At 37.0% G+C, this 142,135-nt stretch overlaps 3 protein-coding genes across 4 annotated transcripts; all 3 read left to right on the top strand.

The window, feature by feature from the left end:
- Positions 1–11,109: 11,109 nt before the first annotated feature.
- RNF7 (ring finger protein 7) lies at positions 11,110–15,213 on the top strand. Of its 2 annotated transcripts, none has more exons than XM_070945191.1 (3): positions 11,110–11,344; positions 13,426–13,473; positions 14,522–15,213. In XM_070945191.1, exons 1-3 carry the CDS (start codon positions 11,174–11,176, stop codon positions 14,576–14,578), a joined length of 276 nt encoding a protein of 91 aa, XP_070801292.1. In that variant the 5' UTR covers positions 11,110–11,173; the 3' UTR covers positions 14,579–15,213. The 2 variants fall into 2 exon arrangements, with proteins under 2 accessions (XP_070801292.1, XP_070801291.1); XM_070945190.1 differs by having other exon boundaries at positions 11,119–11,351.
- A 16,675-nt stretch (positions 15,214–31,888) lies between these two features.
- On the top strand, positions 31,889–59,809 carry GRK7 (G protein-coupled receptor kinase 7). Its single transcript, XM_070945240.1, has 4 exons — positions 31,889–32,491; positions 33,049–33,486; positions 51,203–51,474; positions 59,485–59,809. The coding sequence occupies exons 1-4, from the start codon at positions 31,889–31,891 to the stop codon at positions 59,807–59,809; spliced, it is 1,638 nt and encodes a 545-aa protein (XP_070801341.1).
- Positions 59,810–92,193: 32,384 nt separating this feature from the next.
- ATP1B3 (ATPase Na+/K+ transporting subunit beta 3) lies at positions 92,194–115,141 on the top strand. The gene is made up of 7 exons (XM_070945019.1): positions 92,194–92,470; positions 101,598–101,726; positions 104,146–104,259; positions 108,015–108,199; positions 109,387–109,437; positions 112,724–112,810; positions 114,085–115,141. The coding sequence occupies exons 1-7, from the start codon at positions 92,362–92,364 to the stop codon at positions 114,253–114,255; spliced, it is 846 nt and encodes a 281-aa protein (XP_070801120.1). The 5' UTR covers positions 92,194–92,361; the 3' UTR covers positions 114,256–115,141.
- Positions 115,142–142,135: the final 26,994 nt, after the last annotated feature.

Raw genomic sequence — 142,135 nt, 5'->3', positions numbered from 1 at the left:
AAATTTCATTCTGCAAATAGTATTAAAAGATGGTACATTTATAATAGTTATCATTAAAGAAAATAGAACTACGTTAGTTTAGGTATTGTTCCCTACACCTATCTATCAACTTTATGAAGTAATTGTTGAGGGCAATCATTGGGAAGGATTTCTAGAGAGACAGAGATGAAGAGAAAGGACCATGAAGATACTCTCAAGACATCCTTTGACTGGACTCTGCTCTATCACCTACCAAAGGTCTAGTTCCACCAACCAACTGCCCTGTAGGAAGGATACAAGGATCTTTTTTTACAATTTTTTATTTGCTTTTTTTATTTATGGTTTTTAATAACTGCTTGCAAACTGCCTTGTAAAATATTTATCTTGGAAGTCAGATTATAAATAATTGTCATGAGAAAGTTTTATCCTACCAAAATCGTGATTGATTTTTGGGCTTTGTGCAGGCTTCATTCTTGTAGATTGGTTCATATATTAACTTTGTGCTGAATCAGCCTTATCGTTAATATTTTCCCCTTGCAAATGATCTCGTGTTTTCTATCTTCTCAAACTTGAGGATTTATTTTGTGTTTATTTTCCTAGTCTTTTTTTCCTAGCTTTCAGATTATAGTTGGCCAAACGTGTTTTCTATTTTACATCTCAGCATTACAATTAATCCTCCCTGTTTGTCCATAAATTCCAATCTCTTAGTAAGCTGCAAAATGCTGGAGAGATCCTTATACAGTGAAAGATAGGACATTCACAGATACCCTGTGACCATCATGACTAAAACAACACTCTGCCCAAGTGAATTTCACCAAAATTCTCTCCTCTGAAATAAAATTTGAAAGCAAATTATTTTAAATTGAATTGGAACAGAAAGGGAAACATCAGAATTTTCAACATGGTTTTAATATAGTGCTAAATGAAATTTTTATTTTGTAATTGGATTGCAATGGGTTGCCCACTATTCACAGAATCTAGCACACATCTCATACAATTATTTTTTCTTTTTTTTATCAGAATTCCTGATTTCAAATTCATTAGGTTATTGAGCAAATAATGTACACTATCCTTATTTTTGTGTGATACCTTTTTTATATTAAAGGACTTCCATGGCTATCTGCTTGTTCTCTCAGGGATGGGTGCACAGCAGTAACATCTGAAGCATACTGTCCTTAAAGTCTTCATTCCAATTTTAACTACGGGTTTACATTGCTCTTTTACAAATATCAATTTGACCTTACTGGCCCAGAAAATCTTAAATCACATTCAATAATTATTTTCATTTGACAATTATGTTCATCTGACAATCTAGATTTATAATTATTACAGGAATAAAAGCACTTTAAAAACAGAAGGTACCATATTGTGCCAATAAAATTTTGAGGCAGTGAAAATCAACACAGCAGCACTGAATTAGTTTAAATTTCCATATACCATATCAGTGTTGATAGAAACATAACCAAGTGCCAGAGATAATTTCAGATCTGCCCATGCAATTCTTTTTGTCAATTGTATATTTCCTATGCAGTAGAAAGTCCTACATTACATTTTGTACAAATAGGTGAGAACTATTGAAAGGAGTTTCTATTTGAAGTAGTCGTAAGTAGTGTCTGTTCACTACTTAGCTTTGATTGACAATGTAAATTTAACAGTATTTTAATGATGGTATATTGAATATTAATGATGGTATATATATTATTTAAAGTTTATTTTCTTAAAGTATTAAAGTATAATAGAATTGTTTGAAATTTGTCTATTGCACTTTATTTTAGTAGTTCATTTCTTAAGTATATAAAATATAAATGAAATTTCTTTGCAGAGATGTTTAAAATCAATAGTTTTACCACTGAAATCAAATTACATAAATATATTCACTAAACTGTTAAATGATAAAGTGTTTTGCCAAAACATAACTTTATGCAATTTAAATGGAGTAGGCAAAATAAGATAAATTGGGATTTTATTCATTGTAACCATCAAGTTTACTTTAAAACAGGTATTATTTTGTACAAGTAATAATTTTACAAAATGCAATTAACAGGTGCAAAGTAAACATTTATTTCCTTAACAAAATACGTATCTTCAAGAATATAGTTTTAAAACTTATATTCCTACTAATACAAAGGAAGAGATAAGAGAAATACTTGAGATTTGCAGTGCTCGTATACCACTGTGATACAAACACAATTTTACCACATTTACAAACATCAATTTAATAAACACTATTTAAATTTGGGCTCAGAAGATTACATCTCGTTATTGAAGATATTCAGCAATATTGAAGATGATTTGTGATTTAAAGTGTTCCTGTTGCAGTAAATAGTACTTATTTAATTAGACAAGGATCTCATTAGGTACAACAACATATCAAGTTCAGGGGTGTAGTTGTTGCCCTCCGCGCACATAGTCCCATGCCCATAATTACCTTGTCAATTACTTTCAAGTACAGAATTCTGTTCTAATGTTACTGAAGCAGCATGAGATGTCACCATGTGAGGCCAATTGCCATTTGCTTCAACAACAGCATCAAATATCACCATTTAACCTTTACTCTGTTCACAAACTATTTGCTCAGTGATTTATTAAATTTGGTTCAATTAGTTAATTAACATTCACATACTGGAATACTTGGCTTTTTAATTGTAATATTTTCAGTGATCTAAAACATCTTCCAGTCACTGCAAATACTTGTATGTAACAGATTGTTCTAGCTGGATGGATAATGGGATCTGAAGATAACATGAGGCTTCAAGTATACTTGGATAACTTGTCATAATAAGCAAGAATTTTGTTGTTTTATTGCTTCCATTCTCTACATCATAGTTTCCCAAAGAGTCAATATAGACCATCTCAAGGGTCGATGGGACTATCCCATTGGTGGTGTTATTCATGAAACTTCATGAAGGGGTCAATGAACTGAATAGTTTGGGGAATTCTATGTATTTTATCTAACCATCTGTAATTGCTCTTTGGAATTATTGAAGGCTAAATATTCCAACTGAATTCCGGGTTGTTTGTGGTCATTCAAAAAGTTGTGAGGGAAAGATACCAAAGATACTAAAGCTTTAAAATATTTGGAGGGAATTGTACAGATGGAAAATATAAAATTGTTAGGTTACAGGAAAAAGCTATTCATAATAACTTAAAGGACTTATTCAGGGGAAAACTGGATGGGAAATTGTAGCCAGGAATATTTTATTTTGCCAAAACTGAGTCTACAACAGCAACAAATCTCTTTAAGGTCTTTAGCTTCCTGGTACCTTAAATATTGAAATAAGTGATGGGAACTTTAAGAAATAGTTTTCAAAGGTCCCTGTGTTTATTCCATGTCAATGAATTTTGTATTTGAGATGTTCTTACAAACGTTAGGTCATTTGTTCCAACAGAGCCTGTTATAAATCTGACTAATGAGAATTCATTAGTTTTAGATAGGATGGGAGAAAATCTAATGCATTTTGCTATTTGCATTAGTGAAGCACTATTTTAGTACCACTTTAAACAGATTTCTTGTAGAAATAAGCTTCAAAGATATGTGATCAGACCGGATTTTGAATTAAGGGGGAACTTTTTAACTCCTGCATTATTGGGATGCAACTAGTCTAAACTGTTTTGATTGGGACTTGCTGGTGAATTAATATTAGTGGCACATATAATTCAAATTGGCATTTAGGAAGTTTTAAGAATGTGGAACTGATGTTCCATTGAACAGATATGGAACTAAAGTCAAACCATGGATATGTTTTTAGTAAAGCTATATTGTTAAGAAAATCAGCAGTAGCAAATAGACCATAAATATCTATCTTTCTTTCCTCCAACATGACCATTAGAAGATAGAACGAATCTGTTTCTGGGTTATATAATGAAAAACCACACATTTTTCATTATATTTTAACAGGTAAGTATGATTAGTTTAGCTGTGATTTGTAGAAGCATACCCAAATCATAAACAACAGTTTGACTTGTCCAAATATAACAAAGTAACCTGAACAGGCAACTATTTTCAGCCAAGAGCCATACTGTCTAAGGAGGATGAGATTAAGTTGGTTTAAGATGGTCCTGTGAGATTTTCTATGGCTTATAGCTTAGTATACAAATAGCTTTGGATAAGAAAAGAAAGCAAATCATTTGATGTACATCAATTGTTCAGTTTACCTCATCCTTGAAACTAATAATTCACTCATGTAAATCATTTTTGAATTAAAAAATTAGATTACTTACTATGCACTTTATAATCTGCTACACTTTAGATTTCAAGTAAAATTCCACTGAATGGAGAACACTAGAATCCGATGCTAAATCCATTAAATATTCAACAATTTCATTAATAATCATTAATTTAAGAATTAAAGTATATGAAATCAATTCTTTGTAAATTTTGAATCTTTGGCAAGAATTCTGTCTAGTAGTGAAGCTCTGTTCTTATCTGTATGATAGCCATGGCAACTAATGCATACATTTCAGCTCTAGTTTTGCATAGCAGTGAATAATATACAGTAAATCTTACAGCAAGCTCAGGCCATATATACTTCAAGAAAAAAAAAATCAGAATACTGAAGATACTGATCCCCATGTCACCAGATGACTTCTCTCAGTAAGCTTTATAGATATGTTAAATAGGAAGGGAGTGAGACCTATGTTTTCATTGCAGTTGTGAAGGATGTGTGTTTGTGTTTTATTTTTATAATTATAATGTACACTGAAGATGGCATTTAATTTCGTTGTACGAGGTGCAATGACAATAAAGTAAACTAAACTAAACAGTTCCCTCCCAGCCTTTCTGGCGGGAAGTGTTTAGATACAGAAGACTTTAAAAGTATAGATCAAGCTAGATTCAGATTTTCACAATGCTTTTCTCTGCTTAGGTGAGGAAGAGACAACCACGTGGTATGGATCATTTTCACTTTCAAGCATTTGGGGGAATGGGTAAAGGGTAGAACTTTCAATTATCTCCAAAACCAGATAATGAAATGGACTCCGTAAGAAGCCAGCTATCTCAAGAAAATGTTGATGAAAAAAAAAAGCATATTGATTTGACCTCTCTACAATCAAGCCACATCAGTGTACTTCTTTCTTATTGGTTGCTCGCTTTTGTATTCAGTCTACATTTCTTCTTCATGCCTTCATTCTTAATCCTCTTTTCTTATATTCCCACACTTAAGTAACCCATTCCCAATGCATTTCACCGGTTGTTTTCATGACATTCCAAATTCTCGCTTCCAAACAATAACATGGACACAGGAAGGTCTCTTCAAGGCTTTTGGCAAACGTTCATTTTGCATAACAGAACAGATTAAACTCACTGCCTTTTCATTACCATTTTCATATATTAAAATTATTTTCTCATCTTTAGTAAATATTGTACAAGTTTTTTTCTACTTCATTTTTATAAATTGCAACTGGTCTTTGGTGCATTAACGTTCAGGTCCACACATTTCGTTATACCACACAACCTAATATTTATTGCTTATCATTCAGGTTCTCAGTCAACAACACAGTATCATCTGCACACTGCACATTCTTGCTCTTAGCAACACACCTCTAATTTAACCAGCAGCACTGCTTATACATTTGTCCATAAATATGTTAAATAATCAAGGGAACAATACATATTCTTGTCTTACTCTCCACATGCTAAACCATTTACTAGGCATTTACTTTTTAACAGGCTTTACTTCAATTATATCACATTGAGTAAACGCTGCACTTCTATTTGTGCAAAACACTCCAAATGAAAATTATTAGCTTTATCATATTTCACATTTTGACACACAGAATTACTGTTAGCGGCCATTCAATCTGAAGCAAAGTTCATTCCATCTGGTTTGGTTTAAAGTAGGTGTAATGATAATCTAGTTGTTACCCTTCTATATCTGTAATGCCTGACCCACTGAGTAATAATGGCCTTTGTTTTCTTTGCCTTCAAGTTAGACTTGACTCCTGGCAACTGCATAGACAATTTTGCAGGCAAACTTCTTCCTCAAGGAAAAAAACAGTCCAGATTCCTTTGGAAGAAAAAGGCATCTTTGAGACAACTATGACCTGGATGACTGAGAATCTCCACAGACATTTGTAGGCAACAGTTTCTGAAGTGATTTGCCATTGTCTTCTTCCTAAGGCTGAGAAAAAACATTTAGCCCAAATCACTCATGCAAAGATTAGCTTCCCTACTTTTAGGCTAATGCTTAACCACTAGATCAAACTACTTTTTAACAAGATAACTTCTAATATATCATTTTCTTTTAGCTTTTCCCCCCTGTACTTATATTTTATAGTATTTTAAATCATAAACCACTTTATCTCAGAAATGAGGTATACATTAAATTATTACAAGTATAATTTGATTTGAGGTGGCTGACAGTTTAAGATAAAATTCAGTTAAAGAAATAATACTCTCAGACTAACAAGAGGAACAGCATTTGTATGAACGGGTGTGGCATATATTTTATCCAGGTACTAAATTTGAAATAGGCTGAAGATGGAAGAAGAGACTAGCTTGATTCAATCAGTCTTCCCTTAAAAATGAATATTAGTGTTAGAAATATCAGTCTTTAGTGCAGGAATGTCAAACTCAAGGCCCAAGGGCTGAATCGGCCCACGAGGTGCTTAGATCTAGCCCACGGAGCCACCCTGGAAACAGCAAAGGACCGGCTGCGGTGCCTCTGCCAGTGAAAACAGAGCTTGGGAGGGCCACATGCAGCCCTCCCTAGCTCCCTTTTTGCTGGCAGAGGGTTGCAGAAGGCTGTCATGGCCAAAAACGGAGTTTGGGAGCCCATTTTCACTGGAAGAGCACTTGTGCCCCAAAACAAGTGATTTTGACATGGCCACACCCACCCTGGCCATGCCCACCCGGCCCCACAAGTTCAAACACAACTCTGATATGGCCCTCAATGAAATCAAGTTTGACACCCCTGCTTTAGTGCATTGAATACGCAACTTAACCGCTGGAATAGAATTTTTATAAGAATAAAAGCATAGCAATAATAACCTATGTGTATGATTTTATACACATACTGGGTTTTTTTTTTAATTTGATTTATATGCCACCCTTCTCTGGAGACTCAGGGACTCAGGCGTTAAGCAATAGCCTTCATACTTTTGTATATTTATACAAAGTCAGCTTATTGCCCCCACAAACTGGGTCCTCATTTTACCTACCTTAGAAAGGATGGAAGGCTGAGTCAACCTTGAGCCTGGTGAGATTCAAACTTACAGTAATTGCAGGCAGCTGGTGCTAATCACAATGCTTTTAGTCTGCTGAGCCACCAGGCCCTTTATTTAATCTTCAGCAGCTCATTAGAATCTGCATATATATTATTTGTTTTATGAGCAGTCAAATATTATAAAGTCTACATGCACTTTCTGAAGAAATTAGATTGAAATGAATACCCTCATGATGTACAGTATATATTAAGAAACATGTCCTGTTATAAAATGTTTTCAGTAAGATTTACCTTATAGTTTTTTTAATAGTTTCATAGATATGTAATACTTTTGCAGGCTATATTTAACAGATTAAGAATACATATATAATTGCCTGGGGGAAAATGCATTGCATTTCAAGTTATGCTTTTCCAAATTTTTCTGTGTTTCTTGCTCATATTGTTTATATATGAATAAACAATATACTGAAAAATTATCATACCTCTATGAGCCCTATTTTCTTTTTTCATTCGAAGCTAGGCTCTTTTATTGCCAGGAATGCAATCAGGACAATTAAAAATGCTTTGATGAAATGATTCTTTTCTGGTATAAAGACCACATCACATTTTAAAAGTCTCACTGGCATCTTAACTTTTTTACTGTTCAATTGTGTCTGATTCTTGGAGACTGCTTGGACAAGTCGCTGCCCTTTCTTGACAAGGTTTTTCAGAAGTGGCTTGCCATTGCCTCTTTTCTAGGTGGCTTTGTGCCTAAGGCAGAACTATAACTCTCAATCTTGGAGTTTCTAGTCTGATGACTTAGCCACTGCATCAATCTGGCTTTCACAGTTTTAATTTACTTTAGTTGGAATTAATATGCATCTAAATATCAGTACGTTTGCAGGATATTATGAAACTATCTACCACACATTTGAATACATTCCTGATGGCATTTGGATGCTTGTGTCCATTACCCAGTATATAAAGAAGGAATTTCATCCAAATAAAGTTTTTAACATGATTCTTAGTAATGTTTATGTGAATTATGATAATTATGTACCTGGGGATGAAAACATGCTAAAGATTTAGTAGATCTGTTCCGTCTTTTCTATTCATCTCTATCACTTTTGTAATGGTTTGGCAAGATCACAGTGGACAAAAGTAATTTCTTCAGATGGTGGTTTTAAAATTTCTACCTACACATATTAGATGTGTGAAATTCTTGTATGTTCTTAAGATTAGAAGTATCCATGCATGAGTCTTTTGCACTCTTTTTGTTTCTGTATAAATATGATTATGGGAGTTCTCATTATTATCTTGAGAAGCATAATCTGGATGGACAGAAAATTTTACAAAAAACATCAATGCAAATGGTTGGAACTCAAGTACCTCTTCTTCTCCAACACAACCATAAAGGAGACCTCATGTACTCCTCTGAATAGGTTAGGAATGACAGCTGATGAGTCTGGGATTTTTGCTGCTGGGTACAAGGAAAAGAAAATCATTGCAGAATCATTTCTTATTCAGAACTGTCTGTTATCCATAAAGTATAAAAGGACATAGAATTCCACACACAAAAAATTTAAAAAGGAATTTCGGTGTGTACTATGAGGACTTTCTCCTGAGCCCAGTTCCCTGCAGTACTCTAAAAGCCACTGAAAATCTACCAGACAGAGGAAAAAAGCTTCATAATGATTCATTAAGATATAGGCATGATCATAATTCTGGTCTAGCAGCCCTGGTGTCTAGTAGTCATTCTGGTCTAGGAGCCTTGGTGGCACAGTAGTTAGAATGCAGTATTGCAGGCTAATTCTTCCCCCAGTCTGGAGTTTGATCCTGACTCGTTCAAAGTTGACTCAACCTTCCATCTTTCTGAGGTTGGTAAAATGAGGGCCCAAATTGTTGGGGACAATATGCTGACATTGTAAACCATTCAGAGAATGCTGGAAAATACTGTGGAGCGGTATATAAGTCTAAGTGCTATTGTTAGCATGTTTCACCAAATAACAGTATTTTGGCAATGGAGCAATATATGTATTCCCATAAGATCCCTTATATGTATTGGTCAAGGTAATGCTGCATTGTTGCAAGAATTGCATCTGCTGAAGAACAGTTATCATAGGAGTGTCCAATTCTCATAAACAGTTAAATTGATGACAAAGTACAATATTGAACAAGAGATGTGCACTCAGGCTGCTACTTCAGAAAAATGTCTGATTGAAGCTACTATCACTACTACTACTACCGTGTTTCCCTGAAAATAAGACCCTGTCTTATATTTTTTTGAACCCTGAAATAAGCGCTTGGCCTTATTGCCATGCGCTCAAAAGCCCGATTGGGCTTCTTATCAGAGAATGTTTTATTTTGGGAGAAACAGGGTACTATTCTTCATGAGATGCCACTGCTGGCTTTTGGGAACTGGAATTTGGGTCCTGCTTTCAAGTTTATTATTTATTTATTTATTTATCGGACTTATATGCCGCCCTTTCTCCACAAGGACTCAGGGCGGCTGACAGCAATAAGCAGCAAGTCCAAATTAAAATTCAAACAATAAAAGAATCTAAAATTCCCATTAAAACCCCTTCAGTCCAGGCCAGCCTGGCGAAACAACCATGTTTTAAGGTCACGGCGAAAAAAGCGAAGGTCGGGGGCCACCCAGAGCTCCAAGGGGAGCTGATTCCAGAGGGTAGGTGCGCCTACAGAGAAGGCTCGCTCTCTAGGGGCTGTCAGCCGACATTGCTTGGCTGACGGAACCCCAAGTAGGCCCTCTCTGTGTGAGTGCACTGGGTGATGGGGAGCTGTTGCTGGCTGCAGGTGATCCGCCAGATACCCCCGGGCCTAAGCCTTGTAGGGCTTTATAGGTAATCACCAACACCTTGAACCTTACCCGGAGGGCAACCGGTAGCCAGTGCAGGTCACGCAGGGGTGTGACATGGGAGCATCGGGACACTCCTATCACTATCCGCGCGGTCGCATTCTGCACCAGCTGAAGCCTCCGAGTGGTTTTCAAGGGCAGCTCCATGTAGAGAGCGTTGCAATAGTCGATCTGGGAGGTGACGAATGCATGGGTGACCATGCGTAAGGCATCTTGGTCCAGGTAGGGGTGCAACTGGCACACCAGACGAATCTGGGCAAATGCCCCCCTGGTCACGGTCGTGACATGGTCTTCTAAGGTCAACCGTGCATCCAGGAGGATGCCTAAGTTGCGCGCCCTATCCACAGGGGGCAACACCTCTCCCCCTATGACCAAAGATGGAATATTCCCTTGGAACCGAGACGCCACAGCCACTCTGTCTTGGCAGGGTTGAGTCGGAGCTGTTCCTCCCCATCCAGAGCCGCACCACCTCCAGGCATCAGGACATCACGTCAAGGGCATCACTGGGCTGATTCGGGGTGGATATAAAAAGTTGGGTATCATCAGCATACTGATGATACCCCACTCCAAAACCACAGATGATCTTCCCCAGCGGCTTCATATAGATGTTAAACAGCAGTTTAATGACAAAGACATTCATTTTCTTCTCCTCCATGTCTGGTGATTAAAAGTTTGTGAACTGTTTTGTATGGCCAATATTTCTGCATAAAACTACCCTAAAATTTAAACTGTTCTCTACACAATTGCTAAAACTAGACAAAGGGAACCTATTTTGAACAACGGAATCCAAAGCTTTACTTATTCATTTATTTATTGAGGAAGATGATCCAACGCTACCTATGTGTATGGGCAAAGCACAGTGTATGACCCTCAAATGGATCTTAAAACGACTACGTTCAATTGAACAGTCCCGCGGTAGCGCCGCAAATCCACATCGGTATCACCATAGTTTAGGAATGCTAACTTAATCCCGTACAGGCCCCACGCTGCCACGTTTAAGGCGCCTTTAAACCCCTGCCTTTTTAAGGCAAATGACCGTCCTGTCGCCGGGCTCTATGTCGCCCGCTCGGTGGTCTGGGACTCCTCCGGCTGCCGCTGGGGGGGGCCGGAGCTGCGCCGGAGGAGCCGGGCGGGGCAGCCAAGCCGCCTTCGCCACCGCCTCCTCCCGCCCACAGCCATGGCCGACGTGGAGGACGGAGACGAGCCCGGCATTTCTACTTCTCACTCGGGTTCTTCCGGTGCCAAAGCTGGCGGCGCCGACAAAATGTTCTCGCTGAAGAAGTGGAACGCCGTGGCCATGTGGAGCTGGGACGTCGAGTGCGACACCTGCGCCATCTGCCGGGTGCAGGTCATGGGTAAGCGGAGTGGCGGCAGGCAGGCTCGGTCGGAAAACAAGGCCTCGTCTCCGCTACCTCCCGTCCCGCTCTTTCTCCTGGGACGGGAATGGGCCGCGCCGGGCCAAGACCTCCTCCTCCACCTTCCCCGGTAGTCTTCCGTGGTTTTGGAGTCGACGAAAGAGCGGCCCTTCGCGGATGCCGAGTGGCATTAACGAAGGAGGCCCTCGGACCCGCAGCCTTAGTTCAAAGGAGTCGGTGGGGGAATCTCTCCTTCCCGGATTGTCTTCTTTAGGGAGCGCTTCTTTTTGCTGTACTCCCTGGTCCTTTCCCCCGCTCTCCTCGATTTAGTGCAACTGGGAGAAAGGCTACGTTAAGGTTAAGGTTACGTCATGCCTTCTTAAATCATTTTGTGGGTTGTATAAAATGAGATAGTTCGGGGTGGGAAGTCTTTATTTCCTATCCAACATAACAGAAGGTTCCTGCGTTCAAGGGGTACCTAAGAAACATTGTAACTCAAATGATACCAATCCCCACCTCTTTTAAAAAATATATCGAAGTACTGAGGTATCCTTCATAGGTACTGTATTTAGATGGATGTTTAGTAAGCCCCTGATAGAGGCATTTTCAGGAAGTCCACATTCATGTAATTAACTCATGTAACAAAACGCTTTTAGAGGTGTTCTACAGCGTATATAATCCGCAGTAAATCTGCGTATAAAATGAACAAGTGTTGTGATTAAGGTGGTATGTAAAAATAATGAAGGTAGGCATCAAATACATTTTTAACACACAGCAGCTGAAATTGTAGAATTCATAGCTGCAGTGCTCAATTCATGTAGACCAAACTGGATCTGACTTGCTGCATGTATTTTCATGTATTCCTCATGTGGATGTGTAAACTTTTTCTATTCCCATAAAAGTATAAGAAGATGGTAGTAATATGATTTGAGCACATAGCTATGTTTGCACCACACTTCAAACTATGCTGTAAGGATCCAATTTGTATGATTAGTTTATGGCTCAAACATTGATTAATTCAGTAAATTGCAAATCAGTTAAATATTGGTAGGGGTGTTGTGTGAATTTATGTGTACTGAGTAATTCAAACAGCTAGGTCTTTGGTCAGAGTACAATGTGAGAGGTAGTTATTTGTTTTCACTAATATGCTGATCTTTCAGTAATGTCAAAAAATATTCAAATTATATACCTGATTGACACTGTTCAGTTTCATTGTAGGAGAAAAGCTGTGTTAATCTATAGTAACCCTTTTCCAAGTCTTATTAAAAACCACACACTTTTGTATCCTGGAAGTGACTGCAGCTCACAAAATATATGCCTTTTAATAGAATTTAGAGAAGGCTTATTGCTTGGATCATACAAATCAATACTCCAGTGTCAAAAGTCACATTTTGTGTCTTTAGGATGAATTTAGGTAATCCAAAATGTATGGTTTCCCTGCATAATTAATCTTGTTATGTATTTGTGTGCACCACAGGTGTATGTATTGCTCCAATATATTTAATGAATGGCACTTTGGGAAGTAATACCAAATATCACTTCATATATACCAAAAATTTGTATAAAATATTAGTAGGCACATAGTATATTTCTCTTTATTTTTACTTACAGGATTATAAAGAAAGGAAGGCCACATACGTTAGCTTTAATTTTATATTATCTTGTAAGTGCCCTAACTTGATCATTCATAAATCTTTAGTAACACAGCACATCCTATTAAAAAGAGAATTATGCTATGTCATTTTTGAGGCATAAAGGACATGCAGCTTATCAAATATCCATTTTTTTCTTTGTACAAATTATACTAGTTTGTAATATGTTATTCTAAATTATGATATACTAATTATTATATAATTTATATACTAGTTTATATATAATTATGCTAGTTTTTAAAAGCTATCTGCAATTTAGTTGAACGAAGTAAACATAGATAATATAACATACATGAAGCTGAATGATTAGAAGGGCATGATTTAGAGTGAATTAGGTTACTTCATAATATGGTCTGCATATTCTGTAAACATTACTAATATTGCATTGAAAACATAACAGTCTTGCTCTTGTTTACATCTAGATGCCTGTCTTAGATGCCAAGCTGAAAACAAACAAGAAGATTGTGTCGGTATGTTTTTGGGTACTTTCTGTTGTTATTCACTAAAAGGCTCTATCTTAGTGGTAAGGGGTTTAAAACTTCAACGTCTTATTTAGTAAAGTGTCTCTTGAATATATTGTATAAAACACTTAGAATTATTAGGTTAATCTATATTGATACAAAGCTAGTTGTATTGGTATTTAATTAGGAAAATAACAGTTGCTACTTCTTTCCCTATATCTCTTTCTGGTTTTTAAAACGTTTTGATGAAACAGTTAAGCATCATTTTAAATTAAAGAGAATCATTTGACTTTATAACTTATTTTCTATGTCTGAAGGAAGTTTCAGAATTTGGAGAGGATGTTTATATTGAAAGATAACTTCAAAATCATTTACCGTATGTGAGGAAGACCAAAAAATGCATGGTGCTCTTGCCCTTTCTCCCACACTTCCTGTGTTAATGGAGAAATTATTTACCAATGCTACAATCTTATCCAGAAGTGGAAACCCTAATTGTGATTGTAACTGTTGTCCATACATATTTTTCTAATAACTAAAGCATCAGGTTTTGATGCTTCCATTTTATCCTTTCCAAATGATACCTGACACCTTCACTATTAAGAAGAAAAGTCATGATTTAAAATAAAATCTAGAGTTAATAATCAAGATGTGTTTAAACAATGAATGACTTATTTAATTAGTTAGAATTTTCTTTAAACAAACCATTGATACTTTATAAGAAGCCAAGAATCTGAAAAAAAAGAAAAGAATGTAATCATGGTTTGTTCTTTGTTCTAATCATAGAGAAAGGAGCAAAAAAGGTGAATGCTGAAGTCCATGAAGGTTTAGGGGCACTATGTATGCAGTTCATAATAACTGCTGAAATACATTAATTGTATTTTACTGTAGGATATGCAGGAATAGGAAAAGTACTGCTTGACAGCTCTACTCTTAAAAATGTACACTATTTTTTTTTTAATTTAGGAATGTATAATGTTAACTTCAGGGTTTACACTTTGAATTACATATTGTCATAAATGATTTCTGCTGTCTCAAGTTGCTTTTCTTTTTCTTTTAGTGGTCTGGGGAGAGTGTAATCATTCGTTCCACAATTGCTGCATGTCACTGTGGGTGAAACAGAACAACCGTTGTCCCCTCTGCCAGCAGGACTGGGTAGTCCAAAGAATAGGCAAATAACATGGTTTTCAGCTATTGCACCAAAATTGTTTGAAATGATATACAACTAGTGGTATACTTTCTCTATGAAGGAAGTCACAGTGCGGCGAATTCCATCATATTTATTTATGTCTACACAGGGACTTGGGTTTGAATTTTTTGTATAAGTTTACTGGTTTTTTGGTCTTTAAAAATCTTCCATCAGGAACTTAGCTGCAGTATTTAAGAAAATATGTAAATATTTAATATGAACACTTCATTTATTTGGGAATTATTTAGGGCTTAAAAGTCTATGGTTAGTAATATGAGTAACTTCAGCCTGAAATGTTGCTATTGTTTTCAAAATGAAGTTATTAGTTAATAAATAATTGAGGTGCATTTTTTTATTTTTGGTTTTATCATTATTTAGGTATTGATAAATGCTTGTTATTATAGTGCTTTAAGTTGAAATTGAATTAGCTGCCTTTTCAAATATGTACTTTCTTCACACTCAATTAAACCTTTTATCCTTGTGATATGTGTAAGTTGTTTGTCCATATAAGATAATGTATTTAAAATATTAATAGTTCATATTAAAAAGTTTGAACTTGGAAACGTAAACTAGTAACTAGGAAATTATACATTTATCTGTTTCATTTAATGTTGGGGTTGTTTCTCTGGTAGATGTTGGCAGAATTTGTCAAAAGACAACATGCTTGGATTGAAGCATCTAGGGTTAGGCTGTACATTTGAAAATTGTGCTTTCACAGCAGCTATAAGATCAATAAAAAATATAGTTATTGCTTTCAGACAAATCTCATCTCCATACAACAACAGAAGAAAAAGGAAAACAAGAAACTAAAATTAAGAAACAAGTTCTTAATACAAATTCTTAATATTTGTTTTGTATGATTAATTGAAATGCTTCAGACATTTTATACTTATTTAATCCTGTTTGGAAAGTAGGCATGATGTGGAATTGCTTTCACTCTTCAAATTTTCATTAACCTCAAATGTGATCAGTCTAAAATTGAAGATAAGGTTACATTAAAATATAATTTACTTTGTTGTTAGAGGTAAAAACCTCTAAGCTTGTTGCTGCAACAAATTGATTGTTTGTGAACTGTTTGAATGGACCAATCAGAGCACAGTTTCCTGGCTCTGAGTTTCCCGCACTTTCCAAAGGTCAGAGAGGTGTATATAAGTAGCAGCAGGAGCAGAGCCACAGCAGAGCTGATGAGCCAAGCAGAGCTGCTACTTATATACTGGCCGAGCAGTTGGAAAGCACAGGAAACTCAGAGCCAGGAAGCTGTGCTCTGATTGGTTGATTCAAAACATGCAAACTTAACAATCAATTAGTTGCAGCAAAATGCTCATAGGCTTTTCCTCTGACATTTGTGTATTAAAATAAGATGTGAGACTCCAGTCTTCTTGCATCAGAAGTAATGTTCATACTTGACCATTTATAACCACAACATTTTGTTCCTTTTCTACAACAAGCCTTCATAAAAGCTGCTACTCTTTTCTGAACAATTGAGGGATAAATGCTTTCTACTGCTGCATACTTATTAAACTGTACCACAGAACATACTTCCCAAGCAAAAATAGTTTGATGATTGAAACTTGTACATATTGTAATATGCACTTCACTCCATAACTTTATTTGAATAGAAATTTAATTTCTAGGTTTCTTTTCTTTTACATAAGATGTGGGTGACAGATGATTTTTTTCTAAAAACACATCTCTGCTGTTGTCAGAACTTTAAAATATGCCAAAGAAAATGTTCAAATTATTTTCTGAGTCTCCAAAAACTAAAGATGAGGCTAGAACCGAAATCTGATAACTGAATAGTTTCATATCAGCTTGACATTCCAGATTCTGAATCCATTGTTTGTCTCTTTAGTTTTAGTAAACTTTGGCGGCTCTAAATAAACTATGAGAGAGGCCTTTCTCACCATAGTAAGACACTATGATTTGGAAGTTTGGGAAGAGTTGAGCAAAGAAAGTGCAGTTGTGCTTCCTTAAATATTGAACAGAGAGTGATAAAACTGGTCTGGTTCTTGTAGCATCCCACAATACAGGTAAGTCCTTAACTTACAACCATTTGTTTGGTGATGAATTACAACAGCACTGAAAAAGTGACTTGATTTTTCACACTTGCAAGCATTGCAACATCCCCATGGTCACATGATCAAAATTCAGATGCTTGGCAACTGGCTCATGACAATTTCAGGGTATCGTGATCACTTTTTGCAACCTTCTGACAAGCAAAGCCAATGGGGAAGCCAGATTCACTTAACCATATTCTAACAACAATTGCAGTGACTCACTTAACACCTGTGACAAGAAATGTAATAAAATGGGGCAAAATTTAACTTAGCAACGGAAATTTTGAACTCAGTTGTGATCAAAAGTCGACTAGCTGTACACCTCTCTAATATAGGAGCCACTAATAGTACTGAATATAATTTTGGGGCCAACCATGTCCCTAATTGTCATACCATGAAGCCCATACTTAATTAGCCTGCTAATTAATGTGTCATGGAGCACTTTATTAAATATTTTGTTTCAATCAAGGTATATCTAAGTTTCTTGCAAGCTAGCAAAGAATCTAGCCAATCAAAAAATGAATTTAGATTATGCTGGCAAGATTTGATCTTGACAAATCCACATTGACTTCTGGTAATAGCTGCATTGTTTTAAAAGAGCCTATTGATGGATCTCTTTATCCACTCTGGGATCTTCCTAGGTATCAATGGCAGGTTGACAATTGCATAATTTGCTTTTCCTTCTTTGAAGATAGGGGCCATATATGTTCTCATAAAGGTAAGATATCCCACTGTGTTGTTAATTCAATTGCGATATATCTACCTTGAGTATCAGCCTCAATTAAATTGGCCACTAAGCCTCTTTTAACATATATTACTAGGCCGTTTTTCTTTTCTGATGCTGATGCCACAAAATGTGTACCTAATTTCGAATTTATCAAGTACTTTTGATCTGAAGATTTAATATGCGTTTCTTGCAAACAAATAACATCGTTCTGAAATTGCTTCAAATAATGAAATATTTTCTTTCTTTTTTGTGGAGAATTTAAACCGTTAACATTCCAAGATAGAAATTTATTTGCCATCTCTGGGCGTTCCAAGCTTTGAGAGCATCAGCTGAACCTCCTCCGCCATTTTAGACTTCGGCCTAGCTCCTCCCACTGCTTGCGTTTTTTGGGCTTGTTGAGTTGGATCTTGAGGCTGTTGTGCCATATGTTGTTTATAGGTAGCCCTTGTCAGTCGTTGATCTTTTGGCAGCTGAATCATCGTTAATGACTCCAAGGTTGGTGGTGGACCCCCAGTCAGTAATGGATCTTCTTCCAGAATAGCTCCTCCAGCTAATACTTGAGCATAGGTTTGCGGTTGCCCCCCATCTTTCTCTTGTTGAGTAATTTCCAATTGCTTTCTAGCACCCCCTGGTGAGGGTGGCCTTCCAGCCTTTAAAACATTGGCATAAAAATCTTTTGCTTTTCCAACTGTGTTTAAACGATGTCTTTGCCCAGCGTATGGCACTATTATCCCAAATGGGACATCCCATCTGTACTGAATTTGCTGGTTTCTTAGTTCATTCACCAAAAAGCCAAACTGCTTTCTATCTCTTAACATTTTAGGAGGAAGCTCTTTCAGGACCACCAGCTCTTGTCCTTCCACTTTAATCTTATTTCTATAAGACGCTTGCAAAATGTCATTTCTAACTCTCCTTGTTGTAAAATAGATCACCACATCTCTTGGTAACTGCTTTTGTTTTGCCAGCCAGGAATTGACCCTGTAAATTTTGTCCATTTGAATTGCCACATCTTCTGGCCTTTCTGGAATCAGCTCTGCTAAAGCATTGGAGCAAACATCTTTTAAGTTTTCACCACTCTTTTCTTTCAAACCTCTCAGCCTCAGGGCAAATTCCATTGACCTGTACTGTAACATAACCATCTAGTCATCCACTTTCTCTGTCTGTATCATAACCTCTCCCAGTTTAGTTGCAATCTCCAAGTTAGCATCATCAATTTCCCGCACTCTCTCCTCAATCTTTAACATGTGAGTAGCCAATCCTGAAACTGCATAAACAATGTCATCTCTTATTTCATCATGTTTTTCCTCCACCACACTTGTAAGTTTCTTTAACTCCTCTGAAAATCCTTTCATCATTTCTGTCTGATTATTCAGGGCACCCATTATAAATTCTTTAAGGTCTTGTGACTGTGTATCAGCCGGAAGTTGTTTTTGAGTCACTACAGGGGAACCTCCTCCCCCTTTAGAAGTTGGTGGCTTTAGTTGTTTAGCAGCCATTTTATTTAAAGAAAAGTTTTCCTTTTACAGCCAGAAAATCTTGTAAACAGTCTTAAAAAGTATATTCCAAAGTTTTTCCAAAATAAACAATCCTCTCTTCAAACTATACTCAAAACCCAGTAGTTTTCTCTTCAGGCAGAGGGCTATTAACAAGCAGTTTCCTTTTAACTTTCACTTTCCCTTCCGCCCATAACAAAGGCTTCCTCCCAGCCTCCAGCTCCAGAGAGCTCCGTTTGCAACAATGTATTCACGGAGTTAAGTTCTGTTTCTCTTAAAAAGCTTGCACTCTTGCTTCCGCTCTGTCTGCCTTGTTGAAAATCATTAAAACTCACTGTTTGCCGGCAGAATTGGACGCAGACGTCTTGCTCTGAAGACAGAGGCACCAGCGATCCGGAGCGATGGGAGGGGTGAACTGGGGAGCTCTCACCCTCCGAGTCCCTGGAATTAATCCAGTGACTTTCGGGGAGCTCTACCCACCCCCTCCGGCTCTCCTCTCCTTCTTTGCCCGAAGGAGAGTTTTTTCAAACCGCCGGACAGCTGTTTAGCGCTGTCAGGGCGGTTTTAACAGATCGGGTGGCTGGCGGTCTATGGAGACCGTCCTCGACGTCTGCGGAGCCACCGGAAGTCGTAATCGGAGTATATGCACCTAATCAACAACAAGATAAATTTTACAAACTTTTACATACCAAAATACTACAATGGGACTATAGATCCTTATTTTTAATGGGTGATTGGAATGGGGTATTAGATACCCAGAAAGATAAAAAAAGTCTTTCCAAGATCTCCATGCGTGCTAAGTTGCCTAAATCTTTTTTTGATATTTTGGAGGATATGGAGCTTAGAGACATTTGGAGAGAAAGGAACGTATTGGAGAGCGATTTTACTTTTTTCTCAGATAGGCACCAATCTTTTTCGAGGATTGATTTTATATTAACTACAAATGATCTTTTTTCTAGGGTGAAGAGTACGAAGATATGTCCAAGAACTTTAACTGATCATAGCCCGGTTTGGGTGGAACTAGAGCAGGAGAGAGGGGAAAGGAGGTCTTGGAGGCTAAATGAGAATTTATTCAGATATGAAGACAATTTGTGTGAGCTTAAAAAACAAATGAAAGAATTTTTTATTAATAATATGAACAAAGGAACTTCGATGGAGATGGTATGGGATGCGTGTAAGGCTTATATGAGAGGAACATTAATCTTTTTGAATAATAAACATAGATTAAAACAACAAAATAGACGGAAAGAGATAGAGGAGGAAATTAAAAAGAAAGAACAATTGCTTATAATTAATCCGGGAGATAAAAAGGCAAAAGATATGATTAATATTTTAAGAGAGCAATTTAATATGTTAATGGCGGGGCAAGTAGCAACTAGCATACAATATGCCAGACATAACACATTTTGTAATGCTAATAAACCTGGGAGATGGTTGGCTTACACGATGAGGAAAAAACAGAAATCACGTATTATAGATAAAATAGAATTTAGAGGTAAAGAGATTTATCAACAGAATTTAATAAAAAAGGCTTTTTTGGAGTTTTATACAAAATTATATGCTAAAGATGCAATTCAAGATGTTGATATTGATAGATATCTAAAGATGGAGATTCCTGAATTAACGTTGGAACAGAGAGATAGATTGAATCAGCCAATAACTTCTGAGGAAATTGTTGGAGCAATTAAACAATTAAAAATAGGTAAGGCTCCGGGAACAGATGGACTAACAGCTGTCTATTATAAACAGTTACAATCCGAAATGTTAGAACCACTAAAAATTTTATTTAATAAAATACAATTAGGAGGAGGAGTACCACCTTCTTGGAAAACAGCCTTTGTTTCACTAATTCCAAAGGAGGACCGAAATTCCATTAAACCGGAGAATTTCAGGCCAATTTCACTTTTGAATACTGATTATAAGATTTTTGCTAAAATATTAGCTAATAGACTAATGCCAGTTATGCAACAAATAATTCACAATGATCAATCAGGGTTTATAAAAGGTAGACAAATGAGATATAATGTTAGACAAGTTGTAAACTTATTGGAATATTTGGAAAAAAATAATCAAGTCCCTGCAGCGTTTATATTCTTGGATGCAGAGAAGGCATTTGATCGTTTGAACTGGCAATTTTTGTTTAAAATAATAGAGAAAATGCACTTTGGGGAATATTTTATACAATCAATTAGAGCGATATACCAGCAGCAATCAGCACAAATCATAGTTAATGGAGGTTTAACAGAGGCTTTTAAAATTGAGAAAGGAACAAGACAGGGGTGTCCTCTGTCCCCACTATTATTTATTTTGACTTTGGAGGTATTACTGAATAAGATACGTGATTCACAAAAATTGAAGGGTATTGTAATTAGACAACAAGACTATAGATTAAGAGCCTTTGCAGATGATTTGGTTATTACCTTATCTCAACCTATAGAGTCGGCTCCATACATATTGGATATAATTAATCAATATGGGAAAGTATCAGGATTTAAAGTTAATTCACATAAGACAAAGATGATAGTTAAAAACATGACTACATTTGAAAGAGACAAATTAGCAAGATTAACAGATTTTGAAATAGTTAAAAGGGTTAAATATCTAGGGGTATATATAGCAGCTTCAAATACAAAATTATACAAAAACAATTATGAGGTACTTTGGCAGAAGGTACAGAAGGATATGGAAAATTGGAAAAAATTACAGTTATCTTTATTGGGAAGAATTGCAGCAATTAAAATGAATGTTTTACCTAGATTTTTATTTCTGTTCCAAATGATACCTGTGCTTAAGAAAGATGAAAATCTGAGAGAATGGCAGAAAGGTGTTAATACTTTTATTTGGGCTGGGAAAAAACCCAGAATAAAAATGAAAATTATACAAGATATACGTGAAAGAGGGGGTCTTAAAATACCTAATTTAAGATTATATTATGAAGCAGCGGTTTTATCACAAATCAGTGATTGGTTTAATCTAACTGAGGGGAGAATTTTGAATTTAGAAGGTTATGATTTGCTATATGGATGGCATGCCTATTTGCTATATGACAAAAAAGTGGATAAAGTATTTAAGGTTCATATATTAAGAAATGCTTTGTTAAGGGTTTGGAAAAAATATCAATATAAGTTAAATTATAAGATACCTTTATGGGCAAATCCTAGACATGCAATAGAAAATATAAGTATAGAACAAAAACAGGAGGTGATTACTTATAAAGAGCTTCTTATTATGGAAAGGGGGGTAATGTATTTGAAATCTTTAGATATACTGAGAGAAGAAGGTATAACTTATACATGGTTTCAGTATGGTCAACTTCAAGCTAGATGGAAGGAAGATCAAAAAATTGGCTTTGTGCAAAATGAGGAGAATTTGGTAAAACAAATTAGAGATCAAAAACAAATGCATATTAAAAGGTTGTATAATGCTTTATTGGAAATAGATTCTGAGACGGATTTGGTTAAAGACTGTATGATTAAATGGGCACAAAATTTTCAAGAGCCAGTAATGATGGAAACTTGGGAAAAGATTTGGATTAGAAATGTTAAATTTACACAAGCACAAAATTTAAGAGAAAATTTTTATAAAATGTTTTATAGATGGCATTTAGATCCTAAAAAATTATCATGTATGTATTCTAATGTGCAAGCTAAATGTTGGAGATGTGACTGTGATGATGCAACTTATTATCATATATGGTGGACTTGTAGAAAAATCAAAGCATTTTGGATAAAGATTTGGTGGGTGATGCAGAATATTCTTAAAAAGAGACTGAAATTTACTCCACAGTTGTTTTTACTGGGTATAACTACGGACTGTACAGTTGCAGAGACTAAATTGATTTTGAACTTGATAACAGCAGCAAGATTGTTGGTAGCACAATACTGGAAGAAGGACTTTTTGCCTACTATTGATGACTGGATATTGAAAGTAACTAATTTAGCTGAAATGGCTAAAATTTCAGCATATCTGAAGGATCACACACAAGAAAGGTACATACAGGACTGGAGAAGATGGATTGATTATATACAAAATAAGTATCAGACCAAAAAATATCAAATAGCTTATGAATGATTTTTTTTTATTTGTATAAGCGTTATATAAGTGACATTAGAAGTATTATGTTTAAGAAATAGGATTTTATATATGGGGGGTTAAGAATTTTTTTTTTTTTTAGGGATGTTAGTTTAATGATTGGTTATGCAATTTAGATTATTGTTAAAGATCAATAGAAATACCTTGTGTTCTGCTCTGGGAAGTCAGGGAGGGGGAGGGGGGTTGTGGGGGGTTGTGGGGAAAATATGTTTGTTTTTAAAAACTTTTTCAATAAAAAAAAATAAAAAATAAAGGTAAGATATCCCTAAATTTAACATGCCTGCAAAAGGAAATACCAGGGGAGGGGGGGAGGGAATCAGATTTTTGTCAATCTAGGGATGCTAGTTGTAGCTGAAATTACTCTTGGAAGTTTACCGTTACCCGTACCAACAAAATGTGTGACCACCTTTTATGTATAGGTAGTCTTTGAGTAATTGAACATGACCATTATGATTAAAAATAGTGAGAGCTGTTAAACGAGACAGCCTCGCATAACAGCCCACATCCTTGCTCTTCCTGATGTGGCCATTAAATGAATGTGTAGTTTGTTAATCTGTGCATGGGGTACCTTGGGTGGGCAAAGCCCCTGGAAACCTAGTGCAAGCCTAGGACTGCCTTCCAAGACCACCTCCAGATCCCAAGACACCTTGTGCTGCCCTTCCCACTCCTTGGACCATTGCAACTTCCCACTCCTTTGACCTTTCCCTCCCCCAACGGTCCCCACAGGCTCCCCCAATGGTCCCCACAGGCTTATTCACCTTCCACCAGGTCCCCATGTACTTTAGACCTTACTTCCATCACACCAAGTCTCCACACCTTCCTCGTCACCTTTTGATCCAGTACTCATGTTGGGAAATGAGGGCAACCGACCTATACCTGGGCCATGTAGTTGCCTCCTGGAAGCAGCCATCATTTTCAGCAGCTTGTAATTCCTAAGGCAGCAAAATAGAATGGTTCGTCTCTGGGCCATGTAGCAGCCTACCAGCAACAGACACCATTTTGGGTCCCCTGTGTAGATGGGCCAAAATGATGGCCGCTTTTGGGTCACTGCCATGTGGGGAGGAAAATTGTGTTTTGCTGTCTTAAGAAAGCTGCTGCAGCACTGTGCAGACCACATTAAGGCAGCAAACTGGAATGGCTTGTTCTGGCTGGCTGAACCAAGGTCCCTCAGCTGGCTTCATGTCTTAAGGCAATACTAGCACTCCTGCTCTTATGTGCTAGAAGACAGTGGGGTTTACTCTCACTTTATATACTAGTGGCTTCCCCTGTCATTGTTGAAGGGAGTAGTCTTGGTGATTCCCTTTACAGAATAACAGAATTGGAAGGGACCTTGGAGGTTGTCTAGTCCAGGATTCCCAACCCTTGGCCACAGCCCACTACAGGGCCATTCCTATTTGGAACTGGACCATGTGAGTGGCTGGGCAGGGCACGTGCACACACAGCTTAACTTGCGTAAGCCGTGGGCAGATGGGCATTCATATGTGTGCATCGGCCTGCCACTCGCACAAGTTGGGCTGTGCGCAGACACATGCGCACTGGCCTGCCACTTGGCCCAGTTCCCACCCCCAGAGCCAGGCCACCAAGCCACAAAGTATGGAGACTGCTGTTCTAGTCCAACTCACTGCTCAAGCAGGAGATCCTGTACTATTCCAGTCAAGTGGCTCTCCAGTCTCTTCTTAAAAGCCTCTAGTGCAGTGGTGGGTAGCTCCCGGTTTGCACCGGTTCTCGAGAACCGGTAGTAAAAATCTCTTATCGTTCAGAGAACCAGTAGTAGTTGCTGGCTGGCCACGCCCCAGAACCGGTTCCCCAGCCGCCATGTTCATCACCGCCATGTTCTTTGCACATGCGCATCCTATTGCCTTGCAAGTCCAATGGAATGTGCATGCGCAAAGAACATGGCGACAACAGCAGATGCTTTTTGGCAACCTGCGGAGAAAGTGGCTGGCAAAAAAGCCTTTTCGGAGGCTTTCTGGCCAGCCACTTTCCAGCAGCGGCAGCTGGCTGGGGGCTGCCAAAAACTCAGGTTAGCTTGCCTTCCCGACTCTGGACCAGCCACCGTGGAAGGTAAGCAGCCGAAAAAAGAAGCGGTGGTGGGGGAGGAAGGTAAGCAGGCCTGGCCACGGGGACCACCGGGAAGGCAGGCAAGCATGTCGGGGCCGCTCAGCTGGCTAGCTCCCTTCCCCATGGCCCTACCATGCTTACCTGCCTTCCAGCCCGGCCAGTGGGTGGGCGGGCGGCCATTCAGGGAGACGGAGCCGCTGTGCTGGAGGTGAGAGGGTGCCAGGAGCAGCGGCGGTGCTGGGGGAGGGTGGCTGGATGCCTCTCTCTCTCTCTGTCACACACACACACACACACACACACACACACGCCCTGTTGCCTCCACTGCTGCTTCTTTTGCGTTGGCTTCTCGCCTCTCTTAAAGTTGATCGTGAAGAGCTGGAAGACGTTTCCTTAGATCTCCCCCAAGTCATTGTGCAACGTCAGAGATCTACATTGGCTTCTTTAAGAAAGGTGAGAAGCCAATGCAAAAGAAGCAGCAGTGGAGGTGACAGGGCAGGGTGTGTGTGTGTGTGTGTGTGTGTGTGTGTGTGTGTGTTTATCCCTTCGCAAGGACTTGGAGGCAGCCTCTCTGAAGGAAAGAGGAGGCGGAGAAGCCCTGGCTGTCCCCCGGGAGAGGACCGCAGAAGGACACACACACACACACACACACACACACACACACACACACACCCTGTCGGCTCCGCTGCCACTTCTTTTGCATTGGCTTCTCGCCTCTCTTAAAGTTGTAAAGTTTCCTTAGATCTCTGATGCTCCAACAATGACTTGGGGGAGGAAATGGCACCTGGTTCCACTTCCGGGACAGGAGAAGCGAGGAGCAGCAGCTGCTGTAAAGTTGGAGGCTCTTGGAAATATTGGGGGGGGGCGAGAGGGAAATGAATCTCTTCTTGGTCTTGGGGGAGAAGTTTGTCAAAATTCCACCCTTTTTTTCGTGCATCCACGTTAAGGGGGCTTTGTCCCTCTTTCCCCCTTTAGTCACTTCCCCACTCTTCGTCCAACCCGTTACTCAGAGACCGAAGCCCTGATCGGAGGAGTTTGTGGTTTGATGAGGCGATTAAAAGAAAGGCTGTTTTTCTAGACATGAAGCGTCTCCCCCCCATCATTTTCCAGTTTGGGCTGCTAGGCAGGCAGGCTTTTATTTTGTCAGCCCAAGGGTCAGGGAAAGGTACATAGGAAATCGCTCTGTCTCTGCAGCATCGGTCATGTGACTGAGTGGGCGTGGCCAACTTGATGTCACAGCAAGGTGCCGCCCTACCTTGCCATGAGTGACTTCGAGTTGGCCACGCCCACTCAGTCACATGACCACCAAGCCACGCCCACCAAATAAGCCACACCCATAGAACCGGTAGTAAAAAAATTTGGAACCCACCCCTGCTCTAGTGATGGAGCACCCACAACTTCTGAAGGCAAGCCCTTCCACTGGTTAATTGTTCTCACTGTTAGGAAATTTCTCCGTAGTTCGAGTCAGCTTCTGTCCCTGATTAGTTTCCATCCGTTGTTTCTTGTCTTCTTTTTCTTTGGAAAATAGGTTGACCACTCTTCTTTATAGTAGCCCCCCAAATATTGGAACGCTGCTATCATGTCATCCATAACCGTTTTCTTTTTATTAGACTAGACAAACCCAATTCCTGCAATCATTCTTTATCTGTTTTAGTCTCCAGCCCCCTAATCATATTTGTTGTTCTTTTCTGCACTCTTTCTGGAATCTCTACATCTTTTTTATAAAACAGTGACCAAAACTGGATGCACTATTCTAAGTATAGTCTTACTAAGACTTTATAAAGTGATGTTAATACTTCATGTGATCTTGATTCTATTCCTCTGTTAATGCAACCAAGGCATTGACTTTTTTGGCGGCAGCTGCATACTGCTGGCTCGTATTTAAATAATTGTCCACTAGGTTTCCATGATCCCTCTCAGAGTTACTGCTGTAGAGCCAGGTTTCATCTAATCTGTACTTGTTCATTTGGTTTTTCTTGCTCAAGTGTAAAATCTAATTTTTCTCTGCATTGAACTTCATTTTGTTAGATATGGCCTAGTGTTCAAGTCTGTTAAGACCAGTGATGAAATGTAAAATTTGTTACTACCGGTTCTGTGGGCGTGGCTTGGTGGGGGGGTAATGTGACTGGGTGGGCATAGCCAACTTTTTTTTTTTACTTTTAAAAGCATTTTTTCTACAACCTTAAGAGGTTGCAGAAAAAAATGCTTTTAAAAGCCTCTGACGATCCCAGAGGTTTTCTTTTTTACTTTTAAAAGCATTTTTTTTTGGCTGAAGAGGTTGTAGGAAAAAATGCTTTTAAAAGTAAAAAAAAAAGTCTCTGACGATCCCGCGGCTCAGCTGGGCATGTCAGGGGTGGGGGCAGGGATTTTTGCTACTGGTTCTTCGAACCACCCGCTGCCATCGCTACCAGATCAGGTGATCCGGTCGGAACCAGGAGCATTTCACCCCTGGTTGAGACCTATCTGGATCTTGAGCCTATCTGGATCTTGGGGTATTGGCTATTTCTGCCAGTTTAGTGTCATCTGCAAATATGATGAATTCCCTTTCTATTCCTTCATCTAAATCATTTATGAAGATATTGAAGAGTACTGCACCTGAAACAGAACCTTGGGGTACCCCACTGCCAATTTCCTTCCGTGTAGATGTAGTTCCATTGAGGACTTCACATTGAGTGCAATTTGTCAGCCAGTTACAAATCCATCTGGTGATGATGCTGTCTATCCCACATTTTTTTTAGCTTACCAAGAAGTAGATTGTGGTCTACTTTGTCAGATGCCTTACTGAAATCCAAGTATACAATGTCCACTGCATTTCATTAGTCCACTAATTTACTCACTTTGTCAAAAAATGAAATAAGATTTGTTTGGCTCAATCTGTTTTTGACAAACCTGTGTTGGCTTCTGGTTATAACTTTGCTTGCTTCTAGATCTGTTGTTTGATTACCTTTTCCAGGATCTTCCCAGCTATTAATGTCAGACTGATTAGTCTGTAGTTTCCTGGATCTGTTTATTTTTTTCTTTTTTGAAAATGGGAACCACATCAGCTCTTTTCCAGTCCTCTGGTACTCCAGGATCCTTGGGGCTTCAGAATTCCCAATGCTCCAGGATCTTTGAAAGATATGGTTCAAAGGTTCCAAGATCATGTTTATTGTTGGCTTGTTTGTCTGAAGGCTAATAATATATGTGTGGTACTTTGGAACTGGTTGTTCCATGATTGGGATATTGTTTAGTTATTGATTGTTGGTCTAATGTTAATCTAGTTAATCTAGTTTGAAATATCTGCAAGAAAACATCCAAGCAACAAGGATACCACGCATATATTATTATCCTTCTTCCCTTTCCTTCCCCCACCCAAAAGAACAATAAAAATAGAATGGAGGTTATATAAGAGAAAATATACTTATAATAGGAAGGAAAAGGAAAGGAATGAGCAAAGCTAGATGGAGATGAATGGACTGAAAGGGAAAGGCTAGCTAGATGGGAAAAGAATGAGGGAAGATTGCTGTTACTTGTGCCTCCTGCCTACTTGTTTGTTTTCAACAATCTCCTGATTATTAAGTGATGTAGTACAAGTTTCTCCCATCAGCTGTCAGATAATTGGGAGAAAGATAAATTTCTTTTTGGTAAATATGGTATAAGCAAACCAGGAATCCGATATTTCAGAAATAAACAAGATTTGTTTTTGCTAATCTCTTTAATAAATCTTTTGCCAGGGATATTCAAAGAAATGAATGGTATAATGAAATTTGGAGTATGGCAACAAATGATAAATTAACAACAGAAATTAAATTTGAAAAAGGGATGATTAAAGCAAACAATTATAATAAAATATGGGGGGATTTTATAAAATCAGTGTTGGTGGAAGGTAAAGGGAATAAACCTACTCAAGAATATATGTTGTTTTGGAGGGGATAAGGGCCACAATTAGAATATATTGTATATCTTTTAGCTGTTATAGAAGAAGAAATATAAGGGGGGGAATGGTCTCCAGGGGAGAGGGTGCACTGTATTATTTATATTTCTTTTCTTTTTTTGGTATTTAGATGTATATGTATATGTTTGTATTGTTTGCACTACTTGTATTAAATAAATAAATAAATAAATATTTATAATCCTAATAATAATAATAATAATAGTAGTAGTAGTAATAGTAATAACATGCCAGATATCACAGTTGTCAAAAACCGAAACGTACAATTTATTGACATCGCGGTACCAGGAGATGCCAAAGTCGAAGAAAAAGAACTGGAAAAAATCATGAAATATCGCGACCTGGCCATCAAAACTACACGGCTATGGATGAAACATGTAACAGTGATATCCATTGTCATTGGGGCACTTGGTACAATTTTCAAGAATTTTATAAGATACATCAACAAATTGCAGCTTCCTGCAATAATACCAGCAGAACTGCAAAAAACTGCGCTACTTGGAACATCGTACATCTTAAGAAGGTACTTGGTTGATACCTAGGATGCTGGCAGCAACCTCCTATCAACCATTAGCACCAGTCAATTGTATTTGTGATACATTTTTGAATGTTCAGTTGACTGAGTTTCATGTTTAATGAATAAAGATAATAGTAATAAATCTTTTGCCTACTTTCTTTAGCGGAATGACATCAATCTAAAATTATTTAGGAGTTAATATGGAAAACAAGATGTTAAATGGATTTTATTTTTATTTTTTTTGGCTCAAGTGCCAGCTTTTCCCAACTGTTTACACAGTCTTAATATAAAGGCTTGATGATATTTTTTTAAATAAGGCAACAGCTAAAAAGGTATTAAAATAACATATTTTTAATTAGCAATCTTATTAGAAACTGAAAAGAGGTTTGTAAATCACTCCTTGTTCTGAAGTTTATAATGTAAGCAAATTTTAATCTACTTTGGCAAGTCATTAAGACTAAACTATTTCTAGATTGAACTATATCTTTAAAATGGTGTTATATTAATTGGTGTGTTATTTTTTAGATTTTGTAGGAGGATTTGTAATTTAATCTGATAGATGTGATCTCTGTGGCCGATGTACATTTAATTCTTATTTTTGGCTACATATTTTAGAGAAAGTTGGAAAAATAACACAATATTGAGTAATAAATTCTAGAGTGACTTTATTGTTCTTTTTTCTCTTATAAATGGTGTGACATAAATAATCAATTTTCTTTTGTAATTAGCTGACAAATTTATTGTATCAAAATACTGGAAAGCTAAAATAAGTTTCTTTGAATCAATAATATTTAAAAGTGTCAGAAATAAGAGAAGTTAACAAAGAAGATAATTCTAACAAATATAGAAAAATCCTTTAAGTACCAGGTTACTCACATTTTATGACTATTTTAATTGTATTAACAAACCATTCTTACTAGATTACCTCCAGCTATACATCTATACAAAAATATTAATTATGTGAAAAAATAATATTTTCAAAGATAATACATGTTACTCTGCCTTTTTCCTATTTAAAAATATTTGTTAACATATCTAGAAGATTAAGCAATTCTACATAGTACTTTGCACAAAGCATGCTTTGGCATTGTATCTGAACTAAACTAGTTTTGAAGTGATATTAAATAATTTTTAAATTAATGATAGCTTTTCTAAATAGCAGTTAGTATTTATTATTTCCAAATGAATATTATATTCCAGGAATGATATGTCCACTGGCAACTGTTGTGAATATTTTGTATTCTTAAGTACACTTGCCTGAAATTGGAATTTTTTACTAGCATAACCTCAAAATGACTGGTAAATCCAAATGAGAACAAGAACATTTATCTTTGTATGGTGTTAACATGTACACTAAGCCCATTGGAAAACATTATGAGAGCCATTAAATCAAACAGTTTCTTAAAATGAAGTGTGAGACATTTCTAAATATAGAGATTGCTACCAGCTCCCTTTGTAATCCCATTAGTTCAAGTGCTAAAGTAAAAAAAAAAATGCTGCCAAGAATTGTTTTTAATGTCAGCTACCAGATTTGTTCTAAACTAATGTGAGATATTTTTTCCCTGCCAGGTTGTGAGAAATTGAGATTGTCTGGTTTTAACCATATGGATTTATGATTATAGAGTCTTTATAAAGATGTATTTACATATACTTTTTCTAAATTGATTTGAATTCCTGTAAAGGAATTGTAGACTATAAAGATACAGTTTATAATATTAACATTTATTTGGGTAAGTTCTTCATAAAATAGGTTTAGTTTAAACTGAATTGTCACCAAAAATAATAATTCTTCCTTACCACAATTGCTGTTTGAAAACTCTGAAGACAGTTAGACTTTTGTGAATTCCTGAAAATCCTATGTGGCTTAAAGACATTTTTGCAGTTATAGTGGGCCTACTTTGCATAACTGTTTTTAGAGTGTGCTATGGTGCCATGTGTTTTGCTTGATTTAATGAAGATACTGATATCAGAACTGATTTAAAAAAGGGAGTATATAAAATGACCTAGCATTTCTAGACATAAATTGTAGACTCAGAACTGAGAAATGAACACTAGATAGTGGTGGAAGTAGTGAGGAGATTTTCCTGGGATGGCATCCCTTTAGCTATAGATAGCAAACCTAAAGCTCCTTACAGAGAAACCTCTTACTAGCCATTTTCCACAAATGGTACATACACCTCAAAGGTACTTAGTGAAAATCCTTCAGAGGTATTTAATACTGGAGTCGGCAGTCTCCCTCCTATTCTCTGAAGCTTATACATATAACCAGGTAGTGGCACAAAAAATCAAAACCCAGAGAAATACCGCAAGATTCCCCAGTGTTTTTACCTCAGCAAGCTCTGCTACTCCAATTGCTTGCCAAGATGTGTGATATGGGGGGACTTGATAATCTGATTGCCAACACAGCATACTTGCAAGCCAGGAAGTCTGGAGATGTGGACACCAAGGATATGCAAAAGCGGCGCAAGAACATTAACCTACCTAAGGTTGAGGAATGTGTTGATATTAAGAATTCTATTTGTCCGGAATATGAGAGCATTTGTGAGCAGCAACCCATTGGCAAGATATTTTTCAAAGACTACCTGGCGACAGTGCCTGAATACCAATTGGCCCAAGAATTCATGGATGAAATTTCTGCTTGGGAGTTATCAGAAGAAAGCATCAAGAATAGTCTTCTAGAGGGCATGGTCAACATGTATCTGAAGAATGTTAGCAACGCTTACTTGAAATTTCTTAGTACAGACCTATCCAATAAGTGCCAGTCAGCCTCCGCAAATGATTTTGAGAATCTCCTGCAGTTGGCCAGAGAAGAGACAAAAGACTTTCTTAAGGGAAAACCCTTTGAGGGCTTCAAGACCAGTCCATTCTATGAGAAATTCTTGCAGTGGAAAGGCTATGAGCGGCAACCTATAAATGATAAATTCTTTGAAGAGTTCCGAGTATTAGGCAAGGGAGGCTTTGGAGAGGTAAGGAGCAGTTACTTAGTCTACATGCTGTGTATATAGATAAGCTTTGGTGCTTAAATAAATTCATTAGACCATGGGTCACTAGCTATGTGTTTGCATAAACAAGGTTTCTTGTTATATATCCCTGTTTTAGTCCTATTCACTGCATATTTTCTCTGCAGTAATATGTATTCAGGAGTAATATGTAGCTTTCCCTTTAATTGGCTCAGAGTTGCTTATATGAAGTATATTTTTCATGAGATAGTTATTTTTCATGAGATAGTAAATAATTCTATTATTTGTTTATGAAATTTATTCCTCACCTTTGTGCTTATATAAGCACTTACGACAACTTGTAAGACAAAATGCAAAATATAATTTGTTACTTTTAATTAGTTTAAAATCTATGTAGTGTTACTACTTAAAGTAGGTGGAAAGGCTAGAAGGACATATTCCAGCCAAGGAACCTTATTTTCAAGTTATCACTAAAGAAGTTCAGAATTGTCATTGCCATCTTTCTGCTTCTCAATATAAATGACTCACTTGGACTTTTTCCTTTTGCATGGAACATGCTGTAGGTTTGTGCTGTCCAGGTGAAATGTACCGGGAAGATGTATGCTTGTAAGAAGCTGGACAAAAAAAGATTGAAGAAAAAAAAGGGTGAAAGTATGGCTCTTCTTGAAAAGGAGATACTTGAAAAAGTCAACAGTCGTTTCATTGTCACACTGGCCTATGCTTTTCAAAGTAAAGCCGCTTTATGTCTCGTCATGAGCCTCATGAATGGTGGGGACCTTAAATTTCACATTTACAATATGGGTGAAAGAGGCTTGGAAAGGGATAGAGTCATGTTCTACTCAGCTCAGATTATTTGTGGGATACTGCACCTCCACTCCATCAAAATTGTCTACAGGGACATGAAGCCAGAAAATGTCCTCCTGGATGATAATGGTCATTGCCGATTGTCTGATCTGGGTTTGGCAGTAGAAGTCAAGGACGGCAAAAAAATCACCACCAAGGTAAGTGACTATTTACTTTGAAGGGTTGCAGATACAATAGAGCAATTCTCTCTGTTTCTTATGCATTAGATCCAGTGTTAATTCTTTCAAATTTGCTCCTGACTAAATCTTATTTGCTAACTTTATTCTATGTGACAGACTGGTAAGAAGATTTGCCTAATTCAATACTTATACTGTATAGTGCAGCAATTCAGGTACCATAGTTTCTTAAAAGAAATCTATACCTTACCAAAACTTTCCATTTTCTTTCAAGCAATTACATGTTTTCTGATTGCTGATCGAGAAATAAAGAAAGAGGTATATTATCCAATGAACTGTGGGGAAATAAAATATTAATGTAATAATATGTAATATGTAATATGTATTACCTTTATTATCCAAATATAAAACATAATCTATAGAAAGTTCTCTTGTACAAGCCCATTGCAAGCAATAGGAATTACATAAGAACATTACATAAGAAAAACCAAGCCTAATGTCATGGGGGAGAATGTTCCACAAAGAGGCACCACGACAGAGAAGGCCTACCTCCAGATGCAGTTGCCTGGCTGATAGAACCCATAATATGCCTTCCCTCCCAGATCTAATGGGGCAGACCTAAGCAATCAGGGAGAGGCAATCCCTCAGATAAGCTGGCATTGTGCCATGAAGGACTTTAACAGTCGAAACCAGTACCTTGAATTGGACCTGGAAGCAGATTAATAATCAATGCAGCTTGTGAAGCAGAGGTATAGTATGTGCTCTTCTAGCAGTATACACAACTGCCTGCACCACCACAGCAGATCGGGGGTTGGGAACTTCTGATTTAATGGAAGTCCCATGTAGAGTGCATCTACACCCTAATGTAACCCAGTAGTCCCAATTTTGAGGTGACTAGGGCATGAGGAACCATGAACAGTCTCTCAATCCAGGAAGGGATGCAGTTGGCGCATAGCACAAAGCTGTGCAAAAATCCTCCTAGCCATGGCCACCACCTTCTCTTTGAGCAGGAGTCATGAACCTAGGTGGACTCTCAAATTGCCACTCCTTCCAGCACCAAAGATGGCAAAGTCCTAGAGCTAGTAGGGCCCCAAACCCCAAAGTCATAATCTTGCTAGGATTTAGCTGAAGCCTGTTGTTTCCAACTAGACAACCTCTGGGCATTGGCATAGGATGTTCAAGGTTAATTCACCAGGGGAAGAGATGTATAGTTGGATATCATCAGCAATCCTGAAGAAATAGGCAAATTAGCACAGCACCATGTCATACACCCCAATTGCCTGAGCTGATTTGGAAGGATATTATGTTTAATGCTATCAAAAGCCACCAAGGTCACATACAGTAAGAATGGATGCACAACCTCCATCCTTCCCATGCCTGAGATCAATACAAATTATGACCAATGCCATTTCTTTCCAATACCCAGGTCTGAATCCTAACTATAAAGAATCCAGATAATCTGCTTTATCCAATGCCCTCTGAAGCTGTTTGCACAACCACCTTCTCATTTACCTTGTCCCAAAAGAGGAAATTAGATACTGGGCAAAAGTTGTTCCGTATAGTAAAATCCAGCAATGGCTTCTAAGGAGCGGGCAAACCAAAGCCTCTTTAAGGCGTAAGGAACAACCTCCTCACTCAAAGAGAAATTAACCACTGCTAGAACCCACTCATACACCCTGCACCACTTTCAAAGCCAGGAGGGCATTAATCTAAAAAGCTGATGGTTAAGTTCATAATTTAAAGCACTCAGGATTTCCTCAGGTCCAACAGGTTCAAACCATTCCCAATAACCAGGCAAGACTCCACCACAGACATTTCCTCTGGACATGCAGAAAGGCCAGGATCCAGCTGCAAGCAAATTGGAGCAATTTTATCCAGTAGGTGCTAAACAAATTGCTCCCCATGCCCCTGCACAAGAGAGCTTGTCTCACCCAAAACAGATGTGTGGGGCAACAAACTGTGAACGCAATAGGGGTAGAGAAGTCCTACCTTTAGTGCAACAAGGTAAGTTCTAATAGTGACTCTAACCCATGCTGTTGTTGACTTGTCCTTGGTTGAGTGCCAGTGCTGTTCTAGATCATGAATATCCAATCTTTTGGTTTGCCTGGGCTACATTGAGTGAATAGTAATTGTCTTGGGCTATATCTAAAATATATAATATAGTCAATGTATATAAACAACAATTAAAAAAAAATTACATCTTGTGGTGCACATTACTAGTTGTCTAGGGCCAAATGCGGCTCATGGGCTGTGGGTTGAACACATCTGGTCTAGATGTCTCTTCTCTCATTTCATCTCCCTGAGCTCCTCCATCAACTACAGGGGAGTGACAGGATCCCTGACAGAGGAGTAGTTGTATGAGCGCAATCCAATCCAACTCCTCGGCCATTCCCTGTTGCAAGCAGGAACCAAGGCTTTGGATGGAACTTGCAGCAGACTAACAGGAATAGCCCCTAGTTCCCTCTTAAACCCATCTGAGTCAATCAATTGTCAGGAGTAGACCAATCTAATGAGTCCAGTCTCCCACAGTGGATAGCGACTCTAGAAAATTCCATGGAAATCAGGGTGTGATCTCACCGAGACAAAGAGTGATACCCAAAACTCCCTCAATTTCAAATCATGCAGCCACTGCTCCGAAAGGAACACCAGATGCAGAATATGACCACTGTTCCATGTTGAGTTCTGGATAACCTGGGATTGTTTCATGGCCATCATGGTGGCCATGAGCTCTAGAGCCACTTCTGAGAAGATATTTCAATGTTTTTTATTTGCATAGAAATATATGGAATGAATATGCATATGTTTATATATGGTATGGAATACTTATTTTTATTTTTATTTTTATTTTTATTTTTATTTGATTTATATGCCGCCCTTCTCCGAAGACTCAGGGCGGCTTACAATGTGCTCAGCAATAGCCTTCATCCTTTTGTATATTTATACAAAGTCAGCTTATTGCCCCCACAAACTGGGTCCTCATTTCACCTACCTTAGAAAGGATGGAAGGCTAAGTCAACCTTGAGCCTTGGCGAGATTCGAACCCTGCAGTAATTGCAGGCAGCTGGTCTTAAGCAGCTTAATAACAGGGTGCCTTAAACCCTTGTACTACCAAGGCTCTGGGGAAGCCTTGGGGAAGAATACTTAATATAGTATAGAATGTTTATATAGTATGAATGTGTAAACTGTTGCATATTTCCTTAATTTTACAAATCTGGTTAATATTTATTAATTATATTAATAAATATTTATATTTATTTTCAAATTATCTGGATTCTTTTTTGTGAGTATGTGTAGTTTTTTTTTTTTAATTTTTACGTACTGGAATTAGTTTTTTATGGTTTTGTGATTTGTTGTTTTGTTACTGCTGTGAGTCGCCTAGAGTTGTGTCTTAAAATGGGCAGGCCTGTAAATCCTTTAATTAAATAAATAAGTCCATCTAGTTCTATTGGATGACCTCTCCCACCAGCAAAATGCATTAAATAACGTGGGACAAATACAGCAGCCTACATAGTCTGAATCATGACCATGGTCTCCAATACTCCTTCACTCATGTTTGACTCATAAAGGAAGTAGAACTCCCAACTTTCCCCAGTGGTCAAGAAAGTGCTATGAAGTGCCTATTATTAAAATGTCTAAATAATGTACCTTTCTTGTATAACAATTAAGTTTTAACAATTATTTAATTATATAATATATAACTAAATACATTATTTTTCATTGAATAGTCAGTCAGATGTTTAGACTGGATTTGGCATTTTGTCCACCTATCAAATCCTTATGAAGGATCTCGGTTAAGCAGATGCAGATGTTTGATGGTAAAAAAGGTATCTTTGTTCCACGTAAAGCTGCCTTATTAATATTTTATTATTTAATAATAATAATAGTAATAATAATAAATTAATTATTTAATTATACAGTTATAATATGTGATTATCACTGGTAATATTATAACAGTTATTAGTTCATAATTACTGCAGAGAGTCCTTATAGTTATTCACAGTTTTGAACAACAGCAGCAACAGACGGTATCCTGGAATTCTGTTTTTGGATTACATACAGTATGTACACCCCAACAGTAAAAAAAATTATCTGGATAAATGCCATTCATGCCCAAAAGAAATAATAGACAAGCAAAAAAATTATCTACCTCCATTCTACATTCTTTGCAAATTTCATGCTAGACTTTCTCATGTTAAATCACTCGGGGAAAACCATAGACTTCTTTCAAATAAATACTATGTACCATATTTCCAGGATCCAATACAATTTACTGACCTTTTTGTAGTCAACTGACGTCATGATGAAATCAGGATTAATTAACAACTATTAATTTCAATGAAAATGCTGCATAAATGTAGTATACATTTTAGTCTGTGATATTGGAAATTGTATTTTTTTTTTTACTATAAGACCATTTTGTTATTTATGAACTTTCTAAATAAACCAATACAGTTATTGCAAAGCATTTTGCTGTTCAAGCTTCTCCATCCATCCACATGCCTATAACAGCTGTTTTAAAATGTGGATTTGGTCATCACATATATCAGCTTATGTAATTAAAATATCTTGTTACTGAGTAGGTCTTTTCTCCATTGATAAAAATTGTAAGTACATACTAGTGGTGAAACCTATAATTTGTTACTACCGGTTCTGTGGGCATGGCCAATTTTTTTTTAACTTTTAAAACCATTTTTTCTACAACCTCTTCGGCGAAGAGGTTGTAAAAAAATGCTTTCAAAAGGCACTGACGATCCCAGCTGACTTGCCTGATCTGCAGAGGCTTTTTTAAAAAGCCTCTGCTGATCATGCAACTCAGCTGGGATCATCAGAGGCATTTAAAAGAAAAAAAGGGTTTTTTTCTTTTAAATGCCTCTGACGATCCAAGCTGAGCCGCACGATCATCAGAGGCTTTTTTTTTTTTTTACTTTTAAAAGCATTTTTTGGTCGAAGATATTGTAGAAAAAATGCTTTTAAAAGTAAAAAAAAAGCCTCTGATGATTGTGTGGCTCAACTGGGCATGTGGGGGGGGAGGGATTTTTGCTACCGGTTCTCTGAACCACCCGCCTCCATCGCTACCAGATCAAGCGATCCAGGACGAACTGGGAGCATTTCACCCCTGGTACATACGCTATAACATTGTAATATGTCTTTATTTTTCTGTTAAATATTTGCTTAATTGTGCTTACAATATAAAAATATAATAGACTATGTGCAGTTCAGCAGTTAATGTTTTAGATTGTGAGTAGAGAAATTGCAGTTCTGTTTCATTCTTAAGCACATACGCTCACTGAGTGACTTTGCCCCGTCATTTTCTCCCACCTTAATCCATCTCACAAGACTGTTATTGTGGAGAAAAGGAGTAGTATGTGTACCCTGGGGTAGAGCAAGAGATAAAACTTACAGATAAAATAAAATGTTCCTTTGGAATTTAAGAATATGAGATAGTATATAGTAGCTATAGATGAATACCCTGAAAATAAGGTGATATTTTGAATCTGGAGGCCTACAACTTATATTATATAAAGTAAGAAAACTATCCTTTTTTGAAAAATGACTTCTTTTTTCAGTGATAAACACTGAATTATTATCCATAAGTATGCATGTCACTTGACTAATTAAAAATTTTCTGAATAACACCTGGTATGAGGCAGAAAGAGAAAGTAGGTGGTTGACAAATATGATGCTCTTCTCAAACCAATTAGCTTATGATGTAACATGTGAAAACATCAACATCAGTCCTTCAGTCCATTGTCAGTTCATTATTTAGCCCCATTTTGAACACGTGGCCACCCTAATTTCTATAGGGAAGATGGGTCAATTAGGCTGATGAAGGTAGTTGATAAATCCAACTGATTTCTAGTGGATGATGGGCATGATGGGGATTTTCCCAGCAATCAAGGGAGCAACTCTGAGGCTAGTCTTGTTGAATTATAGAATAGAGAGACTTGGTGCTTCATAGAATGGCTCCTGAGTGCTAATCTATAGGGTTCCTTGGTTTGCTGAGGAGCTCCAGGAGATGAAGTATCTAACAAGATATCTACAGCATCACTGGAAAAAACAAGGACCAACAACAGCCAGAAAAAACAAAAAAGCCCAGCTCTGGGTCTATACTGTAATGGTAAGAGATATAAAGTGTCAATATGTCTCCACATTTATTGCATCCTCAAGGTGCTAGTCAGCAGCATTATTTAGTGTGACCTGGGTCCTTCTAAGCTCTGAGATCCCAGAAGACATCCCTGCTAGTTTTTAGGAACACATTGGGAACAAAATTGCTCATATTTACTGTATTGTGAACTGTAAATGTCCAGTACTGCATGAACTGGATTGTAAATGGGTAGAATCTCATGAGATGACAGAGGTACCATTTTGCAAAGTCCCCTGAGATTCTTTTGAATCAATGACACCCAAAGAAGTAAAGAGAGTCGTCTGTGGAATGAATTTCTATGTGGGATACCCTAGTACTCAGCATTCTGACTAATCTTATTTAACATCTAACATTAAGCCTTTGGGACAGGCCATTGGTTAGTTTAAGGCCTCATCAATAGGCTGATAAATACATAGTTTTCCATCATCAGCTATCAGGCTGCATAAGTGATGTAGAAGTCTTGACCCAGTGCTTAGAGAAGTTAGGGAGTATATGGAATGAAAATAACTGCAGGTACATCCCAGGAAGAGCTACCATTGGCACAGAAAACCAGTACTTCCAAAGCAAATCATCTAATAGGTTTGCATTTCCTGTAAAGAGCTGGTGTGCAATTTGAATTGTCCTGACTCAGGGATGGGTTCCACTTAACTTTATTACCGGTTTGCAATGGGAGTGCGCGCACTTCTGTACATGCGCAGATCATCCATGCCGATCATCCATGATGACCATCTGCGCATGCACAGAATGGCGGGTGGACGGAGCCTCCCACTGCCATTACAGTTCGCAAGAACCGGACCGAACCAGGAGCAACCCACCACTGTCCTGACTTGTCCTGAACCCTGCTGGGATAGGTGGAATCCATAGCCAGGAAAATCTTTGGTTGGCTTTGGAGCTCTGCCAGTGATAGCCATTCCTGGATCAGGATTCATTGACTCTAAAATGACTGTAAATTGCTATACGCGGGGCTACCTTTGAAGACAATTCAGAAGGTGAAACTGGCATATAAGCAGCTGCTGGCCTAACCAGTACTAGCCGGTTCAGCAGCATAACACCTATTCTGCAAGAGCTGTGTTGGTTGTTGATGGGATTTCAGATTCCAAGTGTTGGTTGTTAACTATAACTTGATTTAATCCTTATATTTTGGATTATCTCCATGCAGACAATGTCTACCCTACTGAATATCTGAACATGCAATGGAGGACATGGATAATTGGAAAGAAGGACAAATGGGGAAAAAGGAAGATCCACTAACTTTTAAATTTTCTTGGCATCCATGACAAAAATTATCACAAAAACAGCAAAAAATATTCTTAGGCCTATATGCGTATGAACTTACTTTTCGAGTATCAGAAAGTCTGTTTTTTCAATCGCAATATGTTTTACACAAAAAATTTTTTTCAAGAATATATCCTAGTGATAATTGAGTGGGGAAAATAATTGAGTGAGTGGGAAAGACTAGATCTGAGGTAGAAATTTCACAATACATAAGGTGAGTCATGATCCACAGACTACAGTGATCATAGATATAACGGTCTGGATTGAAGCTGATTGCTGGAATCAAGAAATAAATAACATACTATAAATTTAGGCTGTTGAGTTAGTTGACTGACAAGATTAAAAAAAAAAAAAAAGAAGGCAATTTACAATATCACTTGACTGCTGAAAATAGTTCAACCTCCCCGAGATATTTTAAAAACCAGATAATACCTGATTTTAAGGTTATGTCTGCTGAATAGAGTATACAAGCCAAAAAGGAGGACATGTCCTCCTTTTGACAGTCTTCTGGTAATCCCATCCAAACACAAGATTGTTTGAAGATAGAAAAGATGGAGCCATAAGGATCTCTAGAGGATAGTCTTCCAAAGGACAGGTGTAGCAAAAGAAAAGTTCTGCTTCCTGGGTCCCTGTAGGTAATATTACTTAATTGATGGGATCCAAAGCAATCCGACCTCATTGGAACACATAGGATAGGCAGGCACAACAGGAGATAGGCAATCTCTCAATGGTTAGGCCCAATGCCGTTTCTCTGATCACAGTGCAATATATTGATACAAATTCATTCCCATGTAGTCGTATAACATTCAATGAACAATCATACACACAGATTCAGGTTTCTTACTGTGTCTTCTTCCTAACTCTATCCAACCTCTCTAGTAATAACCATAATTATTAATAATAACAGATGGATAAAGACTAGAACTTTGGCTGGAGAAGACTAGATTCTGAGGTAGAAAACAGGAAAGAAAAAGAGGGCTGATAATGAGAATAGCTTTGTAGATATTGTTTCTTAAATAGTTATCTGATAGCACATTTGGTTTTCTCTAATTACCACCTTGTTTTTTAAAAAATCATAGTTCCTGTTCTATTCCATTATTAGGGTTTTTTTTCTCCTTCACATTTTTTCAGAAAATGGAGATTGGATATTCCTATATTTTTTCCAAAAGGGAAAAAGCTGGATTTTGTTAGTCTGATTGGTTGGTTGGCTGATTGGTTGATTGATTGATTGAATATGTGCCATTGAGTAATTTTCAGTTCCTAGTGACCACATAAATAGATTTTTCTCCATTTTGATCTATCCCTAATCTGTCTCCAGAAAGCTGGATCTTTGCATAATGTGTGTGAAGTAGGATAATTTGAGCCTGGTCATTTGTATCTCAAGTGAGAACTCAGGGTTGATTTGTTCAATGAGCCATTGGTTTATTTTCTTGGCTGTCCATGGTATTCTCGGGAGTCTTCCCCAACATCAATGTTCAATGGTGTCAAACTTTTCCTAGACTGTTTCTACTTTCACTTCTATAGAATGTTACAGGGAATGCAATAGCTTGCACAAGTCTGAAGTTTGTAGGTAGATAGACATTTGAAAATCCTTTCTAAGGCCTTCATGGTTGTTCTACCAAATGCTAATCTACAGCATATTTCTTGGCTGCTTATTCCTTTACTGTTGATAGTTGATTCTAACATTGTAGTCTAAGATGTTTTAAACAAAATGTATCATTCATTATATCATGCAAACCCATAAAATTGGTTGAGTAAACCATGGTTAATTTTTTTTTGTCCCTTTCAATTATTTCTTATTCTTGGAGACTGTCTGGACAAATTCCTACAGTTTTCTTGGCAAGGTTTTTCAGAAGTGGCCATTTCCTCCTTCCTAGGGCTGAGAAAGTGACTGACTAAGGTAATGCAGGTGGCTTTGTGCCTAAGGCGGGACTAGAACTCTTTCCATTTTTTCCATTTGTAGCCTGATACAACAAACTGGCTCTCCCTAGCAATAAAGAGCATTGGGCAAATGCAGTTATAATCTGGGATCATTTAGAGACTTTTAAAAATGAAATTAAAATCTATTAATCTCTGCCTATTATTATATCTTTTTCCCTTGAAAACATTTTTCTTTTAATTTTCTTTGGGATTTTAAATTTAGTGTCAGTAAGATTGACAGCTATAATATAGCTACAGAATGACACAAAACATTATAACGTTGGAAATACTGAAGGATAACTTTGAAAAATTAAATCAGAAGTTAATATCAACAATATCAATAGTAATGTTTCCTTCTATGAATAGACTGCCCAAAAGATGTCTTGGAAGTAAAGGGAAAAGAGGAACAAGTTTTATTCGACAAGACAAGGTTGAGGTTGAAAGTGCGTCTACAAATGAAAGACTACTCATGGGAAAAGATGTTTTATTGGACATACAAAATTGGTTGATGCTTTAAAATCAAAAGTTACAAATAATAAACTCAAAATTATTTTTGCAGAAACACAGAAATACAGGCAGTCCTCAAGTTTCATTGGTAATTGGGAACAAAATTTCTGTTGCTAAGTGATGTGGTTATAAATCATGATGTCATAAAACCACATCAGTTAGTGATCTCAATCCCATTATTACCTGATTTGAAGAAAGGAAGGAAGGACCAAGATACATGCTGCAAGTACAATAAGAAAGAGAAAAGAAATCTGAATAACAACCAAAGATTATATAACCGAATGATTTTTTTAATTTATTATTATTATATTCTACTTTTGATTTAAGAACTCAAGATGGCATATGCAATACTGCTTCCTATTTTTCCTACAACAACAACCCTGTGAGATAGATTGGACTGCAAAAGTGACATAAAGATGACACAGAGAGATTCAGGCAGTACACATGCACCCACCACCACACATATTGTATTTGTGTGTGTGTGTGTGTGTGTGTGTGTGTGTGTGTGTGTGTGTGTGTGTGTCTAGGCTAGAAAAAAAGAATTGGAATTCTCACTTTCCATGTGTAAGAATATATTTTGTAGAAACAAAATCTGCCTTCACACATCCTTTTTCTTAAGAGATTCCTTATCTCACATTGAGAAGGCCTACAAAAATAGTGAACTCACAAACACATCAGCAGAATTATACTTTGCTCAGTTTACAAGACATGCAGCAGTAAATAAAGAATTCAAGATGTTCAAACCATAATTCTATTTGTTGTGTATTATAGCAAAAATGATCGATGAGATAACAGGAAACATCGTCCTTTCAGTGGCTAGTTGAATGCTGGGCCAATTATTATTGGTATATTGTCAATAAAAGGAAAGGCAAGTTTTCATTTCTGCCTCTTTATTATACAATGCATGGCAGGATTAGTTGTAATCAGGGAGAAATAAATCTTTGAACCAAGTATACTGAATAGCTTCCTGTGGTCCAATGTTACATTCCTCCAAGGTCTGTTAAGGCCACTATGAACGAGAGATGGAACAGTTGGAAGGGAGAACAAAGCAGTCAGTGGCACCCTGTGAAGGAAAGGAGGAGTGAACTGTATAAAATAGCTGATAGGACTAAATTCATATTGTTTTGTCTTCCTGTTTAACAGTTCTTTTGCCATGACAAATAAAGGCTGAACGCAGAGATTGTCATTTCTGTTTGGTTTATGAGACTGATTGTGTTTATTTTGTAAAGAGCTGTGGGAAAATGTGAGCCGATCTAAACCACATTTTCCTATTCTGTTGGAACCCCTAAGGACAGTTGCTTTGTGACCAACAACTCCACCCCAATTTTTGGAGCTTAAATACTACAAGATTTTAGCCACGACTTTAGGAGAACACTTCATCAGCAGAATATTTTCCCCCAATACATGAAATGAGTTTGAGTTCTGATTCCTTCAAATTTCTGAAAGATTATCTTCGGTATACTGGGTTTAGAGTATTAGTATTGCTAAACTGAATCAATTTCTTATTTGTTTTGATGCATGACTTGTAAAAATAAAGCATTTAGCAGCAAAGGAATCGCTACCAAATATATATCATCATATACATCATATAATGATACATCATGTACAGTATACGGGGTGATTTTATATGTGTGATTTTATAATGCTGGATAAGATCAGAATACAAGTTTAAAGGGGAGAAATATTTGTTTGCCCTGAACGTCATCTAGAATGCTTTAAAAGGGTTGATTGCAGTAACTTTAGTATTGGAGATATAATTTAGGATTTGGGGAATATGCATGCCTTGTCTGCATTTGTTCTATTGTTGCTCCATTTGGGGCTGAAATGTTAGAAATGTTACTGTGACTTCAGACTGATCACTGTAAGTAAAAGATGCATATGTATCTTGGCTATATATTTGGAGTATATCGAATACTTGGAATATACCAAGACACCCAGGAGTTTTGGACCTTTTATATATAGGGGATGTTTAAAAATAATTACATAATACTGGGCAGTTAATTTATATCTAATCTGCTGCAGTGTTGTTTGTAAAATATTTAAATTCATCCCTTTTGACGAAAACCCAAAGAAAATAACATTTTATGAATTTTGCTTACTATTTACTTTCCATATATATCCCAACCTCCTCCTATTAAGGTTTTATCATGTTCTTAAAATAGTTAACTGTATAGTTTATTTTTTTCTTAGTTTGATACAGTATAAGAAATTCAGTGAATGGAAAAATAACATAGAGCAAGTGGCAGCACCTAACTGACATTGCTGATCTGCCCAAAAGCTGAGCAAAGTCAGACCTACTTAATATTTGGATGGGAGACCAACAGGAAATTTTCCAGTCTTTTATAGCTAGAGTATAACACTGAATGGAAAAGTAAAAGAAAGGCAAGAATATCCTGAAGACAACTCTATAGATGTGTCCCCATAGTCACTATGAGTCAAGCTCAACTTGAGAAAATCTTTATATTTACATAAATAAAATTAATAGGTAGAAATCAAGAGTGGGCAATGTGTAGTTCTAAAAACATATTCAACCTTTGCATGGGGGAGGGGACTTTAGAGTCCCATGCAGTCACAATTACTGAACACCATAAAGGGCAATTGTAGTGCAATCCTAAACATAGCTTAAAGCAGAGGTCTTCAAACTTGGCAACTTTAAGACTTGTAGACTTCAACTCCTAGAATTCTCCAGCCAGCTATGCTGGACCTCTGGAAACCTTAAAGGTTAAACGTTGTTTTAAAAACATTTTCCTGTGACAGAAACTCTTACAAACAGAGAGGTGAGGAGATGACTAATGAATACTGCAACAGAAAGCAACACTGGACCCTCAAAGATGCAGAGAATTTGCAGAAGTTAATTCTCCCCAAACTCTTGAGTATTCAGAGACAGGGGTTGAAAACCAAAACAGACGCTTGGAGCCTCGACAGGCCAAATCAAGAACTCCGAGTAATGTTCCAGTGGAATGCCTAACCAAGGGGATAAAGTGTTCTGGCTGCAGCGGTTTGCGGCTTGCTTTCCTGTTCTCACTAATGGTCTCAATAAAGCCTGCCAGGCTCAGTTGTGGGCTGTGTTGTCAGCTCTTACTTGTGTTGTCTCTGGCACCTTTTCTTCCCTCCTGGTGTCCCATCTTGAGAAACCAGCTTTATTTCCTCCTGATCAGTATGTTGCTTCAAGGCCAGGCAGCTTAGAAGGGTGGGGGAGTTTGTTTGTACCAGCCTGATAAGGGTAGTCCACATTTCCTAGTCTCTAATTTTCTTCTTAACAACCACTGGTATCTGCTGTCTTTCTCATCTTTCTTCTCTAACTTCCACCCTTTCCCTTCTCCTTCATTAGGATTGTCTTAATGCTCAGCCAAGCACTGAAACTACAAATACTCGTTCCCTGTTACTCTGGTTTATTGGCAAGGAGGCCAAGCTTTCCCCTTCATCAGAAAGAAAGAAAGAATTCTAATCATAATCTAATACAGCAAAGATAACCTTGTTTTTCTAGAAAGGAAAAAAGTAAATAGACTAATCAACATACTTTTATTTAATTAGTTCAGTGTGATTATGGTTTGCTCGAGTGATAAGTTTAATTCCTTTCCACATACAGCATACAGCTTCTTAATTGAGCTATTGAATTTAGTGTTTTTTCATAGAAAAGCAAGCAAGCACCCTTCAAATATTTTGTAGCATAGTTCCCATAATCCTTTGCCAATAGCTATGCTAGCTGTTAATTGAATTTCAGAACAATAGAAGGGCACTAAATTGTCTATTCCTAGAGTGTCTTTCTGGTGTTCCTCAGTTCACCAGCAAGTTCTTCTTGGGTCAATCAGAGTTGAATCCCAATACTATAGCTTATGATTCAAAATCTGATACGTACTTTCAAATTCTCGTATTGTCTTTTTCAATTTGTGAACCTCTTGAGTTTACTCTTGCTATCTGAGCTGATTCATCAAATGTATCTCTAAATCTTTGTGTGAAGTTCTGGTAATTGTACTCTAATTGCCTCAATGAGGGGCACAATCCTTTGGCTGCCCTTTTTTTCAGCGTTCAGATCAAAATACATCTTGAAATCATCTGTACAGGTTGTTTTGGCCAATATGTCTTAAACAATTTACACAGACTAAAATCAGATCAAACAGACAAAATTGTCTTGGACTCTTTCAAATATCTATGGCAAATTTCCATGAAAGTAAAGAAATACCAGTGGGGCTGCATGTTATATATTGTTCCTGGAACACGCCTTGTCTGAAATGCCATAGTTGTACCATAACATTGTGCAGATTTGTTATCAGTATATCCACTTGCTCTTGATTCTATAACAATGCTTCAGCGACTTGTTCTGTGTAAAGTGGGGTGCATTGAGAATCTGATAACATCTACACAATGCAAAGCAAGATTCAATGTCTCTCTGAATAAAGAATAGTGATGAGGGGTCCTTGGTACTCTCTGAGTGTGATTGTTTTCTTGCAGACATTTCATTACGCAAACTAGGTAACATTATCAGTGCTAGTAAGGAGGGGTTTGCTCTCAGTTTATATTCTGGATGCTTGCCCTGTCAGTGTGGCTGGGAGTGGGCTTAGATGTTATTTGGTTGGGCTGTTTATTGTTAGCTTGTTTGACAATACCTTGATTGGAGTATTCTTTACTTCTTGGTTGTTGGCCTGATGTTAATCTTAGAGTTACTCTATGGTCATCTAAGTGTTAATTGCTGGTAGGGAGGCGTTTTGGTCATTTTGTTCCCTTTTTGGCTGGTTGATTGTCTCTTTTGCACAGTATGAAGATATTGTTTATGTTTATTTGTTTATTGATGGCTAATTTGTTAGAATGCCAGGCTTCTAGAAATTCTATAGCATTTTTGGACTTGTCTTGGTTTAGGATGGTCATGGTTTCACAGTTGAAACTATGGTTATGTCTATCCATATCAGTGGTGGGTTGCTACCAGTTTGCCCTGGATCAGGCGAACCGGTAGTGGTGGTGGCGGGACGCTCCACCCACGCACCCGGACGTCTCTGTGTCATCGCGCACGCAAGCACATGCGCCTCTCCAAGCAAACCGGTAGCGACGGGATTTGAATCCCATTACTGGTCCATATCTTGTGAAATTAGGGAGTTTTCATCATGTCTTTTGACTGATATCATGGCTGCGTTCTGCCAGTTGTCTGCCCTCTTTGACCTCCATAACAGCTGTTGCAGTTATTACATTGTATGTTGTAGATGACTCCTGATTTTTCTTCTAGGGCTCCTGGATCTTTTGGTTTATTTAGGATGTTTTGGAGGGCTTTAGTTGGCTTGTGTGCTACACTGATTCCATGTGGTTGTAATAGTCTGTTCATGGTTTCTGAATAATGAGGCTTTCAAACCTGATATCAGCTGTTGAAGTAGGCAAGATCAAAAAACAAACACCACAAGAACCATTTGATGTCATAGGATAATAACAGAATCTTGAAAACCTGACAAGAGAATCATCACAGGATAATCCGGAGTTTCTTTTTTACCCTGTCACCCTCTCTTTCAGGGCTCCATTCATATTTATGTAATCACTTGTGCATTCCTTCTTCAAGGTTATTGATATACAGCTCTGCAGCAGATTAGAAGTGAAATGGTAGATTGTTGCATTTTATTTGGATGGTTGAGTATATACATTATACACATACACATCCTTTATTCAAAAGGATGACACATTTGAACAGGATTTAAAATTTAACAGTTCCTTTATTATATTCTCCCCTAATAAATGCTCTTTCCATTTTAACAATAAGGTATTTGAGGAAGAATTCCTCTTTTTAGGTGACTATTGTGTATACTGGTAGGTATACCTCTTAATATGAAAGAAATGTGGAAAATACACCTTGCTGTTGTGATGACAGGATTGGGCAGTTTTTCCTGCCATGGTGTTAGCCTGTGTGATTCCGTAAGCAATTTGACAGTTAGTTAGAGAAGAAGGAGAGAATGGACAAAAATAAAGAGAGAGCACAGCCTATGAATATGTACTCATGGATAAAATGACCATTCATGGATAAGGTGACCCTTGAAGTTTGTGTATGTTTTAATTTTCACAATTGGTTTATCTGTGGATGACACGTTGGTTAAAAATTTGAAGGTCAGTTTATCTGCAGATGGGTTTATCCAGGGGTTCTCAACCCCCAGTCTGCAGACTGGTACCAGTCCAAGGCCCATTGGGAACAGGCTGTGCAAGTGGTGGGTAAGTGTGCACAGCTTTATTTGTGCATGCATGGAAACTAGATTGCATGCGCAAAACCATCTTCTCCTCCCCCCCACTGCCACCACCGCTGCTGTTGGTCTGTAAAACCAGAAAGGTTGGAGACCGCTTGGTTTATACAGGTACTTTTAAAAAGGGAACAAAAAAGTATCCTATATAATTGTCTGTAAGCCCATCTGTGGATAAACCAAACCCAATGTTTTTTAGCATTTGAATTGTCAGTTTATCTATGAGTATGTACAATAAATGCTTTTTGTATAATACTTTTTTTTCTAAATTTTTCTTTCTTTATAATATCAAATTAAAAGAAAAATATTTTTTGTTAAAAGCTTGGAATTATTGATTGCAGTTATCAGCAATTAATACATTTATATGTATAATTTGTTGGCAGATATGCATGGAGCCAGTTTGGTATTGTGGTGAAAGTGTCAGACTAGAAACTAGGGGTTGGTGTTTTTGAGTCCTAACTTAGCCATGAACCTTGGAGCAATTCCTCTCTCTCAGCCTGGGGAAGAAAAAACTGTCAAGTCACTTCTGAAAAAAGGCAAGAAAAGTGGAGAGGGCAATTTCCAGGAGTCCAACATTACTTAAAATCACAACTTTCAAGCACATATAGTACGTTCCATACTGTGTATATTTCCTAGTTTTGATATTTTAAGTATTTAAATATAAATATTTGAACATATTACTATTGTATATATTTACAATTTACTCATATTCTTATATCATGATACACAAAGTTGTACAGTACTTGATTCAGGAAAAGCTGCACAAAACAATTTTTCCCCACTCTTAGGTTATCAGAAATTAGCGGGAATATTGCATGGAGGTGGGATAGGAGTTGAGGGGCTGGTCCCCATGATAAACTTATGCAAGTTTTAGTGGCTCTCATTTCTCTCTGAGTTTAACACCAATGCCTTAGAGAGATCGATGAAGTTTCCACTCCTTCCCAATAGCCTTGGTTAACATCAGTGGTGGGTTGCTACCAGTTTGCTCTCGATCGGGCGAACCAGTAGTGGTGATGGTGGGAAACTCCATCCACCTGCCCGGAAGCCTCTACACATGTGCAGAAGCATCGCACGCCTACAAGCGAACCAATAGCGGACGAAATTGAAACCCACTACTGGTTAACATTACTGGTTTCCTGCAATGAGAAATCAGCATTGGTTACCCAAATAGGAGAAGCTTACTTGTCTTCAAGTTTCTCTGCACAACTTTGTTCTCGGTCATTGGGAAGTGGAGTGAACTTGGCTTCCTCTGTTCTTTCCAGTGGTTTGGTTAAAACTGCTAGATTCCCTTTGCAAGAAACATGTTTTTTGTAAGCAGACTATTAAGAGACATTCATTTTATATATATATAAATATTTTTTTTAAATATTCATTTTTTCAGTTCAGGAGAGCGGCATATGTGAGGAAGGGGGAGGGAGGGGAGGAGAGAGAGAGAGAATTATATATATGTGCAGTCCCCAAAGCTACAAATGTCATCCACCATTGTTTTTAAGCAATTATATGTAATAATATTTTTAAGATTACTTTGTCAGAAATTCTATGACATGCCTTGAGTCAAGATATTTTATTTCACAACTAACATGGAGCTTTGTGGGAGTCATCCAAAGAATTTATTGCTTCTCATTCAAAGGCATCACTAATTAGGTTTACTCTTCATTAAAACTATTTTATCTTTTCACAGGCTGGAACTAATGGATATATGGCTCCTGAAATCTTAAAGGACGAAAGTTACAGTTATCCTGTAGATTGGTTTTCTATGGGGTGCAGTATTTATGAAATGATTGCTGGTCGAACACCATTCAAGGATTACAAAGAAAAGGTTGAAAAAGATGAAGTTAAAAAAAGAACCATAAATGACGAAGTGCAGTTCCACCATGCTAATTTTGATGAACCAGCAAAAGAAATCTGCAAACTCTTCTTGGTAAAGAATCCTGAAAATCGTTTAGGAAGCAGGTATCATTTTTCCCTCTTTTGATTGAATGGTACTGCCATAATTTTTTAAGGAACTGAAGTTCAAATGTCAATACTGTAGAATTTTCTAAGACTGCTAAAGCTAAAGAGCGAAGATCTGTCTGGGTGCAAAGATAATCTAACCACAGTAATCCCTGGTTGGATTACTGCAAGGCATTGTCCACAGCTGCCCTTGAAGGTTCCTGGACTGCTTCCATTATGCAGAATTTTGTAGTCAGGATTTTACCTGCTATAGACAATTTTGTTCACTTTACCCCAGTGAGCTGGTTGATTCTTGGCTTCCAGATTCATTCCAGGTTTTGATATTTATTTCAAAATCATAAATGCCACTACTTTCTATTACTCCTAAAAGTATCTCTTCTCATATTGGTCTTTCCATATCTTAAACTTTGTTCAAGTTCCTGACAGCCTATGGATTAGCAGAAATTTCTGCAAAACCTGAAGTAAGTCTTGACCATTGAATCTGCACCTCTAAGCCATCTGTTAAAACCTGCCTGCCCAGGCCTAGTTAAGAGAATAATTGATGGTTATTTTCCAACTAGCAAATGCTTCTTGAGAAGGGAGGGAAGCAAGAGGAATCTATTAGTTCATTTCCTTAACATGACCCATACACAATAAAGAGCAGCACCATTTGGTTGTGTCATTCCTGTTACAATAGGGGTCCCCAATCCCCGGTCTGTGGACCAGCACTGGTCAGCAGCATGCCAGCAACTGGGCCACACAAACAAGCAAAGCCCCATCCATGGGATGAAGGCAGCACAGGACACCATGCCTCCTCCGTCCAGGGAAAAAACTCTCTCCATGGAACCAGTCCCTGGTGCCCAAAAGGTTGGGAGCTGCTGTGTTACGGGATAGGGATCCACAGTGGCAACAGCACATTTTATGCCATTCTGCTTTGTGTGTGTGTGTGTGTGTATGTGTGTGCCTCATCATGTATTGGCGAATAGCATTTTACTGAATTTTGGGGAAGAGCTGCTAGAGAACGCATAGGAGGATTTGAGAAAATAGTGTTGTTTGGTTCTTGTTGAATATGGACCTGGGAGAGACCCGAGTTTCAGTTCCCCCATTGAACCACAGAGTTTATTGGATAATTTGGGGTCAATTTTTCAGTCCTAGTTCCATTTCTCACAGGGGTTCTTGTGATAAAATATGATAAAATATCCCCCACAAGTGCCTGCCTGTCCTGAGTTCCCAAATGAAAAGACAGTATGTAAATACAATAAATAAACAAATGCCATATGGTGAAAATGATTTGAAGAACCATAATCTCAGGTATGACATTCTAAAGCAATTTGGCTTGGAGAAAAATAAAAATATTGAAAAAGAAGCACATTGCTTTTGGATATATAATGTTAAGTAATTTCACAGTACCAAAGTCTGCTATTAAAATCACACAGTCAGGGAAGGCAAGATCTTGATCTTTGTGCACTAGTCACAAAGGATTTTGTCATCATATGCAATTTAAACTTTGGTTAAAGTTGAGCAGAACATTAGGATTGGAGGAAGAATTCTTAGGAAAGAAAGGTGGCTCGATTCAAGTATTCTTTTTATAAATGAAAACAGTAGCTGTGCTAAACATGGTTACTAGGGATAAACCTGTAGAGATTATAGCCTGCATGCCAAACTGCAGATTCACAGTTCATTTCCTCACAACTGAGACATGAGTCTTGGTTATGTATAAATAGTCAGAGACTCCAACCCTCTCTCTGTGGGATATAGATAAGATATGGAAAAGGGCTAGTTTCCATCAAAGAAGCTGAAGAAATCCAGGAACACTGAGGCAGAGGAGCATTTGTTCTGTAGAAATTATAGTATAACTAGGAATTAGATTTTACTTTCTGTTTTCTGCATTGTATGAAGTTCCATGTCCTTTACCTCACTGAACAAGTTACGAAATTGGGTGTTTTAGTTTTCAGACATATTTCAGGCTGTGTTACTAAGAATATTTCTTTTCTTTAGAATTTATTGTAATGTTTAATAATAGTTTGAAACCTCCTCCTATAAAATTTGGGAAGAAGGCTCTTTATCTGAGGGAATTTCATCTTATGTTTTTTCCCCCCTTCTTTTTTTGTGTTGTTTGCATTGTTTATGTTTTTATCATAGTTGCTAGCCACACAAGAGTTGTGTGCCACAAAATGGGCAACCTTATGTATCTTTTAAATAAATAAATATATTTATAGCAGAACAGATGAGGCTGGTGGATATCCTGAAGGCTGGTGGTGACAGCAGTACTAAGCTGCTACTTCAAAGCAGCAGATAAATCATGATTCTCATTTTCATTCTGCAGGCCTGCCCTACTACAAAGCAATGTTAAACTAAAAAGAGCTTTGGGTTTTTTTGTGATGCTAATTTAACAATAATGGATAAGAATTGTGAGAAGGGGGACAATTATACTTTTCAAACATGCATATTGCATGTTGGTTGCTTTGGTTATGAAATAAATGAAATAAGTATCAATATTTGGTGTCAGATGTTCACTGAGGTATTTCATTGGACTTCTATAAAGCTCTGATAACAGTGGTTTTAAAACTATGCAAAAATCCAGACAATCCAAAGAGGATTTTCATAGAACAGTAGAGAAGCTTTTAAGAGTGATGGTAGACTGCTTCAAATGCCAAATAAAATGGCTTATAAATATTTAAATAAATATATTCTGCTTGAAGGGCAACATTTTTCATATAAATAAAAAGTTTATTCAGTCAGAGATATAATAATATATTTATGGTTACATTATTGTGTCTAAAAAATTAATATTCGGTATACCAGCATTTCATAAATCTATGCCTTCTACATTGTGTAGGATACCTCTCCCAGCTCACTGGTCAATATCAGGTACGGTAAAAGTTAATTTTAATTTAATTTTAAAAGCCCCCTAAAATGTAAACTAGAAAATAAAAATTTAAATTGAAATAAGAAATCCATATACAATAAATTGTGTTTGAAACCGCTGTAAACTATAATCAAATCGTAAAAGTCCTGAATAAAAAGCAGTGTAAAAGTCCTAGAAATAAATAAAATTAAAAGTTGGAAAAAGATATGGCTAATATATTAACTTTTTAAAAATTATACAAGGAAAACATGGGACATTGTTATGAATAAGGCAGCCAAACACCATCTCTGATGAAGGAACTTTAAAACACAAGGAAGTATCAATCTAAAGAAAAAATGAATACATTTTTAATACCTGTTTTTAATGCCACCCTATATGGGAAAATATTCCCAATTACTCAATAAAAGGACAGAGATACATTTTAATGCCTGCATGTTTTAGATTCTTTACCTTTTGCTCCAGTTCATTTAATGTTGTATTAACTTCTAAAGGATCGGGGAATTGTCTTGCAATAATTATTTGTGCAGATGTTTTTCATGCTGCTGTTGATACTGCCAAATGTGCTGCTTTAGCATTCTTTACCAGTTGTGATCTTTCCATGTCATGGCAAGGAGGTTTTGTTTAGCTCCTAAACTGACTTTCAAAGCCAATGTTTGGAGCAATTGATGCAAGCTATAATGAAACACAAGGAAACGCCAGAATTAAAATGCTGATTGAAAATACTAACTGAAAAGCACAGATCTCTTAATTACCATAATTAATAATTTGAACCGGGCTATTTATTTATCTGTTAAATTTATATTCTTCTTCCTTGCCAAAAATCACACTCAGCACGGTTAACAAGCAAAATACAGATGAAAATATTATGTTTATGGGTAAAATATTAAAATAAATACAGTGAAACTATGATTGAATGCATTAATTAAAAAATAAACAGACTTCTCAATTAAAAATCAACAAGCAATGCCAGACATTTCTTGAGGTATGCAGAAGATAACAGAAAGAAAGAAAAGGCTTGGCATCTTCTGGCTTGAATTCCATGAGAACGTGCTCTGTCTTATTCTTACAAAATGTTGGTCCCAAACAGAAAATTTTATGGGAACCTTAAATCCTGCTTACAGGAGATCTGCTTGGGTGTTAATGAGTTAACACCCGAAGTAAATAGAGTATACACTTTTTTTTCATTTTGTCCAGAAACAATCTGATAGCCACAAGTGTTATATAGCATCTATCAAAATTCATCAATGGCATGCTTGTCTGTCATTTGCTTTTTACTGCCCCTATATCTTACATATAGGGGTGGGGAGCACATTCATTGCATATTGGAGACATCAGAAAACCTGTCTATGGTCGCTAACTAGAGATATTGTTCAAGAACAACTTTATAAAGATTAACTTAAGATTCTGGTAAGGTCATCCAGCCCTTGGGTTATCTGTTTTAAGTATGCATTGCATAAGTTAAAGCTTCTTATAGGCAGCTTTAATTTGCACACTTGACCCTCTAAAAAGGTTCTGATTAACAGCAAACATCAACAATCCAAGGGTCATAAGAGGTGAACTATTTCATCTCTTAAAGGTCCAATTATGTAAGTTTTGTAGAACTAGATTTTCCACCAGGGCCATACAAAAAGAAACAGATCACTAACCAGAAAGAAGCAGAAAAATATTTTATTTCCTTTTGTCATGTGTATGAAGAAAACCATATATATAGGAGCTGGAATCTAATATTAACAGATTAATCCATGAAGAATTGGATTCCACTTTTCAAAATTAATTTACAAACACAGTGTGACAGCTAAAACAACAAATGAGACCAATTAAACAATGGTTTCCAGCAGATTATTTAGACATTATCTGGAAGGCTAAATGCAATCAGTAAGTATTTGTTAGTTTCTGAGAAACAGATTATATTAGGCCCATTATACTGTCCAAAGAAAAGTATTATTGGGGGTGGGGGGGGCAGGCATTGAGAAGGCTATGTTCCAAGAAGATGCAGAGATGTAGCATTTGAAAAAGATTGTGTGAATCTCTTGCAGAAGATATTCCCTAAATATTTTTGCTAATATTGGGAAATATTGGACTATTAATATTGCTAAGTGGGCTAAAAAAGACAAACATAATTATACATACTGTGACTTAGTTTATCTGCAGATCAACTTCCATATACATAGTTCTCCCAACTATATATCTAATTAACATATTAGAGAGATCCAGTGCTTGCCGACCCACAACACTTATCTCCCAAACATCTCCAGAAATGATTGTTAACTAAACTTTTTGCATCTGTATTGAAGAAAGTTGGAAGTTATTCTTTATTTCTTTTCATTTTTCTTTGTTCCTTTGCACTTTCCCTTCCCCTATCTTTTTCCTTGTAAATAATGTTTTTTTTATTTTATCTTTTGCAGAACTGTAATAAAATATATATTTTATTTTAGCCAGAGAACAGCTGAACAGACTTTAGTACATTCATTTTCTAACCACTCTTTTTTTTTTTTTTTTTTTTTTAGAAAACATACAATGTATTCATGATAAAGTTAAATAACTGGATTAAGTTCATCCAGAGTTTGATGTTTTTATGAACAGATCCATGTCGCTTTCTTGGCCTGATGTGAATGCACCTGAGATTTTTTTTTAAAGAAAGTGTAATTTTCTAGAAGCTGGTGTTCTAGAAAATATAGTTTCAATGGTTTTCTCATAGTTGGTCATGATAATTAGAAGTAATATGAAAAGATAGTTACAGTGCTAGTGAAATGGTAAAAAGTGCTTGAGGATTTCTTTTCAAAATATTTACCAATATGCATTTTTATTAAATAAAAGTATAAAATAAATCTGATTATTAATCTAGCAAATGAATTAAACATTGAAGCTTATTTATCGGCTAGTTCAGTAGGTGATCAAGCCAATTATGGCTTATTTAGCAAACTGATATTAAATAAACTGTAGTTTAGTAGGCATGAGTGAATTCAGAATTAGACTTCTCAGACTGTTTAAATCTGTTTCTGGTAGAGGTCTATCAGAACTCTAACAAATGTTAACAGATAAACATTATCTAGCTATACTCTCCTTCATCGTGTTGTTAGGTGACTCTTGTACATGCGTGCAAAGGCCTAGTGGTGGTGCTCAAATGTCAGTTTCTAGAAAGGGAGAAAATGATGGCCTTTGAGTTTCCTTTAAGAATTATTCCCTAACATAGCCTGCTGGCACACAACTCACAAAAAATATCAATAGCCTTGGCTGTCTGAACTAGAGTACCTGTGGGTTATGAAATAGGAAGCCAAGATTTTATAGCTGGGCACTGAATCTAATTTTAGCGATTATGTTTTTAATCACATCAGCATTACAAAAAGAAGGAATGCATAGAAATTTACACATTTTATTTTATTTTACAGGATTACGTTCACAGAAAATCATGTCTTTTAATACTACTCAGTGGCATGGTTTACTGCCTGTTTTAAAACACATTTTTCTCCACAAGTAATGAAATGCACATTTTTGAATAGCATTCAGGATACATTCTCACCATCCTAGGTGAACAAATGACCTTGTTTTAAATTAATTGAATTTATTTAATATAAGTGCTGTCCAACCCCAAACAAATCTCAGTCTCTCACAATGTAACAAAAAATTTTTTAAAACAAAACCAGCAAAAGAAGTAAGTTAAAAGCAGATAAAGAACAAGAGGACTGAATTTTACCAGTAATAAAACTCAGAAGAGGCTCTAACACCCCAGTCCAAAGCCTTGGAGAACCCTATCAGAATTGGAGCTACACAATAGAAGCAAAGATAAAATAGGATGACAAAACGACATACAAAATGACCTGATGCATACCAACCCTTTTGGTTATCAGCTGTGCAAAAACCACAGGGACAAATAATTGGCCCCCATCCCATGTAGGGCTTTATTACTAGCACCTTGAATTGCACCAAGAAACTGATTGATAACAAATGCAGCTCAAAGTTTCTTCAACAGGTCAACAATCATGCCAGATTTAACCTTCTTACCTATACATTGCTTTATTTTTTTATATATAGTTTAATTCTTTTGAGATTATACCCACTAATACCCCAGTGGCTGAGGAAGATAAAAATTATAGCCCACAAGATTATAAATCAGAAATATTTTTGCTAGGCATAATACCTGAAAAGTATGATAAAGGGAACTTATATTTAATATTACATGTCTTGACAGCAGCAAGAATTGTATTTGCACAGTACTGGAAAAATGAGGAAAGGCCTACAGAGGATGATGTAATAATATTTTTAAAAATTGTGCAGAAATGGACAGACTGACATTAAAAATAAGAGAAAAAAAAGATATATGGGACTTGTTTTATAAATGGTTGGCCTGTAGAGGTAGAGATAGAAATTAGGAGTGGGAAAAGTATTATTGTATATAAATAAATTGATCCAGACAATACACTGTTCACTAAGCACATATGTATGTAATGTGAAAATATATAAATAAATTGTTAAAAAAGATTATAGTCCACAAATCACCAGTTGAGAGAAGGCTATTATATTTTTTCTTTAATGCTACTCAAGTTATTCACAGGGAAAGAAGGCTAACTAATGAATGCTAGACATTTTCAGCTAAAGGAGATCTATCAGAATGTTTTATATATATGGCCAAATTGATTAATGGCATATAAAGGCAGAGATCTCTGTAATGGTAGTTTAATACTCTGACGATGTCAGCAGATGGCTGACGAAAGTTTAGTAGAATAAAATTTTAATTATTTTAGTTCCAGAGCTCGCAGAATGTCTGCTTCTTTGTTTACAAATATACCTGGAACTTGTATTTTTAGAGTAGTTTGTTTTATATATATATAAATATGTATATATATTTATATTTATATTTATATTTATATTTATATTTATATTTATATTTATATTTATGTATGTATGTATGTATGTATGTATGTATGTATGTATGTATGTACAAAAATGTATTTATTAAGTATTGTTGCCCAGAGAGCTATTAAAGCTTCTAATTTGGAAAGTAATAGAAGGCCTCAAACTTAATTAATTGACAAATCATTGATTATTTCTTTCCGATCCCACTGATAAACCCACTGGTATGATTAGTACATGCTTGAATATAAATCTGCTTTATAGGACTAGTTTCCTCTTATTTGAAACTCTTTTTTCTTGTTTTGTTACAGGAGTAATGATGATGATCCCAGGAAACATGAATACTTCAAGTCAATAAATTTTCACAGGCTGGAGGCAGGTCTTATTGATCCTCCCTTTGTGCCAGATCCATCAGTCGTCTATGCCAAAGATGTTGCAGACATTGCTGATTTTTCTGAAGCTCGAGGAATTGAGTTTGATGACAATGACATTGAATTCTTTAAGAGATTTTCTACTGGTGCTATCCCAATACCCTGGCAAGAAGAAGTTATTGAAACAGGACTCTTTGAAGACCTGAATAATCCCAACAGAATAGTTGAAGTTGACTCCAAATCTGGAATTTGTTTACTCCTATAAATCTTAAATTAATAACATAAAAGGTGGGAATGCATAATTGAATCTTCCAAGATTTCAAAGGCTCAGAGAAGTTTAACGAGCTGTCACTGACATCATAAAGGCAAGCTGATTAATCTGTCCTTTTCCGTGCTGGAAATTTTATGACAAAACTTCAAGATTCTTTTATAATAGTGAAATAATTTAAGAACTTGTGATGGTTTCTGGACAAACATTCATAGCTATTAGGACAGAGCACTCCATTTGGGACTGCCACTCTTTTATTATAATTCCATAGTAACACACCTACCTTCTTTACAAAATGGACCCTATTCTTACAAAAAAGAATAAAATTCAAATTGATTTCAGTGATGTAGAGAACTCAGAACACTTATTTAACACAGAACTATTTACAAAAGAAGCATGCAATTCTTCAATTTCTTTTCCTTCAGGTGAAAATAAACATTAGAACTGGTGGAGAAAAGTGGGAAGTTTACAAATAAAAGAGGAAAATATCTGGATCTCATATATAATGTTGTGAATAAGATGGCAATTATACAATAAAATTCTCATCTGGAAGAACTAGTTTATCTGCATTGTAGATTAAGCATTAATTTATCAAGGATATTTTTAAATACTGATTTCAGTTTCCTATCAGATTTCTTGATAGGACCTTTTCACATTGATGAAAACCATAGTTTAAATTAAACAAATTGACCGCACCAGTTTGTAACTGATGTTTAAGTAGACAAATACAAATGGAATAGAAATGTTTATTCAGTGAGCAGTGAATTTAATTCAATTTGTTAACAATGTTTACAAGTGCATTAAAACTTTGCAAAATAATAGTTATATTTGTATAGCATAAATATAATCATCTGGTTCTTATAGAATGCTTTGTGAATGTCTCATATCCAAAATCCACTTTTGACATTGTGAAACTAGCTTGTTCAGTCCAAAGAATGTGCACTAAAAATGTTGGAATTCTTCATTGAGTGTAAGCTATCACTTACACAAATAGCTTGCCTGAGAGTCAATTTCCATGTTTGCACTGGAAATTATTTATACAAGGAAAAGTTCGCTCAATTCACCCTCCCCAATCTCTTAGTTTTTTTAAAAAAATAGGGCCTGTCTGCAAAAAAATAAAAATAAATGAAAACAGTTAAATATCTTGGGGGAATTGATGGCTGGAGAATCTGCAGAGCTATAACTCTCATGAATATGAAACAATAAAATATATCCATGGTGACGTTTCAGAGTACTTTCCAACTTGTCTCCAAACTTATTTACATGCATTTTGCCACTCTGTTTTGGCAACACAAACTTACTGAAATATTTCTGATTCAATACAACAATTAAGTAAAATATATACTTATTCCAGTTTATAATATTGTGTTCGTCAATTAATTTATGTGGCTGAATTTAGTTAATTTTTCAGTTAAGAATGCATTATGGCTACATCTCAAGTTCCAAAAGATACACATTAATTTGCATAAATATACATGACTTCTGCATAAGCTACACAACATTTTTAACACGTGGCTCCAACATCTTCAATCTCTGGTTAGTTTTACTATTTCTTGTCTTCCATCTTTCATAATGACCTTCTTCAGGCAAAAGCAAAAGTAGTTTTTTTTTTTTTTTTTTTTTTTTTTTTTTACTTAACAGGGCAAATAATGCCATCATAATTCCTAAATGGCGACCTAAAGGCTGGGAGGGAATCTAAAACACCAGGGAGGTTACAGCGTGAGACCCAAATACAGCAATCAGTGACTCAGGTCAATCTAATTTTTGATATACTGATATGTTAAAACACTATACAAATAACCCACAGTAAAAATATCTAAAATCTCTGTCCTTTTCTCTTTTTTCCTATTGTGCCCACACACATTCAAGTCAGAATATTTTTGACAAGAATTGGATTGTTCAGGAAATATATATTATTATCTTTTCTTTTTGAATTTGAGCCACTCTCCCATCATCAGCTCACTTAACCATCAACCATGTATAGTACTAGAATTGAACTGGTGATATTACCTAGTTTGGTAATAAAATGTCTGTAAGAAAATGACAAAACTCAGACAGCACCAAGGACACTACAGTATCTAACAAAGTCTTATAGTGCAATTAGTTAAAGAATAGGGTGTTCGGATAAAAAGATAAATCCACTGGTGTAGTTCAGGAAAGTACAACAAAGAGGCAGGGGAGAGGAAGGAGGAATTAGAAGGAAATTATCATGAGCTCTGAATGCCTTACATCACTGCTTTTCCTAAAAGATTATGTTTTGAATAAGTAAAAAATGACTAAAGTATGTATATTAAATACTTGACTTAATTAAAACTCTACATGGCTGCTACTCATTTTTAAAATGTATGTTATGGGACGTAGGATTCAAAGAGGATCTAAATAAACATTGTCCCATTACATTTTTAGTAGTTCTAAAAAATCATTGGGTCAACCAAAGCTACATGATGCCTCTAATATTAACTGAATATTTGGTGCTCTAACTCTGAACTTCTTGCATGCAATTGCCTCTTTCCTAGTCTGGTCTGACTACATCAGAACAAAATAATGGCAGGCAGCATTTTATTCATCTACTGAGCATTCTTTAGCATTTATATTAATCAATGACAATCTAAATGACCTGATTTCCTCAGCTATTAAGTTTTCTAGATTTCTTATTATGTCCTATAATTCTTTTAACTGAAGATTATTATACTGGAACATTCAAAATGCAGAACAGTTGGCTTATCACTGAGCTGTATTTAGTCATTATCATTGTCATCATCTGCTTTTCCTACAGGATAATTTTAGGGTTGGCTCAAGACAGTTAGGATTGGCCAAAAACCCAAGTGACATCTCCGTTCCAACATCTAAACAGAATAGTTCATGATTTTTACTTCAGAAGTAGAAATGGGAGAGCATTCCTCACACATCTAACTTTTGATTAAATTAAAGGTGTATAGGACACTCAACTCTTGTCTTTCTCAAAGTGCTACTAGACCTCAGGTTAGCTCTTCCTGATTCATTTCAGTGATGTGCCTTGAACATAGTATGTCTATCATATTGTATAATGCATTTGTGTTATGTAATAAGGTTAATGGTGGGATTCAGCCAGTTCGCACCACTTCGGGAGAACCGGTTGTTAACTTTCTGAGCAGTTTGGCAAACTGGTTTTTGGAAGAAATCATTAGGGCAGAGAACCAGTTGTTAAATTACTTGAATCTCACCACTGAATAAGGTGTATGTTTCAGCCTCTTGGATAAAAAACAAAAGTAAATATGGTAGATTTTCCATTTTCCTCAATCTCTTACAGGTCTAGTATATGATCAAGAAATAATGCTAGAACTCTTCTTAAAATATATTAATAGAAGAGTTGGCAGATATTATTCTGCTGACCTCTGCTTTGGGATCAAGACTGGATGTTTTTTTTCTCAGCATATTTTTGACCCTGCACTATCACCATGAAAACAACATGTGTTTCATTGTGCTAGGAAAGCTGGCAGTACACACCACATTTTAATTGTTGCTACAAGAAATCTGTAATTAGATGACGTTGCAACCTCATTTGGGAGAAGTAAAATTATTAGGCAATTTGCATAGAAGAGGGCAAGGCTGAAAGCCTTATTTCCTTGTTGCATCAAATTTAATGAACACATGAAATAGTTCCTTGCTGGGACTATCTGAGATGATGAAATCCCAGCTGAACATGCTTTTATGTTGCTGTATCTTGAAAAAAACAAGCTCACACATCCAATATTTTGCTACTTGAACTGGTTCTGAATGCAGGTTCTGTGACAAATAACATTTTATTACAGAGAGTTGGATATTTTTTTAAAAAAACAAACATACCTTATATTTGTGAAATCAATGCCAAAAGTAAGAACGGATTGTCAAAATCCCTTTAGGCAATTCAGGGATTAAGACAGTGTTTTTTAGCCTTGGCAACTTTAACACATATAGATTTCAATTTCCTGAATTCCCCATCTAGCCATGCTGGGTTAAAGTCCATACATCTTAAAGTTTTACCGTAATGAATTAAGGTAGAACTCTTTCCTGCTTCAAAATTACAGTAGATGTAGATTTGCAATTCCATTCTTTTTTTTTTTCAGAAGTCCCAGCAGGATATTGTGACTTGATGTATATAGTTCTGTTTTCAATTTGGTATCCTATGGCCTAGTGGTGGGTTTCAAACATTTTTATTACCAGTTCTGTGGGCATGGCTTGGTCGGCGTGGCCTGGCTTGATTGGCCTGGCTTGGTGGGTGTGGCAGGGGAAAGATACTGTAAAATCTCCATTCCCATCCCACTCCAAGGGAATGTTACTGCAAAATCCCCATTTCCTCCCGATCAGCTGGGACTTAGGAGCAGAGAATAAATGGGAGCGGGGCCAGTCAGAATTGTTACTATCGGTTCTCCGAAGTACTCAAAATTTCCGCTACCAGTTCTCCAGAACTGGTCAGAACCTGCTGAAACCCACCTCTGCTATGGCCAATAGGACATAAAAATTATAAGGGCTAGAGTTTTGGTTTTTTTTTTCTTCTTTCCTTTCTTGTTTAGAGAACAGGAAGGATTGCTCAGTGTAAAAAACACTGTAATTAGGGAATTGATTTTCTGTGTCTGCTCAGTAAGCTGTACAGGATGTTTACTGATTCTGATTACCCAAGCACTGCAATAAAAATCTTACAATGAAAGCAATACCTTAAAGCAGTGCTTCTTAAACCTTTTTCTCTCTCAGGAGTTAGGACCCATTCCCTCTTTTAATAATTTTCAAAGACCCCAAAAGAACTTTGTTTTATGGGTTACATTTATCAATATTTATCAAATTAAAAATTAAAATTGACACATTCATTTTAAATCAGTTTCAGAAGATGATTAGGATACACAGAAGGCACATTTTTCCTGCCCTCTGGGTTGGATTAACATTTCTGATCAAAGTAATGCTTTTGTAATACTCCTGTGATGACTCTGGTCCTTTGTTATAACTTGTTAAGCCAGTTAACAATTGTAGGCTAAATGTTTAAAAACAGCAGTGATTGAAATGGATGATTGAATTATATTTTCTCAGTGGAGTTTTGTAAAAACATGCTAGAAAGATGTGCTAGATATATCATCTAACTTTTATTCCATACAAATAGAGAAATCTACTGCATTGACTGCATTTTTGCTTGCCAGTTCTTGTACTGACACACACTATGTATGGGTGAGGTCTAGCAAAACCAGCTTAAGCAATAGCATTAAGCAATCTTGGATTTTCTCTCAAACAGCACTGGGCTCTTAATTCTGCTTTTTTAAAACATTAGTTTTATTTATAGAGGTAGGTGTTCAGCTAATGAGCAATAGATGTGTTTCACAGAATGTTCTTTTAACTGTGGGGATTTCTTGCATGATTAGAATACTGGCCTGCTGTAACTGGTGGGGAAAATGGCAGAGCAAATTATGAGAATCTGAAAACACGAAGTGCTGAAAACATGAAGTAATGAAAAGTCAAAATAAAGAAATCTAGTAAAAAGACTGGCAGAATAGAAAAGAATGCCACCCTACTGGCAAAGAAAAACAAACTTAAAATCTTCCAAGTAGATATAGGTCTCTAAAATTTGTTTGATGGGATCTGGTAAGTGTAAGGAAGAATTCTAAAAAACTGCTTCTACCTCCTACTTCCAAACTTTTCCATGCCTGACATTTTACTGCCAGCCAAGCATACTTCTAGTATGAAGCTTTGCTCTATGTTTAGAGGAAGGGGAAATTCATCACCATTGGGGAATAGAAAGAATGAGTGAAGGAAGTCAAAATGTATCAGTTGTAGTCCTTCACAAGTTATTACAACCCCAGTTCCTCATCTCTTGTTACGTATAATTAACTTGGAATTATATTTAAAATGGCCAGTTCCATATTTTATTCCACCTGTAGTAGGGGTGGGTTCTACTTACCTTTACTACCGGTTTGCAGAGGGGCTGCACGCACGCTCTCGCTTTGCTTGCACGTGCCCACGCTCTTCTGCGCAAGTGCAGAAGCGTTTTGATGATGTTGGGGTTGGTAGGCAGAGCCTCCCGCCGGTTTTACTACCGGTTCTATAGAACCGGTGCGAACCGGGGGCAACCCACCACTGACCTGGAGCCTTCTTTTATGAAACACCACCGTCAGTGGTGGGTTGCTACTGGTTCGCCCTGATTCGGGCGAACCGGTAGCAGCAGCAGCGGGAGGCTCCGCCCACCTGCCCGGACATCATCAAATACCCTCTGTGCAAGCGAACCAGTAGCAAAGGTAAGTGAAACCTACCACTGACCACCATCATATTAATTATGAGACTCCAATTTAATGCCATGGGCACAAATATTCCTCAGATGGTGTCTCTCAGCCTCTCTTTCTGATCTGACATTTTAAAAATTAACACTACTTCTTTTGGGGGTTAAATGATAGTTTCAATGTTGGAATTCAGTGTCAGACTCCACCAGCATCTTCATTTTTATTCACAGTTCTAGGCTCATTTTAATATAGAGAAGAGAAGAGAAGAGAAGAGAAGAGAAGAGAAGAGAAGAGAAGAGAAGAGAAGAGAAGAGAAGAGAAGAGAAGAGAAGAGAAGAGAAGAGAAGAGAAGAGAAGAGAAGAGAATACAAACTTTATCACTTTAAATATATGCTAATCAGCATACATTAAAATGTTGCATTCAGCTCTCAAAAGATAACCATTATGTGCATATACCCACATACATATACATATATGACACAGAGAAACCTCACAGTCTAGTTCGAATGCATACATATATATGGCAGAAAAAAAATAATCCTGCGAGTTTACACTAGACTGAAAAAAGAGATAAAGGTAAGCAAGGCATACTATGGCTCATCTTTGGAAATTAGAATATGATGACTGGCTGCAACTTTATAAGTTTACCTTCTGGAAAATTGATGTTTTGTAACTGGCAGCCATTTTGTGAGTGTGCTCAAAAATTCCCAATGTTTATTGCATAAAAAAGTTAATAACACTTGCATTACAAGCCCATATAAGCTAGGAGAAGAAATAACATTAAATGCTTTTCTAAGCACTGAACAGTAATCAATACTGTTTATTTATATGCATCCATAGAATTGTAGATAATAAACTAAAACAAGTAGGAGGAGACAACCAAAGATCTCCAGTTGTAAGAAGCATTCTACACATAGCTGAATGTATACAAGTCAGTCTCATGCCATTTAAATATAAAGTCAGTTCACTTTCATTTGATGTCTGGCAAGATAACCAGTGGAGGCTAATTATGTACAAGAATCCAGTAGTTCAGAAAGTTAACTATGTCGTACATTGGACCATGGATAGAATACTTACACAAACAAACATTTCCCCATGCCCCTATTTTCTAACATCAAGGTAGTATTGAAGGGCAAAAGGAGATACTTGTTATTTTGCCTCCTTTTTTCCTTTCAACATACTATCAGGCATAAAAGAGGATATATATATATATATATATTTATCCAACCATTTACACAGGGATGTTCCAAGGAATTTTTCTTTCTTTATAGTCCATGTTATGTATTGCTCAAGTCAACCTGAGGCTCTCAAGATTTTGGGACAATCACTTTCAGAATTTTCATAAAAGAAAGGGCAGGATACAAATCAAACAACAGAAATATTCCCCCACCCATTCTGGCTAATGGTTCTGGAAAGTACAAACTGAAGAAGGCTGGGGTAACCTGATAAATTAGGGAATGATTTATCAGCTCACAGTTCCTGCTTTGTGAGGGTGCCACAGGGCTCGGTGCTTTTCTGCTCCTGTTTAACATCTACATGAAACCACCGGGTGAGTTCATTGATCACCACAGGATGAGTTATCACCGTTATGCGGATGAGGCACAGTTATATATCTCTGTGAAGTGGGTGATGCTGTGGAGGTTCTTTCGTGGTGCCTGGAGGCTGTGGAGGGCTGGCTGGGGAACAAAAGATTTCAGCTGAACTCTGATAAGGAGCTGTGGGTGAGATCTCCGTATCTAGGAGTTTATCATCTTTGAATGGATTACATTCACATATCTGCATTACACCAGATATCCTGTGTAAGCTGGAAGTCCTCTTGGATTCATAACTTCTGTTTAAGGAGCAGATGGCAACTGTGCAAGGAGAGCCTTTGCTCAATTGCATGTTGTGCACCAGTTAAACCTTTTCCTGGATAGGGAGTCTCTCCAGTCACTCAAGCCCTGTCATCTCCTGTTTGGACTATTGCAACATGTACTATGTGGAGTATCTGGAAGCTTCAGCTGGTACACAATGTACCACGAGCTATATGGGTGGCCAAAGAAAGGCACATGTAACACCACTGCTCCGTGAACTGCATTGAGTACCAGTGTGCTTCTGGGTCCAATTCAAGGTGTTGGTTGTGACCTATAAAGCCCTACATGACATGGGGCCAGGCTATCTACAGAATTGGGTTCATCCTATTGCATAGGCCCATCCCGCCCAGTCAGACAGGGAAGGTATGTTGCACAGCCTGTCAGGTGAATTCTGACTGACTGGGTTAGGAAGAGAGCCTTCTCTGCCATTGCCCCTGCTTTATGGAATATTTCCCCCTTCACCAGAAATGAGGCAAGCTCCCACTCTCCTGGCTTTCCAAAAAGGATTTAACTATGGTTGTGCAGTCTCATGTGCATGGAGCATGGAGCTATGGGGCTTGTTGTTACCAAGAAAGCCTTCCCTTTGCTTCTGTTAATTAATTTTTAACAGGGCTTTACTATTCTTGTTTCCTTTAAAAATGTTAATTCTAACATCCTAATTCTAACATGTTAATATTTTGACATTTATTGCACATTATCCAGAGTGCCTCTTTGAGGGAAATGGGTGGTTCAGAAATGTGAAAAATAAATAAATAAACAAAATTAAGGGTTAATTAATGTGTTAAAAGATTCTGAAGAAACACACAGTCAGAAAAAAAGGAATTATTCTAACAGTAAATTTTCTTCATCTGAAGCCAAAAAAAAACCTATTGTTAACTTTTGCTCTTCCTATATGTTGCAAGAAAGAAGAGGAAGAAAAAATAATAATGAGCAAATTTAATGACATTGCCTTATGTCATTCTCAAAAATAGAAAAGATTGAAATCAGGGTCAGTCCTATCAAATCTGGATAGCAAACTTGACCGTCAACACTTTTCTCCTCATTCTATTGGAGAATTTTTGGGAAAGGTAACTCAAACCATTTTCAGAATCTGGAATGTTTTGCATGCTAAAGGTAAGCACTACTTCAGCCCATATTAACCTGCTGCTCTCTAACACAATGTTACATACTGTATACTTCCCACCCTGATGCCATTTATAGTGGTGTGGTACAAGACTGACAAGGAGACGGTGATGTAAACTACTTTTTTCTTTGCTCATGTAAGACATACTTATCCAAAGGAAGCAAACCGTGTGCAACTTAGCAAGCTTTGCATTGTAAATCCCTTCACATGTCTATGCTAAGAAATTACTTAGCAAGCTTTGCAGATTGCATTATAGTATTGTAAATCACTCTCACCTTTGAGCCTTTTATCCTACTTGTCCCAATTCAGAAAAGCAGGACAGCATGAGTTTCCAGATCAGATGCTTACTGAGGGCAGAGAAAGCAGTGGCAGCCTATTAGAAATGATGTCTTCCATAAACATATTGTTAGCAAATTCTTCGACTGAGTTGTAGCAAGATGTCAGAAACAGTTTTAAAATATGGTCATGTAGAGCCTTGGTAGTACAGTGGTTTAAAGCACCCTGTTATTAACACAGCTGCCTGCAATTACTGCAGGTTCGAATCTTACCAGGCTCAAGGTTGACTCAGCCTTCCATCCTTTCTAAGGTAGGTTAAATGAGGACCCAGTTTGTGGGGGCAATAAAAATTGTATAAAAATATACAAAAGTATGAAGGCTATTGCTTAACGCATTGTAAGCCGCCCTGAGTCTCCAGAGAAGGGCGGCATATAAATCAAATTAAAAAAAAAAGTGAATTCCTGAGGGCTAGGGCAGGGCAGGTCTACCTGATCTCCAGTTGCCAAAGGAGAAGTTGATCTACACTCAGTTTCAGAACAGGAAGCAGTTAAAAGGTTAAACAAGATGGGCAAGGACTAAGGTGTAATGGCTCATCTATTTGATGGATACCAGAGATGGAGTTTCTACTTCATCTGCAGCCACAGCAGCTCATGTGATGACTTTCAGCCTACCTCACAGGATTGAGCCATGGTGGGGCAGTGGTTAGAATACAGTACTGCAAGCTACTTCTGCTGACTGCTGGCTGCAGTTCAGCAGTTCAATTCTCACCGGCTCAAGGTTGACTCAGCCTGCCATCCTTCCGAGATGGGTAAAATGAGGACCCAGATTGTCGGGGGCAATATGTTGACTCTGCAAACCGCTTAGAGAGGGCTGTAAAAAGCATTGTGAAGCGGTATATCAGTCTAAGTGCTATAGCTATTGTTGTGAAGAAATATAGGAGGATGAAGCACTATGTACGTGCCTTGAGTTTCTGAATAAAGATGGGATATAAATAATGTGCACGTTTGTGTGCCAGAGAAGGGGCACAACTCCTGGACTGTGGACCTGTGCCGGTCCTGGACTGTTAGAAACCAGCCATGTAAGTGGCACATGAGTGAGTGAAGCTTCATCTGCACATACACGGAATCTAGGTTGCAAACGAAACCATCCCTCCCTGGTCTGTGGAAGTCATTTTTTCTTTCAGAACTGGTCCCTAATGCCAGAAAGGTTGGGGACCACTGCTTAACGTCACAGGAGCAGAGCATGGCTGGAAGGGGGTTCATTTTACCTTACTGATTATGTGTTGTTGCTTAACCCATTTGAGATATCTTGGTCCAAAAATTGTTACACTATAATCCACTGTTTTATTTGTATATTTGTTAAATTTATTTGCCGTCCATCTCGCAAAGTATTGGTAATGACAATAATGCCCACTTATTGGTAATGACAAGAGTTTCAGCTGTATATAGATAATAGAACCAGTTTGGTCTAGTGTTTAAGGCACTAGGCTAGAAACTAGGAGATTATGAGTTCCAGTCCCACCTTAGCTACGAAAGCCAGGTGGGTGACTTTGAATCAGTCATTCTCAGTCCACCCCACCTCACAAAATTGTTGTTTAGGAGAAAATAGTAGCAGGAAGAAATATTACATATGTTTGCTGTCCTGAGTTATTTATAAAAGTAATAAAGATAGGATTTAAAAAATCTTATTTTGTTAAAAAATTAAATAAAATTGTTTGGATATTTCACCTTGGTTTGAATCTATTGTCCCCGAATCCTAAAGGTCTTATTGGCTCCTAACTGACCACCGGGTGGCAGCACCCCCTCTACTCCAACCATCTGCTCCATCCAACAAGTCAGAGAGGCATTGTGGAAGAAAGCTGACCTGCTATTTATTCATCACCTAAAACAGGATTAGACCACAATATAATACAAAATGGAGACCCTTTGCTTGGAGCAAATAAAACAAGCAATCTACTCTCCAGAAGCAATGAGTTGCAAAACTCAAAAATGCAGGATCTGAAAAAATCTGAATCTCTTGGGTCAGCTCTTTCAGGCTGATTTCTTATGAACAAGCACTGTAGTGAGAGGAAAAATCATTAGATGCCTTCCATCTGGAATGCTGGATATTGTAGGCTTCATAAGCTCCAGCCAGTATGATCCTTAGAAGGGCATTATAGGAACTGTGGTTCAAAGCATCTGCAGGATAGCAGGGCAAGGCCCCTGACCAAGATAACGCAATGGAATCTAAAGTATATGGACACTATTCTATGTGATAACTTTCATAAGTTAGTGAACCCCAGAAAGGCTCACAAGCCTAAATTTCAATAACTGACCTCATAGCTTTCCAGAAAGTTTGTGCTCACATTAGTTTGAAACTAGAGAACTAGATAAGAGAAAAGTATCTACAGATATATATTAAATGGCCATTGACTAATAGGACAGGGCAGATACATTAACACAGAAGAAAAATATTTACGGTACCTAATTGACTGGAACATTGCTACCAAAATACAATAATTTTCATATCTGTTGTTTCTCTGTTCTAAGATTGTTTCCACACCATGTATTTAGTGTTAAAATACCATGATTCATTCATTTACATTTCGTAGAAAGTAAGAACAACATTGTTCTTTTTGTGACCCTCCTGAATTACAGCTACTGTATAAGATCTGACCTGCAAAAGTCTAAACAAGGGCTAGATGTCAGCAAATTTCTGCATTACTTTGCTGCCATTTAGTGGTCATCCAAATTTGGAATCGGAATATTTCTAACACTTTTCTGACTTGCTTTCTTTTCTGCAAAAAATCTTACATTTTTTCGAGACATGTCGGTACCTTTACTACAATGCTTTTCCTTTTTAAAGAAGTTACTCTTTAAGTAGCTGACTCATTATAAATGCTTAACTTCAGCTAGCCTTACAAGACCACACACATTTGATAGTTATGTTGCATGAATTAATCCAACAAGCTGATCTGTTCGATATATATTCTAAAATAAATAAATGGAATATAGGGATAAGCAGATCCATGTATATCCATTCAATTGAATTGTCCATATTGTTGGGGCAATAACATCTGGCCTGTTACATTTTCTTTTAATTCATGTTCTTTCTCCAGCAAAGCCGAACAAGAGCAGATGGGAAGCAAGGTATCTGTCAACCCTGAAGTTAGTTGAACAGTACCATTGTCTTCATCTGGCCAAATAATGAGTGCCAAAACTACATCCTGACATTGCCTTACCCTCAGCTGTTCTCCATACCTCATAACATGCTGATGGATAACAAGAAAAAATATGCGTGTGTAGCAGGGGTGGGTTCTATTTACCTTTACTACTGGTTCGCAATCGGATTGTGCGCACCCCTTGCTTCTGCGCATATGCAGAAGCCTCTGTACATGCGCAAATTGCCGATGACGATATCTGGGGTGGTGGGCAGGGCCTCCTACCGGTTTTACTACCGGTTCTTGTGAACCGGTCCAAACCAGGGACAACCCACCACTGATGTGTAGGCCTCTGAGCAGGGGTGGGTTCTACTTACCTTTACTACTGGTTCGCAATCGGATTGTGCGCACCCCTTGCTTCTGCGCATGTGCAGAAGCCTCTGTACATGCGCAAATTGCCGATGATGATATCCGGGGTGGTGGGCAGGGCCTCCTACCGGTTTTACTACCGGTTCTTGTGAACCGGTCCAAACCAGGGACAACCCACCACTGATGTGTAGGCCTCTGAGCAGGGGTGGGTTCTACTTACCTTTACTACTGGTTCGCAACAGGGCTGTGCACGCACAGTTCTGCGCAAGCGCAGAAGCTTCTGCATATTCACAGAAGCATTTTGATGATGTCAGGGTCGGTGGGAGAAGCCTCCCACTGGTTTTACTATCGGTTCTATAGAACCTGTGCGAACCAGGGGCAACCCACCACTGCCTCTGTGGTGAGGCACCACGCCATTAAAATGGCTTAGCGATAAGGAGCTCTGGTACTCTCTTTATAGATCTGTTGTAATAGTTTTCAAGACAAGGTATGTGACTCACTTTGACATTTGAAAACATTGTGGTTGTTATTACAATTATTATTTTCTAGTTTACTAAGAAAGTAAGGCCTTAGCTATATTACAGTCCAAAGTACCAGATTGAGAAAGGTTGCTATAAATCAAGCAAATATATTGGAGACCTTCAAATTTCATTGTCTCTTAAGGTATCGCAAATCCAGTCATTGTTTATAAAAATAGTTTTTAAAATTATCTATTAGTCTCAAGATTTTCCTGCTTGCTTAAAAACAGCAGCTATCCTATTTTTTCCAAAGAACAATGAAAAAAATCTAATAGTACTGGACCAGTACTAGAAAGGAAGTATTATTTAAGAGGAAATATATTGTGACTTTTTTGCAATAAATGTTTAAAGAATTCCTATTTTCAGCTCATTCAGGAAAGTATCTAGATTCCATTATTTTCATTTCTAAATAACCATTTATAATAAAATAATGGGAGATATGTTTGTATTTCATGCTCAGTCTATTGTAGAATGGTATGATGGGAATATTGCATTATTATCAGAACAGCACTGTAAGACTCTCACCATTGATTTTTAATGACTCTATATTGCAGGATCATAGCCAAAAAGTACATTATCATAAAACACCACAATTACCTACATTAGCCATTAGGTAAAAATGAGGAACCCATCAAAGGGTTTTGTTTTTGTTTTTTTGAGGCAAGAGTTGTGGCTAGCTGTGAGTTCTAGTCCCATCTTAGGCATGAAAGCCAGCAGGGTGACCTTGGGCCAGCCTTTCTCAATCCAACTCTCCTTACAGGATTGCTGCTGTGGGGAAAATAGGAGGAAGAAGGAATATTCAGTATGTACACACCCTTGATTTTTTTATTAGATTTTTATCTGACCTTTTTTACTTGAGTTACTTCTCAACATAGAGAATTTATTTCGACTTAAAACTATTTTCAGATAAGTATTTTACCACTTTCACCAGCTCTTTTCTGTGTCTGTAAAAACAATACAGAATTTAGAGTAATTTAAAAATTAGAGCCATTAGTACATGCAGTAAACTTCACAGATGATTAATGGTTGGTACTTTTCAGTGACGTTACCAGTTATAATAACATATCAATAATGCAGACAGAATGAACATGTCTACATAAAATTATTCACATACACATAAACTTGCAGATTCATACATCAGCCTAAGTCAAATTTGAAGTGTCTTTCTTGTACCTCTCACTCTTTCCTTCATATTCAGAAAGCTGAATATCTGATATGGGACAAGATTCAGCATCGCTCATATAAAAAATATTTCATTCCTCTTTTTCCTACAAGGCTTTCGAATTTGGTGCTTGCAGTTGGAATCCTCTCCAAAGGAAATTGAGGAAAGGTGTGGAATTCTTCGAACAATAATTCCTATTACTGATGGGAAGATGAAGCCTACCGCATTTGTGTGAGGGGCTAATTAATTAACAGTCCCTTCCTTGTGAGCATCCCAATCTCATTGGTAAAAGAGACATCAAGCATTTTCGTGGGCAGGTCTGAGGAGATGAATTAGAATAGAATTTTTTAAAAGAAGGTCAGAGTCAGTATGAGTAGAAATCTATTCAATACTTCTAAGATGTAGCTATTTACATTTTCTACTCTTGCTCAAGCCAGAGCTTGTTGAAATTAGAGTGGCAGCCAACAGGAACTTCTTCTGCCTTCAAAGTTGAAGCAGAAGGTCTTCTGGGCTTGGAACTTCAGATTTCAGGAAGAGAAGTTGATTTTGCAAGGGTTTACTCTTCCTGACTCCACTAATAGCTCCTGCATGATCAGTGGTTGCGCTAAGAGTTCTCTATAAAGTCATTATATCTGATCCTATCTGTGTGCACTTGGGATACAGGTGATGGATCATAATGACAGGGCCTATATTCAAGCAGACTGCTATAATATCTCGAATCAAATCTTTATTATGGTCAAAAACCAGCATAAGGCGAGTGGGTACAAGAAATTAAAAGGCATAAAATTAGAAATAAAAAGCTAAAATAAAGATGAAAATCAAAAAGGAATTTAAAAGAAGGGGTAGGATATGTAAATGAAGAAGAGAAGGGAAGGGAAGGGAAGGGAAGGGAAGAGAAGAGAAGAGAAGAGAAGAGAAGAGAAGAGAAGAGAAGAGAAGAGAAGAGAAGAGAAGAGAAGAGAAGAGAAGAGAAGAGAAGAGAAGAGAAGAGAAGAGAAGAGAAGAGAATAACAGAGTTGGAAGAGACTTTGGGGGTCTTCTAGTCCAATCCCCTGCTCAGACAGGAAACCTTATACCATTTCAGACAAATGGTTGTCCAATTTCTTTTTAAAAACTTCCAGTGTTGGAGCATTCACAACTACTGGAGGCAAGTTGTTCCACTGATTAATTATTGTAACTGTCAGGAAATTTATTCTTAGTTCTAGGTTGCTTTTCTCCTTGATTAGTTTTCACCCACTGCTGCTTGTCCTGCCCTCAGGTGCTTTGGAAAATAACTTGACTCCCTCTTCTTTGTGGCAACCTCTGAGATGCTATCATGTCACTCGTAGGCCTTGTTTTCATTAAACTAGACATACCCAATTCCAGAAACCATTCTTTATATATTTTAGCCTCCAGTTCATGAAATGTATGATAAATCTATCATAATACAGAGCATTCTATAATGATATATTGGGTGCTCCTTAAAAATGATTATCTACTGACAAATTTTAAGTGCAGCTGTACAGAACCTGGCAACATTGTATGTTGTGTTGGAGTTGGTATCTTAGAGTGGCAAGGAGGTGTAGAATTGTCCTATGTATGGAGTGTCATTCCCTCCTATTTATGTTCCCCAACCTCTGATATTCAAACAGTAACTTATTCCAGTCCTGGAGCTAAGATTTAGTCACCACGACCAACAGTTAATATTAGCTTTATCATACATGAATTTATCCAATCCCTTTTTGAAGCAAACTCATAATGAAGCTGTTGGTTAAGAAGTAACATCTCTTAGCAGTTACAATATAGTAACTTTCCAGCTACTACAGCATATCTCAACCAAATAGTAGCTAGGATTATGGTCAGGCAATGCTGTGATATTTATTGCTGCTATTAAAAAGATGGTTCAATAGGAACAAACAAAAGCATCTACTGGGAAAAAATGTACCAATCTAGTTTTAAAGTAGATTTGACACTGAGTCATTACACTTTTCACTTTAGATGAAAGAACATTTTCAGTGTTCTTCTTAAATTGTTTTCTTAAAACCCATTTAGTAAATTAATAAAAGATGAGGAATGACAAAGATGATAGTACCAGAAGAGACATTAAAATACCCACAGAGGAAAAAATGCTACCAGAAATCAATTTGCAAAATATTACTAATGTTTCCAAAGATGCTTAGTTTGGAAGCCATTCATTTTGTTTATATACTTGAATATATTCTTGTCTTATGATTTCAAAGACCTGTGCTTCTGAACAGCTTCTAACAACCAGTTAAGATTTACAGAAATACCCTTTCAGGAATCCTAGATAGGACAAATATTGCATGGATAATAAATTCAAACTTTTTAGGCATTGTATAGATGCCACAGAACAAGTGCAGGGGGAAAAACCAGTGTACAATTTCCTATTCTTTGAAATGAGAAATACACGAAAACTTGTAATTATCCACTGTGATTTACAGCATCTTTAAGAGTCATCCAACTATAATTGTGCCAAAATAACAGTATGGGACAGTTTTATTTCACTTAATGATGGCTAAGAGACTTCATAAAGAAACTATAAGTCACTTATCAGATAATGGCCTCTCACTTTTTCCCTTTGTCTCTCTCCCTCCCTCCCGGTGCTGACTTAATTCATCTGGCTTTCCGTAACACTTACTGTAGTTTCTGGAACTCCACTCTCTCAGAAAGTATACTTATTCCGTGAGCCAGCTCCAGGTCTATGATATCAGACTTACTAACTTCCTTCAATATTTCAGTTTAGATCAGTAATTGTATTCAGCTATAAGTATAGTGAAGAAGATTTAAGAATGATGGATGGTTATAGGGAGATTTTAAAAGTAATACAAGTTTCTCTTTTCATCAATTTTTTTTTAATTTAATACATATGGTGCTGTTTTATTTTTGGATTACTGTTGATGTCTTATTATTATATGTTTGACAGCAGTAAAAGTCAATGTGGAATAAGAACTGAGGTAAAAACAAAGCTCATGTGCATATCGTTTTCTTCAATGAAACAAATTCAGAATATACACACGTGATTGAATGAACCTGCATAGAATTACATGCTGCTTTGTTCTGCTTTTAATTGTATAAAGGCAAGTTAAGCTTACTTTCCCTAATACAAACTCTCTTATTTGACTTCCATGATCTTAGCATCTTAGATCTGTTGCTTCTTTTTTTCCCACATTTCCTTTCAACTGGAGAGCTGAAGAGAAATATAGTCTTCTAACACTAGGAAGCTGCATACCTAGATCCAGGAATAAAATCAAAGTGAGAAATTAATTAATTTGGCCCATTCACTATCCACTACTACAGAGCCTGTAATACAGTGGACTAAAGCACACTGTTATTAACATCTGCTGCTTGCAATTACTGCAAGTTCAAATCTCACCAGGCTCAAGGTTGACTCAGCCTTCCATCCTTTCAAAGATAGGTGAAATGAGGACCCAGATTGTGGGGGCAATAAGCTGACTTTGTATAAATATACAAAAGTATGAAGGCTATTGCTTAACGCATTGTAAGCCGCCCTGAGTCTCCAGAGAAGGGCGGCATATAAGTTAAAGAAAAAAGAAAAAAGAAAAGCAATGCTTGGCTGTCATACTGTTTAACAGAAAGAACACCTAATGTTGGTTTGAAATAAAAATAAGAAAGAACCCTAGGCACCAGATAACTAAACAAGAGACATTTGTTGTTGTCTAACCAAAAACATTCAGGGAGGGAAGAACAACCTGCATTGCTTATTCTTTGACATTTTGTTCTGAATTTTGAGAACCAACCATGTTTTCCATCTATAATTTTGCCTTCTAGTAGTTATCTTTGCCATCCCCATTTTTAAAGTCAGATGGGGGGGAGATATTTGAAAGATAATATTCTGAAATGCAGAATGAAAATATAGTAAAATAGTGGTCATCACTAATATCGTACTGGTTCTTTTATCCCTACTACCATGTTTCCCCGAAAATAGGACATGTCCCAAAAATAAGGCCCAGCCTGATTTTTGGGATGGGTGTAAATATATGCCCTCCCCTGAAAATAAGCCCTAGTGATGGGGTGGGCATGGCCAGCACTTTTGGGAGAGAAGGCAAAGGGGAAGCGATTGCTTGCAAACTCTCACCCTGCTCCCGCCTCTCCGTCGGGTGACTCTCGGCAGCCCCAGACACTCACCGGTCTGGCTCCTTTTCCATAACACCCAGCTCTTTATCGAGGGCAGTGGCAGGTGAGGTGGGGGAGAAGTGAGACACATGGAGAGAGACAGGGCTCACTCCTCTTGCCCCCCCTTCTTCCTGCCTCTGCCCAAATTGGATGCAATTTGGGGGTGGCAGGTGGGGAGGGGTGGGACTGGGGAGACGTGAGTTGTGTCTTACCTGCCTTGTAGCATTATCTGCAGGCAAACATGTTGTAGGGTAAAAAAAAAATTCATGAGTTTAATAAAACTTTTTGAACTCACAAGAAGTTTGGTTTTATCCTACAACGTGTTTGCCTGCAGGCAATGGTGAGACATGTGACACAGCTGCAAGGCAGGTAAGATGCGCATGTCGCGTCTCCCTGGCCCCTAGATGGGGGGGGGAGAAGAGACAGCAAGAGAAGCGAGCTCCATCTCACTCCACACGTCTTGCTTCTACCCCACCCCACATCCCACCCCCCTCGATAAAGAGCCGGGTGCTGTGGAAAAGGGAGCCGGGTGGGCGCAGGCTTTGGGCATCTGGGGCTGCTGGGGGGTCGCCCGGCGGAGAGGCGGGAGCAGGGCGGAAGTTGGCAAGTGCCAAAAATTCCGGGGAGATTCCCTCCTTTGGTTGCCCCAGAAAACAGCTGACGAGCGGCTGTGTTGCGCTGCTACAGCAGAGCAACACAGCAGCATCCATGAAGAGTCCGCACTCACCGCCTCCTGCACCCCCAAAATAATAAGACCCCCCCCCCGATAATAAGGCCAAGCCCTTATTTCAGAGTTCAAAAAAATATAAAACAGGGTCTTATTTTCGGGGAAATATGGTAGTTTTCTTTCCATTAGTTAAATGACATAGCAATTATCTTCTCTTTCTTCCATTTATACTATCCTTTTTGACTTCATAAAATAAATTTTTTCTTTTATATTTCATAGATGCTGCTACTGAAATACTTACTGACTTTATTCATGTTTGTGAAAAAGCATCAGGAATTCACAGATAGTGGAATCTTTCTTCATAAGCATTCTTTCCATTAACCTGCAGTTAGCTGACGTAGAAAACTTGAAGTAAATTAGCATCCATATTAACTTGATTAACTAAATCAATACAGGTAGTCCTCGACTTATGAACACAATTGAGCCCAACCTTTCTGTTGTTAAATGAGACATTTGTAAAGCATTTTTTACCCCATTTTACGACCTTTCTTGACACAGTTGTCAAGTGAATAGTTGCAGTTGATAAGTTAGTAACCTGGTTATTAAGTGATTCTAGTTTCTCCATTGACTACTTGTCAAATGGTTGCCACAGGTGATCAAATGACCTTGGGACACAGCAATGGTCATAAGTATGAACCAGTTGCCAAGCATCTGAATTTTGATCACATGATCGTGGAGATGCCACAAAGGTTGTAACTGTGAAAAATGGTTGTGAGTCACTTTTTTCAGTGCTGTTGTAACATTGAAGGGTCACTAAATGAACTCTTGTTAGTCAACGACTACCTGTATTCTTATACAGTTATTATTTGCTGCTTTAATTTTACACATTTACATATTTGCAATGCTCAGGCAAATATCCAAATACAGAAATCCTTGCTAATGAGCTTCTCTGCAGTCACATGATCAACATTTATGACCTTCTTTGCTAGCTTCCTACACCCAAGTCAATGGAGAAGCCAGTGGGAGATCATAAAAGGTGATTACATGAAATCCTCCTTTCACAACCGGACGTGATTCTCTTAGCAATGGCAATTGGAAATGCTAATGTCCACTGGTAAGCAGCATGGTCACATGACATTGTGTTTTACAACCACATCACTTAGTGACAAATTACAATCCCAATTACCATTGTGTAGCAAATATACTGTACTATGTGGGTAGATTGTGATAAACATCTGATAGTAGAGTTAAATAAATAAATCTGATAGATTTATTGAAATAACTCACCTCAATAGCTTAATTTATCTTTCTTTTGAAGCTATACAAAGCTATTTCCATCAATTAAGTCCTTGTTAGGAATCAATCCATGCAGGTTCTATTAATAGTCCCTTATGATTCATAAGTGTTCATTTAGAGCCACTAGATCATGTTGTTAAAAACTCAGTCCTATTAAACTAACAAACCCAACAAGTTATGTTTGCATAACATAAACATGTTTGCTCTAAACTGAGTTTTACAGGAATGTTATAAAAGAGTAAGTTGATTTATAAGCATGATATATCAGCTAGTCTTACTACAGTATTTAGAAAAGTATTTATCAAATTATAACTTTTTGGAAGTGTATTTCTACATCACCACAACTTCAACTTATAAAGTATACTTTAGTATACTTAGTATACGATACGTTTTATAAAGTATACAACTTATAACGTATATTACACAAACAGTTGCTTAAAATGCAATATTGTGCTGGTTTATAACTGTAATAAGTTTTATACATCTAGCCATTCATGAATCCATGCATTTATCTATCTATCCATCCTTCCTTTAATCTATCCATCCATCCATCCAAAAACAGTGACGCTAGTGAAAGTTACAATTTACAACCATAAGTATAAATGAAATAACTATTTTAGAACAGAATTGCTATCACACTTAACTGAGCTTTTGAATCAATTTTCCCCCCCTGTTGGTTGCTTGGTTTTCTCACCATTGTTCTGATGTCAGAACAGGACCTCGCCTTGGTGCGTAGGGAGTATTTACGGGAATTTATACAATGATTCCATTTTGCTAGGCACTACTCATCTGATTCAGTGGCAGCCAGCCAGACCTTTTCTTTTACAATGACACAGAGGTTTTCATCCTTGCTTTAGAGTGGGAAGTCTTGCACATTGTTGTGGATAGTTTTTAGACATATGTGTTTTGTAACTTGTGCCACTTTTTTTTATATGCAACAGAAAATGTTTTTTCATAATTTTCTAACCCTTCTTCTATTTGCCTTCTCTCTTCTTTTCTTTGCCTCTTTGTTAGAAGAGGACAAAGATAAATACTGACATCAGAAGTTTAAATATGAAAATCAACTTCATGCATTACAAAATTTATAAATGTGAAACATTTCTTCAAAGAAACCATTACTGTTAATGTGTGTTTCATAATAACTCCATTTATGCATAGCTTATTTTGCATGAATAATAAAACAAATGTTATTATTTACATATAATATCTACATGTGAGTCATATGCTATTGCAATATAAAAATATTATATGATGTAAGTCTTTTTGCAGGATTCAAAACTGCTAAGAATCAATAGCACTTGGAAAACATTGTTAGAAGCAAATAACTTGAGAGGAACATCCTATTTTAAATTGCAGTACACATCTCCTTCCTCCTGTTGTTATTTCTAATGCTGCTTCTTTGGCCTCGATGTTTATATTATTATTTTTCATCACTTATTAACCTTTGACTCATTCTATTCACAGATAGAGTTCACAGATTATGAGAAGTCCATGGAATATGTTAACAAATAAGTTCTACAATACTTGTGTCTTACTAAGGACTTTTCTACAGTGCACTCTTCAGCTACTTCCCTTCCCATGTATAAACTGGCTGGAAATGAAGCCAGCTTTAAGAAATCTGTTTCTGGATTTCAACACTTTCCTTTGCTTTGATCATGGTGATGGCTTGGTTTTCCATATCCTTTCCCCTTTCTGGAGCCAGATAGAAAGAAAGGAAAGCAATTACTTTGGCTAGAAGGGAAAAGTGGCAGAATTCTTATCATTTTCAACTAGGTACACAATAAAAAAAACCCAAGACAGGCCTATTACCCTATTGTTCTAAAAGTGAATTTGTAAAACAAACAAACAAAATACCCAGCTTTTCATTCACCATTTCATTGGTAAATTTTGTAAAATACAACAACTGAATATTCTATTATTTATGATATGGAGCCGGAAAGTATAAATGGAAGGTGGTGGGGGACCAGGTTATGCATTTGTGTCCTTGAGAAATGATGTGTAGGGTGTGCTTGTGCAGGAATAAGGTGGAAGTGTAGATCCACCCCGAACCTCTGATTAGAAGTTACACTGTGCTGTGTCTGGAATGTATGAGAAAGAAGAGGAGGAAGAAGGTCGACCAGAGATTTCCCTAAAGCCTGGGAAAGTACCTGTCATGGGTTGATCCAGCTGAATCTGTAAAGAGGTTTAAGATCTTTTTGACAGGTGATGTTGAGATCTTTTAAAACCTGTTTCCATTTTTGTAATAATAACATTCATAATTAAATGATGTGCAACATAACAAAATATGTTTGGGTATCATTGGTTAAAAATGTGCACTCTTTCTAGAAAGGAGAACGAGGTATTTTGCAAGAAGAGCTCCTTGCCAAGAATTGGGGGAGGTAAAGACCACCTTCTATTTTTAACTCATGCTTTAAACCCTGGATGCATATGTCCTCCTGCAATCCCGAGACTAGAATTTAAGTCTGCCAGTTGCCTGGATCTGTCAACATATGTTCCCTTCAGACCATTGATTTGTTACAAAAGAAAAGCCCATCCATGTCTTCTCAGAAGCAACTTATGGAATATAGTAAGACTAGGGGTGGGTTTTACTTACCTTTACTACCAGTTCGCAGCGAGGCATGCGCAGAAGCGTTCTGATGATGTTGGGGTTGGTGGGCGGAGCCTCCCGCCGGTTTTACTACCGGTTCTATAGAACCGGTGCAAACTGGGGGCAACCCACCACTGAGTAAGCCCTATATCTTGGGAAGTAACCTGCACATTTATTCTTTTAGTTTCAGTAAAATGCAAATGTTTCATATGACAATAGCAGCAATAAAATGCTAAGAAGGATTCAATTAGGATATATTTAGGCCTTAATCTTTCTCCCGCTAAATGTTTCATAGGAAAAGATATGAAGGCTATGGAAAGAATATAAAGACACACACAGAAATATACACACTGCTATAAAGAAACAAACAGGAAAGGATCTAATAATATTTTCTGCTTTCTGAAGACACAGTAGGTTCCAGTAAAGCAGATTAAAAAAAAACAACAAAGAACAGTTGCCAGGCATTTATGGACGCAACTATAGACTGAATATCATGCTTTCCGGGAATATTGTTATATGTGTTTCCCACTATAAACAACATTTGTTTTACAAGAGGGCTGGGGCAGAAGGGACAGCAAAAGGTGAGATTAACAATTGTAACAGGACAGGACTGTCAGTGTTTTTCCATCAGAAAATAAACTTCTGGCATTACACAAATAACTGTTTGATTAGGATTGCTTGCTACAAGAAAAATTATTTCAGATTAGATGTTAATGTATGCATTTTCTAATAGCATATATTGGTTAAAAATATGCAGTGAACAAGACTTATAGACATCTGAAAACTGTATTTAATTTCTGTTCTGGCAGTCTTTCCTCAATCTGAAAAGCTCACCAAAATTTTGTCTACTGTATCAATAGCATGTATGTGTATGCATTGGGTGCTGCATTCCTTTCATTTGGGGGAAGCATAAGACTTTAAACATTGGAAGCATTATTTTTCATTCAATCGCATATATTAAAAGGCAAATCTTTTTGCAAAAATTTGCAAAATTTAATTGGAAATACACATTCTTCCAACCCTTCAGCAAACAATGAAAAAATGCAAAAGAAGATTTACTATGGGTCTGGGCATGTCCAGCACAAATATTCTTGGCATGCCCAAAGCATGTTCTGCAAGAGAAGGCTTGTTATGTGTCTGAGCACATTCAAAGTAAATACTCTACTCATACACAGAACATATCCTGGAAAGATAAAATGTCACTTAGTGAAGGGAGCATGCTTTATGCGCCCTGGTACACTTGCAGATATCACATTTGACTTTTACTTTTTAAAATCCCGCATGATTTTGAATAATAAAAGGCTATAATTTTGATGCTGGCAACCCATGACTATTACAAAAGAGCTTAACATTCTACAACTCTTTTTATATTATTGGAGATACTCTTCAGTATCTTCTAAAGTGCAGCCTCCATGAACAGAATATCAAATGCTGACCATCTCTTATGAAATCTAGTATTAGTATTTTGATAAATAGAAATGTTGATTTTTCACCCAGATCTTTATCTGCCATAAGCAATTTTCATGAAGCAGTAGTAGAACATGAGAACAATATAACACAGTACTTATCAGTCTGTGAAATGGTGAATAGCCCCCTTTATGCTCCTGTAAAGGACATCTGATAGGTAAATGGTTGGTTTTACTTCTTACATGAATATAAACTACAATTGACCCCCAAATTTCTGTTGCTAAGTGAGACAGTTTTAAGCAAATTTTGCCCCATTTTACAACCTTTCTTGCCACAGTTGTTAAGTGAATCATTACAGTTGTTATGCTAGTAATGCGGTAATTAAATGAATCTGATTTCTCCATTGACTTTGCTTGTCAAATGGTTGCAACAGGTGATCAAATGACCTTGGGACACAGCAATGGTCATAAGTATAAACCAGTTGCCAAGCATCTGTATTTTGATCACATGATCATGGAGATGCTACAAAGGTTGTAACTGTGAAAAATGGTCGTGAGTCACTTTTTTTCAGTGCTGTTGTACCTTTGAAGGGTCACTAAATGAACTTTTGTAAGTCAAGGACTATCTGTATCCTGATACAGTTATTATATGCTGCTTTAATTTTACACATCTACCCTTTTGCAATGCTCAGGCAAATATCCAAATACAGACAATTCTTGCTAATAAGCTTCTCTGCAGTCACATGATCAACATTTGTGACCTTCTTTTCTGGCTTCCTACATCCAAGTCTATGGAGAAGCCAGAAGGTTGCAAAAGATGATTACAGGATCCTAGGACACTGCAACCATCATAAATACATGCCAGTTGCCAAGTGTTTGAATTTTGATCATGTGGTCATAGGGAAGTTGCAACTGTGGTAAGTGTGAAAAACAAGTCATAAGTCACTTTTTCAGTGCTGTTGTAACTTTGAACACTCACTAGATGAACTGTTGTAAGTCAAGGACTACCTGTACTGTTGGTTTTCACCTTAAAAGATTTTTTTTTAATATTTTACAGTCTTTAAATTAACACTTCTAGAAAGCCTGCAGTTCAAAGAAGAATGCATTTATATTGCTGTGCTGACTGTTGTTGTCAGAAATCACAAGGATTTTTCAGGTCTGGAATGTGACTGTAGTTCAATTCTATCAGAGAGGCTGAACTATTTTAACTGTGGTCCGGAGTGCTATAATTCAAATGAAAACAGGCTTGCTTGTGATTGCAGGTTTGATTTTGAGGTTATGGACAGACTACAAAGGGGTGCATATTATAAAATGTTGTGTAATCTTATTTCTTCGGAAAAAGATGATAATCATCAGGGGACTTCATCTAGTATCATAGAAATACTCTCCTGATCTTAATATTTGTTTACATTTAATAATACATTTTTAAGCAGATAAGTGATCATTTCCACATAGCCTTTCAGTTATGTTGAACTATGAAACTAAACATTTATTATATACCTGGTCACATAAGAAATTAGGGGGTGTGGAAATTCCTTTTTTCAAGACTGAAGAAAACATGATAAAAAACTGCACAAGAAACAGGTCAAGACCTAGCTTTCAGGACAGGAAAGCTATTTATAGTCTTGATAAATCCCAAGGGTCAGTTCCCTAGAAATAAAATACTATGTTCTGCCTAGATTACCTCTAACAGTGTGATCTCATAGATATTACAAAATGTTTCCAAAGAAACACAAAAAATGCTCCATCTTATTGGTGATCAAAATAAACCTTGGATATGCCTTTATTTGACAAATGAAATACATTGATATTTTACAGCTAGAAACACTTATTGGTATATGGCTGTTTAGGCCAATATTTTTCAGGGATGTAATAGCATTTATTTCCATAGTATTCATATCAGAGTATAGAGACTGAATTGGAGATTTGAAAATGGCTATTAGCAAACCCACATGGGGGATATATTAATCTGAAAAGTTAGGGGATAAGGGTGAAGAATGGTATACAGATTAAAATATTTTTATCCTGAGAAGCTCCAAAAGGTTCTGACCAACAGTGTGGGTATAGAATTGAGTAAGTGCTGAAAAAAACAGGGTGACAGAAGTAAAGACAAATTAAAAGACCTTTTTAACCTTTCTGATTGATCTTTAATGATGCAGAACTAAACAGATGCTGGAACGTTTACAATAGCTATACTGTAGCATTACTAAAGGCACTTCAACTTTAGCTTTGCTGTTCTTAGAAAAGTTGCAATGCTCTTCATGAAGTCTACAATAGGTACACCCTTGTATAAAAGAGTACCGTGATCATTTCAGTGTGAAAGGGCCTGATGCTACTTCATTTTGTTTAGCAAAAGTTTAGTGTTTTCCCCTCGGCAATGTGTGGTTACATCATTTGGACCTTTTGCATTATTCACATGTGTTAGTGAAGATGATAGTGCCAGGGATATCAGAAATGGTTGAAATTCCTTTGGACAATAAATGAGATCTAGTTTGTCCTTTTCAGAGTCATTTTGTAAAGTCAGTCTTAAAAATCTCTGCAGCACAGAAATTTGTTTGTTTGCTTGTTTGTTTATAAAATTTATTTGCCTCCCATTTCATATCCACCAATTCTGGGGGGCTTATATACACTGCTCAAAAAAATAAAGGGAACACAAAAATAAGACATCCTAGATCTGAATGAATGAAATATTTGTAGTAAATACTTTGTTCATTACATAGTTGAATGTGCTGACAACAAAATCACACAACAATTATCAATGGAAATCAAATTTATCAATACATGGAGGTCTGGATTTGGAGTTACACTCAGAATTAAAGTGGAAAAAAACACTACAGGCTGATCCAACTTTGATGTAATGTCCTTAAAACAAGTCAAAATGAGGCTCAGTAGTGTGTGTGGCCTCCACATGCCTGTATGACCTCCCTACAACGCCTGGGCATGCTCTTGATGAGGTGGCGGATGGTCTTCTGAGGGATCTCCTCCCACACCTGGACTAAAGCATCCCCCAATTCCTGGACAGTCTATGGTGCAATGTGGCGTTGGTGGATGAAGCGAGACATGATGTCCCAGATGTGCTAAATTGGATTCAGGTCTGGTGAACAGGCGGGCCAGTCCATAGCATGAATGCCTTCGTCTTGCAGGAACTGCTGACACACTCCAGCCACATGAGGTCTAGCATTTGCGTGCATTAGGAGGAACTCAGGGCCAACTGCACCAGCATATGGTCTCACAAGGGGTCTGAGGATCTCATCTAGGTACCTAATGGCAGTGAGGCTACCTCTGGCGAGCACATGGAGAGCTGTGCGGCCCCCCCAAAGAAATGCCACCCCACACCATTACTGACCCACTGCCAAACCGGTCATGCTGGAGGATGTTGCAGGCAGCAGAACGTTCTCCACGGCGTCTCCAGACCCTGTCACGTCTGTCGCATGTGCTCAGTGTGAACATGCTTTCATCTGTGAAGAGCACAGGGCGCCAGTGGCGAAGTTGCCAATCTTGGTGTTCTCTGGCAAATGCCAAAAGTTCTGCACGGTGTTGGGTTGTAAGCACAACCCTCACCTGTGGACGTCGGGCCCTCATATCACCCTCATGGAGTCTGTTTCTGACCGTTTGAGCAGCCACATGCACATTTGTGGCCCGCTGGAGGTCATTTTGCAGGGCTCTGGCAGTGCTCCTCCTGTTCTTCTTTGCACAAAGGCAGAGGTAGCAGTCCTGATGCTGGGTGGTTGCCCTCCAAGGCCTCCTCCACGTCTCCTGATGTACTGGCCTGTCTCCTGGTAGTGCCTCCATGCTCTGGACACTATGCTGACACAGCAAACCTTCTCACAGCTTGCATTCATGTGCCATCCTGGATGAACTGCACTACCAGAGCCACTTGTGTGGGTTGTAGACTCAGTCTCATGCTACCACTAGAGTGACAGCACCGCCAGCATTCAAAAGTGACCAAACCATCAGCCAGAAAGCATAGGAACTGAGAAGTGGTCTGTGGGCACCACCTGCAGAACCACTCCTTTATTGGGGATGTCTTGCTAACTGCCTATGCTTTCCACCTGTTGTCTATTCCATTTGCACAACAGCATGTGAAATTGATTGTCAATCAGTGTTGCTACCTAAGTGGACAGTTTGATTTCACAGAAATGTGATTGACTTGGAGTTACATTGTGTTGTTTAAGTGTTCCCTTTATTTTTTTGAGCAGTGAATATTGTCTTTCTCAGACAAATCTGCTTTTTGCAGATGTCATATCTCTCATGATCCAGTTGGCTAGCATCTGTAGTCCCAACAGTAGTAATTTTGCCCTGCTATTATTTCATCTGATCTTCTTCTTATCATCCTAGCATTTTCTTGCAGGTGCAGGCTCCATTTTTTGAATCAACAAACTTCATTTCACACAATCAAATGCAACAACCTGGTCCAACTGTATAATTTTCATGTCTGAATTTATTGTGTCCTACCACCTTTGCTTTAGTCTTCCAACTGTTTATTCCATATGATAATATGGCAAAAATACATTTTCTCAGCATGGTCCATGGTTTATCCAGCAAATAGACAGTTCACCAGTAGAATAAGAGCAGCTAGCAATGGTTCCATAAAGCATCCTGCTTGCTTGATTTACTACTTTTTCTCTCTAAAATTCAGAATCGTGATGGGTTCAGAGGAAGATTTCTTTTCAATGTGTTCAAGGCTATTTCTGCTATTACATCAATTATATTGACACTAGCAATATAATGTTGAGGCTTTGAACCATGGGTGAAATCCAGCAGGTTCTGACAGGTTCTGGAGAACTGGTAATGGAAATTTTGAGTAGTTCGGAGAACTGGTAGCGGAAATTTTGAGTAGTTTGGAGAACTGGCAAATATCACCTCTGGCTGGCCCCAGAGTGGGGTGGGAATGCAGATTTTGCAATATCCTTCCCCCACGAGTAGGGAGAGAATGGGGATTTTGCAATATCCTTCCCCTGGAGTGGGGTGGGAATGGAGATTTTGCAGTATCCTTCTACCACGCCCACTAAGCCACGCCCATAGAACCGGTAGTAAAAAAAGTTGGTTTTCACCGCAGCTTTGAACAATGTTTTTGTTCAAGGCCTCAACAAGAAAAACTATTGTTTCTATGTTCACAAGCATAATTACTACAAGGATTAAAACCATCAAGGGCTTCCTTGATGAATGCTATTTCTATGAATTGTAACATACCCCAATTACCATTAATTTATCCATAATTCCCAATACCACCAATGTGCAAGTTGAAGAAAGATTATCATGAAGTGAATGTTCAGATTCAAAAAGTAAGTGCAAATTTGGCTTTGCTGACTATAGAAAAGTCTTTGATTATGTCAAGCTGTGGACTGTCCCTAGGGAAATGGGAATTTTATAATATTTTATAATCATCATACAAACCTATACAATTACTTATATTACACTGCTGCTGCATGACTTGCACTAAATTCCAACTTTTTTCTTCTTCTTACAATTCAAGGTAATGGTAGCTATCCTTAAAGCATGAGTGTTCATGAGTGCTAGCCTGGGTTGCATAGATTGAAGAGGGATTGTCTTGGGCTGCATATAAAATATATAATATGGTTAATGAGTATAAATCACATAATAATGTTAAAAGGTTTACAATGTTGTGGGTTCACATTACTACCCGTCCAAGGCCACAGGTGGCCCATTGGCTGCAGGTTGGACATGCCTGCTTTAAAGACTTGAATGGCACAGGCCAGGTTATGTGTAGGACTGCCTACCCTGATGTTACCTTCCCAATTCAATTAGGGTGGGTATATTCCTGGTCCCTTCCCTTAATATTATCATTTGATGGGACCTAGAAGATCCACATTCTTTGTAGCTGCTTCTGTTCTGTAGAATACTTTTCTCTGAGATCTGGAAAGATCACTTTTTTCTAGTCTTTGTCCCTACAAAATGGAAGCAACAAATACTGGGAACCTATCCTGCTATACTGCAATTTTTACTAAGCAACCATAATGAATGGTTTTTTACTAAAATTACTAATACAATTTTTACTAAGCAACCATAATTCCTTTTCTTAGTCCATTAACAGATCAGACAAAAGAATTCTATTTGTACCTTCTACTGGCAGATAAAGATCCCAATATATACATTTGTATCACATACTGTATTTACTTTTTAATGAAGTCTACAATTGGATTCACAATAAACACTTACTGACTTAATTTTATGCTCCCCAAAAAAAGGAAAAACTGCATTAATTCCATTTTGGGTTATGATGCTGTAAGTAGAAGGCCACTTCTCTGAATTTTAATGTTCTATGTTTAGTGAGTAAACATTTGATCTAAGATATTCCAATCTGCTACTTGGTTGTTGTTGTTTTTTGTTATTCAATAAGCACTATCTCATAGCAAACTCATGAGAATGGAAACTTGGTTATTGATAAAGTTCCTCTTTTGCCATGACATATTACAAAAAGCTGGGGCTGGCTGTATCAGGCAACAAGATGTAGTAGCTATGTCAAAAAGCCAAATTTACAGGAAGAAAGTGGTGTTCAAATGGAGAAACAAGAGTTTTAAAGTAATAATTTTAGTACTGAAGCATTTCATACTCCATTTGAATCAGCAAATCCCCCCCCCCCATAGCACTGGGAATAACTGTGGGAACATTACAAATTTAAAAGTAGCCTTAAGTAAGGCAGTTTGAATGTCTATGGCACTTTTATTTTACCATCTTAGATCCCACCTTACCATTTCAGTGATGGCATGGTTATGTTTTGCTTTATTTTTTAGCAAGGCAAAGATAGCCTTCTCCTCCTAGTAGCACGGAAACATAAAAATATAATGGGTGTTCAGCTTTGTTATAGGCAGGAACATGACAAACACTCTTGTGTTGGTCATAGCCTGGAATTGCCTCCTAATGATTAGTTACACAACCATTGTACTCTTGCCAACTTTTGTTTTGCAACAGAGCTCCATTTACACCTGCATGTACAGGCAAATTATGTTTAGTAAGGAAACCATCCAATCTTTGCAAATGCAAGGAGTCAGGATTCCAGAACTGATTTTTGCTTTTCAACTGACAACTCTAGACTTGAAAGTATATTAATAAAACACGGAATGTAAGAAAGCCCCTTGTAAGTTTATGTGAATATTGTTCCGTAGTTTATATTTCTTACTTTAGGTTCTAATATCCCGAGTTTAGACATAGAAGAGAGGGTGTGCTTAACTATAATCTTTTCGGGGTAAGTCCTGCAACATTTCATGCCATATATGGCTTACAAGTGTGATAAAGGGCAGAGCGATGCCTTCTTCTTCTTCCAGCCTTCAGTTTTGTCCCCTGGAACTTATAACCTCGGCTGCACTGCGACCCACCACATGCAGAGAGCCCACCTCTTCTCCGCCCCCCCTCCAATACCAGGGTGGGAAGAAAAAACGATGAGGCAACTCCTCATCTCTCCTCCCCTTCCTCGCTTCTCCTTTCAAGATTCGCTCTGGAGCAGAATAACCCTCGCCTTCCGTTTTTCCAGTAGATGGCGCTCTGGCTGATCAGAACTACCAGACGACGCGGGCAGCGATTGGCTCGTCCAAGAATTGACGTCTCTGTCGGGGTGGGGAGAGGCGGCCCGAGGAGAGCAGTTCAGTGCGTGTGACTGGCCCAGCCCCTCTTTCCTTTCCTCTCTTCTGCTCTCCCGCCGGGCGCCTGAGGGGTAGTTTCTTAGCGGTTCGGAAGATCCGCTCTCGTTTGGCAACGGATCTTCGCCGTCGCCGCTCGGGTGCCCGGGAAGCAGCCGCTCCATCCTGCCTATCTCTCGCTCGCATTTTGGGCTCTGCCAGCTATGGCCAAGGAGGAGAAGAAACCGTTCCGCCAGTCTATGGCCGAGTGGCGGCAATTCATCTACAACCGAAACAGCGGAGAGTTTCTGGGGCGCACGGCCAAGAGCTGGGGTAAGGGCGAGTGGCGGGAGCGGGCAACCGGAGCCCAGAGGACGGGGCGGCGGGACCGGCTTGGTGGACCTGGAACCCCAGCCGCTTTGGGTAGCCCAGCACTGACGGGGGACCACGAGGCGAGCGGCGGGACGGGAACTGCCGTGAGCGCCGAGCTAAAAATAGCCCAAGCGTGACAGCTCGAAGCTGAGGGAGGCGGGAGGGGGCGGCTGGAAAACAATCCCCCCCCCGAGAGGTGGCTTGGCCCTCCCCTCCCGGTTCTGCAGGGAGGGGACGGGAAAACTGCCTGGGCAGCGCCTCGGCAGATGCAGGTTCCTTGGTTGAAGGAAAGGAGGGTGTTTTCTTAACGCGTGTCCCCATCTGACTGCCCGCCTTCCTCTTCCTGCTGGTCCCACTCCCCTGTCGGGGTTACAAAGGGACCACCCCCTGCCACCCGCAGGCTCCTCCCTTTTGGCAGCTGCGTCAGTGCGCGGGTGGGGGGGGCAGTGTCTCCTTCCCCCTCCCCGTCCCCATACGTCTCCCCTCCCCCCCCCCAATTGCTAGGCAGGGAGAAGCTTTCTCCCCTCGCCTGCTTTGCCTTTGGGGAGCTGTTGCTTGCCACGTGCTACACAGTTCGAAGATGCCTCGGTCGCTCTTGGCTATTGGAAGCTGCAGGGATGGAGGGGAAACCCTCAAAGCTCAACGGGGCGTGCGTTGTTTTTTTCCACAGCCCGTTTTTCTTTTCATCCCGATCGTTCGTTTTTCAAGCCTTTTCTTTTCTTTTTCTTTCTTTCTTTCTTTCTTTTCCCCCTCCCCTCGTGTATGTTTTGGACACGATGCTTTGAATTTACCAGCCATGAACAGAAGTGTTTAATGTTACAAGTTCTGAATCGCGGTTTGCCGTGGAAACTTTAAATGGGTGCGTGGGTGTTGCTTTTAATTGCATTAATTCATCGAGGGGAAGGGTGACATGGGGAAGTTACAGAAATATGTCGGTACAGTAGAAGCATGGAATTGAAAGACGCGCTTGCCTGGAGAATAATTTGAAGCTTCAGTGCAGTGAGTTTTTTTTTTTTTTTTTGCTCTTTTTGTGCTTTAGGCACATGGTCAAAATGATGTGGAATAATTGAAAACAGAACACACATGTGTATTCTATTGCCAAGACCATCTGTCGCAGTGTTTACTGTGCTGTAAATTTTTCTTCATTCATACAAAAATGGGATTCTTTTCTCTCTTTTTTTTAAAAATTGATGACTAGAAAGGAAATTTCCATTCTGCCCCAATGATTTCCTTTCCCTGGTTTACTTTAAAAGTGTATGTGCTCACAAGTGAATGTTAATAAGGAACATAGAGGAATATATGTATGTTGATAAATGGTGCAATGTTCTTTACCATTTAAATTATTTGTCATGTATGTATATCAAAGTAATATAAAAGGAATTTCTTTTGATTATTCCCAATGGAATGGATATCTTTTTCAAGAAAAAATAACTCTTGTACAAATAAATATTTTAAAACTGTAATGAATTAAATCTTTGAATATTTTATTTTTTTAATAAAAATAATGATGAGAATGGAATTTCTAAAGGGTATTAAAGTGCAGTAAACTTTTTAATGCATATCCTTATGGTAATATGGTATGATTTGCTAATTGACATGTCACCTTATTTTGGGTGTGATATTGTTCTTCATGCTTAATGTACTTTCTATGAACAAATAAACCATTTGAATTTAGTCTGTTTTAAAAGCTTGGCATGCTAAATTGTAAGCAATTATTTTTTAAATGGAGCTACTATATTTTTCATGTATAAATTATTTTATACATGAAGTGAATAAAATTTAGTTGTAGAGAGATATTTACTGCTTTGGCTATGAAATGAGATTTCAAAGGAATGTTTTTTTATAGAAGCTAAAGAAAAAGAATTGAGAACAAAGCAGATACACATATTCCGAAATCTGTTTTGCCTGTAGGACCTATGATAGTTCTTACTTCTCTGTGTTATTTGTAGCTTCAATACTTTTAGATATTCTCAACTTAATTATATGATTATTTGAAAGCCTTTTATTCTCAATATGAAAAAAAAACAACTTGTACAATCTTGTACCGGTATATGTCTATTTAAAAGTAAATCCCAATGTAATAGTCTTACTTGGAAGCAAGTGTATATGCTTTAGAAGCATGAAAGATTTAGAATGCCTGGGGGAGAAACATCTCCCCCCCCCTTTCTGGTCTTTAAATTTATAAACAATATGCCATCATGAAAATGTATGAATCCATAATCATGTGAAAGTAGGTCTACCATGTTTAATCATGGTTTTTCTGTTCTCTTTACCTGTTTCTAAATGTTATTCAGCTCTTATTTTCCACAGAGTTATCAACTTCATGGAAAGCAGGTAGTTAGGGCAAATTGATTATATAGTTCCCTATGAAGCTTGTATCTAGGAGAGAATATCCTAAATAATCAGCTCCATCAATTTATTGCTAGGACGATTGAGAAGTCAATCATTTTGATTTTAGCTCTGGATCTTAAGCTTTAGAAATAACCTGATTTACTCTGATTAATAGGGCTGCCCAATCTGATATGATTCCTGAATCAAGAGAGGGACCTTCCCTCCTATAATCTGTTATACAGAAAATTCATCTGTTTTTCCCCACACTAGAATAATATGAATGTTTTTGGAAAACCAAACCATTAAGTATAGATCAGTTTACCAAGCATCATAGAACTATATGATGATTTCAGATTCTACACCAGCCTAAATAAATGAAAAATAATAAGTTAAAATTTGGATCATAAGGAAGCTTAAAATGCGTTGAATGTTTAGTAGCTGCCTTCTACAGAAAGTGCAGTACAGGTAGTCCTCAACTTACAATAGTTCATTTAGTGATTGTTCGAAGTTACAACAGCACTGAAAAAAGTTACTTATGACCATTTTTCACACTTACGATCATTGCAGCATCCCCATGGTTATGTGATTTACATTCAGATGCTTGACAGCTGGTTCATATTTATGATTGTTGCAATGTCCCTGGGCACATGTGATCATCTTTTGTGACTTGACAAACAAAGTCAGTGGGGAAGGTAAATCGACTGAACAAACCATGTTACTAACTTAACAACTGCAGTGATTCACTTAACAAATATAGCAAGAAAAGTTGTAAAATTGGACAAAACTCAACAAATTTCTCACTTAGCAACATAAATTCTGGGCTCAATTGTTGTCATAAATTGAGGACTACCTGTATATGTCATCTATTTCATGCTAGAGTGTGTAATCTGTTTCATATGCCTGCCTTTGCTTATATGTTCATATCAGCCTGAGACAATGTGAGTTGTAATGAATATAAGAATTATAGTCCAAAATATACGAAGGACACTATTTTGTCATTGAGCCTTGGATTTTTATACTTCTATTCTGCTTTTAGTATTGCCATGAGGAGGGTTTGTATTATTATATCAATAAGCTAATTCATTTAAATTGTGGTTAATGGTATAAACTGATTTATAAAACTTTGTTTTCTTTAATGATAGTCAAGATTACCCACAAACAATATTTTAATATCCCTGATAAAGGTTCTTATAACTGTTGTAATAAAAATATATGATTTTATTATTACATCATTCCAATTCTTACTGGAATTCAGTCTATAAAAATGTGGATCTAGAGCGGGCACAGTGGTTTGGCAGAATGTACTACTTAACCTGTTAAAGCTTGCTGAAATACAGACAGTCCTCAAGTTATAACCATTCGTTTAGAGTTCAAAATTACAAAATTTGGATGCCTGGCAACTGGCATGTATTTAGGACAGTTCCAGTGTCCCAGGTTATGTGATCACCTTTTGCTACCTGTGACAAGCATAGTCAGTGAGGAAGCCAGATTCATTTAACAATGTCACTAACTTAACTGCAATGATTCAAGCAAGAAAGGGCAAAACTCATTTAATAACTGTCTTGCATAGCAATAGAAATTTTGGGCTCAATTGTTGTAAGTCGAGGTCTGTATGTATTATCGAAATCATATTCAAGATAGTATTCCCAAAAAAAGAATTAATAAACTCTTTAACAGTGATAGTTAGAATTCCAAGGCTAGAAATGTTTCAAACTAATGGAGAAAACTGGCTCAAGATGAGTTGAAATTCCTAAAAAAAAGAGAGACTAAAAGCATACCTGCAAACAATTCTAATATGAAAAAAAAATAACAGTAGAACAAACTAAAACAAGTGTGACTGTAATATAGTGGATATCTGAAACAAAAAAGAATATAAGATGCAAAATAGAAAAAGGAAGAGGACATACATGTAGCCCCACAATCTTAGATATGTTAGGAGAGCAAAAGTTCAGAAGAAGCTGAGGTTGGAAGAATTACTGAGAATAATGTATCTAGAGATTTCTTGATATACATTCAAAAGCAATTGGAAAGAAAGAGCAAGATGGAGTGGGTTGAAACTTGACGTTGATAAACAAAAACATGGTCAACTGAATGGCATCTTATGATACTGAAGGAAATAACCTGACTATTGCTAATTATTTTTGAGAAATTTTAAGGAATGGTGAAATGCCAGATTTCATTTAATACATACAAAATTCTTTGAGATCTGAGTGTTACATTTTCTCTAGGCTTTGCTATAACTCCTTCTGGACCATGCCATTCAATGGCTTTTGCAAATAAATCTTTTGAACCAGAAATTGCTCGTGGTGTTCCAAGGATAGAATGTCCTGCAGGCCTGTTTTGACCAAAATGCCTCAAACCTTTTCTGGTTTGAAAGATATATTTGTAGAAACTACTGAACTGTCCCTAGAACAGAATGTTCTAGGGGGAAATAGTCTGTTTTTGAATTGACAAATTTTGCACATCCATAATAAGTTACTATTCATGAAACCAGGGTCCTGATTTTCTAAGATATGTTTCAATAGTTGTCTAAGATCCTACCTAGTGGTGATTTCTGTACTTAAACTTTATGCCTGCTAATTACATGACCTTTTAACATGCTCAATTTGAAATAATATATAATCTTTTAACCCAACAACCTCCAATCTTTTGGCTCAGCAGACTGGTGGAGGCAGAGGCAGCGACAGCAATGGTGATGGTGGGTAGAGGAAATGATTTCACGCACGCAAGTGAGCCATTTTCATAAATGCAGCTTTGTGCATGCTTGCCCACCATTTCCGCTGCCTGGTTCCAAATGGGCTGTAGCCCAGCAGTGGGCTGCAGATCACAGCTGCAGATCAGGGCCTGTTCTAACCAACTGCCTATATACTTAAACTGTGATTCCTGGAGATTTTAGAAGACTTATATAGGAAAAGATACTTACTGATAATGCAGACATCTTATTGCTCTCAGGCTGGAAGCCAGAAAATAAGTGTTAGAAAGCATATAAATTATAGATAATGCAAAAAATGAATACTACATTTTATTGTACATTCTTGACTTATTATCAGTCACTTAATGATAGTTCAAAGTTACAACAGCCACACACATACACATCTGCAGTCATGTGATTACATTCTGGGACTTAGCAACCAACTCAATTTTATATATTTTTGCAGCATCCTGAGGTCATGTGACCATGATTTGTAGTGTTTTGTGCCTGTTTTTGGCATTTACTTCTGGTTTCTGAAAAAAAAATAGTCTCTTAAACACTGGAAAAAATAGTCTCTTAAACACTATCATAAAAGAGTCATAACTTAAAATCCAGTCACTTGAAGCCTTCACTTACTACTGCAATGGCTTACAATTGTAATTACAGATTCAATTTCAATTGTAAGTTAAGGAAACTTGTATAAAACCAGTGAGCTATGGCTTCTCTCACATATGAGCTAAGCAATTGCTTTCAGCTGTTCCTGTTTAATGCCTTTTTCTCATTATTTTTTACCCATTTGTTACATGCTATGTCATATGTGTTGAGATAGCTCAAAACACTGTAAAACATTAGCCCCCAATCTTTTGGGCATTAGGAACCGGTTCCGTGGAGAGAGGTTTTTCTGCAGATCGGAGTGGGCATGGTTTCGCATGCTGCCTTCCTCCCATGAATGGGGCTTCACTTGCTTGCATGGCCTGATTTCTGACATGCCACGGCCAAGTGCCAGTCCACAGACCTGCTGTAAAACAATAAAAACAACAAAACATTAACAACAAAGAAACACAAAAGTAATTTAAACATTACATTCTGAAATTTCAGAATAAATAATGTCTTCACCATTGACCAACATTAAATCAATCTTGAATCATAAACCTCTGGAGAGTTCCCCTAGGAACTGAACATCCTTAAGCCCCAAAGGGTAATCTCCAAGCAAATAAAATATTGCTTGGGAAAAAACATGCTAGCGCTATTTTCAGATTACCTCCTATTATCAATCCTGCATATGCCTATTTAGAGATAAAAGTACATTTTAGTATAGGTAGACTTATCTCCAGTGATGTAGAATTGTGACTTTGAAACTTAATAAGATTTCATCAATTTAAAGGAATTTTCTGTCATTTTGGCAGTGAGGTAGCTTGATATCCTGCTTCTTTCTGTGTGGTCTGAGATGGGTGAAGAAAGTTGAAAGTCTTGCTAATTCAGAAAAACTAAGATAATTTTCATGCTACTTTGAAAGAATGTGACAAACGAATTAACATTCACCTCACAACAATATTATGTATGCAGTCAGAATTCTTGTGCAGAAGCTAGAATTTTGAATTACTAACTTTGAATGAAACAGATGATAACTATTCATAAAATAAAAGTACCACTTATGTTTCAGTCAACTTTTGGTGATGGCATCCATGCAGTTTTCTTGGCGGTATTATGGACATTGTGTGCACTGCTTTCCTCTGAGATATTTTCAACTATCCAGCCTACCTAGTGGTCTGGAGTTCCAAAATGGTTTTCCAACCAAATACTAATCACCTCACTTACTTTCAGAGCCCAACTATGATTGGCTAAATACTTCTATTCTTGTCCTTGAGACTATATTCATGTCATCATATGTAAGAAATAAAGATACTTTATTTACTTTATCGATAAGCAATTCTTATGCAGCATTTAAATATCCGGAACAAGTTCTCACACTGCTTAGAATCAGAGAAGCTACATGTAATGGTGAATACAGTACAGATTAGGAACAATTTGTGGAGTATAGGAGTAGATGGCAAAAGTCTTGAACAACTACCAGAAAAATTGCCTTCTCTGCTTGACTTGTATTAAGAGCTTTCTCAGAAGCCTTTCGTTTAGTTTCTACCACCATGGGAAAAACAGATGGTTTGACAGGAGTTTTCTTTTGCTTTTTAGTGTCCTTTAGGTTTAAGAAAATCTAATATACACTTTTAAATATTTGGTCTGATGATACCATTATAATGTATTTACATTATTTTACTTAGTTAACATATTGTTAGTATTTTGTGATGCTTTATTTATTAATATTTATTAATTTGTTTGCAATGCCATCTTTTCTCCAGGAGCCAAAGGGTACACATGTACTTTCTCCTGAAATAACGTTGACCAGAGAAATAATGATCAAATAAACAACTTTATATTTCTCCCTTTAACCTCTAACAGTCCTAATCTTTAATCCAATCAAATATTTTTGTAGGTTTAATTTCACTTCAATTTTTTTATCCCATCACAAATTTCTTCAAGGCTTTAACAAACCTCTTTTGTAGATCTAATAAAAACATTTTCAAGGTCATTCTCTTGGTTTATCATTTGTATTTTCCTTTTAATTTTAAATCTTTGGCCAATTTCTTTTGTATAACCAGTACGGCATCCTTTTGCAAATCATTCTGTTGGTCTGTCAATTGTAGTTCCTTTTTGAGTACTTCTCCGTTTTACCAGATAAAATTTGTTCCACATCTGTCATTCCTTTATTGACATTTTTTGGAGATAGTCTACCATATAAAGATCATTACTGACATATCTCTGGCTCCGTTCTTCAAAGAGCCTCTTTAATAGTTCTGATATTATGACATTTTGAAAATCCCAGCAATTACTGATATCAGGAACTGTCAAGGAATGTGTGGATGACCTTGGGAAATGAGGAAAAGAGATGCTGTTAGGAGACAATCAGGCAAGAGAAGCAGGAGCCCCAGTGGCTTTAACAGTTAGAGGAAGAAACTTAGGAAAGACCTGCCCTAATAGATCACGCAGTTAGCAGCAGTGGGACTTTCAGACTTGCAAGATTCTGCTAATGTAGCCTCACAATAAAGTAGAATTAGTACATTTAATTGGGTTTTCCTGTCTGATTTATCTGGGAAGGCTCTTGCAAGTCTTTACTGACCAGTTCTTTGGTCTTGTCAACTCTGCAGTTGTCAGCTCCATTTTTGTAGAGTTCACCATACTTCTCCCAGGAGCCCCCCATTTGCCCACATAGGAATATTGTTAGAATATGCATATTCGATTTTCAGCAGCAAATTAGACAAGAAGCTCAATATTTTCTAGGTTTAAAAACAGCTATGATGATATTTTAGGGCTGCAGCTCTTTGATGTGCGTATTGTTTCCTTCTTACCTCTTTATTGAAACTGTTATACAACCTTAACATAGATACTAATCACATAATATTAATTATTTTGATACAGGCAGTGGGAACAACTGTTGTGAAAGCCATAAGATGCAAATTAGCTCTACGTTCCTTTTTTATGCCTTTGATATAACAGTCATAAACAATACAATTGTTTTGCTGTGCCAGGTTAGTTGTGTTCTGCTGGCACAAGCAGATTTAATTATAATTTGTCTTCCAAAATTCATACCTTGGAAATAGGATCACTTAATCAACAGGGTTTGTGTAATATTTATTTTGTACCTGTGAGGGAAAAATATCTGGACTTTTGTCTTTAAAACAAAACCATTTAGAGCAACCTCAATAATAATCAGTTTTATTATTATATCAGATTTCGCAGTGTGTAATAATCAAATATGTTGAATTTTGAAAGTATGACAAAATTCTCTCTCTTGTACAGAAGGTTACCACGACTATCCTTTTAGAAGCTAGTATTATTTAGAAGATAAATCAATTGAAATATTTGGCTAAATAGTATTAATGTTATTTAAAATAATATTGAGTCTCATATTATGTCAGATTTCAGTTGAATGTCAGTCTTTGCAATGTAAGTGACTAAATTATTCAATGCATGTTTTGTTCACATTTTTTTCATTTTTTATTTTTTTAGGCTTAATTTTGCTATTTTATCTCGTCTTCTATGGCTTCTTAGCTGCACTTTTCACATTCACAATGTGGGTTATGCTCCAGACATTAAGAAGTGATATACCCAAGTATCGTGACCGGATTTCTAGTCCAGGTAAATATGTCCAAATGAAATTATCAATATAAATTAATACAAAGGTGTTTTACTTACGTTAATTTTCTTAACATTTACCATGTAATCATAATAATGAATTTCTAATTCTTTCTGAAATATAACTCTGCATGTCTTGCAAAAATATAGAAACTAGTATAATTGTTCTGCCCCAGCTCCGGATTTCCGAGGATATTGACACACACCAATGGTCCTTATCAAATTTATTAAGTAGCAAGAATAAACAAGACCGGCAAAGGTTGACAACCAGCCCAGAAAACAAGATATGATAAACAAAAATACTCTGATAATAAGTCCGAGTTGTTTCTAGCAAGAAACCTACTAATGGCATGTGACTTAAATAGGCTAAGGGAGTGGCCAATGATCCTCAAGCCTTACTCTCGAGGAGACCTCCTCCTCCTGAGTAGCCACTCCTGCCTTTTGGCAGCCCTGCGTGCTCAAGCATTAAGGAGAGGCTCCTCCACTTCGCTCTCTCCACTTGAAGGAGCCTCTGGAGGTTCTGAAGGCTGAGTCTCTGCCTCTGGCACCACATCCTCTTCAGCCTCCTCGCTGTCCAATGCGAGCGCTGGCTGCGCAGGCTGCTGGCATGACACCACACCAGCCTCCTCTTCGTCGGGATCAGCCATGATCCGTGCAGGCCACTGGCGGGCCACAACAATAACCAAACAGGGCACTTCAGGTAGCATTCTCCAATAAAATTCAATGATACAATCTCCAGCTCCAATCTCACCCTATTCCAACGGTTGGTGGAAGAGCCAGCTGTTATGGTGTTCCAGAGAGTCAAAGGATAGGACGTGTGGAATCCCTGGGGAAGGATGTTGCACAAAGCAGGGGGCTGTTGCAGAAAATACATGTTTTGTAGATATGGTGGTATGTAAGGGAAGGAAACTGGAGTGTCATTCTAGTCATTCTGTACTACCCATTGTTGTAGTAAATTAATTGTTTGAGTGTATTTCTGATTATTGTAGGTCTTCAGTGCATATTCTACATTTAAAAACATTTTCTGAATGGATCATTAGGATTTGATTTCTTAATATATGTTTATAATGGAATTAATACAAAACCCTTTCAGCTTTCTCTTCTTTGAGGTGGCTAGTGCAAATTAATGACATAGTTCAAATGAACTTTGTTTAATTGACAGTCTCCACAGAATATAACGTGTTACAGACATTTACAGTTTGCATGCGCCGATAGGCAAAGTTTTAAAAAAAACTAATAAACCCTTAACTGAAATTATAAACCAGAGCTAAAGATGAATATATTATTAATGGACTGAGTTAAAATAAAATCTGGATTATGGAAATATAAATCACACATGCAACTTTCTTCATGCTGACAGTCATGTTGGGCTTTGAGCTACCTCCTGAAAACTGTATTCTCAAAAATAACGGATAGAATCATGACAAAAGCCAAAGTTTATTTCATTTAAATAATATTAATATTATTCACACAATTGATTTAATGATTCCCTTATTTCAGATTAAAATTTATAATTTAGTAACTTAAGCATCCTTCTCTCTGTCTTCAATTGTCAACTTCTTCATATAGGTAATGTCAACAAAAGATTGATGTCTATTGTAAATATAATTCTATGTATGACATAGTCATGTGCTATTACAGATATCAGACTGTCTCTAAAATAGCCATGCCCTGCAACTTGAGCCATAAGGTACAATTTATCCAGTAAAATGTCCTACTTGTTATTAATGGATTGAAAATGTTCTTGGGTAATTTTGCTATATTTCATGCAAAAATATAGAACAATATACACTGAAATGTTAGAAAGTGGACTCCATTGCACTTCTGGACACAATTCAAGATACTAGCCATCTTCTAAAGCCCTTAAAGGTTATTTGTGGGATTTCCGATCTCCAATTATGGCTGTATAATTGGCATAGTGGATACCTTTTGGGTTCTTTTTATTAAACACTGCTAGATCCAAGAAATACACTTTCTTTGTCATGACACTTGCTCTATGGATGATTCTGACCTTGCTGGCCTTCCATAAGACAATAAAACCTCCAATTTCACTTTGAGGTTTGAGCCTAAGTATTGAATAAGCCTGGGTTTTAATTGTGAGGGTAGTTATTTTATTTTTTTTTAGCTGTTCAGAATTGTGTGTTGCTTGAGCAACCATATTTACCATACAAATAGATAAGTAAAAGTAAATTGTGCTTTGTTAGGGTAAGTGTTAAATAATTTTAGTATTGCTGATTCAGAGATACAGTGATATAACTGGATAATTTAATGTAAAATCATGACAAGATTCAGCTATTTAATCTTATGTAATAATGTAAAACCCAGCTCTTAAACTGTTTCTTCAAACTATTTTTATACATTTAGAAATTATCATTTTTGAGGGATACTTTGGATAAACAATTTATTTTTTTTATTTTTGTAGGACTAATGATTTCACCAAAACCAGAAACTGCACTGGAATTTTCAATAAGCAAAAATAACTCAGGAAACTATAATTATAATCATTATGTAGAAGCCCTTCATAAATTTCTAGGAGGTATGTATACTTTCTCTTTTTTCCAAGAAATTTATATAAAGCACTAAAGGTCCTTGTAATGTTTTTCTAGACTAACAATAATTGTTGGTAAAAGCAGCTATTTTTATGATGATTAGGAAATTTTTAAAGGTGGTCAGACTTACTGACACCTGAAAAACATTTTTTTTTTTTTTTTGTGAACAAGTAAAGATCCTGAATTTAAAATGTGGCCACATTTCTTTATATTCTGCTAAAAAAATAAATTCTTTTGGGAGTTTTTGGAAGATTAGTTAGATTGACTATTAGTATTATTAAATTTGCTGAGATGAATATTTATTAACTTATGGCTTTATGTGTAAATGTGATATTGTTTGTTGCTCTACTTATGAATATTTTTGATGTATATATTCAGTTTTTTAAACAAACATTTAAAGAGAGGGAAGAAGGAAAAAAGGGCAGTTAAGATAATAAAATCACATTCATCCCTTCTGTATTATAGGCCTTTGTAAGCTGTACAAGGGCTTTATTATGCAGCAGGCATTTGATCAGTTTAACCAAAAGCATAGATGAGATAGTAAGCTTTTCTGTAGAATTCTTTCTCAGGTAATACTGTCACTGTTTCCTATGCATATTTATGGAAAAGTTAATCACACACTGTTCAGAGGAGCCTACTTTAAATAAATGTGCAGAGAGCTGAAACTAACTGTAGCATTTAGGTGAAAAGGGAACATAGGAAAATGTTGAAAGATCAAGGAAGGCATGTGTGAGAATCAGCATCAAAAATCTGGTTCAGAACGTCATTGAAAGCAGATAATTTGGCTGCAATCAACTTAATTTGTTTGAGCGCCCTCATATTTTGTATTTTACACGTTGCAGGCATGAGAAAGTAAGAGGGTAGAGGAAAGTCAGAGGGCAAGGAAAGGTGACAGAAAGTGGAAAAAAAGAGAAATTGTCAGAGGATAAAATACAGAAAAATGAACGAAAGTGGCAAAGGCGGTAGCAGGATGAAGGTGAAAGAAGAGATCATTAGAAGGTAAACGAGAGAAAAAAGTGAAAGAAAAAGAAGATAGAGGAGAGAAAGCAAACTAAAAAGAAGTGAACTGAAATAGATTTCAGTGGTTACAGGTGCCTTTTTGGTAAGAAAGTGCAAATGTGAAAATACTTCTTTAATTGACATTTAAGTACAGGATTACTTGTGCTGGAAGAAGTAGATTGCCAAGGCCACAGTGTGAGTTCTACATTAGACATTGGCAAATATGACATTTCAAATATTGAAACCACAAAAGCTGGTAAGGTAGCACTGTAGCTATAAAAAGCTTTTAAAGAAAAAATATAGATGGAACCTTGAGATTTGCATGAAAATTGCTATATTTTACAACTTCATAAATCCACTAGGATCCACAGTTTAAATGTGGCAGAACTCTACATTCTCATGTGGAAAAAAAAAAACAATATAAACTCAAGAGGTTTATATTGCAAACTGCAATTAATATGGATACGAAATATATAGTAGTGGTTTCAAAATTGAAATCTAAATTTTTGTTGAATACCACAGTCAAATATCTGAGAACACTTTCAATGATTTAAGGCCATAGATCATGGGTGGCAACATTTTGGCTTCCTAAACTGCATTGAGTGAAGAGGAATTGTCTTGGGCCACATATAAAACATACAATATAGTTAATGTATATAAAGACAAACTTCCTTTATTTTTAAATATTTTTTATTGTCTTGTGGGGCCACAACTGGCTAACCACAGTTGCAGATTGAATACGCCTGCTGTAGATAGTCAGCATATAAAAACTAAAGCATTTGTAATGCATTAAAAAGAATCAATAAATATTGTGTCCAGATAGCCTTACTTAATGACCCAATTGACCGACAACTCCATTGCTATGCAATACAGCCATTAAGCAGAACATAATATCTCCTTAGGGATGGCAGTTCTAGCAATCATAGTTGCTGTCACTATGTGAATCCTACACAGTTGTTAAGTAAAGACCTATCTGTATCCAAACCATTTTTGGAAAAATATAAGGGTTGCTTTCACCTCAGCTTACCCCATTCACCTATCTCCTCCCCAGTCTTTGTATTTTGGTCACCTCCTACCAGCTCCCTTTGCCACCATGATGCCCATCACATCACACCACACACAAGCATTCTTTCATGTTGCCTTCTTCCCACCAATGCAGCCAGGGCTTTTCTTGCCTGCTGGCGAGGGCCTCCTTTAGCATCCTGAACAGGGCCTCCCATTTCTGCCCTTCTTTCGTGAAAGAAGGAAAGGCAGAAGGGGGGGGGGCTAAAGGAGAGCCTGAGCAGGGTGCAAACGGAGATCCTGGCTGATGCATAAGGGAAACCCACTATACCATTGGGAAAGAAGACTCCAGCTGGTACAGTAGTGCAGTGCAGCAAGAGGCAGTGGTGGCAGCAGGTAGGTGGATGATCAAAAGATGATCATAAAAGCCCATGGGTCTGAATTTTATTCATATGACCAGAAGGACGCAGCAACAGATGGAACTTCAAGGACAGGTAATAAGTCCCATTGTTCAGTGTTATCATAACTTCAAATGGCCACTGAACAAATGTATATTAAAGGAGGATTACTTGTATTATTCTTGCATAGTTGAGATATATTTCAGAAAAAGAAAGATTGGTTGCCAAAATTATGTCAGCCAATAATTTTGGGGAAATTTCATTCTAAAAAATTTATTGATTTACTTTGCTCAGTATTATTAAATTTAAAATAGATTTATTAGCTTCATATACTGATACATATAATCACAATCAAATATAGAAACAAATGGATTTTTAATGTTTATCATTTTGAGATTTCTTGTACAAAATATTGTTCTCGAGTGAAACAAACCATTGTCTATTTTTTTTTATTTGACAAGCTTTGGTTTTGAAACCAGCATACCTTGCAAACAGGTTTAGTTGTTAATGTATCAATATACAGAGAAATGTCATGCTTCTTGGCTGTATAATAATTTTTCTGTTCAAGAAATATGCTAGAACAATTTCACAAAGGAGAAGTAATGCAACATATGGACCAGTTTGATACGTTTATACCAAAGTTTGTGTGAAGATATGAAATGGAGTAAAATTGCCTACAGGGTGGATTTAGACATACTGAAGTCTGAGATTAATTGAAGAGAAATGTTCTCAACTCTTAACCTCTATGAATTTATAGCACAAGATTAAAGTTGTAAATTTAGGAATAAAATTTACTGATTTGGATTTCTGTTAATAAAAAGATGGTAAGTGATGCTATGATCACTTCTATTATATTAAATGTAAGTTCAGCTTATCTTAGAGCATGTATTCTATGCCAAATAAAATTAAGGACAGATTTAATAGCATATTTTATTACGAACCAAAAAATAAATAAATCCAGAAAGCATTAACTGTATTCCGGAAAGTACAATGAATCAAACATTGAAAGAAAAAAATTTGAATTCTCAGAAACTTTCAATTAGTGTAGTCATTAAAGCAAATACTGTGCAGTGTTTGGAAGTTAATCTGGTTATAACGGACTATTTTGCAACATTTTGAATTGCTTTTTTCTCATTGGTAATTCCCTTAAATGCATGAATCTTAGAATTGGGTTTGGTTCATGCTTCAAATGGTTCCCAGCTCTTGACAAATTACCTCTGCGCAGTAATGTTTTCTCAAAATTTGGAAATGAATATTCTCCAAAGATTTTCACCTGCTAAATGATTCTTTAGTCTGTATATTTATTAAATAGTTAATGTCATGCACTGAATTGTTTTTTCTAGCATATAATGAATCAAAGCAAACCAGAAACATTCGGTGTTCTCCAGGAAAGCTCTTTGACCAGAACTCTGTAAATAAATCAGCGTGCCAGTTTAATCGTGATAGCCTGGGACCTTGCTCTGGACTACAAGATGAAAATTTTGGTTATGACAAAGGAACACCATGTGTTATTATAAAAATGAATAGAGTAAGTTCAGTTACTCTTTTGGATTTCATAAGGCTTTCAGTTTTTCCTGTGGAAAACTGCTGTTCAAAATTTATAGCTGGATAGTATTTGCTTGAAGGTAAATTTCTGTGTATGTTTCTGGATGCTCTTAGAATTCCTTCTTTTCTGATCTTTACTGATTTTTATGTTGAAGATAGGAGCTCATGGAAAAGATTTTGTCTGCCTGTGTTAGAGTTTCTAATTCAGCCCTTTTATGTTAAAGTTGGATGGCATTTTACCATTCCCAATTGCTTAGAAATTGCTTATAAAAAAAAAATCCAATTGTATGTTTTTAGTCTGAACAAATAATATTATAGCCAGTAAAGAACAACTCACATAAGTATATGTCATGCAAGAGTTTATCTAGAAATGAAAATGATGATCAGAAATGTTCATCACAAGGATACACAGTATATATTTCCGGCAAAAAAATAGGGTTTAATTTGATTCCTTAAAAATTTCTGATGGACATTTATAGTTAAGTTTTTCTCTTTTTAAGTAATTAATTATGTGACATGTTATTTGTATATGCCTTCTGAATTCAGCCATTAATGTTATGTGCCTAATTTGAAATAATGAATGGCTGTTGTTGGAATCATCACATGGAAGTGAAACATTCTTGAATACTTTTGTGAGTGTATTTTAAAACAGGATTATGTTAAAACACATACATCTGCATTCCGATAATTATTTTCCTTCCTTGCTGAGAACTTTCTACCTACCAACAAATGCAGACATAACATAACTAATGGATAAGGTGTATATTTGTGGTATATCTTACAAAACCGTTCAAACTGAATGGGTATCTCAGTGGAGATTGTGGTAGAGTTCAAGTTTTGTATACATTCAGCATATTTATTTCTAGTAGCCACAGGACATACATGTATGAATATTATGGATATCCATTTGTGTACTGAAAATAAACAGCTTTTATGTGATTGAAAAAAGTGCTTTTCATTACTATTACCTTCTATTTTGAATATATTGATTTCTAATATGGGACACAGTAATTTCTGGGTAAAGTTAAATCACAGAAATAATTATATAATGAACTATATTTTAATTATATTAAAATTAAAAATTTGGACTATTAGAAAGTGCTACTTTATTTAAATTATTGTTAATATTTATTCCACTCCAAGTTGCATAACATTTTTTCTACATTTCAGGTAATTGGATTAAAGCCTGAGGGAAAACCATATATAAAGTGTAATTCTAAGGTAAGCATTTAAAAATAAAAAATTGTCCACTTTTATGTCATTAAAAGAGCAAGTGATTTAATACATATTAGCCTTAATTATGATATTTCCCTGTATTTTAGATTTCCACTTACTAATTTAAAATTTTTATGTTACAGTCTCCATTTAAAAAAGATATGGTTTCTTCATTATTACTTGCTTTTTGTTTTGTTTCATTTCATAACCGGCATTTTGTTTTTCTCTCCATGCTGCAAATGCATCTTACACAATATTTTTATGATGGGTAAGAATATGAGCACTGAAGCAGAATATGAAATCTTAGTGTTTGCACTGTGAAATTGTTTACTTATAAGCATTCCGTTATTTTCAAAACCTATTCATTATAAAAGTTATATGTTTTTAAATGTTTCCCTTTTATATAGATGATTTTACCATATACTTCTATATTTTTAAAGAAAAAATATTTTTATCAAATTTCTACATTGCCTATCACCCTTGCATGACTCTGGGCAGTTTTCCAATTTATATAATATCTACTGGTTTATATATTTGAATGAATTTGGGTTTAAGATCACACACTGATGCTTTCCACATATGTCCCATTTAGAATTGTTGTAATATTTGCCAAACTGTATTAAGATGAAAATGTTAAATTTAATATCAAGCTAGTTTTAATTTAAACTCTGATGGTCATACAGTACCAAAACTGACAAAAGGCAAGTGAGTGTAGGGTGCATGTACAGTAATCATCTGTTGCGATCTAATTATGAAAACTAAAGTGGTTTGAATCACACCTTTTGACTATTACATTTTATTTTTATTAAAATAAGCTGAAAAGATGAATGTATTAAATATTGTCATACATGCATATGATAGCTAAATCAAAATGCATCTTCTACTTATATACTGAAATATTGTTACACTATTTTTAAAATCTTTTCCTCTATACTTACATTTATTAAACAAAAACAAAAATAATGCTATAACCAGCATCTTTTTCCACCCTTCAGAATCCCCGTACATATCATCCTCACTTGGGGGGAGCTCTTCTAAAGAAGGGAAGCCCCACTCCAAAGAACCCTGTCATTGGGCCTATCCCATTGTATCTAACTTCTTCAGCTAAAAGCCAGTATAGATTTTCATTAATACATGCATAATTGCCATAACATTGCTCATAGTTTATGGCGGCAGCTTTTATGAAATTCATATTTTGAATTAAGACATCTACTCCATATGATCTGGCTAGATATAAACTAGATATAAACAGCTTGAGGTTACACTCTTTAAACTTTTATTATATCTGAGGGTATTTCAGTTTGATATTTTTAATATTTACTGTTAAGTTTTATGCATCCTAATTAATTTATTAAAGAGTTTTAAATATTATTATAGAATGTTTATTATTACATATAAATCTTTCATTTGCTCCTACAATCCAAACTGCTTTGAGCATTGTTTGAGAATATTTTATCAGATTTAGTAGCATGTTATACTTCAATGCAGCTAAGATTCTTTCAAATGTAAGGAATCTCATTTGTTTTCAATGTCAAATTTTGTCAGCCGAATTAACACAAACACTTTGGAGGCATAATTTGCATATGTTCCATTATTCAATATAAAACGACTCATTTATCCAGATATTTAAAATCTATTTGTCTTGAAAAATTCAGGAAAAAATGGTAATTTATTTATGAATAATAGTCATAGAATTACACATCAAAATATACAATTTTATTCTTAATTTAACTTACTATACAGGAAATCCTCAATTTTTGAACACAACCAAGCCAAAAATTTCTGTTTCTGAGTGAGAGTTGTTAAGAGAGTTTTGCCCCATTTTATGGATTTTTTTGCCACAATTGTTAAATGAATCACTGCAGTTGTTATGTTAGTAACATAGTTGTTAAGTGAATCTGGCTTCCCCATTGATTTTGATTGGCAGAAGGTTGTGAAAGGTGTGATCACATGCAACGGTCATAAATATGAACCGTTTGCCAAGCATCTGAATTTTTATCACTTGACTATGCTGCAATGTTCGTAAGTGTGAAAAATGGTCATAAGTCACTTTTTTCATTGCCATTGTAACGTTGAATGATCAATAAATGAATGACTTACAAGGACTACCTGTATCTCCCAAAGTCAAGTTAATGTCTCTTGAACAGAACTTGTACTTGTAAATTGCCCAGAGTCACTTAGTGAGATGGCTGGTAAATAAATTTGCTTAATAAATAAAGGTCAGGCATTTTTATTAAAATAATTAACTATGGTTAATTAAACATTAATGGTTTAATAAAAATTAAACCAATTAATGATTCTGTCAAAATTCTGTCTGAAATTTTAAAATTCATGGTTTTTTTAATTGCAAATTGCCTATTATGGCTACATTAATGTTGTTATATTAATGGTATTTTCTTTTTCATTGATAACTGCTATAAGATTTCATATACAGATGCTCAAAAGTGAGGAATCTGGTTGAACAGTTTTATAAGGTGCTGTGTATTCCTATTGGCACATTCAGGTTGATAACTGGAGGTTTCAAATCATCCTATTTGAAGAAGAGAATGGTTTTGTCTTTGGTTTTGATTAAAATTGTATTTCAGGTTTTTAATACCTGGTGTTTTGATTATATGTTCTGTGATATTTGATATTAAAAGTATCACCAAGTTATGAATTGGGCTCTTAAATGACATTTTTCTAATTTTCTAGAAAAGCATTCGGATCCTAATCCATAGATTCTCAAACTTAGCAAGTTAGATGGTAAACATGAAAGTCTCCATTGCCTCCAGTGTAAAACATATCTAGGTTTTCTTATATGTGTGAATTTCCAGTTGTTAGGGGTAGTTTTCCCTTCCCCAGAAGCTGTTCTGTACCTTTGACATATTTGAAGGATAACTTCCACAATATGAAACATATTTTCTCCTAACTGATCTCTTTTAGTCAATTTTGAGTTTAAGATGAGATGTTCATAAGAAATTGGAACAGACTTTAAAAGGTTCCTAGACAATACTTTACAAATCAGTATGGCAAAATTATATTGTTGTAATAGTAACATATTTCCTATTTATTTTTGTATACAGATTTAAGGTATAAAGGGTTTTTTGCTGATTAACTGATTATTATTTATTTTTATATGACACATACATATCTTTCTCTAGTAATGCTAATTCAGAATTCACTTTATTATAGTTTGAATAGGCAATTGAATAAATCTTGGCTCTTAAAATTCTTGTTATACATTTGTCCATGTATTCCACATGAAATTTTTTAAAAATGCTACATTAATCTTTGGCAATTTTTTCCTTTATAGGAAGAAGGCAAGGCTACAATAAGTTATTTTCCTGCTAATGGAACAATTGATTTGATGTATTTCCCATATTTTGGAAAACAGCTACATGTGAGTTTGTCTTAATTCTGCACCTGTGAATTTGCTTTGTTCATGTTCATTGCTAATAGTGTCATTCTACTCAACTGCATTCTTCTAAAAATTAGTATGTGCGGCTGTGGGATGCTCCCTCCTTCTGGAGCAAACAGGCAGGGTTCATTGCCTCTCTATGAAGCGGGGGGGGGGGGGGTGTGCTGGCCCAATTCCCAACTTCTTCTTTGTGGGCAGAGCAATCCAGTTTTGCTGGAGCTCCTAGTCTTTATCCCTATAGAGAAGCCTTAGCTTTTGAATGATTTCTTTAAAAGAAAAACCACTTTTATGTGGTTGACCTATCTTGCCTTCTCTTCTAACCTATAACACATCAACAGGATTTTCATACGGATACCTTATGCATTGGCTTGTGCGAGTAAGAGGGCATGGAGATTGGGAAGCTTTTGTTGCTGCTGCACTGGTGCAGACACAACTAGGCTCTAGCAAAGAAGCAGCAATAGCTCCCAGTCCTAATGGGGATCTGAGCCTGGCTTGGTGTGCAAAGCTCAGAGAACAGTAATTACAGAGACCCTTTCCAAATCACTCTAGAAGGCATGCAAGCATACATGATTACAAAGATGATCACTGAAGAAACATTTTACAAGTTTTTCATGCATACATTTAACCTGCAAAATAATTCCTATGTACCCCCATTAGACTAAATTTTTTTGGAATCAGATACTAAATCTGATGCATCTTTCTAGAAAAGTCTTTTGACAGTCAAAAGTGTAGGAAAGATTTAAATAGTACACATTTGTTTTCATTTTATATTTCTATTTATTTAAAATAGTTATATCCTACGTTTCAGTTGAAAAGTTTTCCAGTACAACTCTCAGAACTCCTATTCTTAGGGATAACTTGTGAGCAGTGCACGAAGAAAAAAGGATGGCAAAAAAGGAAAAATGGGAAGTCATATGAGCCAGATTCTTCATATTACAAAGATCCTAGCTTGTTTGACCACAAAAATGGTTAAATGGCTTCTCTGAAGGAGAAACCATTTTCCCTAGGAGGGCTGATGGTTTCCTTTACTTTCTTTCTTGCCTTTTGCCATAGCTTTAATAATTCTCTCAGAGTTAATACTTGAGGAGGGTAGTATTTATACATGTTTACTTGGAAAAATTATACTGAACTAATATGCATTTGGTATAATTAAAACACCTGGTTTTTAACCAAACAATTACAGCTTGTTTCAGTTATATTAAATCTACTTTTGTATTGAAAAAAATCAATTTTTATTTCTGCCTCTTTTGAACCAGCCTGACTACTTACAGCCGCTAGTAGCTATTCAACTAGCATTTAATACAACCAGTGCCAAAGAAGACGTAACCATTGAATGCAAGATCATGGGAGCAAGGAACTTAAAAAATGACAATGAGCGTGATAAATTTCTGGGACGGGTTTCATTCAAATTTCAGATATCTGAATAAAAGTCACCAATATCGCCAAAAAGTCAACCTTATCAGCAGGACCTGCCATTCTGAAAGATGAGACCACCCATAAGAAACCTAGAGTGGAACAAGGCATTCAGGGTAGCATAATGTGCTTCCAAATCATGATTTCAATTTGTCACAGTGTACCTGCCCATCATGTTTTTGCCTATTGGACCACTGTAGAGATATAATAATTTTAGTGACCTGTAAATAGATTCCAGACATGTAATCATGGTGGTCTTTGACCTGTTCAAAATGTGGGCTTTACCCCCAAGTGAGTGTCTGTAATGTATGTGCTGTGCTATGTAAATATTGTATTGGTTTAACACTGGTTAACTATCATATCAATACCAACAGTCTTAGAGTGAGAGGTAAGATATTTCAGACTATTCAATCCAACACCATGAATTAAGTTTGTGCAGAGATGCCTTAAATCCTGTATCGGGTGGGAGGTAGTGGGGAGCTTCATGTGGATTTTAAGTGTTAGCATTGATTTTTGACATTATTTAAATACTGAAGTAGATGTTGTGCTTATTGTGCAAGTATTGTGTGTACATGCAATGTTTGGTCTAGATTTGATATTTCAGTTGCAAAATTGTGTTAATTGCTGTTACATGGAGCACAGATAAAACCAATACAATGTCACTTTTTAAAACTTTTTAATTGAGAATTATCAATATGAAACAAGTCCTTTACAATGTGTATGGTTTTGAGATTTGGTAACAGTCATATTACAAAGCTGCTTGAAATAAAAAGACCTCACAAAATGGGACTAGATGTACAATTTCCAATTTAAAAATATTCCAGAATGGAGAAATGTCTGTTTAAACATTTTAAAACTCAGTAAGGACTGTCTCGATTAAACATTCCTTTGTTTAATTTATATAGTTTCAGATGAATTTTGTACTCTGTAGGTAGTATTTAAAATTTGGGGTTTTTTTCTATTAAGCATTCTTTCTATTAAAGATTAATATCCTCTGCATTTCAAGATGTATTTTAAAACCTCTCTCTATTCCAGGATATGTTATTGATGTTTCTTTGTTCTTTTCTCTTCACTCCAGGCAATTTAAGAACCAAAAATAAGTGGTTCAGAATGTGCATTAAAATACACAATTTACTTTTATGCAATTATTTGTTTTAAAAAAGAACAATAACATAACAGTAAGATCAACTCTATTAACAATAGAACAAGTTCTGAGAGGAAAAGTTTTGAATTGTTTTAAATATTTAAGATCCATATTGAGCATATCCAAGGTAGCATATCCAATGAAGGTAGAACCGATCTAGAAAGATTGAATACATGAATTTGGACCTGATGAATCTGAATGAAATAAGCTCATGAATAGCAAAAGAAATAAAATTCTCTTGCAGTTGAAGAGTCGCAATGCTGCATGATTTGCTATTGGTGTTTTTTTTAAAAAAATAGGATTCTAATGCTATATTTGCTATTCTTGGCCTGTTAGAACTTTTATCTGTAAAAACCATCGTTGGTTTTACTATAGCAGTGTTGGTGAACCTTTTCGACACTGAGTGGGAGCATACACGTTCTGGAATCCAGAAGAGCAGCTGCCTGGTGCGCATGTGCGCACTGGGAAAAGGATCTAGACCAGTTGCGTGCCAGACACCAGAAAAGCAGCCGCCTGGTGTGCATGCGTGCACCAGGAAGATGATCTGGTTTCCTGCATCTGCATGCACACCAGCCAGCCTGTATTTGCACGCGCATGTGTGCCAGAAACCAGAAGGCCAGGTGTCCGGTGCGCCAGAAACCGGAAGATCATCTTCACAGTGCACACATGCGCACTGGGTAGCTGCTCTTCCAGTTTCCGGTGCTCCCACACGAGTGAAGATAGCTGGCCGGTGCACCGAAACCAGGAAGACCAACAGGAGACAGCTCCCGTGCCCGGAGAAATGGCTCTGCGTGCCACTTCTGACACGTGTGCCATAGGTTTGCCATCACAATACTATAGCCATAGACTTGAGCACGTCAATCATTAGGATAAAACAGTGTAGATATGGTTTGAATTTTTATTCAAAGGTAATATTTTAAATACCTCTGCCTTTTGATATAACAGAGAGTACCTAAATACGAGATAAGTTGAATCAAGATGCTGGTAAGGCTGGCAAAAGATTATGAATTATGAATATAACTAAAATATAACTAAAATAATAAAATAAAAAATTATGAATATAACTCTTAACATTGGCTGCTTAGAATATAGCAAGTATCATGTCTGAAAAGATGTGGCATTGGGGAGTCACAAACATGGACAAAGTTGGTATTTTTCAGGGACAAGAAAGGAATAATGGATGAGTTCACTATTGCCTGAAAGACCATGTTCTGGGCCCCTCAAAGGTCATGTGTGTAAAAGACGTGAATACTCTTGCAACGTGGACAGATGAGCTTTAGAAATTTGCTGGATCAGACCAAGGCTGGTCTCAGCCCAGCACTTCCTTTCCCACCATAACTAAATTCTCCAGTGCGCTCACAAGCAGGATATGGAGAGTTCCTGCTTTTGTGCCACTGTAACTAATATTCAGAGGCATGCTGATTCCAGTTCACTGAAGTCTAATAAGCCTTGAATAGACCTGTTCCCTATCAATTTATTCAACTGCTTTCTAAAACCATGAATGAGACACATGGTGTCTCTCTGGGAGTAACAGAGAGTATTTATTTTATTTATTTATTAGTTCAATTTGTATGCCGCCTTTCTCCGGAGACTCAGGGCGACTCTGGAGAAAGTATGGAAGGAATGGGACACAATTTTGACCTCAAGTGTCAAAATATGATGTAAATATGATGTAAAATACAAATTTTATAAATAAATAAAATAAACTTGAGTTATGGAGAATTAGTTGGTATTCTGCCTTAGGAAGTAAATTTTCATTCAAGTTGGATCTTGATTCATGTCAAATGTGTCAGCCAAACTTCTTTTAAAGAATGGTAAAAAATTATTTGATGTCTTGATGCATACTGAATCATGAGATCAAAATGCTTCCTACAAGGTTCTAAAGAACTGCTTATAGCAGTTAAAGCCCTAAAATAGAATTGTGAGTGTTCTTCTGTCCTTAGAATAATACAGTGGCAATTCCATGAAAAGATACATATTTTGCTAATCTGCAGAACCCTTTATAAAGTCTGAGCAAAGCATTTCAAACACAAAATGGCTGTTTAATTTGTTTTAAGCTTGGAACAGACATTTGTTCTGATTTTTTGTACCAGTCTTAAGACACAATGGAATTTTTGTTGTTTCAAGTATTTTGACATCCTGTAATTGACTTGTTTGCTTTTCCTTTATTTTCTCCAAGCTATTGAGAGTTCATTAGCCAGCAACCAAAGATTACATTGTTGCTAACATTGGCTGGCAGTAGTTCAGAGGAGAGCTGGGTGGGGTTGGGTAGGAGAGAGTCAGTTAAGTATCTCTTCAGTGAGTCAGAATAATTTTGAATATAAGTCAGACTTCTACCTGATGGAAGGCAAGTTTATTGTGGTTTTTAAAATTCCTTGCTATAGGGTAATAATATGAAATGTTGCTTTCCCTCTGAATTCCCTGACTGTTGTGGGTTTTCTTTTTCAGAAAGCTTGTCAGTTGCAAAAAAAAAAAAAAAAAAACCCTGCATGTGCATGTATTGCAAGAACCCTCATGGAACTGATAGTGAGAAGTTATTTTGTAGTAGCATAAGGAAGGGACTGCATTATTGTTGTTTTTGGGGAGGCATATTGCAGTTTTGTAGGTGATGTTTTTCAATTGTTTAAAGTTTAGCAAGTTGGTCAGCGTTTCTGTAGATCAAGTGATAAACATTCAATGTGGAATTTTACCACTTCTAATTTAATGATACTTGAAGTATTTTGAGCTATGTTTGAGCTGACTAAGAGTTCTGTTTGTTGTCAAGCTTGGAGAACATTTTTATAAAGAAAAATTGAATATATGCTTATTTTTGTGCACTGTCAATCGTACTCCAGATGGAAACAATGTGGGTGTTTCTAGGCAAAGCTATAGTAACACCACTTTGACTCATAGACTATTCACATAACATGCTAACCTTTTGTTTTACTTAGCCTTTATTTTATTCATTAAGTCTGTATGACACCTAAACTAGATAGGCTATGTTTACACAACTTGTTGAGCAGAAGTGTCATTGATTATTTTGGTTCAGATTGTCATACAAACACAATCACAGATGGCATTCAGTTCTCTTCATGTTTTATTTGTAATTTGTGGAAAATAACAGCAGGAGACTTTCCTGTGTTTCTTGCATGAAAATTTCCATTGGAGCAAACATCAGGTGAATGCCATCCTTCTGAAAGTAAGTTAAAAAAATATGGGACAATACAATGTTGTTTTTAATGCAGAAACAGACAGAATTTCTAACTTGTCTTTAAATACAATTGCATTAGTCTTGCTCTGGAACAATTGGCAAACTTTTTAAGAATTTCTCCATATTTTAAATTCTTCTTCATCCCAAGATTAACAACTGCTGCTATGAAATAAACAGGATTGAACAAAGCAGTTTTATTTGGCTGACTGGCTCTGATCAGATCTTGCTTCATTAGGCAGCTTGGTGATGAAAACTTAGGAAAACATCCTTGAAGAGCAAATCTAGTAGTTGCCAGAGGCAGCTTATAATTTTTATTAATTATCAAGGTTAACTGATTAGGTGCACCAGTGTTTGTGAAGTGAGAGAAGAGTCACAGCAGATGTACAATTGCATTTGTAGAACACAGTAATCAAAACTAAGTTGAAGCTTAAATAAGTGCCAGTTCCAAATTGCTATGGGTCTCGAACATGGGGCAGATGCATAATGACACACACATTTGCATTTATAATGATAATAAAACAAAAGCTATTTTGAAATCTCTCTAGATTCTGGGATAGTTTTAAAAGGATATACCTGATATATCTATATCTCCAGTAGATTTTTTTCTGTCATTATTTGTCTATACTTTCCATAAAAAACAACAACAGAAAAAAATGATTTTAAAAGCCAGTTTTCCAACATGTCCTCTTTGGAATTAAATAAATTTGTATTGATTATTTGTGTAAGAGGGTTGCATCTTCTTAAAGACATATGGAACATGGAGTTAAGTTAATGTTACTTGCTTGATAGGAATTAGGCATAAATCAGAATCTTACATTGCATAGAAGTAGGTGTCAGTAACACCAGTAACACCAAGACTTTTAAAACATTTGAATCTTTTTAAAAACTTTAAGGAAGATTGTGAAAGAAATTTAACTTTGTTTCTGCCATCTTTTAAGGCCTGTCCTCTCTAGAATACATGGCACTGTGAAAATACCCTCGTATACACTTTCTATGTTTTTATAAGTGTAAATGTAAGTTCAATGCCTTTTCCTATAAAATTATCTCTTACGCTGATATTTCTGGTTTTGGCCATTTGTAATTGACTAAATATATTTATACTGTTAACTATCTATTCTTTTTCTAGAATTTCCTGCCAAGGAGCCCTGTTCTAGAATTACTGCTGAAATCTTAATATTAATCCTTATGCAACTTTTGTGATTATCAGATATCAGAGATACACATTTTAGAAAGAAAAAATAGAGATTGAAAATAGCATAGACTATGCCTGAGCAAGTAGTCATGAGGTAAGAAACTACAACAAAGTTCTTCCAACTTTACCAGAAATGTTCTGACACTGTTTGGAAGACTTCCAGAATGGTCAGAGCAGTTTAGACAGAACAGTTTTTGAAAGATTTTGAATTTGAAATGTTTTTGCAAACACCAGTACAAATGTCTTTTCTTTTAGGGCTGCACTGAAGCAATTTATTCTGTACTGTGCTAGTACAGTTACTGAAACTAAGCAGGAACTTGTTCTTGGGACTGAAGATAAACAAATCTACTTTTCAATTTTAACAGTTTTATGCTGTAGCGTTCCTGAAAACTTTATCTCTTCCCTAACTATTTTTGGACATTACATTTTGTCAGATTTCAATTTCCAAGGTGATTCTGCTGGTAATATAAGTCACACCAAAACAAATTTTCATGGTGAAACTGTAGCACAAAAACTTATCAGTAAGTCTGATTCCATTTTAGACTTGAAATAAGACAGTGGCATCTTCTTCAACTGCAGCTGTTAAATGCAAGACCAGTTTATCTTTAATTAATGGTTACTGCTGCTGTTAAGACGTACTGTCTTTAACAGTACTGTGCAAAAGTGTTAGGAAGTTGTGCAGAAATGCTGTAAATTAATGCTTTTAGAAATAGAAGTGTTAATAGTTTATTTTTATCAGTTAACAAAATGGAAAGTAAATGAACAAAAGAAAAATCCAAATCAAATAAATATTATATGTGACCACCCTTTGCCTTCAAAATAACATCAATTCTTCTAGGTAATTTGCACACAATTTTTGAAGGAGCTTGGTAAGTTTCTTCAAAAAACATTATCAATTTACACATTTTTGCACAATTGCCTAACATTTTTGTATAGTGTTGTAGATTTTCAAGATTTATGTGCCCTTGTCATAAATTATTGGCTGCTTAGTCTTATTGTTTATATTACTTTCTATTTGACTATTGAAGAAAAACACTTATAAATATGATGTTGCACTAGCCCAAATGGATGCTAAACAATATTTTTGCACCCTACTTATATCGTGTTTTCACTGTTCCCCAGAGTTCCATTGGTTAAATGGGCAGCAACGGATTGGAATGGAATGGATGGAATAGAATAGAATAGAATAGAATAGAATAGAATAGAATAGAATAGAATAGAATAGAATAGAATAGAATAGAATAGAATAGAATACTGACCAAGAGTGACTGGACACACGAGGAATTCGTCTCTGGTGCATAGGCTGTCTGTGTACCTACAAGCAAAAAGTGATAATCATGATCATAAAGTACAATCATCATAAATCAGTAATAGTCATAAGATATTAAATAAGCAATCAACATAAACCATAATAGGATACTAATAAAAGCAATCAACATAAATTGTAAAATACAAACAACAAAATTATACTCATAAGAAGCTAAGGAAATAGATAATAGGAAAGATGAGAAAGATAATAATGCAGCCCTACTAGGTGGTTTGACATCCCAGGACGTAAGACAATGTTGTGGGAATTACCGCATTTTTCGGACTAGAAGACACTCTGAAGTATAAGACGCACCTAGCTTTTGGGGAGGAAAACCAAAAAATATCTGCCTCTGCCTCCCAGCAATTTGCCTCCGTACAGCAAACAGCGTGGTCAGTTTCAGTACAGCCTGATTTAGCACGAGCAGCTGATTGGTGGATCTGCCTGCCAGAATACTTCCTATCAACTGTTCACGCTGCGGGGACTGCTGCTGATTGGTGCCGGTGCCAACCATCGCCACTGCCACCTATCACCGCCTCCATGTGCCCCTTTTTCAGCCTCCGCACATCCCATTTTTGGCCCATTCCAGGCGGCAGGGATCACCACTGTCATCGCCTATCCCCACAACCTAGAACAGCTGATAGGAGGTATTCTGGGAAGCAAATCCAACCGCCAATCAGCTGCTCGTGCTAAATCAGGCTATGCTGAAGCTGATCCCGCTGTTTGCTGCAAGGAGGCAAATTGCTGGGAGGGAGAGGCCGAAGGGTGGGGACTGCCGGGTGGGCAAGGCTTCGGCAACATTCACTTTATAAGACGTACAGACATTTCCACCCAGTTTTTTTGGGGGGGGGGGTGTCTCGTACTCCGAAAAATATGGTTGTTTAGCAGAGTGTTGGCATGGGGGGGAAAACTGTCCTTGTGTCTAGTTGTTTTGGCAGGCAATGCCCTCTAGCATTTTGAGGGAAGAAATTGAAATAGTTTATGTCCAGTTTATGTCTAGATGTGAGGGGTCTAGATATTTTCCCAGCCCTCTTTCTGGCTCTGTATTCATGCATTTATTTAAGAAAGTAAGCCATATCACTTCTATTTACTAAGAAAACAAATGGCTGTTAATAGATTATCAGTCTACTTGGCTTTGATGTAAATATTGATTTAACTAGATGTCATCATTATACTAATACATACAAAGGCTAATTTCCCTCTTATATCCCACAGCATGAGGGAGTGCTGTCAAAATTTTCCCCAAATATCAGAAACAGATCAGTCCAGTCTATAAGACTTTCCCACTAAGTATATGGTTGCAGTACTTGCTTTCTTTGATGCAATGAAAGCATTTTCAGCTAATGGGAAAAAAGTTGCTTTGAAGTTCAAAGTCAGAGTTATTTGAATTTTGCAAATGAGTCCAGCAACTGCACCAGTCTTAAACGGGCATACTTTTTTATGCTTCCCTCAGAAAGGAGAGCTTTAATGACTAACAGAACTGTTCCGAACTCACAGAAGAGCCCAAGCTCTTACTCCAAATCATATTAAGAATGCACAACCCTATTCTAAGCATTCTTTGTTCTGTTCCGTTCATTTTAGTTTTTTATCTTCTGTTCATTACTGTGTGTAAATGCCATTTTTTTTCTTACAGAATTCCATTGCCAGATTTTTAAAAAAATCTTTTTTAAAAATATAGAAGCTCTTAAGATTCATCTCAAATGAGTCAAAGTATGCTGGAGGAAAGAGGATGAAATATAATCAGACAAAAAACCTATAATAACATGTTCTCATCAAGGAAGGAAAGAAAACAATTTAGCGGCATGATAGAAACTTGACCAGACAAGAGGCTATTGTTTTACAACTCTACTTTGTTCCTTAAGGTGTAGCCAGATTTATGGCTTAGATCACCCGGTATTATGATGACTCAGCACCACTGAAACCTTTTATTTACAGCACCTTATTAGTTCTGGACAACAAATTTATTCCAGCAAAATATAAGGGCAAAAATGTTTCATCCTGCTATTAGAAAAAGTGTTTGGGGGACCCCAATAAAAGCCTTGCAGTAATGTACTCCCCCACCCCCCCATTCAAGTGCCATAGTCTTCTGACCCTTTTCACAAGTATTTGCATGCTAATGTTTGAATCAGTATTGTGAATTCTGCTTTATTTGTTGCCTCTGTTTATATGTACTTTTCTACATTATTTTTTTATCCTCTCTTTTTCTGACAAAACCAGAACATAGTACAAAACAGTCTAAAAGATATACAACCAACCTAGAGAGAATGACATGAAAATGTTTCTCAACAGATTGTGAATGAAAAATGCACAAGGAAAAATGATGTGAAAATGTAGGTCTGTATTGCTTTGCCTGAATGGATGATAGAGCATTTTAGTGAGTAATTAAAACTTGGAAACTTCCCAAGTTTATTAGACATGAGTTTCCTTGAAAACAATGTTGGGATCATAGGCCACATGTAGAAAAAAATATTCAAAACAACTCTTTAAATCATTTGAATCTTCAAGTCCTGAATCAACATAGACAAAACTTTAGTTCTAGCAGTTGTGATTTTTTTTTTCAATAACTGCTAGCAAAGGTAAGCTGTTCCTGATTATCCTCTAAACAAAGAAGTAAAAACAAAACAACCCCAGACAGATAAGACAACATTGATAAGATTTTCGGTTATTGATTTCCTGATCCTTTTTTTAAAAAAATTAAGAGGCTTTCAAAGGAGAATAGTGCTTTAGCTATTTTGGCTACATGTATCAATATTTTAAGGTAATGAACCTTTGAGTGATTGACTAATTAAGTGCTATGTCATTGTCAACTACTACCGGTAGTGACCGCATAGATTTTTCTTCATGACCATCTATCCTTAACTTTGTCTTCTGGAAGGTCTGTTCCAAGGGTGTACATGTCCCCACAGGTCTATCCACCTTGTTGGTTGTCCCTTCCCTTCCCTTCCCTTCCCTCTCCCCTCTTTCACTTTCCACCTTTCCCAGCATTACAGTCTTTATTCCATGAATTTCTAGTAAATTCAAAGCTACAAGGACTACAATAAGTAATCAATTTTAGATGAGTGTTTTTCCTTTTTTCCCCTAACAAGATATTAAAATTATGCATATTTTTAAAGAGAGTCTATAACAAATAAGGTGTTTTATGACAAAATGTACATGCAATTTCCATTATCACAATAATAAATTCCCCATCTCTGAAGACAGTAATTTTGACTTCTTAATTAGAGTATGTGTGGGTAATTGTACAGTATCAAAAGCCAAAACTGTATCTACAGGTTGGGGCATACTCTCTGGCATCAAACTTTAAAGCAAATCCTAAATTGGTACTGGTTTCAGAATGTTCCAGGAAGTACACACCCTTACGATAACTGTTTCTTAGTGTGTCTAATTAACTTGCCCATGCTAGCAGCTACAATAATTGTCCTAACCTGCTTCTGCCTAGACTGTTAGGTAGTGCTGAGCAGGGATACTCAAATTAATGGCAAACAATTGCCCAAAAGCACACATTAATTAGAGCTAAGTCTTCTGACTCATTTCCTGCACATTTCATGCTTAGTGAATACCTTTCCTTTCACTAAAATAAAACAATATGATAGCTTTTCAGTATTTGAATTTGCCAAACAAAGAAAAAAGAATTCCCAGAAGGGGAAATACAAAAGGATTTGTATTTATTATTTAGCAATGCCTATTTGACATTCTCAGCATTCATAGAGACTACCACTTCTGTTAAAAAAAAATACAACTGCACAAATATAAACTTTAGGAATTATCAAAGTTCCTATGTACCAAAGTTCATAGAAACAAAGTTCCGCCATCTGCGGAAAGGATTTTATAGTAACTTCAGACATAGTCATGTATAAAATCCAAAAATGTCTTGCAATTAAGTATCTTTTTCCAGAAATATTTTGTTCAATGTGGCAACTAACATTTTGTTTGACATTGCAAGATGACAAGATGATTGAAAAGAGATTTGGCTAATATTTACCTTGCACTAGGAATTTTTGAGATATAAATTCAGAAGTAGTATATTTCTGCAGCATGAATTCTACTTAATTGTTGTCTTTTTATCTCTATGTGTTTGTTATGTTGCAATTTTGGGGGCACCAATGGAGCTGCTACTCATTATGGCTGAGCTATTATTCCACATACAAAATTCAGCAGTCTTTCTAACAAAATAATATGACAAAAAGAATGCAGCTGCTATAGGTGAATATAACTCCCATTTTTCCTGGAACTAAACAAATTTATCCCAGTTCTTATTTGAATGAAACAGATGCAAATCAGTCATTTTAACAGAAATTATTTCATAAGCTTGGGTAGTTATACAAAACTGACATGCACTCAGAGGACTCAGTCTGATGGCACTAATCCCTTTCTATGAGCAAAAAGCCTCACTTGGTCAACACATAACTAACTGGCTGTTAAAAATGGCAGTATGTCATTTTTAATATGTTAGACAAGGAGTCTTTTCACTATTTGCAACAGCCTTATACTGACAGTCCGCGAGCAACTGAAGAGGTACAACTTTAACCCAGAGATCACTAAGAATGGAATTTTACACCCAAAAAAAAAAAAAATGGTTTGTAGAAAAGCTAGTGAAAGTTAAATTCATATTCAAACTTCATGTTTCCATTCAATAATATATTTTCTGTATGTTGTACAATAGGGACTAGCAAAAGGCTGATCAGCAAAGATTACCACTTCTGTTTAAAAATGATTTTTTCTGTGTTAAAATTATGTTAATGAAAGAAATATATACTTAATATTTTATACTTGGAGCGGGTAGTTCATTCCAACTATTCATCTTCAGAATTAAGAATAATGAAAAGGGGAGTTAGAGATTTATGCCTTATACACCAGGTTTGCATGATAGATTCAAGGATCTCACAAAAAAGTGAAGCCTAAAGTCTACCCAAAACACATCTAGGATTGTATTGTTCATTTTCTGTTCCTGTACTTTTGCACTGCTTTTTACTAGGATGGAACTTTTACTTATTTAAAAGACCATCAAAAAATGATAGTTATTTGAGAAATCATTTTTATAAATCTCATTAGCAGATAAAACAAAACCACAAAAGTTCCTTAGGAATAATCAAATGGGAGTTTCCAAGAAAGGAGCTGCCTTATGTTTGATCATAGACATGGACTTTCTATAGGTAGTCCTTGTCTTACAACTGGTTACTTTATGACTGTTCAAAAGTATGAGAGCTTTGGAAAGGATGCTTCATGGCCCATAAAGCACATTTGGCTGTCATAAAATTTTGTGTACACACACACATACACACACACACACACACACACACCGGTCACATGGTCACAATCTGAGTGGTTGCAATCTGCACTTACGACAATTACGAAGCAGCCTATGATCATGTGATTGCCATTTGTAATCCCTGCTGACTTCCCCAGAAAGTCAGTGGAGAAGAGAAGATGCCACCTGTTGTGGAGCTGAAATTCCCTCCTGGCAGCCTCTCTTTGAGATGGAAAAAGCTGCCTGCCAGGAGGGAATCTCAGCCAGGAGAGGATCTCAGCTCTACATAAAGCTAATATCCCCCCCACACCAGTGATGGGCTGCTCCCAGTTCGGTCCGGTTCTATAGAACCGGTAGTAAAACCATCGGGAGGCTCCGTCCACCCAGCACAATGTCATCATGGTTGATCTGTGCATGTGCAGAAGCATGCACGCGAGTGCTCCCATTGCAAACCAGTAAGTAGAACCCACCCCTGCCCCCACACACACACATAGGCATCCCTTCAAGAGTGAAAGGTCTGCCTACTGACAGAAGGCGAACTCAGATCCTGAAGATTCCAGCTCTGTTACTGCAGCCCTCACTTCCACACATGAAGGGAAGATAAATTCCTCTGGTGGGCTGCACAAATATAGCACATTATAAGAGATCCTAAAGAGATTTACAAGAGATTTCTATAGCACATTACAAGAGATCCCTTCTGCACTCCACTAGGCAGCTCTTTTGCTCCATTGGCTTAAGGACTGCAACTGAGCTGGGATTGCAGTTGTTGAACCACGCAGTCACATGGATGCTCAATGATTGAGATTCTGGTCCCAATTGTGATCATAACTTGAGTACTATGGTCATAAGTCAACAAACAAATAGAATGTGTTGATGGGATTAATACTATATGATTCAACCATATGATTTTTAATGGCGTATTTTAATCATCCTTAGAGCACTTCACTTTTGCATATTTTATTGCTCTCACCCAAGTTATCTATTTTGGCTACACTCACAAATGCACTTCTGAGCACTTCTCACTAATCTCAGCAGGTCTTGATTTCAAGTAAAAAATTAATAGAATTATATTCTTAGAAAATATCCTATTTTTATTGTATTTGAATTACAAGCAGTATGTAAAATGGAATGGGAAGTGGAATCATATAATTAAGAACCACAATCAACTGCATGGTGTGCAAGAGCTTATGAAGTGTTGAAAATAATTTAGCTTTCTATTTATTTTGAAAATATCAATTTGGCTTGACCCCTGTTTCTCCTGTAGTTTACTCTGTAAGATAATTTTTTGAGATGGAGAACACATGCAACAAACAGTAACCTTTGACTGCTTTCTTCTGCCATGGTGTTTTGCTTGAAAACAAGAGCAACCCCAGTTGTCTTTAAATTATTTTATTCCGCTGAACGGTTTAGTTTTACTTCTCAAGTCACAAGCAGCTGGATATTATTTTTCCTCAGAATATGCATGCTTTTCACTTCAGTCAAATGCAAATACATGCCCTGTTCTGTATGCTTCATTTCACCTTTTAATAATATAGAAATAACTTGAAATATACAGAAATGTCTTTTTATATAAATTTTCCATAAAAATAATAAATATTTATAAAAGATGCCCTACCACAAAACAACATTTTACAGACACATTATACTTCTACTAGCAAAGATTTCAAAATTATAGTGCTGTCTTGCCAGGTATTAATAGCAATATTAGCACTTCTATACCACTCCATAGTGCTTTACAGCACTCTTTGAGCAGTTTGGAGTTGGCATATTGCCTCCAACAATCTGGGTCCTCATTTTATTGACCTGGGAAGGATGGAAGGCTAAGACAACCTTGAGCCAATCAGGATTGAACTCCAGGCTGTGGGTAGAGTTTGCCTGCAATACTGCATTCTAACCACTACACCACCATGGCTCTTTAATTTATAGTACTCAAACACATCCAATCTTTCACTTTAATTAGCTACATAAACTGAATATATTAAGGGGCAATAATATTATTGAAAAATAGTTTCTCTACAAAAGAAGAACAATTGGGCAAGTAAAAGCAGCTGGCAATTATAGAATAGAGCATTAAGACTTCTGCAGATTTATTTGTGACATACAGAAAGCTCATCACAATATGCTGGATCTATTCTTGAGGTGATAAGATGTTTGTTACTGCTTTCTATGGGATCATTGCTATTTTCCATGTTGCCAAAGTTTTAAAGAACGAGAAACATGTAAACGGTTAAGTGGGAGAAATCGCACTGCTAAAGTTGATTTTAAAAAAGCTGAGAGGAAAACAATAGGATACTTTCTATTGGATATTATTTATATGGAAGATAAAAGGGGTAATTTATTACCCACCACAGATTATAATGCTTAGGTAATTCTAATCAACCAATTATTCTATGCAGTTAGAGAGCTGCTCAGTTTATTAAACTGAGAATAGATTCTAATGCTTTTCCAAGATTTAACTTTTTTTTTTTAAAAAAAAACCTCTTCTAAATCTAAATTGTATTAGTTACAGCATGCTAAATTTGAAGAAAATTATTGATGGCAAAATTAAATTTGAATTAAGGCATTTTTGTGAAAAGATAACACTCACTCCAAGTATTCCATAAACAAATACAGGTAGTCCTTGACTTACAGCAGTGCATTTAATGACCATTCGAAGTTACAACAGGATTGAAAAAAGTGATTTATGACCATTTTTGACACTTACGACTGTTACAACATCCTAATGATCACATGATCAAAATTCAGATGCTTGGCAATTGACTCATATATATGACAGTTTCATTGTCCTGGGATCACATGATCACCTGATAAAAACAGTCAATGGGGAATTCAGACTCACTTAACAACAATATTACCAACTTAACCACTTCGGTGATTCACATAACAACTGTGGCAAAAAAAATTCATAAAATGGGGCAAAATTCACTTAACTCATTTAACAAATGTTTCATTGAACAACAGAAATGTTGGGTTCAATTGTGGTTGTAAGTTGAGAACTACCTGTATATTGCCTTGGTTGCTGCCCTTCGTCTGGTGTGTCAAAGTTATTTGTACTACCCATTACAGAATTATATATGTGAATATAACTGCTTGGGATCTCAGGCAAACATATCAGACAATAGAGCTAAGGACTCTTTTGCCCTACCTCATTTTTGCACCTCACTTTATCACAACTAGAATTATGCAAAAGAATAAATACATGTAAAAAAAATTAGAGGATGAAAATGTAACCAATTTAGTATTGTATGTATGTAAAATGTACGTTAAATGTAGCATCTATAGAAATCATTTCCTCCTGAATCATAAAAACAGCCAATAGTTCCATGTAAAGCTTTGTTTCAAAGAGCTCATTTCTAAAGCTGGATCAAATGTTTGTTAAAATCTAAAGTGGAGTATCGGAACATTGGCCACAGGTCACACTTCCTATGATTTTGTAATAAATTCATATTTTAGCTGCGGTGCCTTTTGTAGTTTTGCTTTCTGCAGAGAATTGGGCGATTGTAAACAAAATGTTTGATTCATTTCCAAGTAAGAATTAAAAACAAGTTCTGCAACGAAGTTCAGAGATCTACTCTTAGCTACACCCCAGACTTTGTACTGGCTATTTTTCTGTACTTCATAATAGCCACATTCTTGGGTCAAAATCATTTGCAATATGACTTATGATGAAAGACAGACTATCTCTAGTGTTCTTTTTAGAAGAACAAAAAAGTGACGCATGCTATTGGGCCATATGTAACATTTAAAGGTTCAATATTCTTTATCTCATTGGATAACATTCTGACATAGAACATCAATTAAAGGTGTTCCTATTTAATCCTCTATGCTTGGACTTTAAATAAATCCTAAAGTCAAGATGGACTCTTGAGGACCTGTTAACATAGCTATGCTTTTTGGGGTGTGGGTGTGGGTGGGCGCAGCAAAGAAGACAAAAATAGTAACTAAAAATAGTTTATTTTGGATTTTTTAAAAAAAAAACTTCCCAATGTAGCTTATTTCTTTGGAAACCTTTGACAGTCTCTGATCAATGATAATGAGCCCTCCTTAGCTTCAGATACACCTGCTGAGATAATAGAATAGAATAGAATAGAATAGAATAGAATAGAATAGAATAGAATAGAATAGAATAGAATAGAATAGAATAGAATAGAATTCTTTATTCGCCAAATGTGATTGGACACACAAGAAATTTGTCTTGGTGCATATCTTCTCAGTGGATATAAAAGAAAAGATGATAAGAAAAGTGATGGGTTGCCCCCGGTTCGGACCAGTTCGCAAGAACCGGTAGTAAAACCAGCGGGACGCTCCGCCCACTGACCCGGACATCATCAGAAGTGATCTGCGCATGCACACGGGCACGATGCAAACCAGTAGTAAAGGTAGGTAGAACCCACCCCTGATACATTCGTCAAGAATTATAAGGTACAACACTTAATGATAGTCATAGGGTACAAATAAGCAATCAAATCATACCAACACAAAATATTTCTTTCATTAGCCTTAAAACTAAACACAATGCTTTGGGTTCAAATAGTTTTTTTTAAATCATTAACATTTATTTATTTTATTTATTTATTTTATTTTATTTTTATACCGCCCTTCTCCAACAGGACTCAGGGCGGTGAACAGCTGAGATAAAACATAACATATAAAATTTAAAAAACAGTTTAAAAGACATTAAATAATTTCGGTCCTCAATTTAAAACAACCCAGTTAAAACCAATTTCAAATTAAAACCGTAAGGATGGGATCAAGCCAGCCCAGCTAGATGAAATAGTTTCAGGGCCCGACAAAAAGTCCGGAGGTCTGGTATCGTGCATATCTCTGGGGGTAGGTCGTTCCAGAGGACAGGTGCCGCCACAGAGAAGGCTCTCCCCCTGGGGGTCACCAGCCGACACTGGCTGACGGCACCCTGAGGAGGCCCTCTCTGTGTGAGAGAACTGGCCGATGGGAGGCTATTGGCGGCAGAAGGCGGTCTCGTAGATACCCCAGCCCTAAGCCATAGAGCGCTTTAAAGGTGGTCACCAACACCTTGAAGCACACCCGGAAGACCACCAGAAGCCAGTGCAGCTTGCGCAGGAGAGGTGTCACATGGGAGCACCCCGTCGCTCCCATAATCCCCCGCGCGGCTGCATTCTGGACCAGCTGGAGCCTCTGGGTGCTCCTCAAGGGGAGCCCCATGTAGAGAGCATTGCAGTAGTCCAGGCGGGAAGTGACGAGTGCCTGAGTGACCATGCATAGGGAGTCTCGATCCAGAAAGGGACGCAACTGACGTATAGGCGGACCTGATAAAAAGCCCCCCTGATCACAGCCGTCATATGCTCTTCTAAAGACAGCCGTGCATCCAGGAAGACGCCCAAGTTGCGAGCCCTCTCCGTGGGAGCCAGTGATTCGCCCCCAATAACCAGCAATGGCACCAGCTGGCTACATCGGGACGCCGGAAGCCACAGCCACTTGGTCTTGGAAGGGTTGAGTCAGAGCCTGTTTTTCCCCATCCAGGCCCGCACGGTCTCCAAGCACCGGGACAGCACTTCAAGGGCATCATTGGGGTGGCCTGGGATGGAGATGTACAGCTGAGTGTCATCAGCATACTGATGGAACTCCACCCCAAAGCCATGGATGATCTCACCCAGCGGCTTTACATAAATGTTGAACAGAAGGGGTGAGAGGACTGACCCTTGCGGCACCTCACAAACAAGGTGCCTCGGGGTCGACCGCTGCCCCGCTGTCAACACAGATTGCGACTGGTCAGAGAGGTAGGAGGAGAACCACCGCAAAACGGTGCCCTCCACCCCCAACCCCTCCAACCGGTGCACATGATACCATGGGCGATGGTATCAAAAGCCACTGAGAGATCTAACAGGACCAGGATAGAGGAACAACCCCTATCCCGAGCCCTCCAGAGATCATCCACCAACACGACCAATGCTGTTTCCATGCTGTGCTCAGGCCTGAAGCCGGACTGGAGTGGATCTAGATAGACTGCTTCATCCAGGTACTGTGGAAGCTGCTACGCCACCACACTCTCAACAACCTTCGCAATAAAACGAAGGTTGGAGACTGGACGATAGTTAGCCAAAACAGCCGGATCCAGAGAGGGCTTCTTGAGGAGGGGCCTCACCACCGCTTCTTTCAAGGCGGCCAGTAGGACACTCTCGCTCAAAGAAGAGTTAATAATCCTCTGGAGCCAGCCTCATGTAACCTCCAGGAAGCCAGCACCAACCAGGAGGGACACAGGTCCAATAAACATGTGGTCATGTTCAGCTGTCCCAGAATCCTGTCCACGTCCTCAGGAGCCACAGGATCAAACTCCTCCCAGATAACACTCTCAAGACCTGCCTCAATCATCCCGTCCGGACTTACCCAGTCAGAGGCCAGGCCTCTGTGTATTGATGGAAAAGCCCTCAGCAGAATGAACTCTAATGCCCCCCTTAGCCCCAGAATCTGCACCCTCCGTGGCCCAACTGGCAGCTGGGCCAGACCCCTCCCCCCAAACCCCCAAACTCACACAACCCTCCTGCCCCCTAGAACCCCTTAAAAATCTATCTAAAAATTTCCCCAGAAAACCCCTCAATCCCCTTTTTGCGATATGCCACCTCTCGGGGTGCCAAAGCCCGTCATAAAGGTAGGCCCTCGATATAGTGGAGGGCCACACCTGCGAGAGGGGGGAATCTCGCAGAATAAGAAGCTCTGCTGGTGAATACATCTAAATAATCGGGGGAAGCCCACGGCCAGGGGATTAATCAAGTTGGTCCAAATTCCGGAAAAGGGGTATCCAGTCAGGTCCAAGTCAATAAACTCCACTGCTCTCTCACAGCAGTGGATGGAGTCTTAAGCCATTTTGGGGCCAGATGTCAACACCAGCCGCCCTCTCACGAAAGCTGGGAAGGGCCAAGAACTGCAGTCATTGTCCGACTCCATACCAGACTTGAAATCCAGGGTATATCCCTCTACAATTGGGAAGCATTGATGACAACCACCAATCTGCAGGACCACGGGCCAGGAAGAGACTCCGGTGACTGCACCTTAGGCGAATCAGGAGGCCATAAAAAAGTCCATGGGAGGCAGATGTCACATTGTCCAGAGGCCACCTCCAGATGATAAATAGCCTCACAGAGGCTAATAGATCACACGAGGCACAGAAGACCTGGCCAGAGATCTTTCACGGCCAATGGGGTCAACAATGCCTCTAGCTCACCCCCATCCACATGAGGGAGGGGGGAGAGCCTCTGGAACCACAGGGGTGGCCCTCTCCAAGTGGGTCACCCCCCATGGCTGCAACAGGCAGTCCCAAAAACAAACGTTGGTAGCATAGTTGGTATAATGGTCAGAGTGCCCCTCGCTCTCCCAATGCAGGCCTCCTGTCCCCCTTCGCCCTCTCTGATGTCATCCCCCACAGCCGCTCGTCCCAGCGCCACACAGCCAGTGCCAACATCGACGTTGCCAGTCCTCCGAAGTCACCTCCATCCACCACTGGGTCTCGCAGGAAACTCCTGCCATCGCCACGGATTCCCCTGGAGCTCCAATGAGGGGCAGCATTGCCGACGCCATCGCTGCTGTTCTGCCAGCCCGGCGGCCACAGCGAGATACCAAGGCTGCTCTCACCTGGCTGCAAAGCCGCAGCATAGCTGCCTCCGCCCTCGTCCTGGCCGTCGTGTCCTGGAGAGCAACGAGCTCTCAAGATATCAGAAGAGATCAGTGGGAAGCTCCCCTCACCAGACATGGGGCATAACTAGCTGGTCCGACCCCCGAAATATACTTTAATCAAGAGCAATGATATATTCCTATCCATACCATTTCTCTGAAGAAATTGGAGTTTGTTATCTAATTAGCTCTACACAATTTACAAAGACATATGGTTATGGATTTATTGTTACATTTTTTTAAAAGTTGAAAACAGATTTTCTTTAAGTTGGGGAAATGTATTATTATCAGCTTTCCTCTTTTTAATACTTTGAATAGCTCTGTAGTTTATTTAGATATTTGCACTATTTGTCTTTCCTCAAACACTTTAACAAAGGCCAGAGTAAAATCCATATACTTAACTATTAAATCTGCAAATAATGTGAGGATTAAACTAAACAAAGAGTAAATAAGTGATCCAATTAAAGTGAATAAGACTTTCATTTTTTTCTGTACAATCTTCTATGTAGACATGGGCCTAGAGCAGTGATAGCTAACCTTTGTGCCGTCGTGTGCCAAAAGGGGGGGAAGTGAGTGGGTGGGTCATGGGCACACGTGCCCACACCCATAATTCAATGCCACCCCACACCCTGCCCCCCATGCATGTGCATGTGGCTCCCCTGCTCTCCCCCCGCTTTTGGCCCGCAACAGCAAAAAGGTTACCGGTGGGCCTGGTAGGCTTGTTTTTTGCCCTCACCAGGCTCCAGAGGCTTTCTTGGAGCCTGGGGAGGGTGAAAACAGCCTTCCCCATTGGCCCGAGGCCCTCTAGAGGCCCTCTGGAGGCCGGAAACAGCCCGTTTCCCAACTTCCGGTGGGCTCGGAAGGCCCAAAAATCAGCTGGCTGGCGTACGCTTGCACACTGGAGCTGAGCTAGGGCAAAGCTAGCGTGCCCACAGATATGGCTTTGCGTGCCACCTGTGGCACACGTGCCATAGGTTCACCATCATGGGCCTAGAGTATTAGAAAGGCCTTATACCTTCATGCCACAATGATAATGAATCTTCGGAAAAGTTCATTTGTCTGTTTTTTTGTTTTTGTTTTTAATTTGATTTATATGCCGCCCTTCTCTGGAGACTCAGTGAGGCTTACAATGCGTTAAGCAATAGCCTTCATACTTTTTGTATATTTATACAAAGTCAGCTTATTGCCACCACAAACTGGGTCCTCATTTAACCTACCTTAGAAAGGATGGAAGGCTGAGTCAACCTTGAGCCTGGTAAGATTCGAACCTGCAGAAATTGCAGGCAGCTGTGTTAATAACAGGGTGCATTAAACCACTGTACTACCAAGGCTCCTGTTAAGAAGCTTTGCACCCTTATACAGTTTAATCACTTACCATATTGCTTGTTTGCTTTGTATTGGTATACCTTCTGGTCACAATTATAAACAGCTTTCAATCTCTCTGATATGAGATGCATCTCTTCTTTAGACCTCTTTAAACATAATTAAAGAAGTAAAATGTGGAATAAGATCACATAAAGAACATTATGAAAATATATAAGGGCAAAAATTCAATGGGTGGTATATATGTATTCAGATGAAGATGAGTTATATCAGTGGTGGGTTGCCTTCGGTTCGGACCAGTTCTATAGAACCGGTAGTAAAACTGGCAGGAGGCTCCACCCACTGACCCTGACATCATCAGAAGTAATATGCGCATGTGCATGTGAAGCAAGGCGCACACGTGCACGAGCGAAGCAAGCACACATGCGTGATCCTGTTGCAAACCGGTAGTAAAAGTAAGTAGAACCCACCCCTGAGTTATATTCATCCTCCTCATTAAATGCATGGGGAGTAGCACAGTGATTGTGAGTAGCACTGTGTTGCTTTGCAGGACTGTTGGCTGATAGAAGAGATAACTTTCTGCCCTGCTGCTAAGGCTCCTTCAGCATCTACACATAGAATTTTCACTAAGAATAGAGTAGAATGGAAGGCAAGGCAAGGCAAGGCAAGGCAAGGCAAGGCAAGGCAAGGCAAGGCAAGGCAACTTTATTGCAGTAGTGAAATCCAATTTTTTTTACTACCGGTTCTGTGGGCGTGGCTTGGTGGGCGTGGCAGGGGAAGGATACTGCAAAATCCCCATTCCCATGCCACTGGGGCCAGCCAGAGGTGGTATTTGCCGGTTCTCTGAACTGCTCAAAATTTCCAGAACCTGTCAGAACCTGCTGGATTTCACCCCTATTTTATTGTTACTTTAAATGTACACGAATCAGCATACATTATATACAATACAAAATATTAAAAAGAAAAGAATCAACTGACACAGCAAACAGTGTTTTCCATTTTATATCTAAAACTTACATTTCACTAAATTTTCTCATGACCCATTTGATTCACACACATATATTCATAGCCTGTCAACCAAGAAGACCAAATAGATGTGGCATGTGTGATTAAGGCATTACTAGATTTAAAGACAGAATTTTCAAATGATTTATCATCATATAAACTCAGACAAATTATAAACTCTGAAAAAACAACCATCATGCACTGCAGTAGTGGGTTTCAATTTAGTTTGCTCGTGCGCATGCGCAACACTTTTGCACTTGCACAGAAGTGTCCGGGTGGATGGGTGGAGCCTCCTGCCACTGCCGCTTTTGGTTCAACCAATCCGGGGCAAACCGGTAGCAACCCATCACTGATGCACTGTCCATATGCAATATACACGACATATATATTACCTTAACTTAAAAACAGCAGTGCTCCCATTTATTATCAAAGTAGAACCTGATTTTACAGAATTTAACACTAGTTCAGGCAATACATTCCTTTAGGCATATCTAAAAGAAATCACAGAATACAATCCAGCATAGCATACCTAAATTAAGGAGTACAAATAGAAAAACAGAATATTTTTTCTGTATTCCTCAATTTAGCAATATAGATATCTAAAATCCTGAAAAAAAATAACTCTCAACTTTTACTTCATTAAGAGCATGCCCTGTCAATCATTGAAGCTGGATTTATCATACTCGTCTCTTCTCCAAACGCAAAATATGACATTTTTTGTTAGCTAGAATTGTAGCATATTTCCCCATAGAAAGCTTAAAACATACAATATGAATTCAATTTTTCTAATTTATATAATTATGATTCCAGAAATGAGACTCTCCTGTAGTATTTCATGGGAGACATTAACTAAATCGCTATTGTCAATTTCTATTCCTCAGCAGACCTACTAGCATTCTTTCTTTATAAATTAAACAAACATGAACAGTTGCATCTCAGTAACAGAATTGACTGAAGAAACAGTTTTCTTGCTATCTTCCTTAAGAACTGTGCTGTAGTGAATAAGCTATAGGAATGCCAAGTTTTATTCTATTATAGCCCGTCAATTACTGAATCCAGTGAAAAGTGTAGTTTTAATTTAAACATAGGAATGTTATGGAAAAACAAAACGAAAGCCTAACTCTTAAAACCTCACAAAGATAAGATTTAATGTCTTGTATTTAGAAAAAAAGGATACTTGGATATCACGTTGCATTAATGCAGTATTTTTTTAAATGCGGTGTTCTAGGATTTGCAAAAGCAGAGAAAACACTGACATAATGGTGAAATATGGATTGAGAGAAATATGCCTACTACAAAAAGTGTAACTTCAAGAATAGCTCAGCTGAGACCAGATTTTTCCACATCTCTTATACAACACCTTTTTTTCTATCACTTTCAAGATAGGCAGACTTTTTTATATGCCCTCTTTTATTTGTTAAATATGACTATCTACCTTCTTTTCTTTGTGGCTATCTTAGAATTCAAAGACTAGTCATCATACAGGTTTTTGAGTAAAGAATTGAAGTAAACTGTCTGCCAGATGTATAGATTTTCCACAGAACTGCTAAAAAATGCAGATAGATCGTTTTTTCCTAATTAGCAGGACGACAGGAAGAATTACTGATGAGGCCATTTGGAATAGTCACCAATTTAAATATCACAGATTGTTTATGAGTTCTAAATCTCCAATTTCAGAAATTTCAAAGTACCAATTAGTTGTATAATCTGCCAGCTTTTATAAATCACTCAATACTTTCATCCTCATGCAATCTGACATCATTAGAAATATTTCACTAACATGATGTTTTGTGCTTAATCTACAAATGCAAAAAACGGTCACTTTACCTGCAACATAATTTTCTAAAGCTTTAGGCACTAGCTGTTTTTAAATCTTCTGATGAGCATTTGCCTGCCTCTAGGCTAAGTGACATTTTTCTTTGTTTCAATACTTCATTGTCATTGTGGATTTCAAAAGCATCGTTATAACTAAATAGGTATTCAAATCTGCAAAAGAGAAAAAGTAGTAGAGGATATTTTCTATTGAACTTAACTGCATTTTCTAAATTGTACATTAATACATGCCCAAATACAATTATATTTCCTTGATTACTTCATAACTCAAAGAATATATTTAAAACATAACTAGGTTCAGCTAAAGCTATACATGCATTTGTGCAATTGCCATCTCAGCAGGTTCAAATGCTATTTTTCCAATTAAAACACATTTTTCATACCAGGCAATAGGAGTTGATAAGCTTTTCTACCTCATTAAACAAGTTTGAAATTGAATAAAAAGGAACTTGGTTAGGCCAGAACCTTTTCTTGAACTAAATCCAAGGGATTTAAATGTCAGCAGCAAAATACATTTTTTTCCTCCTTTCATCTTGATGATGAAAATAGCACTTAGGATAGCTCTTCACTGCTTTAAGAAAATCTGTTCTTGAAAAATATTTTTAGTAGCCACATTATTAGAAATATTATAACACTATAAAACACTACAACGTTTTCAGTATAATTTAAGGTCACCATGCTCTAGCTTTTCTAGTTTTCTCTTGCTTTTAGATTTAATTTAAAGCAAAGTCACTTTGAGTAATGTGTTAACACATACTGGGAATTTACTAAATTAATTTCATTCGAGGAAGAAAATAAACATATTATATTATATTATATTATATTATATTATATTATATTATATTATATTATATTATATTATATTATATTATATTATATCATATTATATTATATTATATTATATTGCATTGCATTACATCACATATCACATATCACATATCATATCACATATCATATATCATATATTACATAATATTATAATATTTCAGTCCAATTTTCAATTGAATTGTACAGCTTATATGTTATGTTAAATGTGGAAAGAATTCTGTGTCTGAATTTTTTTTTACATCTCAAAAACCTGGCACTTCAACAGAAGACTGTAAACTTTTTATGTTCAGTATATGATGCAAGGTGTTGGCTATTACGTTTAAAACTCTAAAGCCCTACCTGGCCTAGGATATGCTCCAAGTATCTTCTTTTAAATCTTGTCATCTTAAGGAACCTCGGAAGGGTGCCTTTTCAGCAATTGCTTCTACTCTCTGGAATGATCGATCCCCCTCCCCCACTCTAACCTTTAGAAAAACCATTAAGACCTGACTCTTGCCTTGGGCATTATGGGACCAGTTGAATGGGGCTCCCTTGATTTGTTATGTGCTTGGTTGACATTTTGCAGTTGGTTCTTGTACTGTGTATTGTTTATTGTTATGTGGGTTTATTTCAGATATTTAATTTTTGCCCAACCACAACTGCAGCAAAATTATTGGGGGGACATTATCAACCAACTTCTTTATTTTAGGGAGCCATTCGTCTTCAACTGTAGGTTTAGAGAGCTTCTTTACTCACTTTGAAAGCACCCTTCAAAACTGTTTGTTTATGATATGAATCTTTCTTAAATTAGGGAAAACTCTTGCATTGCAGAATTGTTTTAAGCAATATGAACCATAGTATAAATCTGTTGCTAATTTCAGATAGTAACAAAATTGCCATACGGACAATTCATTTTGAATGGAAGAGTAGTGTCATGTTATGTACAGATTAGTGAAATAGAAAATACAAATAAGACAAACCATATTGTATACACATTGACTTATCTTGAGTACCTGTATGTAGACATGCAAGACATGAAACCTGAAGACATAGTTTTGCCAGTGGGGTTGGGGACGCCAGGTTATATAGAGCCCATCAAGAAGTTTGTTGAGGGCTGTTGCTAGAGGGGGCCTTAGTATATATTGGGTTTTGTATTTGGGGTTTTATCTCTGTAAGCTGCCTAGAGTCATCATGAATGAATTGGGTGGCCATGTAAAAAAAATTAATAAAGAATTAAATAAATAAAATTTAGTTCAATCAAGATGTTAAAGAATATTTGTAAATTATTATTATGCCTGTGGCTCCTATGATGTAAATATATACAAATAAAATGTAAAACTCATATTAATCCTCTCCTTGTAATGGAAATTACTATATTCAACAATTTACATTCTCTATTCCTTCCCCCAAGGGTTTTGGCATTCTGTAACTGAGTTTATAGGAAGCTCTATCCATTTGATCTCCTTTTCCCCTTTGAAATAATGTTCATTATCATCAACACATTGAGAGCAAACTCTCTAATATTCTTTTGATAGTAAGCCTATTTAAAAAACAGTACTAATAAATAACTCAGCAACTCATTACAAATGCCGAAAAGACTTAAAATCTATTTAATATAATTATATAAACAAGCTTTCATAAAACTACTGTAAACACACTATTACTATAAATAACTAAGCTATTCAAAGGCCTGAAATGAAAGTCATAAGTACAATTACATGAAATATCCAACTCTTTTTTCATGATGATACATTTAAAAGCCATTTTATGATTAATACAGTATGCCTAGTTAGCTTTCCAGTGTGCAATACGAAGGAAAAATGTGAATAAAATTAATTGTTTTTAAATTTGTTACAATATGCAACAAACTATAATAACTATTATTATAGTTCATTGCATATTTGGCATTTTATACAGTTATCAAGTCCTTCCAACCTGAGATACTGTTATTATTACTTATATTTTAATCATTATTTATTATCTTATCTATCATTTTAATACTGGTATACAATTCACGGGAACAAACATACATAACACTCCTGCTTCCTATTTCCTACAATAACCCAATGAGATGGGTGGGCTGAGAGTGCATGGCCCAAAGTCACTCAGCTGGCTTTCATATGTAAGGTGGGACCTGAACTCAGTCTCCTGGGTTTCTAGGCCAGCATCTTAAACAACACGCTATACCAAACTGGCTTTAAAATGTTTCTTATTTCACTGGAAATGAGGCAAATGTAAGGAGAGATGATATTTTGCTGCTGCTATTGTTAAAAATCAGAATCTCTGCTTACACGGTATAAGTCAGTCAAAGTCTAGGCCTGTGGCCTATATGGACAAGAAAATGTTCTTAGCGCTTAAAACAGAATATTAGTTTTGACTCAAAACAGTCTTATGTTTAATTTGGCCTAAATTTTTGCCAGTAAGTTGGATTGTCTGAAACCAGAAGGCTGGATAGCATATCAACAACCTATTATTCTAGCTATAAAGATACAGAGAACTGTTTAGGGAAGGATTGGCTCCTTCATGGGAGTATGTTTCAGACATTCAACTATAACAAATGTTTCAGAGAACCCAAGAGGTTTATGATGAACAGCATGTCATTTTGCTAGTAAAACAATATGAACTTGTTTTTCTCTATTCAGTCCAATATTCAGTGCCTTCCGCCATGCCCTTAAAACCTTCTTTTTCCAGCAAGCCGGGCTGGCCTAACACTTTTTAAAATATTTTTAATTGTCTGTTATTATTTTTAATCATGGGGCCAAATTTATATATATCTTTTTAATTGTATTTTAATGTTTGTAGTTTATCTTTTTACCTGGCTGTTCATCACCCTGAGTCCTCAGGGAGAAATACAAATTTAAAAATAAATAAATAAATAAATAAATAAATAAATAAATAAATAAATAAATATCCTCCAAACATCAGCTTAAGACCTTCAAAGCATCTCCAATCCGTTGCAGGACATTAACGCACAGTTATGTATCATTACCATACTGGACAAACTATCTCTTTCAAAGATTTCGAATAAATGTTAAGTAACATGGGGAGAGGACTGAACACTGCAATGATCTCCATTGGATCAACTATGCACTCAGTAACAGTAACAGTAACAATAACAGACTTGGAAGGGACCTTGGAGGTCATCTAGTCCAACCCCCTGCTCACACAGGAGACCTGTACTAGGGATTCAAATCGGCGACTT

This window comes from Pituophis catenifer, unplaced genomic scaffold (genome assembly GCF_029215685.1).
Source record: "Pituophis catenifer annectens isolate HBS135680 unplaced genomic scaffold, rPitCat1.0.hap2 SCAF_6, whole genome shotgun sequence".
Taxonomy (NCBI): Eukaryota; Metazoa; Chordata; class Lepidosauria; order Squamata; family Colubridae; genus Pituophis; species Pituophis catenifer.
This window is presented reverse-complemented; position numbering and strand designations above follow the sequence as displayed.

Coding starts and splice junctions, on each gene's coding strand:
- RNF7 (XM_070945190.1), top strand. CDS start 11,174: ATGGCCGACGTGGAGGACGGAGACGAGCCCGGCATTTCTACTTCTCAC. Junction 11,352..13,425: donor CTGCCGGGTGCAGGTCATGG/GTAAGCGGAGTG, acceptor GTTTACATCTAG/ATGCCTGTCTTAGATGCCAA. Junction 13,474..14,521: donor CAAACAAGAAGATTGTGTCG/GTATGTTTTTGG, acceptor TTTTTCTTTTAG/TGGTCTGGGGAGAGTGTAAT.
- ATP1B3 (XM_070945019.1), top strand. CDS start 92,362: ATGGCCAAGGAGGAGAAGAAACCGTTCCGCCAGTCTATGGCCGAGTGG. Junction 92,471..101,597: donor GCGCACGGCCAAGAGCTGGG/GTAAGGGCGAGT, acceptor TTATTTTTTTAG/GCTTAATTTTGCTATTTTAT. Junction 101,727..104,145: donor TGACCGGATTTCTAGTCCAG/GTAAATATGTCC, acceptor TTATTTTTGTAG/GACTAATGATTTCACCAAAA.
- GRK7 (XM_070945240.1), top strand. CDS start 31,889: ATGTGTGATATGGGGGGACTTGATAATCTGATTGCCAACACAGCATAC. Junction 32,492..33,048: donor GCAAGGGAGGCTTTGGAGAG/GTAAGGAGCAGT, acceptor AACATGCTGTAG/GTTTGTGCTGTCCAGGTGAA. Junction 33,487..51,202: donor GCAAAAAAATCACCACCAAG/GTAAGTGACTAT, acceptor ATCTTTTCACAG/GCTGGAACTAATGGATATAT.